The sequence below is a fragment of the Xenopus laevis genome, chromosome 4L (genome assembly GCF_017654675.1).
Source record: "Xenopus laevis strain J_2021 chromosome 4L, Xenopus_laevis_v10.1, whole genome shotgun sequence".
Taxonomy (NCBI): domain Eukaryota; kingdom Metazoa; phylum Chordata; class Amphibia; order Anura; family Pipidae; genus Xenopus; species Xenopus laevis.
In genome coordinates this window covers 64,305,322-64,449,500 of record NC_054377.1, presented here as the reverse complement: position 1 = coordinate 64,449,500, position 144,179 = coordinate 64,305,322, and positions in this window count along the sequence as shown.

Sequence of the window (144,179 nt, the reverse complement as noted above, 5' to 3'; positions counted from 1 at the left end):
TCTAAATTGATACAGTAGTTGAAACATTTCTTATATTTACTTCTGAGCTGAATCCCTGAGTTAGAATTAGTACAATAGTTACTAATATTCCACAGATGTTGCTGAGAAATATATCAACTAATGTAGCAAATTGTAACAGAATCTGCACCTGGATTATTGAGCTGCTAGACTGAAAGACCAGTGACAGAAACATTACACTTTAAAGGGATACTGTCATGGGGAAAACATTTTTTTTTTTTTAAAAATTAATCAGTTAATAGTGCTGCTCCAGCAGAATTCTGCACTGAAATCCATTTCTCAAAATAGCAAACATTTTTTTATATTCAATTTTGAAATCTGACATGGGGCTAGACATATTGTCATTTTCACAGCTGCCCCAAGTCATGTGACTTGTGCTCTGATAAACTTTAGGCACTCTTTACTGCTGTACTGCAAGTTGGAGTGATATCACCCCCCTCCCTTTTTCCCCCCAGCAGCCTAACAGAACAATGGGAAGGTAACCAGATAACAGCTCCCTAACACAAGATAACAGCTGCCTGGTAGATCTTAGAACAACACTCAATAGTAAAAACCCATGTCCCACTGTGACTCCTTCAGTTACATTGAGAAGGAAAATCAGCAGTCTGCCAGAAAGCATTTCTCTCCTAAAGTGCAGGCACAAGTCACATGACCAGGGACAGCTGGGAAATTGACAAAATGTCTAGCCCCATGTCAGATTTCAAAATTGAATATAAAAAAATCTGTTTGCTCTTTTGAGAAATGGATTTCAGTGCAGAATTCTCCAGGCGTAGCACTATTAACTGGTGCGTTTTGAAAAAAAACATGTTTTCCGATCACAGAATCCCTTTAAACTTCAAAAAGTTTAAAATAGGAAGCAATTGAAAAAAGTCTTTATGTCAGGTGAACAATCTGAGAACAACTGAACTGAAAAAGGTATTTGGAAATTCCATATGAATGTTACAAAATATCCTTTTCTATACCTTCTTTCTATGGCTGTGGAATTTTGACACAACATAAGCGTTATATCGTTTTTTAATATTGCCAAATTATCACAAATGAACTACTATATTATGCAGTTTAATCACTGCCATATTTACTCTATTTGCTCTACACACCCACAAACCATTAACCTTACACAAGCACAACACCCTCATACTCCTCCTGTGTCCGTAACAGTAACTCAACACAGAGATGCACATCCATTACACATCTACTTTCACACAAATCTTTAGGTGGAAAATAGGATGGGGTCAAGTTCCTTGGCTGTCTACAGAGAAACACCTGAAGGGGCCAGATGTCTGCCAGAGACATCTGGAGAACCATCTGCTACAGCACATGGGAGAAATATCTGATTGCATTTATACACACACACATTGCTACAGCTAGACTGTACAATGCCCTCTGTGGCTTCATTGCTGAGTTGATTCCCTCTAAAAACTGTGACTTTGTATTTTTTTTATAATGGGAACAAATTGAAGTTAAATAAATGAAAAGCTACAGTAATACTTTTTATTAGCCATTTATTCACCATCTATGGCTGGTGGCATTTTTTCATTTAATCTATGTAAGAAAGTTTCTTATCCGTGTAGGTGTATGCCATTCTAGGGAAGAGAATGCAATAAGTATACAAGCAGTTGTCCCACAAGCAGGTAGCAGTGAATCTAAGCGAATTGTTTTGTCACTCAGAAACGATCTAGTACATAAGACATTTTCAGGAAAACTAGAAAAGCTGTAATGAGGTAGCAATCCATGCTAAATATTTTAAATAAGCAAATTCCTTCCCACTGTTTACAAACTAACCGTAAAGAAGGCATTTTATCTTTGGGCCAAATACCACACAACATGCAAACTCTTTGACAAATCTGTCAGTAAAAATAAAAAGTGGCTGCTGTTTTCAGCAGATATGACAGACTGTGTCATAAGCAGGAACAGTGACAATGACAGAATATGCATTGACAAAGAAAACAGCCTTGTTGTCGTCACAGAAACCTTTAAAATATATCCCAAAATCTCAACACATGTCACCATCCGCAAGATTACAAAACATAGGCCCTGCTTTTGTGACATTTATTTCAGTATACGGGATAATGAGAGAAATATACTGTAGGTAGATACTTGTTACGAAAAAAGAATCACAGCAGAATGAATGTGTAGTCTATATCATTGTAATACTGGCAATGTATATGTTTATTTTCTTTAAAAAGGCAAACAAATATATTAAATATAAATAAGGCTGCACTGGAAAGGGTTTGACAAATTGTCTAGAGACATCTATTAAAAGATTGCATCAACAAAAACGAGTTAAAATGAGAGAACCAGCCAACGCTGCCATACTCCTATAATGCCGGCAAAAAACTATTCTTGTAAAGTTTTTATTCCCCTTGTTTTAGCACAAGGCAAAAACAAATGCCTGGAAGGTTCATTCCAACAAGCCTTTTTTGTTTTTCAAAACTGGTCTATTTTTATATTTCCAGTAGAGAGTAGATTGCAAATCACTGTCTCTTTTGACTTGAATAGCTAAACCAAAATGGATGGCATACTGTCGCACCCCTGACTATTTTTACAAATGAAACTTATTATTGGTTTAAATTATGATTGAACCTTTTCAAATGCAAGTGGGCAGACAGACAGTTCAACCAGGTGTAGTGATGGGCAAATTTATTCGCCAGGCATGAATTCGCAGTGAATTTGAGTGTTTCACCGCTGACGAATAAATTCGGCAAATTGCTGCAAAATTCGCCGGCAACATTTCCGATGGCGACTACAATTTTGACGCTGGCTTCAATTAAACTTATGCCCATTGACTTTAATTCGCATCAAATGACACCGGAGTCGGAATTGACGCCGGCATCAAAATTCGTGTTTCGCTAATTGTTTGCCCATTTTGCGGGAAATTAGCAAATTTCATGGCAAAGCGAAACGGGACAAATTTGAACATCACTACCCAGGTGCAGTAATGTTTAGCACCTTGGGGCTGATGTTTATTCTTCTGTGTAAAAATAATTCACAGAAAAAATGGTGTAATAAGCTGTGTAAAACAGATTAGCCACAATAGTGCAAGCTAGAACGCTATATTTATTCTGCAGATTGCTTTACCATATCTGAGTAAACAGCTCTAGACACTGTCTCTGTTTGTTTAGGATAGAAGCTGATATTTAAGCTTGGTGTGACATCACTTCCTGCCTGAGTCTCTCCCTGCTCACATACAGCTCTGAGCTCAGATTACAGCAGGGATGGGAGGAGGGAGGGGGAAAGGAGCAAACTGAGCATGCTCAAGCCCTGCCCTGGAGGTTTATGATGAAAACAGGAAGTCGGGTACAGAAGCCCATGTGTACACAATAAAAGGAAAGAAATGCTGTGTTTCTTTTGACAGAGGACTCAGAGCAGCACTACTTTGAAGGTTTACTGGTGTATTTATATAGACCTTTCTGATAAAGCTTACTTACTTTTAACTTTTACTTCTCCTTTAACGCCACACAAAAGCCAGATTTTACGCAGATATTTTGCACTGCTTAAGACCTTTTTAAGTAAGATCTGGCGGAAGTTGCTCAAAGAAAAAGTGTGTGAAAAAATTATGCCAACTATAAACTGTTTTTTACACCACATAATTCTTTCTGCCCCCCAATGTAGATGTTTGCTTTTAAACAGTTGACTAGTCAATGTTGATTGGCTGCTGAAGGTGAGTAGAACAGTAACACTGTAGACATTTTAAATATTTCATTGGAAAACAATTATTTTTTGTTCAAAATTACGTGATTTTTGAGATGTAGAAAAATGGATTGAAATATTTTCAGGTAAATAGCTTGATTTTGGTTGATTAATTGTCAACCCTTAATGAATCTGTCCCTTAGTCATCATCCCTACTCGATTGTTTGTAGACATAGTGATCCATTTGATCGCTTCAGGCCTCTTTCTTCCCCCTTCAGATGTTAAATATGCACACACCCCCATCAAAACTCTCCGTCTTGTACTGCCTTCCATCTAAAGCTTTCTACTTGCACCTGAAACCAAAGCCTTCTAATTGCACTACCCTCTTCCAAAGCCTCATTCTGGCACCTTTGTCCCTAGACTATCTCTTACCTCAAACTTCCTTTCTGAACCATAACCAGAAAACCAGGTTACCTGTATAAATGATGGAGCAATGAGGGAGTGCTGAGAAGGATACAAGTCAAAGTTTGTGAAGGAGCTTTTACTCGCTGCTTTCAATGGGTAGCACATATTAGGAGGAGTGATGTCCTAAAATGTGCATAGCATGTGAGGGGTTTCTTCTGTATCACACCCAAAAAGGGTAAGAAAGAAGCTAATGAATGCAGATGTATTAGATACCATTTAAAGGAATTGTTCAGAGTAAAAATAAAAACTGGGTCAATGGATAGGCTGTGCAAAATAAAAAATGTTTCTAATATATTTAGTTAGCCAAAAATGTAATGTATAAAGGCTGGAGTGACTGGATGTCTAACATAATAGCCAGAACACTACTTCCTGCTTTTCAGCTCTCTTGGTTTACACTGACTGGTTACAGTCAGTCAGAGACTTGAGGGGGGCCACATGGGTCATATCCGTTGCTTTTGAATCTGAGCTGAATGCTGAGGATCAATTGCAAACTCACTTAACATATATGTACTATGTGGCCCCCCTTCAAGTTGCTGACTAACTCAGAGCTGAAAAGCAGGAAGTAGTGTTCTGGCTATTATGTTACACATCCAGTCACTCCAGCCTTTATACATTACATTTTTGGCTAACTTACTATATTAGAAACATTTTTTTATTTTCACGCTGAACTGTTCCTTTGACATGGTTATTGAATCCAGTATCTAGGTAGAAGTAGAATCTTCATATTCAAATATGAGCCATACCCATAAGGAATTAAATAGGTTGCTAAATTAAATCAAACACTAGCTTTCTTATTTACCATCTGCTAATGTGAGTATAGCCATTTGTTCTCTCACTGCCTCTGCAAATAAAAATAGTTGACCTATGTTTTGCGTCTGCTTAGTCATAAAGATAAGACGACATAGTATCATTATTTAATATGTTACAATTGGGAAAAACATTTGGATATAACGTTGCATAGACTGAAGGCCAAGATCAGAATTGTGATTACATTTCACACACTGTAGGTCTCTGTAGCCAATGATATATTTGAAAATATAGTGCTATGCATCTCAAATAAATATTAAAACTTTTTTTGCTTTTACTTTTTTTTGGCTCTCCAGCAGATCCTTTAAAGTATATATGTTAGTTAGAAGTAGAAGTGTCAAACCCACTATCAGGCGTGTATATAGAGAATATTATCTCAATCTATGTTTTTTGAAAAGGAATGTCATGTAAAAACATTTCTTGAAAACCTAAGTAGAAGGTGTTCTTCAACAATTTTTCCATAGGATATAATGAACAATGTCTGCTTCAGAAAAGGAAACACTGTATACATAAAAAATCTTGCAGAAAAACCTGAAAAATAGGAAATAGAAGGGTTAAAAAAAATCAAAAAACTGAATTTTTTTTTATTTAGACACAATTTTCTTACTTCAATATTTGAAAAACATTACTGATCTCTAATAATGTTGGTCCATTAAAAATTGTTAAAATAAATATAAAAATATTTACATTTGAACATATTACAAGTTATCTAATAGTTTAAAATTGAAGCATGCTGATTCGTGTTTATACATAATTATCATTAAGCAGTGACAACAAAAGTTACATTTTCCTTCCACTGGTATATCTCCAAATTCTTTACTTATTATGACTAGGCCCAAAGCAAGATCAAATGAATGTCAACAATAACTTTTGGTCTGATTTATCTTTGTGTAGATTCTTATACCAAAGTCAGTAAGATGATTACATGTGAGGTTGCTGTACGGATCCTTTTGAGGAAATAGGCCAGAATCTAACTACAGGTATTATCCAGAAAACAATTATCCAGAAAGCTCCAAACTACAGGAAGGCCATCTCCCATAGACTTCATTTTAAACAAATCACATTTTATGGAAATTATATATTTTTTCTCTGTAATAATAAAACAGTACCAAAACAATCCTATTGGGATGATTTAAGGGGGTTATTTCCTAAAACTTACAATTTTCTCATAATTTGAAAAACTCAACTCGACCACTCCCACACACGATTTTACCTTTTTTACTAATAAAATACAGTGAAACTTCAATTTAACATCCCCTGATTTAAAGTTTTCCCTTATTTTACATTGTTGTTTTGTGGTCCCACCTATATATTATGCATAATACATTTCCCTGATTTTACATTTTCCTGGATTTTACACCATTTTTTTCTGGTCTCCTGAAAAATGTAAAATGGGCGTTCTACTGTTACTCATAAATTTCGTTTGGGGAAAGTCTCGGTAAAATCGTTTTATTCTTCGGATTTGACTCCTGAATCACTCGTTTTTTTTTTGAGTTATAGCCCGAAAACCCTGATTTTTTTTATGAAACACAGCACAGACCATGATTTCTTTGAATTGGAAAAGGGACATCTGCCATTGACTTCTACAGGACCTTAACAGGTTTGAGATGGAGTCATTTTTGGATTTGGATTTTTTTCTGCTTTGGGGATTAATAAATCTCGAAAAATTTGAGTTTCTTTTTCCTCTAAAGTTTTTTATAACTTTTGGCACTAAAAAAACTCGATCTGTCAAACTCAACCTTTAATAAATAACCCCTTTAATGTTTAAATGATTTTTAGCAGACTGAAGGTATGGGGATCCATATTACAGAAGATCCCTTATCCGGTACACTCCTGGTCCCAAGTTTTCTGGATAACAGGTCCTGTACCTGTATAAGCTATGCAAAAATGTAATTCTCCTATATCTTGTGTCCACTGGGTGACATTAAAAATGAGAGAAAAATATTGGCATCCATGTATTTTGGGTCTTTGATGTAAGTCATTTGGGCTAAAGTGCACAGAGACTTTTTAAAGACCTACTTTAAGAAAGACACAAAATAAAAAATAGGTACAGTATGCCCACTAATGAATGACCTCTAGTCCATCTGTTGTCAGATTTACAGTTACAGCTGCCAAACCAACTTTCTAGAAAGAAAATGTTAAGAAAACTTTTCAATAGAGTATGTGTAATACTTATGTTTATCAATTTTTGTGATTCCTAGTAATGAGCGAAACTGCCCACTTTTGCTATGCCAGCAAAACTGCAGACAAAATGCATTGAGCATTCTTTCTCTCTTTTGAAAGGGGTTGTTAGCATTTGAGTAAACTTGTAGTATGATTTAGAGAGTGATATTATGAGAAAAATTGCAATTGGTTTTCATTTTTTATTATTTGTGGTTTTTGGGTTATTTAGGTTTTTATTCAGCAGCTCTCCGGTTTGCAATTTCACCAATCTGGTTGCTAGGGTCCAAATTACTAAAGCAACCGTGCATTTATTTGAATAAGAGATTGTATTATGAATAGAAGAGGGCCTGAATAGAAAGATGAGTAATTAAATGTAACAATAACAATAAATCTGAAGCCTTACTGAGCATTTGTTTTTTTAGATGGGGTCGGTGACTCCCATTGGAAAGCTGTAAAGGGTCTGAAGAAAAAGGCAAATAATTAAAAAACTATAAAAAAAATAAATAATGAAGACCAATTGAAAAGTAGCTTTGAATTGACAGTTCTTTAACATACTAAAAGTTAACCACCCTTTAAACAAATTATGGCTGTGGTTAGATATATATCCCTTGAATAAATATTCAGATTAACACATGACAATAATCCAAAAACGTGAATGCAAGAATGCACATAAATGTCACATAAAAAATGTAGGTCCATTCTTACAAGTAAATAAGAATGGACTCACTAAGGAAAATACAGTTCATATGGCTTATACCAACTGAAAACCGACACAATTTTCTTGTTAAAGGATATGTATATATGTATGTATATATGTATATGTATATGTATATATATATATATATATATATATATATATATATATATATATATATATATATATATATATATATACACACACACTGTGGTAGCAGCTAGTATAGTATAAAAGGCATACTTACTGACCCTCTTAACTCAAGGTGTTTGTGTAATGCCTATTTTATGACATAGGCTGTCTACAGGTAGAACATAATTGTCAGCTAGTGACATCCCAATCTGCAGGTTCGTTTCTAAATGGAGCATATTTCAGCATTTATGCTATGATTTCTGCTACCTTAACGCAAGGCCATCTCAAGGGGCTTGTAGTGTCTAATTGTGCCTGTTAGGATTGACAATTAACTGGAAAACTATGGACTAGGTTGCTGTGAAATCCACACACTCCCAGCTTTTTTTCTCCTGCATATTATAAAACTTGCTGTGGATAATGGTAGAGACAAGGGACATGTAGGCAAGAGGGGTTCCGTTTCACTATTGACTAAAGAGCTAATAAATATATACACACAGTCAGGGAGTTCTAGCCTAGAAATCTATACACAGACGATTAGAGAAACTCAACAGTTTAGCTCCTTGCATGATTCATTAGGACTTTAAACAAATCATATCTGAGTTATTTGTAAGACTTCGCTACAAGCGGACAATGCAATGCTAATTAAGAAGAGGTCACAGGCAGGATCACAAGCATATAGTGCTGGTTACTATGGTGTAAATAGGAGTTTCAGGGGAAACGTGGACAGATGCAAAACGTCAAAGGAATTAAGATAATAAATCTCTGCCACTGGATATAAAAAAAAAAATTTTGCATTTGCTAGTTAATTAAGACTAATAGGATCTAAAAAGTGCATGGGTGCAGTGGGTAATTTGTTACTTTTTATAAATATAAATGTAATTATTATTTGAAAAATGATGTTTGCTGTATGCAATATATTCTTTGGACAGGAACAAAAGAAAAAGCATTATTGCAAATCGTTTAATTCTGCTGCCTTTACTGACCTATGTGTGGTATAGTAAAAAATTGTGTTTCCGAATGTGCAAAATTTGATTTGTTTAAAAGTAAGTACATCAGCAAGAGGTTTAGTCTCTTTTAAAAAAGACAACTGTTATGTGCTCTAAATGACCGAATCATGGATTCCAGTCAAAAAAGCAAAAATTTAAAAAGGGGAACCAAACACTGTTTATAGGTAGGGGTTATTTTCTGTTTATTTTTCCTTTTGCAATATTTTCTTTATACAAATTAGTGGGAGCTTGTCTGTGTGGACAGGTCTAGTTTTCTAGCCAATAAAAACCTTTTTCCTTAGATTTTTATCACATTATTCACTAATGTATTCATGTAAACCATTGAAGCCAAATATTAATTGATCCAGTTTATGACTTACCTCCACACACCAGGATTGTGTTGTGTAAATGCACTGGAAATGTATGTCCTCTTTCGGTCAATCAGCCTTGCTTCCCTGGCATCATGTCACTTTTCACATTGGGGCTCCTTTTCTCAGCTAAGTTGTGCTATATTAAAATAAAGATAACAATCCTTGACAGATACTAGTTTGACATGCAGGGGTTTCCAGCATGCAATTTCCCCTGTGTGGGTTTCTCTGTAGTGCTATGAAACAAATTGAATGTTTTCTGTTCTGATATGGAAACTACAAAGTAGGCCTGTCATATGGTTTAGGCCCAGGTTGATATAATGCTGCCTTTAAATGCATATATTTGTTAATAGAGGCCTGTCGCTTTGAAAAATAAATCTGCTTAACTAGCTCCTTCCTGTCTCACAATAATAATAATTTGCAAAAAAAAAAAAAAAAAGATTCTGTACTGGAAGCTTCTTGTTAGTACATAGTACATACAGGTTCTAAATTATAAAACAAAAGAGCCTTTATAGGAGTCTGCCCAGCCCAGAGACTGTAGTGAAAGTTTACTCACCCCACTCAGAACCTGTTTATCATATTAAGCTTTTAGCAAAATCATTTTATCATATTTAAAGAGGGAAGCTTTCAAGCCACCTTGAAGTTTCCAAGAACAAACTTCATGGACATACAGGATATGGGATGGATAATTAGATTCTTCTAAGATGTCTCTTAGTACAAGTGGAGTGATGTTTGATTGGTGCAGAATTTGTCATGCAGTAGGCAAGAAAAACCTTGGATCCTACCTTGGACACTGATATGCCGTACAAGCAATTTCTCTCTAGGTGGCCATTGAATCAAGACTCACAGAATTCTACTATTGGCTAAAGGGTATGCAGCTCCTCAATTTCTGTTAAAATGCAACCCATATACAAAAATAAGTACACAGCTTTTCTTTTATTACTGTTTTCCCATTTAGTGTTGCATCTTCTTTAGTTGGTAGTCGTTTTGTTTAGTAAAATTTTGCAAGCCACAGTGTTCTGGTTTTTCTGTGACATTCACTAAAAGAACCCATAGCACTACTATCCCTAAGCAAGGAAAATGCTTTTTTATGACACTAGGAACCACTAAAAACTTGTTCTAGCTAAAGAAGCAAAAGCATTGCTGGAAACCTAAAAGTGAAAATTAGAGTAGGAACTTGGGGCTGGAGGCTTCTTTATTTTTCTTACTGAACCATTCTGGTTCTATATCAGTGTGACTGTTAGAATAATCTGAGACAGAGTAAAATTTATTGAAAAAAAAATTGTATAATATATCCGTAACCTTGTTATAGGTCAGGACTCAGGACTGTTACTGGATAGAGCTTGTGCTGAATTTATGTTTTTGAATGACTTTTTTATGAGGAATCTGTTGAGCTGAATATGCAGATTGAAAATTGCAGCTACTCCATGTTTGGTTCCTTTGAAGTCCATGCTTAAATTACTGTAACAGTCGGCACCGAACACCAGAACAAACACCAGGCACCCTGGTCTCGGCTCGTGCTTCACCAGTAGTGTGACCACCTTTGGGCCTCGGGAGGAGCCCTCGGCTTACTTGGATGCCACCTGGACTTAAACGAGAGGTGCAAGATGGGAGTTCTGGATAGGCAAGACTATAGAGCAAAGTCTTTGGACAGAAGGTCGTAGTGCAAGGCGTAAGGGAATAGAGTAGTCAGATCAGGCTGGGTCGAGGCAGGCAGAAAGTCAGCATAAACAATTCAGGCCGGGTCTGGGCAGGCAGCGTGCAGGCAGGCAAGGGTCAAAACCGGGAGATCAATCAGATGGGATGAGGCAGAATCGGAGTCAAATAACAAGCAAGGGTCAGGTTCCAGAGATCAGAACCAGGCAGGGTCAAACACAGGAATCAAACAGACCAGAAGCTTAACAGCACAAAGTACAAGGCACCAGGAACAAAACCTATCACGGGCAACCATAAAACAACAAATGCCCCTTTAAATATTTTGAATTTAGCGCCATTGTGCGCTGACGTCATACGTCAGCCCGCCTGCGCCTTTAAATAGCGATAATGCGTGCGGCGCGCAAATTAGGGAGGAAGCCGGCTAGAGGAGCGGCGAGGTGGGCGTCCCCGCCGATGGCGCGGCGGGCATCCCTGCCGCACCACTAGACCACCAGGGTAAGTGTTCTTGACAATTACTTGTTATACCTCTCCTCTCCCTTCCTTTTTGATTTTAATTGTTTTGTTAGCAGGAGCCCATTGTGCATGGGGTAATTTATGCACGGGTAATTTTTTTATATACCTTGTTTATACTGTCGATTTTTCATGATTAAAACAAAAAATAAGTTCAGAAAATCTTGATCACAGAAAAAAACCCTCTATCATAATGTTGTTTAGTAGCTGAATTTACACTTTATATTGACTTCAATGACATCTGGGCAAGTTTTAGGTAGTGAGATTTTTATTTTTTACAAATTTGATTTGATAAATCACTCCAAAATTTAAACAGAACTCCACGGGGTAATGTTATTTGTCGCGCTGAGAGGAAACGCAGGTGACCAGTTGGAGGCGCCAAATATAATGTAACGTAACAGCTACAAACAAAACAGCTACAAACTACATGCATCCAACACAACTATCGGATTTGAATGATGCATGATGAGTCTTCATCTGACAATCGGATGCATGTAGTTTGTAGCTGCGGTGTTTTTATAACTTACATTATATTCAGTGCCTCCGACTGGTCGCCTGCATTTCCTCTCCGCACGTATTGGATAGCATCTCCCCATGGAGTTCTGCCCTGAATATTAATATGCAATATGCTACCACTGCTTCATTAAAACACTTCACAGTTAATAACACTGCATCAGATTACTTTTTCCTATTTGATATTAAAGTAGAAAAAAAGCCTTTTGAAGTTCTTTTATAAATAGGATCACATTACAAAACATTTTACAAACTTTAAACATATACAAAATGTTTTTTTAGATTTCGCTATTGATCGCAATTTTCCGACTTCAGGTTTGCAAACAGAGCTTACAATTTCTAATCTAATACATTTTCAGGATTCATATGCTTTATGAGAGCTGATTTCAAAGCAAAGTTATTAACCAAAAAGTTTTACAAACCTTTTGCAGATAATTCTAGGTTGTAGGCTCTCATTGCTGATGCATTTGGGGTGTGATTGAGAGGTTTACAAAAGTGGACCTGCTCTGGATAAAAGTCAGTTGACTGAAGCAACTCAGGACACTCTGAATGTAGATATTTACTGTCACATCTTGTCACACTGTCTTTGTTTACGAGGTGATTATGAGTGGAGAATAAGAAGTAGAGTGAAGGCAGCTGTCATGGGAGGGCATATACTGCTTGCATAAATTCATGGATAACGCCTTGCAAGAATGTAGGATTGAAAAACAGTATGGGACATAGCTCACTGAGCATAATACTGTTAGAAACATTTTGGTTTAAAGACTGCTGATCAGGGAGGTGCCTTTTGGTAAATAATTTTGTGTATTTATATTGGTAAATTCTTCTTCTGCCCAAATTCCACTATCTTCCCATATAGGAAACCTCTCTCTTGATTCTTGAATCATATTGCACTCTTCCAGCCCAGAGACAAACAAACAGAGGACAATTATGACTTACCTTGGGAAAGGTAGATAAAGGACAGGACAATAGAGAATGTTCTTTATGAGATACTGTTTCAAAGTGGGTTACTGTTTTAAAGCAATTGCTTTTAACTGGCTCTACATGTATGTAATTGAATAAAGATAAAAACCTTAAAGGAACAGTTCAGTATAAAAATAAAGTGTAAGCATAATTAAGTTTAGCACAGCATGTTAAAACGATGGCTGCTCACTTTCTGACGGCTACCTGACAGCCCCCATAAAATTCAAATAGAAAAAGTTAAATTGAACAGGGCACACCAGTCTAGCAAAAAGAAAGAAAATACTTTATTCCATTACATGCAAAACCCCAACACATTTCAACCCTTTAGAGTAGGGGTTTTATCAGGGGACCATGCACCTGCATTTTTCTGTGCAGGTGTGTAAGGATTCACAGACAGGAGCCTATGTGCTGAATAACTTAAGGTGTTTATGAAACAAAAATGTGCACAGACCTTTGCAGAAACTTAAAAGGCAGCAAAAAGTCCAGATTCAGGCTGAAATTTCAGGGCAGGCAGCAGACAAACAGTTGAGAGACAGTCCAAAGGTCGAGGCAGGCAGAGTTCTAAAAGATCAAAAAACAGGTCATTACCAGGAGATCCAAAAATCAGGAGTACAGGGAGCAGATAAGAAACAGGGCAGGGAAAAAACTAGGGATGCACCGAATCCACTATTTTGGATTTGGCCGAACCCCCGAATCCTTTGCGAAAGATTCAGCCAGCTTACCGAACCGAATCCGAACCCGAACCCTAATTTGCATATGCAAATTACGGGTGGAAAGGGGAAAACAGTTTTTACTTCCTTTTTTGTAACAAAAAGTCATGTGATTACATATGCAAATTAGGATTCGGATTCGGCTCTACCGGGCAGAAGGATTCGGCCGAATCAGGATATCAAGGTCACGAGGTTTGGAGTTATCTGAAGAGCCAATAATCCAGCACAGGGTGTTGGGGAATTAGGTTTAAGTAGCCCTCAAATGAGTAATTGCCCTCAGATGGATTGGGGGCGTGAACTGAGAAAGGCTGACCTGTCAACTGTCATCTTATCAGAGCCAGGCCACCACCACACTGCCTCCTGTGGCTTAAACAGGAACAGCAGTGCCTGGAACACAACAGGTCCCTGGTTTGAAACCAGCGAGTTCCTCACAATGTGTCCCTAAAGAAGACTCCACTCTTAGGAGTGAAAATGCATTGGGTTTTTGCTTATATTGTAAAAAAGTATTTTCTATTTTTTGCTAGACTGGTGCAGCCTGTTCAATTTACTCTTTTATATCAGTATAAAAACAAAACTGGGTAAATAGATAGACTGTGCAATAAAATAAAAAAAACATAAAAAATACATTTAGTTAGCCATAAAGGTAATCAAAAACGGCTGGAGTGACTGGATATCTAACATAATAGCCAGAACACTACTTCCTGCTTTGCCGCTCTCTTGGTTTCAACTAATTGTAACCAGACAGTAACCAATCAGTGACTTGAGGGGACCACGTGGGTCTTAATTGTTTGCTTTTGAATCTGAGCTGCATGCTAAATGATCAATTGCAAACTCACTGTCCCATGTGGCCCCCCCTTAATGTTGCTGACTAACTCAGAGTTAGAGAATTGCAAAGCAGGAAGTAGTGTTCTGGCTGTTATGTTAGACATCCGCTTACTCCAGCCTTTATAGGTTACATTTGTGGCTAACTATATTACAAACATTTTTTATTTTTCACAGCCTATCTATTTACCCAGTTTTTACTTTTACAATGAACGATATCTTTAAATGAAGTTCAAGACCAGCATTCTTTTTTGTAAATATACTGTACAATGCCAGGATTTCTGGTACTTTTAAGTTCAATAAAGATGCTAGTTTCCCAAGACCAAAGAGCAATCATTAGAACAAGAGTTTAATGACGACAATAAACTTCACTGTTAATGGAAGAAAAAATAATGTACTAAAAGTAAATTTTAAGGTAGTAGCTACTAAAAAGAGTGACGTGAGAAAGTGGGGCACTGGAGATAACTTTAAAAAGGCTCTAAATATGCAAGTCTAATTATATAAGATGAACAATTGAGTTCAAATGCAAATCAGAGTGTGCTCAGTTTTGCCTGTGCATCTTTAAAATTGGACTTGTAAAAAATATCTAATGAGCATTGGCTTCCTTCAGTGATTTGCACAGCCGCATAAAAATGTAGTGGTAGGGCTATTTTTACAGCAGCAGTGTAAAGTTTATTTATGTTTTTCCTTCATGTATTGTAGAAACAACGTAGTGGTGAAGGGCATGCTTATGTTAAGAGCATCATTATCATTTTAATATTCATAGTCATAAAAGGTTGGAAAATGCTACTAAGATGGAAATTGAAACCTCTTGCCCTTTAGTTGTTGTTAGACTATAACTCCCAGCATTCACAACTAAGCAGGGCTGCAAGTGTAACATCTCTAATGTAAGGTTTTAGTTACATACCATGTTGATGTTTGTAAGCCTTTCTTTGCATGCATTTTGTGGATTGCATTTAATTATTAATTTAATTGCATTTGAGAGCTAAAGCACAATATAAGGTGGTAAATTTGGTTGTTCAAAAATGTTTTTTTTTTTACTGGAAAATAAATATTTTGAGTTGTTGTTACATTCCCCCATTCTTTCCCAGAAAATTGTGCTCACAAAAATATTTTTATGTGCTTGTCATGTGAATTTCCATGTGTTCAACTGTATAGACTGTAGCCTCCATCCCTGTGGTTTACTAAGAACTAAAGGAAAGAACAAGGCCAATAGGATGTAGTATAGTGGAAAAACCGAACACACCGATTGGCAGGAATTTTAAAAAGAAATTGCACTAGGTCTGTACCAGTTTGAGTTTGAATGGAATGTATTTGTTCAGGCATAGAAACTGAAGCTGTAACTTGCAAGAATTCTAATAATTTCAATGCAAGTCAAGTCAAGTGAGCAAAACTAATGAAAGCATATTCTGACTGGCCAGAAGAGGTTACCACTTTAAGGCAGCCATAAGGATGATCTCTTTCTTTTTAGGCAATACTGTATATATATTCATACTGTAAGGCTATGTACTGGGGAAGGAAATCTTCTCCTTTGAAATATCACTTGGAATCCAGATTGATAGAAACTGGCAAGAAGCCAAGCTTTAATGCATTGATAGAGAATACAGTATACAATTATGTCATATATAAGTCTTCCAAAAACATTGGAATTTCTAGTTTATTGTTATAGTCCAATATTCCCTTCTCAGTTCAATTTGTTAACCAATTGTTGTATACTTGTTGACTCAATATCAACATCCAATCCATGTTCACTATTCTTGATTATATCAATTTTTCTTCTTTGACTCATTTTGAATCATGCCACAGCCTTTGATGATAACACCTTCCAGACACCTATTCCAGACAACATGTGATGAGACGCCAATGGAAGAGATATGAGTGATTTGATTTGGAGTGATTTAGCCTACTTTTATTTACAAACAACCCACTGCACTGCATACTTTTAGTTATAAATAAACAGTATGGCTGAAGTATGGCTAAGTTACAAAGCTATCATGAAGGCCTCTATTTAGGGCCTGACAAACAATCTCACAATTATCTGAGTTCAACCTTATCTTCACATTCCCTCCTATTGGCCACAGTTAGGGCCACATCTCATCTATACTGCACCTACCTATCCACCAAAGAGTGAGACCCCAGGTTGGGTACTTTGTGACAAGATGGCTCTACAAGCAACACATGGCACAGGAGAGCAGAAGGTCTGGTGAGATTGGGGTATTATTTCCACTGCTTTGTCAATGTTCCATAGTATTGAACAACTTTCTGATATCTGTGTGTGGACATAGCAAATGCAATTGTTCCCAAATAGTTTGTGAATTTGTGTTTCTGTCAAAATTTGTGTTTTGCCAAAGTTTTACTTCTAAGATATAAAAACTATACAAATGTGGAAACTGTAAACATCTTAGAAAAGATTTTGTCAACATTACTACACTAACGGGAGAATGCAAAATATGCTTGGTTAGCACAAAAAACATTTGCAACGACACTTGCACCTGTTAGCGACCATGTTTGCTCCATTTTTAACTGATTAGGAACTCAATTACCTTCTCGCAAAGTTTGTGACCAAACTGCTTTTGTGAACGTTCGCAGTGTATGTAATAACATTTCTCAATCGCAAACTGTTTTTTGCGACAAAATATTTAACAAAAATCCAGAGCATGTGTCAAAGGTTCACAATGGGCACTTAAGATTTGCAAAGTAATAAAAGCCTAACGAGGAAATATTACATTGCAACAGGCGAATCTTATTTGCAAACATTTGCTCTTTGCGAATGTTATTATTCCCCCCTAAACCTTTAAAAACCTTTTAAAAAAATTGCCTTGCTGCCACTTTCTGCCGGTGAGGAAATGCATTGGTAAATGAGTAAAATTGTTAAAGATTATTGTGAAGCGTTACAAATTTGAAAGCTTATTTCAAACTATTGAGAAAATTTCATGATGATCACATACTTCTTAGTTGTGTGTTTGGCATTAAGAACATGTCTAGATGCTTTCCAAAGCAATGGACTGTATATTACAAGGCCACTTGAACTTTTCTCTGTTACCAAATGGAATTTTTGAGCCATAGGTTATTATTTTAAAATGTTTTCAGGGGAGTCTTGTCTTGCATGCAATCTCTTAGACAGAAATTCCCAAAGTAGAAAGCTGAAATCCATTCTCTAATAAAACAGGTTTGATATTACTTAGTCCAAACTGCACTGCTCTGAGCTGTTTCTTATGCTGAGGCACTTCTGTGGTTCTAGATTAATATGCGAATGCCAGAAACCAAGTCAAGTGAAATCATCTTATAATTTAACTGAAGGCTTATTGCTGTTTACTTTGTTGCTGCCTCAGCACTTTCAGACTGGAAATAGGTTGTAAACTTGATCTAACACTGCTCTTAAATATTAAAGTCAAAGGAACATATGTTGGCTTAAACATTCCTAAAGCTTGTTTAACCATCTTAAACATCTTGTGCAAACTCTCATCTCATATTATGTACTGTAAAAAAAAAACCTGAGAAGGCCAGACATGTTCACCTTGAGATGCCTTGAGATTAATGGCAATAACCATAAAAGTACACTTCTTTTCAGCTCTCTAACTCTGAGTTAGTTAGTGACTATAACTGTTCAGTGAGTTTGCAATTGATCCTCAGCATTCAGCTCAGATTCAAACGCAACAGTTATGAACCCCCTCCCCCCCTCAAGTCACTGACTTGGTGGTAACCAATTAGTGGAAAGCAAGAGAGCTGCAAATCAGGAAGTAGTGGTTTGGTTATTATGTCACACATCCAGTCACTACAGCCTTTATACCAGAGGCGGGCCAGGCTTGCTGACCGCGCTAGGCAGACCAGCCAGCCAGATCGCCCCCATCCCTGTTTTGCAGTAGCTGCTTTTGCGCACATGGGCGGTAGCAACATTGGGACGCGCCTGTTTGGTATAGGCGTTCGCAGTAGAGGTTTCTGTGCGCATGCCCGTAGAGGTGTTGGCACGCGCATGTACCTAGAGGCGTGGTACCGGCATTCACGCACGTCTAGTGCCAGGTCCAGTCTAGGGGTAGGAAGAGGAGAAGAAGAGGTAGCTGCCCAGTGCCCCCAAATCATTGCGCCCTAGGCAGCTGCCTCTTCTGCCTTCCCCTAGTTTTGGCCCTGCTTTATAAACTACATTTTTGGCTAACTAAATATATAAGACAGATTTTTTATTTAACAAATCCATTTACCCAGTTTTTATTTTTACACTGAACAAGTCCTTATTCCTCATTCAGACTGACAGCAGCTGCTCAGCTTTGTGTTGTCTATACAAGGTTAAAAAAATACAAAACTCATGCAAAAATGCCCTTTTTAAAGGTTTGGGGTAGAGAGTATGTCTTGATAAATCTGATTAGTGCTCCGGAGTATTTCATATGGTACATTCATTTAGGTTAATGGGTATTATTATTAGGATGACCCCTCTAGTCTTTGGCTTCTTTCATTTGTGACAATTTTAAATGGCCAATATAGCTTATGGAAATACATGTGATATTAACTAAACAAATATGGCACATGTAATTAGGTGAACAAAATAATGAATGAAAGCTATTTAATCTGTTTTCATCATCAATGGGTTTAAGCACTATAAAAAAAACGAAATAGGGGAGGAAATTATTGGGTTAATAATAGCTCAGGCATTAAGAATTGTGTTGGGTTTCCATATGATTTCCCAGTGATGATTTAAGTACACTGAACAGGTAATATAATTACATTAATAAAGCCAACGGCTTTGGCTTATGGGATGTTTTCTTGTTATATTATCATGTTTTGTGTATCCGTTGGCATAAAGTGTACAAATTAACCATGGCGGTGATGAGAAGCACAGATAAGTTATGCTCATCTAAAATAAATAAGCCGACGGAGACAGTTCTGTGCTGCTATAAAAAGAGTTGCATATGCTTCCTGCAGGTTTTCTTTGGGCAGGAGACAGAGTTTAGTAAACTCTGAGGCTGCTGGATTTGCCCATATGGGAAGGCGGTCTCTCACTGATGATTCTGCAGACAGAAATTGCCCATCTGCACTGTTTGCAGGTGTTTTGAATGATTATATTATTAGCTCTGTCTGTTCAACTTTGCTTTTTTATGATGGCTTTAGTATTGCAGTAAATAAAAAAAAGAAATATATAAGCAGCCATCTGGATTCCCTGTGTTCTTTTACAAGCAGTCTTCGTCAAGAAACAAAAGAATTGTACTATAAAATTGCCTCGTAATTTGCCTGTGCTGCTGTGGAACAGGGAAAGCAATGCAATAAGCGTGGGTCAATTGACAAATTTGCGGCTTATAATAGGGGCAGAAAACTTCCAGGAAATCCTATAACTCAAATAAAAAATTGTAGAATATTAACATTTTAATATCAAATATTTATAATGTACAATAGGATAGGACTGAATTATATTCAGATCTAATACAAATGAGTGGTAGACTGTATTGACACTTATCTGTCAGCACATTCTCACCCGCGATGATTCACTGTCCTGTGCAGGTTCCAAGGGGGACCCGCGTCATCCGCGAAAATGGGCGCCATGACATACTAGCATCAACGTTTTCACTGGTCCGGTTCAATGCCTGCATTAATTTGACACTAATATCCTCTCAGGTGTGCGTCTGATCTGTCGTCTGCGTCAATTTGATGCATGCTCCTTGCATATTTAAAGATGTCGGGGACATATTGCTAAGTGATCTTTTTGCTACTGTGGACACATAGGGGCACATTTACTAAGCTCGAGGGAAGGATTAGAATGAAAAAAACTTCGAATTTTGAAGGTTTTTTTTGGGTACTTCGACCATCGAATATGCTACTTCGACCTTCGACTTTGAATCGAACGATTTGAACTAAAAATCGTTCAACTATTCGACCATTCTATAGTCGAAGTACTGTCTCTTTAAAAAAAACTTTGACTACCTACTTCAGCACTTTAAACCTACCGAGCATCAATGTTAGCCTATGGGGACCTTGCCCATAAGCTTTCTATGCTTTTTTTGATCAAAGGAAAATCCTTCGATTGATGGATTAAAATCCTTTGAATCATTTGTATTTTTGGTAAATCCTTCGACTTCGATATTCGAAGTCGAAGGATTTTACTTCGATTGTCGAATATCGAGGGTTAATTAACCCTCAATATTCGACCCTTGGTAAATGTGCCCCTGTGCCTTTTTTTGTTCCTGTTCTCCTGTTTGATTCTCTGCTGCCTGACCCAACCTTGACCCGTTTCCCGATTACGATTCTTCGCTGCCTGTACCAACCTCTGCATGACTCCTGACTATGATCCCACACTGCCTGACCTGACCTCAGCTCATCCTAGAGCTTGAGTTTTTATTATTCAGATCAAATATCTCCTATTAATAGCACCCCTGCATATTTACACAATCCTCCCCCTGTACCCACTTCAGGGGTTAGTATTGTGGAATCTGAAGGTGTGGCTTAAGAGATTTAGCAACCCTGGTATGTGATATAGACATTAAATATACCATAAAGATCTGTGATAATTATCTTTCATTTATTGTCTTTTTGTTGGTGCTTCCAATCCACTACCCTAAGTAGAGACCCCATAGGAGTAATTTACTCAAAACAAAGGAAGAATTCACTGTAGTCTGTAAGAGCAGAGTACACTGGTCTAGTAATGATTTGTACCTTGTGCCCTACAAAAAAATCCACAGTGAGGTGCCAATCACAGCATCAGAGAGCAGCAGATCCTCTGAAATGGAGTGGAAAGATTTGTGGCAATTCTATAAAACACAAAGACAATGGGCAAAAACAGGGTCTCACTGCTTTGGAAATTGTAAATAATCCCACAACTCTCAATATCAATAGTAAGCAAATTAGTTGAACAGATAGCACCTTTTCCATCCCAGTGAAGGCATGTATAATAGAAGTTCTGTTTTGGAACTTTTACCTTATTTCTAATTGATTTCATTTTTAAACAAATTGAAACAGCTGATCCAAAAGTATAAATAAAATGGCCAAACTCCGTTATACACTGGGAGGCCTGTTTATCAAAATTCAGATTTGTGTCATTTGAGAGGTTATTTTCAACCTTCAACTCACATTTTAAAAAAAGAAAACATAAATGTCTATTTATTAAAAGATCTGAATATAAAAAATACGAATTACTAAAAGTGTAGAACAAATCCAAATAAAACTTTTTGTTGTGTTTACAAGCAAAAAGACTTAAAAAAAACCTCTAAGGACAGCTCCCATTGAACATGATCTTGTCTGCTTTTAGATCGGCCAAGTCCAAAACATCGGCCGGTGTTTACTGTTGGATTGTCAGATACAGGTAGAATTGTATTGTTTCTACCTGTATACCTGACGATTCAGCTCTTAATGTCTGTAATATAAATGAAAACGTAATTGTTACATCTATGACCACCTTCAGACAGATATGAGCAATCTTCCTACAAGTAAACATACATATAAAATACTTGTGGGTCCAACAGGTTTGTACAAATTCATCTTTTATTTTATTATTCATGAAGAATTGTACTGTATGCTTCATTGACACTAGACTCCTAACTGTACAATATAATGCATTATTATCCCAGTGCACTACTACTACATGTGCTGTTTGTGTTTCTCAAAGTTAAACTCTATCATTTAAATACTAGTTTAATAGAAGTTAAAATTACCTCTTGTCATGCTCCATCACAATGCCTTGTACTTCATAATATGAGAACATTAATCAAGGAGTATTCTCTTGTCAGCTGCCACACAATCATTATACTTTTCCTGGGTTTCTAAGAAACCAAAATAAGAATAATTATTTTGCAAGTCTTACTTTAACAAATTATTCAGAGAGATTTTACAGAGTGATAATGCAAATGGGCATGTATAATATGCAATAGATTCCTCTCTGCTTTGGCCAGAACAAAAGGCATTTATGTCTGACTTTTACTATTTTTTACCTGTTAGATAGTCCAGTCTTAAGGCAATATAAAAAGTATATATAGCCATTATTATACAGTACTGCACTACATTTTTCCCTAATTATTGAAACCCCATGTAAAGGTGAAAGTCACATGTAGGCCATGGCCTTATTTCAATATAATGCATCAAGGTAAGAACCATATTAGGACCATACCTGTATTTAGAGCTGCTATACCGCTATACATCACCTGAACCAGACTTTTGCAATTCCAACCTATGTTTAGCCAAACAAACCTTCCAGACTCACCTTGCAGGTCAAGTGCAGAAAAGGACTCTCAAGCGCCTTAAATTAACACATAGTTTGCTGAGAATGTAACAGGAAACAAGTGAAATGATGAGTAGCTAGTGCCCAGAGCATTCAATTAGCAGTGTAATGGGTTAAATGGTAGAGTAGTCAGGCAGTGTGGGTCAGAAGTGGCAGCAATATTCAGAATTAGGCCATATCAGAAGAAGAAGTTAGCAGAATATGATTCAGATGAAGCTGAGCTCAAATAAAAGAACCAAGATCATTAAACTGGCATGATTTCATCATACTCTGTCAACTTATGCAGATCCAAACACCAGAGTTAAAAATGGCATGTGAGCCATAGTAGTAGCTGCACCTTTTCTCTCCACCACAAAGTTTTCAATCTAATGACAAACATTTCTTAGACGCTTACCCTCACTTAACTTAGCATTCTTTTATCACCTGTTTAGCAAGATACTTGGCCTCATGTCTCTCATTACGCTGACTCTTAGGCGCCCATTTATTAAACCTTGATTTCTTCTGGTCAAGGTTTTTAGTGGTGAAATTAGAATATTTCGTGGGAAAAGAAAACTTGATTTTTTTAGAGATTTAACATACCCCAAAGCTGCTAAAAATCCAAATCCAAAAATACACCATATCAAACATGTCGAGGACATGTAGTAGTCAATGGCAGATGTCCCTGAAGTTGTTTCTTGACATTGTGATTTGCGCTGGATAATCCAAAAAAGTCAGGGTTTTTGTCTGATAATCTGAAAAAGTAGAGTTTTCAAAGCAAAAACTTGAATTTTTGTAGCGTCAGTTGTAAAATAGGAATTGACACTCGTGACGTATATTGTTGCTACAATTTTTTTTGATAAATGAGTTCAATTCATGGAAGAGAGTTACTTTGTTTTCAGAAACAAAATTAGATAAATTCGAGTTTTATTAAATCAGCTTCTAAATCTTGCCCAAACCCACACCTTCTACACCCTGTATCTCATATCCACTTTACATAATGTTAGTATGTACTGTATGTAATCTGTATGATTGGTATATACACCCTTTTTTCCAGCAATGCTGAATAGGTTGTCAATATATAAATACATTTTACTGATAATAATAACTAGAGCATTAAACAAACATTAGTGAGCATGAATAAAAACAGAGAGAGAGCAAATTAAAAAGGTGGATAAGGCAGAAGAAAAAAAAACACACAAATACCATAAGGGACTTAACATGCTATGTATATATGCCTCATAATTATGTAGTTATACAGTTCCTGCACTAGACCTTTCTTCCATTATAATAAACAGTTAAATACATAACAAATACATACTGCATGCTATTTTGTGATTTTCATAGACAATGGCATACAGTTATTATGTTAGGTTGAAGCAGTTTTCCTTTTGTTTACAGAAAATAATCATATTTGATACTTAAAAATCATTGAAAGCAGTTTCCGAAAAGTGATTTTGCCAAGAAAATGGCCCATTCATTGGCTTAACACAGCATTTATACAAAAAAAACCAAAACAAAGGAAATACTACAGCACAGGTACAGTTATTTAGAAATCAAGAAATTGTTAACATCTGTGTATAAAGGTGCAGTTTGCTGAACATATAAAGAATATCTTACTCTGTTGGCCAGAGTATTTGTAGTTAAAATGAAAAAACAAAAAAACAATCATACTAATTGACTATATACAAGGCTGGGAGATGTGCCAACTCATTTTCTCTTACTCAATAAGTATTATTTACAGTTGTTTCTTACAAAAAAGTTTTGCTGATAAAAGTGAGACCTCAGCTGGTTATAGAAACAAACAAACATGGTTCTGTAATTAATATACTGTATATATGTGGCTCAAAGGATTTCCTTGATTTTCAAGATCTTTATTACAATATGAGATGTTTATGTTTTTTTTTTTACATCTACTTAATAAAAATTGTCACCCACAACCTGTCAAAGAAGATTCCACCACCATGAACATTGCAGGGAACCACAGTTTCTAAATATTTTCACGAAGTAAATGGCTCCACTGTAGCCTTGATCCAACAATACACTTCAACTCTTCTGTTACAACACCTTGTCAATTAGGTTTATATATTGATATATATGCCCTCCCTTGTATTTTCATTCTGTGTTTATCATTTTTAGTGTTGTGGTGACAATGCCATTCCCTACTGTATTATTCTCACTATGTTCTCTCAATATCATGTGTTCCCAAACTGTGGAGCTTGCACTTCTAGGTCCACCTCCTGGAAGTCCATCTTGAAGGTCAATAAGAGCACGGGTTGTGATGAAAACTTCTTTCATATGTGATTGAATGGCTCATTGGGACATTTTAAGTTACTGGGTGCCCTGGCCAAGTGATGGCCCTATATGGAGTCTTAAATCAAATAAGTCTGACAGCTACTGCTTTATATTGTCTCCTGATTTTCTTTGATTCACCGTGTCTGGCTCTGTCTATGAAATGGTTTCTCCCAATATTGTCCTCTTTTCTGAATATTTTCCTCCATCCCAATACCCAATCCAGTCTTATGAAATTTGACCAAACTTATACAGAAAGCCCAAGACACCAGCACCGGGACGTAGCAATGCCAAACAGTGTGTCACCATGCAATCAGATTGTTTAAAAAATGAAAAAAGAGACTTCCTGTTACTCTATCTGGAACAATAATCAACCATTCTGAATTAAGTACAGGCATGGGATCTATTATCTGGAAACCTGTCATCCAGACAGCATCGAATTATGGAAAGGCCGTCTCCCATACACTCCATTTTATCCAAATTTTTAAAAATGATTTCATTTTTCTCTGTATTAGTAAAACATTACCTTGTACTTTATCCAAACTAAGATATAATTAATCCTCATTGGAAGCAAAGCCAGCCTGTTGGGTTTATTTAAGCTATACATGATTTTCTAGGAGACTTATGGTATGAAGATCCAAATTATCCATTGGATTCATTATCCAAAAAACCCATGGCCCCAAACATTCTTGATAACAGGTCCAATACCTCTAATACAATTAACCAATTTAAGATTACAAATCATGAGTCAACAGGGGATCTATTGAGATTAATAATTACAATATATATTTAGACTTACATTCAAACTTGAAGCATCAATCCTTGAAAGATGGAGCAACTCATCTTTAATGAAATACTGTAAGCTGAAAAGAGCACCAGTATGCAGAGTAGCTGCATAGTGTGTTTTTATTGTACAGACTTGTGGTGTGGAGTAGTTCAGATATGCACTATAGTAAGATGGTATGTTAGTTATAGTTATGTTGCATCAGACATATGCATACATACAAAGTATAACAGATAAAGATATATCTTTGGCTCAATATTCCCATATTTTGTTACATAAAGTAACTATTTTTCGACATGGTTTTTTCCTACTTGAACCTCAGGCTTCTACTTTCTGGCTGCTTCACCAACCTATTGTATATAAATGTTCATTATAGCCTCTGTTGCCTTTCTCAGGTTCACTTCCATATAACCCTACCTCACATTAATATGCCTTTACATTTCCTGCCTTCACCTTATCAGAACTTTTTTCTTTAGGTTGGGGTCATAAGAACCAATTACCACAGGTATTAAAACAAAAAAAGACCTGCAAAAATGTTTACTGTGAGCCTATAGATCAACCATACCAGTGTGTGTGACCAGATACTAGCATAACTGGAGAAATGTCAAATATATTTTGTGTACTGTGCACTTTTTGTGATTAGCACTGCATATACTTAAGTAAAGTCCTGGCATGCTACAACTGAACAGCTTATTCTTGTAAACCTTTTGTGGTCATTTTCAGGGCACTTTCTGGCATGCTGAATGCTGCCCTTTAACTCTGCCACCGAACATTAATATCTAAGGTTTGTAAGCTATATCAGATATGACCTCACTGAGTTTTCCTTCACCTTCCTCTATCCCTAGTCAATCCAGGTACAGTATATTACATGTAATGAAAATGCTTTTGACTTTAAATATCTTATGAGATTTCTATAATAGTAGGAAGATGTGCAGTCCCTTGTGTCATGTGAATGTATCCATTTCCTGCCAAAATGCATCAGTCCTCATACTTTAGTCTAGGAATTCTCGATATCTATATGGAACACTATGGACACATGTTAGACGAATTCCACAGCATTAAAACAGCATGTGAAAAGTCTCTTTAAAGAAATGAAAATAATCCGATAATAGAACCCCTTTAACCTTAACACCAAATATTCATATTCTCCATGTATTTCCCTGCCAGTTCCCGCTGTCACATTCTCTGTCTTTTATTTTACCTCTCAGAGATTCTGCTCTAAACCATACTCAGATTCCATCTGCTTCAAACAATCCTCCTGCTGACATCTGACATTATTTTCCTTTTACTGCCAATTGGGCAGCTGAAACCATTCAGAAAAAAACCTATGTTTGTTCCTAAGTTAGACAGGCCTGAAAACAACAAACATGTTAACAATCTGGTATTTCTGAACATCAGGCAAGTTGAGACTTAAAGAAGAACTTAAGCTAGAGTACAGCCTTAAGCGTGTGATGTACTTAAAGCTGTACTCTAACTGAAGTTCTTAAGCACCAACCAAAGAGTACAGCATCTCATCTTCGTGGTTTTATTGGGCCATCTTTCTGGAGTCTTTAATAAATGGGAAAAGTGGGTATTTCCCATGATCCACCAGGAAAGGGAAGAACACCATCAGCTCTTCATCATCATCTCATCTACTATAACATTTTAGTGAAGCGTCTCTCAGAAATGTAGAACCCTAATTTTATTCATCATCATCATCAGCTATAACATTCTTTTATATAATTATTTAATTGTAATATTTTCTTTAATTCTTCTAGTATTCTGTATATTCTAGTATTTTACTTTATTCTTATTATTTTCCTTTATTCTTTTATTCTTTTATTTTATTGTTTGAGACTTTTAATGAAATCATATGAGGGCTCTTCTGGCAAAAATGAGGAGATGAGCTCACTAATGTGATCCTTATCCTGAAGGCCAGTTCCATGAAGAAGGATTTTGATTTAGTGATGAGCAAATTTTTCACCAGCCATGGATTTAAGGTGAAATTACACATTTCGCAATCTGCAATTTTTTTCGGGAAACTGCGGCAAAAATATGCAGTGGAAAAATTTGCTGTGACAAAAAAGATGCCTTAAGAAAAATAATGCATTTGGATAAAAAAATCACCATAAGAAAAATTGCCCAAAAATGCATTCATAGACCCATAGACTTTTCGCAAATTTTTGCAGAAATGGGACAGATATGCTCATCACTAGCTGCCTTGTATGATTAGGTCTTATTTACAAATGCCCAAGTGCAAAGCGCTTAGGGTGATCCACTCAACACAGTAATATTTATACTTACTAAATTACATTGTCTTTGTAGGTAAATGTGCTATTATGAGTAGCCCAGATGGCTTCCCCCTTAAAGAACAATGAAACAAATTATGCTACAAGTTCCTCATGTGGCAAAAGTCTAAAGGGGAGCTAAGCAAAAAATTATCTTCTGGGTAATTTAGTGCATGGGTAAATAAGAGTGTCCCCACAGCAAATATTTTCTCTGTATTCCCATGAAAAGTTGGTTCACATCAAAATCAAATTCATGTTTAATCTGCTTCATGAAAAGCTAATTAGCAATGCATCCTGCAAACATTGATTTTGCTGCAACTATGCCTCCTTCATTTAAATTAATTTGCTAATTAGCCTTGTAGAATGTGGATTTAATATGTGACTGGTTTTAAAGCAGTAGGGTGGACACCCAAAACTGCTAATTATTAATCAGATGCATGTTGCAATGATTACATCTATGTGGTGAGTAGTTTTAACCAGCTATGAATACATGCTGAAGATCTGATTATGAATCAGCTTGGCTCCATAGAAATCAGTGTAATCAGGGTCAGACTGAGGATCTGGGGTCCACCAGGGCTGTACACAAGGGCCCTCATTATGGAATTAATCTTCCACCCCATGTGCCTGTAGCCCCCTTTCCCCCCCTCCTCCTTTATGTTTGATGGGCGAGGGAGGGAGCTTAGGGTCCAGGGCTCCAGTCAGAGGAGCAGGGTGTGTGGAGAGAGAGCTTGGGGTTTGGGCAGGGGAGCAGGACTGGCACAGCAGGGCCCATGAAGGGTTTTTTTTCGAGGTCATGTAGAAGTCAATGGCAGATGTCCCTTTTACAATTTGAAGATATTGTTACCTGTGCTGGGTTTTGTCCATCAATCCAAAAAAATCTGGGTTTTTCGGGCGATAACCTGGAAAAAATCAAGTGATTTTATTGAATCTTTTCCCGACCTGAATTGTTCGAGTTATTTTATTGATAAATAAGATAACATCATGGATGGGAGTTTGGTTTAATTAAAAGATGAGATAAATATACCCCCTGAGTATAGTCAACAGTTTGCATCAGTGCTGCATCTCCATATATTCCTAATTGACTTCTACTTTGACTTATTTCCGTAGCATAATCCTTTTTTTAACTCAGTGCTTCCCTTTTAGTACTCATGGACCTCATTAGGAACATGCAGCCCAGACTTGCCAGAAATGCTACACTTTCCAAAGATGACATATGGCAGATTACCAAATCATGTGAAAAATCAGGAACCCTTCTAGAAAATTCAAATTCAACTCGAAGGGCATCTGTGATTATATTTAATTAAAGAGTAACTGATTTTTCAAATGAGCTAGTAACCTTCCATTCTGCTTAATAAATTGCACAAAGAAAATTCTGGGGGGGGGGTTTGAGTAAGAGACTACAGAATGGGAAAATTGGCAGAATTGCACATAAGTAAACGTGTTCCATAGTTTTATCTTGAGATTTGCATTTTATAAAGGATTTCACTTATAACTTTTTTTTTCTCTGCTTTACACAACCCACTTATGCTGTGAGTCCCAGACTGGTAGATTGTCAGGCTGAGAGAAAACTGATTTGCCAAACAGCATGAAACAACTACATGGAATTCTCAACAGTAACCCAAGTGAGTTGTTTTTCCTGGAAAATTGTTGCATTGAGGGTCACAATAATAAAACATTTACGCAGCAACCCAAGCATGTTTCCACTATGACTTATTTTATAAGCTTTGTGCCATTCAGTTTGCATGTTGCAGACTGAAATTAACACAATGGTTTCACATTGTTTAAGCACTGGGTGTAAAACGTGGGGTGTAGGGCACCTGATTCAGATATACACACTGCGCTTCAGGGGAGCACCTAGGCCAAGAAAAATAGGAGGCTTTTCTGCATTTATGATTCATCTAGAGCTAAGCAGGAACCTGAACTTTAGTTGTCCATTAATATAGGTATGGGATCCCAAAAGCTCTGAATTACCATCCCCCATGGGCTTAATTTTCTTGCATAACAGGTCCCATAACTGTAATAACATTTTCGAGACAGAATGATTATACCTCTACTACATACCTGGTACCTTTTGATATATCAAATACATTTTTAAAAAGGATAAAATAAATGAACTTTCACCTTTAAAAAATATGAAGCTACATTTATGTTATGAAAATATTTATAGCAGAGTCAAAAGTAAATAATTTCAAACAAGTAAAAATAGCGCTATTATTATTTTATGGTCCTTTAACTGTGTTCTATATACATAGTCCTGAGCAGTGCAAGATTGAATGTGATCTTAGGTTTGAAGGTTATTGCTCCAAGTAATTGTCATTGTTTTTCTTCTTTTATACATTTGAGTTTTATTGTTGATTTCTCCAATTTAAATGGATTCTGCCACTGCCCAATGTTCTGCCATGATCGATTTCTTTTAGTCAATAAACAAGGGCACATAAAATGTAGACGTTAAGATCATTGAGGTGGGAGGATAAGACCGTGATTTCTACATGAGTAATAATTACATTCTTTCATTTGCACCAAGATGAAGCTGCAGTGTTACATTTACTGAGGAAAGTCATTAAATAAAATTCATGAGATTTTATTTTTTAAGATGATACAGTGACTTTTGTGTTGCAATTGTTACTGGTTATGTAAATTGCTCTAGGACTGTATTATGTGGGCCTATTCTGTGATATGATTAACACTGATTGTTGTTCTCTAAGGGTGGTGGCACACTTTTAGATTTGGTTAATTTAATTACCTAGTGACAAATCTCCTCTTTTTCGGGCGACTAATCTCCCTAAAGTGTCTTCCTGCTGGCAAGAATGTGAATCGCCGGCGGGATGGCACTCAATTCAATTCGTTTTCCGAAGTTGACTGACAAAGAAACTTTGGACGACTTCAGAAAACCGAATCTGAACGTGTGCCATCACCCTAATAAGGAGAGCTTATTTACATGCATGACCTCCCTGGTTTAGCTTTGGACTGCTCGTTTTGTAAAGTTGCAGCATTGTTACTGGTTATTAGATGGTAGTTAAAGCTTAGAAAGCGAAATACTTATATTGTCATATTATTGAGTAAGAAGAGAATTCCTTCTTGCCTTCTCAATATACAAGGCCTGTCTTCCTGGCGGAATCATTCTATTATCAATGGCAAAACATTGGCATGTATACCTCTAAAACAGTCAAGCTTAAGTTTATAATAATATTTGTAAGCAGGCCTGGACTGGCAATCTGTGAGTTCTGGCAAATGCCAGAGTGGCTGCTGTAAGTTACCATAGACAGTCACTGTTAGTGGGTTGGTGAAAGACTGATTGGGCCTTGTTGTATTTGAAATGCCTGGAACCATTTTGAATCCCAGTCCAGACTTGTTTGTAAGTTCCATTGGAGCAGGAGATTAATGTTAGCAACAGAACAAAGCTGTTTAAGTACAGCATAATGTGAAGGCACAAGTCTGTTTTGAAAAACACCTTCTGACCCTTAGGGACAAATTTAGTAGAGATTGTGTTCTAATCTTGAAAGTTGCTGCAAAAAAAGGTTGATCTTGTGTTGTACTTTTTGTTTCTAAAACTTGCATTTTTACAAATTTACCAATAAAAAAAATATCAAAATGAAAAAATCCACTCCTAAAACCTGTTGGGTTTCTGTAGATGTCATTGGGAGATGTATCTGAAGCATACGTTGATGTTCAAATTGCATGTTTAAAAGCAGTCATGATTTTACAGCATCATTGAAATGAATGTAACCATCTGATTTTCATTTGCATTCAACTTTTTCATCTTTGATTAAACATGTGTCCAACCCATTTGAGCTCTCTTAAATATGTTAGCGAGGGAAAAAAATGCGACCACTGGAAAAAAGTCCCATGAGTTTTGTTGCAATTTTGTCCAACCGTCTCTTTTCATCATCCACTCCTTTTTTTTTGGGGGGGGGGGGCAATACCAATATGTAGTTTGGGTTTCAATAAGTATTTAAATACATCATTTAAGAAACTAGTGCCCCACCTATTAGTAAAATACAAGATAAATCGTTTGGTAAAATGGAATGATAATTATGTTTTGTTGTAAAACATAAAAGTTGAAGTAAGGGAAATTAGGCAACAATAACAAACCAGTTCCTATATGCTTAGTTATACTACACCTAAAAAAGATATCTCCATTTGGTCCACTTATTTCTTCCCCAAAACATTGCTAGTATGGATGGGGTGAAGCATATTTAGGTTAGATGCAATTTTTCTGACCTGAATAATTCTACAAAGTGTACAATTTTGAAGATTCTGAAAAAAATTGTAACAGCCCTAATTTGCTTCGTCTAAAAAATTGTAAAACTACAGAAAAATTCACTACGTTTTGGTGAAATGTTGGCAAATGCTGTAGTGAAATGGGTGTTTTTATCTTCTGCCAAAGGCATTTGAGTAAATGGGTGTTTTTTCTTGTGCCAGATGCTTTGCACCCAAAGGGTGTTTTTTTTCTCACATTTTTATTGCACCAAGTGCACTAAAGTCAATGGGTGTTTTTTTTCCGTGAAACAAAACACATGGCGAATTTCACCACAAAGCTGTATCAGGCACAACAATTTGCTCATTCTTTCCTATGTTTAGAACAGTAATGATGTAAGGGGCGGTTAACCAACTGTTCATTATCAGAATTTAGGGCATAAATAGGTTGTGCCATCAGTAGTTCTGTTCTCTGTTCTCTGTTCTGCTTACCAGCAAAACCTTTATCAGACCCTTCCAATTTTGATTAGAAAAAAAAACTAGTAAAATATTAATCTAAGCTCTGATTCTTAGATTCCTTTCCTTATGAAGACCATAATTACTCCAGTCACCTATGAATGAATTCACTAAGCTTATTCATCTTGCCAAACATTAATCTTCTGCTTCTTACCATGCCAATTTCTATATTTTCTTCCAGTCACATCAATAATTCATTTTAACATCTTAGCAATGCATGGATTTCATAGTAATATTGCCCAAGTTATGTATTTACCATAACACTTTTGTCATCACTGACCTTCCACAAGCCATCCCTGCCATTTGCCAACATCAATTTATAAAATGACCATACCGACAACAATAATGCTTACATACTATAGATCTTCGAAGAATATTAATACGGAGCTAGTTCTAGCCATTTTCTTATCGTACAGATTTGTTCATAGTCAGATTATTAAAGGAATAATGGGTAGTTTTATCTCTGCAGAGAGCAGAGAGTTTGACTAAAACAAATAAATAACTTGTAGGGTCATTACCACACTTTTAAATACCTAACTCCACCCTTTTCCCCTAACCCCTTAATTAGACCAATGCCTTAACCCCTACATACACATGTTCTCTTTTCACTGTATATCAAATTGATTCCACATATAAGATCATATTTCAGATAATAATACACCTCCCAGTCAATACTCTGATGAACGTCTGGTTCATAAAAAGACAACTTCCTTGCTCTGCATAGACAAAGTCTATACTGAACTACTGACAATGTTATACAAATGCAGTAAGATCATATTCACAGTTCATGCCCTTAGTTTAGGGGGCATATTTATCAAGGGTCGAATTTCAAATTGAAAAAACGTCAAAATTCGAATTCAAAAAGACCAACTGAAATTAAGTCGAAGGTTTTTTTTGGTCTAATAGGTCCATTTTCTATTGAATAGGTCCGTATTCGTCCGTATTCGAATCGTACGAATCAAAGGAATAGAGCATTCAATTGAATTTGATTCGAAGTTTTTCCCCAAAAAAAACTTTTTTCAAAGTCCACCACTTGACTCCAAATAGGTTCTGGGAGGTCCCTCATAGGCAGGCCCGGACTGGCAATCTGTGGGCTCTGGCAAATGCCAGAGGGGCTGCTATAAGGTGCCATAGAAAGTCAGTATTTAGTGGGCTGGTGGGGGCTGTTTGGGCCTCTGTGTGGGCTGATTGGGCCTCTATGTACCTGAAATGCCAGGGCCTATTTTAATTCTCAGTCCGGACCTGCCCATAGGCTAAAACAGCAATTCGGCAGGTTTTAGATGGTAAATGGTCAAGGTTGAATTTTTAAAGAGACAGTACATTATAAATTTAGATATTCAAATTTTTGCTTTTTTTCAAATTCAAATCGAATTTGGACTATTCCCTAGTCAAAGTACACAAAAAAAACTCGAAACTTGAATTTTTTCCATTTGAAAATTCACCTCGACTTTTGATAAATCTGCCCTTAAGTGATTGTAATGTTTATATCCAAAATGTATTCTGTTTTTGTAAATATAGGAGCCTCTTTTCCATGGGGGCAGGGCCTCTCTTAATCACCCCTCTTTTCAGTGGGTCCCAAGGTCCGTAATATATTGATAATGGGCTGAGGATTAAATAAAGATAAAGTGCAGAGGACTTGTTGTATTTGTCTGTATGAATTTTGTGGTCAAAGCCTCATTGCAATCTTAATGGTTTAAAAATTAGTGGTGAGCACAACTTTCCCTATGTATTCTTTGTTATCGTTTATACATGAGTAGCTGTAGCTCCCTGTTGCTGTAGCTCCCACCTTTTCCAGCTATAGTCAGGTGATCCCAGCGGTAACCATTTTTTGGGAGTTTTAACCTTGAAAGCAAGCAAGTTGCAGGTGAAACTTGGTCCCTGGGTAAAATGTATACTGAAGTAAAAGAATCGTTAATAAATCAGATCAAAGTTGAGAGTAGGACTGGGGAAACCAGGGATGATTTAACATAATTGGCCATCTTAAATATATTGCAAATTATGGACAAACAATCCCTATTTTGTTTAAAGGGTAAGATATTTTTTCGTAGCTTAAGGCACAAAATGTCTCAATGTCCTTAATATATTGATAATGATAGTTGGTGTGTGTGTGTGTACAAGCAAAGACAGTGGATCGTGGATTTTCTTTGTCAGTTTTAATATTTTAAAAATAAATGTGTCGCTACTTTTGGTAGTCAGCTAGAAGTTGTTATGTGAATAGCACACCAAGGATATCCTATTAAAACAATTGGAAGCTTTCGGCCCCAAAAAATTTTAGGTCACCACCCTTTGGCACTTTGATAATTATCCAGACATGCAAATATTATCACTACAGAATATAGACAATGAGTATTCCACTAACCTCATAAATACAGTACCCAGGGCTGGAACTTGGGTAGGAAGATGAGGCACTTGTCTAGGCCCCTGTCTCCCTACTGATGATAGTTACTGTTCTCTCTGACGCTGACTAGTGATGGGCGAATTTGCGCCGTTTCGCTTTGCCGAAAAATTTGCGAATTTCGCCCGAAATTCGTGAAACGGCGAAAAATTCGCGAAACGGCGCCGGCGTCTCGTTTTTGACGCCGGCGCACATTTTTGACGCCGGCGTCTGTTTTTTCGGAAAAAAAAATTGCCGCGAATTTTCGCGGCCGTTTCGCGAATTTATTCGCAGGCGGCGAAACTCGCAAATTCGCCGCGAATTCGCGCCTGGCGAATAAATTCGCCCATCACTAACGCTGACATCAACAATCGTGCCTGGGCGAACAAATGGAGGGGAGTGTGAGGAGGCTGCCAGGCAGGCCCAATTGGCTTGGCCAGGCTCTTGAGATACCAGTAGGATCAATACAGAAAATGGTTTTGATCACATTAGCCCCTAAAGTGTCAGAGATCATTGCAGAAAATGGACTATAAGTAGCCAGTAACCCTGACATGCCAGTAAGGTTAAGGGATGCACCAAGTTCACTATTTTAGGATTCAGATAAATCCCAAATTCTTTGTGAAAGATTCGGCCAAATACCGTACTGAATCTGAACCCTAATTTGTAAATTTAACAATTGTCCTTGTTTGTGTGATGAAAAGGCACTTGATTTTTTGGATTCGGTTCAGTCAGGCACTTGGATTCTCGCGAATCCAGCAGAAAAAGGCTGTATCCTGGCCGAATCGCAAACGGTATCCTGGATTTGGTGCATCCCTAGTAAAATTACTGCAAAAAAATTAATAATGAGAATAATAATACCACACATCACTAAGATCACTGCAGAAATGAACAATGAGCACATTACATAGTTACATAGTTAAATTGTGTTAAAAAAGACAAAGTCCATCAACTTCAAACCCTGCACCCATACACACACCCCTCCATACTTTCACATAAATTCTATATACCCATACCTATACTAACTATAGAGCTTAGTATCACAATAGCCTTTGATATTGTGTCTGTCCAAAAAATCATCCAAGCCATTCTTAAAGGCATTAATTGAATCAGCCATCACAACATCACCCGGCAGTGCATTCCACAACCTCACTGTCCTGACTGTGAAGATCCCCCTACGTTGCTTCAAATGAAAGTTCTTTTCTTCTAGTCTAAAGGGGTGGCCTCTGGTACGGTGATCCACTTTATGGGTAAAAAGGTCCCCTGCTATTTGTCTATAATGTCCTCTAATGTACTTGTAAAGTGTGATCATGTCCCCTCACAAGCGCCTTTTTTCTAGAGAAAACAACCCCAACCTTGACAGTCTACCCTCATAATTTAAGTCTTCCATCCCTTTAACCAGTTTAGTTGCACTTAGTCTCTGCACTCTCTTCAGCTCATTTATATCCCTCTTAAGGACTGGAGTCCAAAACTGAACTGCATACTCCAGATGAGGCCTTACCATAATTATGTTTTCATCCCTTGAGTTAATGCCCTTTTTTATGCAAGACAGAACTTTATTTGCTTTAGTAGCCGTAGAATGACACTGCCCAGAATTAGACAACTTGTTATCTACAAAGACCCCTAGATCCTTCTCATTTAAGGAAACTCCCAACACACTGCCATTTAGTGTATAACTTGCATTTAAATTATTTTTGACAAGTGCATAACCTTGCATTTAGCAACTTTGAAAATCATTTTCCAGTTTACTGCCCAGTTTTCCAACTTAGACAAATCACTCTGCAAAGTGGCAGCATCCTGCATGGAACCTATAGTTCTGCACAATTTAGTATCATCTGCAAAAATAGAAATAGTACTTTCAATGCCCACCTCCAGGTCATTAATAAACAAGTTGAAAAGCAAGGGACCTAGTACAGAGCCCTGCAGTACTCCACTAACAACACTGGTCCAATTAGAAAATGTTCCATTTACCACCACTCTTTGTAGTCTATCTTTTAGCCAGTTCTCTATCCAGGTACAAATACTATGTTCCAGGCAAACATTCCTTAATTTAACCAGTAACCTTTTGTGTGGCACTGTATCAAATGCTTTAGCAACGTCTAAGTAAATCACATCCACTGCCATCCCAGAATCGAGTTAGTCTGGCAAGATCTATTACGCATAAAACCATGCTGGCACAAACTCATAGTATTGTTATATGCTATGAAGTCCAATATCTCATCCTTTATTACACCTTTCCTACCACTGAGGTCAGACTAACTGGCCTATAGTTTTAAGGCTGAGAACGGGTTCTCTTTTTGAATAGCGGCACCACATTAGCAATTCACCAGTCTCTCGGCACCATGCCAGACCTCAATGAAACCTGAAAAATTAATTAAGAAGTTTGGCAATCACAGAGCTAAGCTCGCTAAGTACGCTGGGATGAATACCATCTAGGCTGGACCTTTAACATGTTCTTATCTCTTTTGAATTTCTTCATGTGTGAACCATGCATCATTAGTTGTATTACTAGAATTGGGACTATTAATAAGGCAACCTTCATTAGCTGGTTCCTCATTTGTGCAGACAGATGAAAAATATGAGTTCAGAATCTAAGCTTTTTTTGTTCTCACCATACAGCTGACCCTCCTCTGATATTAAATGTCCCACCCCTTCCTGCTTCATTTTTTACTATTAAAATATTTAAAAATAATTTTGGATTCTTTTTACTGCTTGCTGCAATATCCTTTTCCATATCAATTTTATCTTGCCTTATAGCTTTTTTTGCATGATTTATTGGCCTCCTTGTACCTTATAAATGATTTGGCTGTCCCAGCTAACTTGAAAGCCTTAAAAGCACGTCTTTTCTTAGCCACCTCAACACCAACGCTTCTATTGAACCAAAAAGGTTTTGTTTTGCAACGACATTCCTCGCTTACAAGTGGAATATACTGACGTATATTTATTAAGCAGCATTTTAAATCCTTCCCATTTTTTGTTCTGTGTTTAACCCTGTAAAAAACATTTCCCACGTCTGAAATTTAGTGTTTTAGTTACTCCCTTATAGAATTTCCTCTGAAACAGAATCTCAAAGGAGACCATGTTATGATCACTATTCCCTAAATGCTCACAATGCCGCATGTAATGTAAGTTCTGCTGGTCATGTCTTTTATCATCTTACAGAAAAAAAAAGGTAAATTGCACAAATATGTATGAAAAAGGACAGAAAGCAGAAAAAAATGGGGGAAAGGGTTAATAATGGAAAAGGCAAGCACAAAATGGTAAAAAAAAAAATGGTTAAAAAAAGTGAAAAAAGGAAAAGAGAACAGAACAAAATGTTTGGGGTTAATGTTTTTTCTGAAGTTTTGCTGGTGCCATGTGCAAGTTTAGGAAGTGGGAGCTTAGGGAGCTAAATGCATGGCTCAAATCTATATATATATATATATATATATGTTCTTATTTTCTCACAAAAGGTGGATTGTACAATTAAATTGTTATGGCGTCCTTTTAAAAAATAATATTTCTGAATAAAGGTATGATGTTCATTCAGTGACAAACCTGGCTGCTTACCTAAATTGAGAATTTCTTCCCTTTTGTGGATCAAAGCAAGAAAGAGGTTCTGAAGACCTTTTGTTCTTCTCCTCAGGATCTAGACAAAGGAGAGGCTGAATTCAATGGATATGTTTCCTAACTTCTATAAAATTCTAATGATACAAATACACATCCATGTTTATAGTAATTGCCCCACAGCCTACTGTTTTTCTATACTTTAATTATGACTTTCTCTGGGGTCTCTTGTCCTGATTTCAGCGTAAATGAATCCACTTACCTGCTGATCTGTGCACAACTCATCCATCTCTTCTTGGCACCAAACTCAGGAAGATCATCCTGAGGGGACAGACCTGCCAGTTTGTACATTGTTTTCACTCTTTTGAATTCTTTCTTTAACAGCTTATCCCATTGTGTGATGGGGACTAATCAACTGAAACACAATGTGATGTGACATATAAAGCCAAGGAGAACACCTGCAGTGATTTAAAGCGACATTGAAAAAAACATTGTATTAAAAATGTTTAATCATTAGGCACATTTCCAAAATGAAATTTCTAGATGTGTGAGGTCACCTGTTCATATTTTCATATATTTTTGATAGAACATGTTTAAAAAATAAATATATATATAAATACAAATTTCTGTAAAAATGTGAATTATTTGATGAATAGCAAAGATTTATGACAGCCAACTCTTAGAGTGTTTATGCCGTTCATTTACAATACCTGGGCTGCAATAATATATTTTCTGTAGCAAAAATCTTATTTTTCTACAAACCTGGATAAGGATATGAGTTAACTAGTCAATGTACAGTATACAACACAATCTGGCACAGTCTGCAAGCTGCAAATGATAGCCCATTTTTGAATGGATCACTTGAGCTAACAAAACAAATGTCTTGTTTTCTGCTTTCTAAATTTGTGTCACTTTATTTACTGCCTACTTCTTACCACTCACTGGGATTGTGCATCTTTATTCCATGTCATACCGCTGCAGAATGCACAGTATGCAAGGCTATTCTTGCATAGTAAAACATTTGGAATCAAAAAAGGATAAACACACACACACATGTATATATATATATATATATATATATATATATATATATATATATATATATATATATATATATATATATATATATAGATAGATAGATAGATATACACACGCAGCAGTTCAGATTTAGTTGTGGTTCACTCAAAATATAAACTGTACAAAATAATAGTAAAGTATAATATAGTGCATTCAAATAACATTTTACCTAATTATATATTAAAGCTAAAACACAATCTGTTTTGTGTACTAGATGATATTATTGTCCTTGTAATTGCCTAATTTTTATGTCCACAAATTCTGATAACTACAATGTTTTAATTGCTATTATATGTTTGGATTTGATACTATTGTAAGGTGTACCTTTGTCTTCAGGCCAAACTTAAATTGCATCAGTGAGAATCAATATTACATTCCAATCAGTTTCATAATCTGATCTGTAAAACCCTGCATTGTTTCCATCTCACAATGTAAGTGCCCACATTGCTCGCCTACTTATACCTCATACGGACTGTAGGAGCAGCACTGGAATTGTGTCCCTCTGTACTGTTCATCTTAGAGCTGTCCTGATCTGTTACTTGTGTGGTCCTGATAGTTTTCCCTTTCTCCTGCCTTACTCTCTCTGTGTGTGTCATTTTAAACTTGTGTGCAAATGTTTAAAAACTGTGTGCTGAGGCCAGAATTAACACAAAATTTTGTGTGCACACAAAATTCTTGGTGCGCACCGCAATTTTTTGTGTGCACTGGCTCCAATATGTATAAACAAGCGCACAGCTTAGTTGTTGTTAGAGGGTTTCCAAGATGTTTAATCATGTGCTAGGGGTTGCTCTACTAACCACAGGGGAAGCGGAGGCATATGGATTTAAGGGTATGTCTTAATGTGACCTACAAGATATCCCTGCAGTGAACACCAACCATTTGGGGTTTTTTTGTGTGCTACCACCCTTAATCTGGGTATGGTCTTAAAATATCTTGTGATAACATGAGTTTGGTTTAAAGTGGGTGTGGTTTTAAAGAGGGAGTTGTCAACACTGGCTTCCATTATCGGTCCTTAACCATGTTGCCCAGAAAAATTCCAGCCCTCCGTACAACAAAAGTTGGGCAGCTGTCATGTATGGTCAGGGACAGGCATGGGTCAAGTACAGGAAAACCGAACAATAAGCAAACCCAGGAACTATCTGACAATAGACCTACATTTGGCAATGGGAAACTGGATGAGGCACGTTTAAATATTTGAATTTCGTGTCAGGGCAATGATGTTACACAGCACGACTGGGTTTAAAAGTACACTTTGTTGTGGGCACCAAAGACCAGGAATAATATGCGGGCATCCCAGCTGCTCCACTAGACCATCATCATTATCAGCAGCACTGCCTTAGCTGTTCCATTAAGGTTTAATAAAATGAAAATATAGAACCTACATGCTGTCAAATGGCGAAACAGTTGGATATACAAATTAGGGATGCACCGAATCCAGGATTCGGTTCGGGATTCGGCCTTTTTCAGCAGGATTCAGATTTGACCAAATCCTTCTGCCCAGCCGAACCGAACCCTAATCGGAATTTGCATATGCAAATTAGGGGTGGGGAGGGAAATTGTGTGACTTTTTGTCAGAAAACAAGGAAGGAATTTTTTTCCCCTTCCCACCCCTAATTTGCATATGCAAATTAGGGTTCGAATTCGGTTCGGCATTCGGCCGAATCTTTCATGAAGGATTCAGGGGTTCGGCCGAATCCAAAAAAGTGGATTCGGTGCATCCCTAATAAAAATAATGATAAAAATCTATTACAAATACAGGCATCTAGAAACCTGTTATACAGACTGTTCCAAATTATGGAAGGGCTACTCCCATAGAGTCCATTTTCAGCAAATAATTCTAAAAATGATTTCTTTCTTCTCTGTAATAAAAAACATTGCATTGTACTTAATGTTAAAGTGATTTTTAACAGTCTTTCTTTCATTTTGAACCATTGAGATTTGTAACTAACACCTGAAGTTTTTGGTGATTTGATGGAATCCCCAACCCACAAATGCAATGCACAACAATTCCTTTCTGGATTTCTGGCTTCTGGTTGGTAACTTTATCCCCAAGTGAAAGCAAGTGTCTCAAGATGATTAGAGAAATAGATTTGTTATCTTTTTTTATCACCAGACCGTATTTCTGTGAAACACATATGGAACCGAAAGAATTGATATGAAGGGCCAAAGTGTTCTAAAAATAAAAACATTAAGGGGCTGATTTACAAACATTTGTATTTTATTTTTTTACATGAATCAGATTTTTTTCTCTAAAAATTATTATTTTTTTTAAATTTCTCTAAAACTCGATTTAGAAAACCCATTTCGAACATCAAATTTCAATTTTTACATGAATCTCTACAAATGTGTGGTTTTGCTATTTTTTTGTTGTTTTTTAAAAGCTCTAAAAATTTGAGATTTATTAATTGTAAAAATCACAAAAACCACTAATACAAACGTTCGCCAGGTAAAAGTTGTCGAGGCCCGATAGAAGTCAGTGGGAGCTGCGCTGATCCTATTGGAGCATTTTAAATCAATTCACTTTTAGAGGTTTTCGGATTTTTTTTCACTAAAAATTGTCAGAAAAACTAGAATTTTATAGAATTTAGAATTTATTTTAGAATTTATCTTATATAGAATTTTATAGGTTTCCGGCGTATTCAGATTTCTTAGCACATTATTTTCCGTTTGTACTTTTTTTTTTTGGATCTTTTAATAAATTTCATGATATTCGTAGTTTTAGGGGCACATTTACTTCGATCCAACGAAGGATTTTGCGCAAATACTATGATCGATCAATGTAAAAATCGGTCGATCGAATGATGAAATTCTTCGAATCGAACGATTTGAAGGATTTTAATTGATCGATCAAATGATTTTTCTTCAACCAAAAAACCTTACAAAACTGATGGGGAAGGTCCCCATAGGCTAACATTGTAGCTCTGTAGGTTTAAAGTGGCGAAGTATGTAGTCAAAGTTTTTTTTAAAGGGACAGTACTTCGACTATCGAATGGTCGAATGGTCGAATAGTCGAACGATTTTAAGTTTGAATCGTTCGAATCGAAGTTGTAGTCAAAGGTCATAGTAGCCTTTTCGATGGTCGAAGTACCCCAAAAAAAACCTTCAAAACTCGACGTTTTCTTACTTCGAATCCTTCACTCGAGCTTAGTAAATATGCCCCTTAGTGTTTGTGAGTTTAAACTCTAAAACCACTATAATCCAACCTTTGATAAACAGGCCTCCACATGTAAAAACCACAAAAAATTCAAATTTGAAAATCTGCATAGTAAAAGTCAAGGTCCTATTGAAGTCATGGTGACCTTTTTTATTCATTCAAACTTTTAGAGATTTTTTTTGATATTTTTCACTAATAATCGACTAATTGCAATTTTTTTCCGTTCCAAAATTTTATATTCAGATCTTTTGATAAATTACATAGCATTTGTGGTTTTAGAGAAAATGAGTTTATTTGTGGTTTTTAAAACCTCTAAGGGGGTTATGTAATAAAAGGCCTTAAGTTTGCCCAGGTGCAGTAACTCATAGCAACCAATCAGCAGGAAGAATTTACTGGTCATCTGTTTAAAAGCAAATCCCTTATTGGTTGCTATAGGTTACTGCTCCTGGGCAAACTTAGTGCCCTTAATTACATATGGGGGTAAATCCACTAAAAAATATTGATAAATGGGCCTCTAACATTTTAAAGTAACTTAGTCAGATTAGGGGGTCCGTTTACTAAAGTGCGGTAAATCTGACTTTAAGTTTCCGCATGTTATCGCTGAGAATATTTTTACGCCAGAATATTCGCAGCGACTAAGTTTACTAAACAGCGATGCGCTCAGAAGTCATTGCGATCACTTGCGGTAACTACGTTAAGGAACCAGCTTACGTTAGCGGTAATTTTAGCGAGTTGCGAATTTTCTGGCGAAAAATTACGTTTTTGCGAATATTTATGCTATAAAATAGTCTTGTTTTATGGCGGTTATTATGGCAATTTTTACTGTGACATTTATGGCCAGAAATGCATCTTCAAAACTTATAAACTTTATTGACTGATGATTATACCATCCAACAACATCACCAGAGTAATACCAATCAAACATGTCTGCATCATATAAACTCTTCTGCCAATAGAATCATAGGAAATGATACCAGTCAATCTCTTTGCTTCATAGAAATGCACAGTTTAATGTAGCCAATCCCAATGAAACCAAAAAGTGTAGAGGCTGACGAATCCTTGGACTGTGATGCCACTGCCAATAATACGACTCTGAGCTGAAACTGCTGCTGTTGCACCAGATAGAAGCAGAAGCCAAAACATCCTGTCAGCAATAGCTACAGATCTCTCTCCTGTCAGCAAAGAATGATGGGTAAAAAAAAAACATTATTATGGGATATTTCCTGCCCCTTGAGAATTTTCTGGCAGAAAAAATACTTTTACACCACTTCATATGTGGCGGTAAAAGTTTGCGAATATTCTGGCGTTAATTTTGTCTTTAGCACATTTCGCTGTTTAGTAAACCATGCGTTAATGTGTACGTAGCGTTATTTTCAGCAAATGCGATAACTGGCGAACAATTATTCTTGCGCAAGAAAATTCGCAAATTTATATTTACCGCAGGTTAGTAAACTGGCGATAACATATTTGGCGAAAATTCTGTCTATATATTGTGCGAATATTTTTAACGCACTTTAGTAAACGGACCCCTAGGTTTTTTAACAATAATTGACCCCCAAATCCCAGGAATTCCTGCTCATTATAAACCAGCGAATAGACATTCTGCCATACTAGCCACTAGAACCAAAATTCCAGTGGAGGCAAGAAAGCATAAATTTTTTAACCAACTTTTGTGATCATTACCCAAGTCTATACACCACTCAAAGTTTCTGCATTCTCCAATTGATTTACAAATCTGTAAGCCTTGTACCATGGTCTTGTCAATGAAGTATGGATGTATCCTTGCAGCGTAAACTGATTTACTTCAGGATTGCATCCATACAGTGGTTGTCCCTTAGGACTGGCAGTGGCTCTGGTATTTACTGATTTAAAATCATGCCAGTAGCTACAGTTTTGACATTATGCATAAGAATTCTAGCATGAACTGTTTCTGCCCAATCATAGCAATCTTACTTAAAAGAACAAGGCTAATGACTAAAATGTAAACTGACAAACTAAAGAAATTTTCACTGTAACTATTCTAAATATTGTCTCCCTGCGTGTTTTAATGTACTTGACCACTAGCTGTTTTATACCACTGTCATCATAATTTATCAGTGGAACAGCAATGAAAGAATGCTAATGTGTATATTGCTCCATACAAGTGTTTGCATAAACAGTATAATCTTTCTCTGTGGGGTTACATGTTAAATCCATTCAGATATAGTAGTTCTACACTTGTTTTTAGAATGTAATTATCAAGTATACTATCGAGAAATTTCCATATAACCCATTTAAAGGGGAGGTCTCCCTCTTTATTCTTCTTTTGCAAAATAGCTCACTCTGTCACAATTTGATGTTGAGCTGTAAAGAAAAAAATTTACCAACTGCTTAATGGTATTAAAATATTAATGAATGTCTAAGATTTGTGGGTAACTGCATTCAGATCTATTTTATAATCTGAGACATAGTAACGATAGAGCAGGGTTTATTGGTGCATGAAAAGTAATGAAGGGTGTGGTTTTGTGTGCAAAATTCTCTAATTAAGCCTGCTTCTACATCAGCTGAAAGAAACTGTAATAGCACAAGTATAGGCTTTACCTTACAAGATCTAATTCTGCAGATTAAGATGTATTATAAGGTTTATGAATCCAGTAAGATATGTTTACACATTGTAGGGCTCATTATTCAGGAAAATTTCAAAACATGTAAATAAAAATGTGGAAATTAAATTCTAAAATTATAAATTCTTAAAAAAACAAAAACCTACACCCAGTTGAGAATATTCTGTCTTACTGGATCAATAGATCCTTCTACTGTAAATAAGACAGGGTTGGGGAATAAGTCTTTTTGTTGAGTAACCAGTCTAAACACTAGGGGGCAGATTTATCACGGATCGAATTTCGAAGTGCAAAAAACTTTGAATTCGACCATCGAATTTGAGTACTTCGAAAGTCCAAGTATTTTTTTCCAGTGAAAATGGCCGTTTCCGATCGAAGTAAAATCGTACGATCGAATGATTTAATCCTAGGGTCAAAAGAATAGTGCCTTTGATTTGAAGGTTTTGGTCGTAGTGTATAGTCGAAGAAGATCGAAGTGAATCTTGCCCCACTTGTATTCAAATGATTGATTTGAAGTTTTATGCCCCACTTCCTTTCTGACATTCTTTTCACACAGGAAGCCGTCTAGTGGCCATTTTAGTCGCATATTTGGCCTGATTGCGCACTTGCTATTTAGACTGCAGAGGTGGAGGAGGTATCTGAAGGCAAGCTTAATTTTTTTCCAAAAATGTCTGGAAGGAGGGGGAGAGGGGGGGCACAGGCTGGGGTGTCACTGGGAGGGGTTCCTGGGGTGAAAAAGGGGAAGAGAGTAGGGGGTCCCGTAGTGAGGGTGAGAGTAGGGCAGGGGGGTCCAATATTGGGGGGGAGAGTAAGGCAGAGGGGTCCCATAGTGGGGGTGAGCGTAGGGCAGGGGGGTCCCATAGTGGAGAGGAGAGTAGTGCAGGGGGGTCCCGTAGTGGGGGTAAGCGTAGAGTACTCTGGTGACCAAGCAGTAACCAATCATTGACTTGAGGGGGGGAGGCAAATGGGCCATAACTGTTGCTTTTGAATCTGAGTTGAATGCTGAGGATCATTTGCAAACTCACTGAACAGTTATGCCCCACATGGTCCCCCTTTAAGTCCCCCTTTAAGTCGTTGATTTACTTTTAGAGAGCTGAAAAACAGGAAGTTGGACTCCAGTCACTCCAGCCTTTATACGTTACATTTTTGCTTAAACTATATTAGAAACATTTTTTATTTTGCCTATCTATTTATCCAGTTTTTATTTTTACACTGAACTGTTCTTTCATTTAATTTTTCATGAATACATTATTAATTAACAAGATTGCTGTGCCTTGTTTTCATCTCATACACAAACATATATCATACTACAAAGTTGTTTTCAACTTAAACTGGCATTACTGCTAGGTATTTCTAGATAAAACTCATTATTTGGTGCATTTTCCATTAAAAAAGTAGCAATGGTAAAAAAGATTTGGGTATTTTCTCCAGGTGGTCTTTAATTATCACTTTGGCAGCTGTATACTTACCAGGAGGCCTGCAAATTATATTTAAAAACACTTGCAAGTGCAAAGAGAAATCTTTAGGCAGTTACAGACGCATGATTATGTTTTTAAGAATGATTACTTTGAAGATAATAGAAAGATAGTCATGAGAGAAAGTGGCACAATACAACATTAGGAATTAAATGTGTTGAATTTCTCATTATAATCTGACTCCCATACTTTACAACATTACAACTTTGGTGCTGTAAAAAGTATCTGCTTAATAAGTGGAAGGAAATTAAAAATATATGGTTACTAAATTGTTCACTGAAAGGATCTTTAAGGTGAATATTAGAAAGGACAAAATTTTGTGACTTTAGTTTGCAGAAGAACTATAAAGATTCTGAATTAATTCTCCAAACACCTTTACTTTATATATAATAATTTAAGAACATAATAGTGCAAGCTGCTGTGCAATCTTGCACCACTGAGATAGAATTGCAGTTCTGATAAAGATGGTTGGGCTTCCTCCCTGGCCTTAGACTCACTGGTCTGAGTCTAGTCTGCATGGTTCAATTCCTGCACTAAAAGTAGCTCGTAATTTAGAGATATGGGATGCAAACAAAATGACTAGGTATGTAGGTATTCCTAACGTAGGTATTCCTATGTTAAGTAAATACAGTTTGTATATAGAGAATATGCCATGTGAGAGATGTTCCATTCACATGTCTTTTGGAATCTGTTCTTAAGAACTGGTTGTTCTGGAGAGCAACATGATTGCACACTGTACTAACAAAGTATTGATGATGATATTGAGAAACAAGCTGTGTTTCTTAATTTTTTTTTATCTGATGGCTCCTCTGGATCACAGGTGATTATTAAATCTCAATGTGGATTTGTGACCTCAAAATTTCCATATTGGTCATCTAATTGCATAATAAACTAAAAATAACCACTGGATTATTCATTACAATCTCTTTGTAAAATCTCCTGACTATACATGTGGTAAATACACACCTTGAACATTTATACAAAAAGGATTTTTTTACATCCATCTCTTAGCTGGTGCTCTTACATATTTCTTGGCTTAATATCCTTAGTAAGTCTACATCCAAAGTACTTCCAACATCTATTGAATGAACTTCCATAACAATTTCTCACCGTAAGTGTTCAAACTGCCAGTACCACTTCCTGAACATTGTGGCTTTGTTTGCAAATAGTTTAAAAAGAAAATGGGCTAATGTTCTTGACCACTATGTACCAACAAACCCATGGCTTCTGTGAATAAATGGAGATGCAGCTAAAACAAATGTTTAATTACATTCCTATAATCCTTTTACCACCCTGTGCAAGAAACTGATTGGTAGTCAAACCTATTGCACCATCAACTCTTTTTTTCTTAGCTACGGTAGCAAGGTTATATAGCTTGAATGGGACTTCCAAATACAATTTTTCTTTCACTTTCCAGCTGGGTCATTGTAGCCTAAAATATATGTAAATTTATTCTTGTCTTTTACAAATAGATTTCTTATTAAAACATAATTTAATCTAACTTCAACCCCATTCTACCCAGAAACTGACGCAGTGAGTGGTCCTTATCGGGGCCTGACCCTGTTTCCTAAGGTAAGGCTATCTGTCCCTGGCATTTTCATAAACTCATCTTTGTAGTTTTTAAAATAAACTGAGTATTATTTTATGCTATCACAATGAATTCGTCAGAGTACTGTGTATATTCCTTTACACTGTAATTTGTTCCATTCGTTCTTATCACCTAAGACATGGCGTATTCAATTTAAGTCAACGGGAAAAATTCAAGAACCTGCACAGAAAGTGATGTTAGAACTGTGATGCGTGTGATCGCTATCCAGTGTTTTTCAAACAATTGCTGTTTTTTAAACTTCATCAATACACAACATTTTAAATTCCCCAGATTTTATGCATTAGACACTAATGTGCGGTGTGTTTGCTGTTTTTTACCATATTGTAATAATTAGAGATGTCGCGAACTGTTCGCCGGCGAACTTGTTCGCGCGAACATCGGGTGTTCGCGCTCGCCGGAAGTTCGCGAACGTCGCGCGACGTTCGCCATTTTGGGTTCGCCATTGTTGGCGCTTTTTTTTGCCCTCTCACCCCAGACCAGCAGGTACATGGCAGCCAATCAGGAAGCTCTCCCCTGGACCACTCCCCTTCCCTATAAAAACCGAAGCCCTGCAGCGTTTTTTCACTCTGCCTGTGTGTGCTGAAGAGATAGTGTAGGGAGAGAGCTGCTGCCTGTTAGTGATTTCAGGGACAGTTGAAAGTTTGCTGGCTAGTAATCGTTTTGATACTGCTCTGTTATTGGAGGGACAGAAGTCTGCAGGGGTTTGAGGGACATTTTAGCTTAGGTAGCTTTGCTGGCTAGTAATCTACCTTCTACTGCAGTGCTCTGTATGTAGCTGCAGTGGGCAGCTGTCCTGCTTCTGATCTCATCTGCTGACTGCTGCAATAACAGTAGTCCTTGTAAGGACTGCTTTTATTTATTTTTTTGTTGTTTTACTACTACTATTACTACTACTATAAGAGCCCAGTGCTATTAGTCTAGCAGTGTTGGGGAGTGGGACTGGTGTGCTAATCTGCTGCTCCTAGTAGTTCAGCAGCACCAACTTTAATTTTTTTTTTTTAATATTCATTTTTTTTTATTTTACTTTTTTTTATTTTACTACCGCTGTAGTAGTGTATAAGTTGACCTTTTAGGCATTATTTGCCCTGTAGGCATTATTTGCACAGTGTTTTCTTCAACCCGCCATCTAGCTGTGTGACCTTGTTCACATTCTGTCTAAATATCCATAATATTACCGTCTCCAGAAAAAACACCGGAGTGACTTTTTTCAAGCAGCATTCATATATTTTACGTAATCCGTATCCACCGCTGTAGTAGTGTATACGTTGACCTTGTAGGCATTATTTGCACAGTGTTTTCTTCAACCCGCCATCTAGCTGTGTGACCTTGTTCACATTCTGTCTAAATATCCATAATATTACCGTCTCCAGAAAAAACACCGGAGTGACTTTTTTCAAGCAGCCATAATATATTTTACGTAATCCGTATCCACCGCTGTAGTAGTGTATACGTTGACCTTGTAGGCATTATTTGCACAGTGTTTTCTTCAACCCGCCATCTAGCTTTGTGACCTTGTTCACATTCTGTCTAAATATCCATAATATTACCGTCTCCAGAAAAAACACCGGAGTGACTTTTTTCAAGCAGCCATAATATATTTTACGTAATCCGTATCCACCGCTGTAGTAGTGTATACGTTGACCTTGTAGGCATTGTTTGCCCAGTTTTTTTGGCCGCAGCCACTGAAGCACAGAGGCCAGAAAAAATATGCCATATAAATGCTGAAAATAGTCATTTTTTGCCATACGTTGACTCAACGTATATGGCAAAAAATGACTATTTTCAGCATTTATATGGCATATTTTTTCTGGCAACTGTGCTTCAGTGGCTGCAACCAAAAAAACTGGGCAAACAATGTCTACAAGGTCAACGTATGGCGAAAAATGACTATTTTCAGCATTTATATGGCATATTTTTTCTGGCAACTGTGCTTCAGTGGCTGCAACCAAAAAAACTGGGCAAACAATGTCTACAAGGTCAACGTATGGCGAAAAATGACTATTTTCAGCATTTATATGGCATATTTTTTCTGGCAACTGTGCTTCAGTGGCTGCGTCCAAAAAAACTGGGCAAACAATGCCTACAAGGTCAACGTATGGCAGTTGTTTAAAGAGAACAGTAGATTACTAGCCAGCAAAGCTACCTAAGCTAAAATGTCCCTCAAATCCCTGCAGACTTCTGTCCCTCCAATACAGAGCAGTATCAAGCAGATTACTAGCCAGCAAACTTACTATCATCTGTCCCTGAAATCACTAACAGCTCTCCCCCTACACTATCTCTTCCAAGCACACACAGGCAGATTTTTCAGATACATTTTTGCCCTTGATCCCCCTCTGGCATGCCACTGTCCAGGTCGTTGCACCCTTTAAACAACTTTAAAATCATTTTTCTGGCCAGAAATTTTTTTTTTAGATGTTAAAGTTCGCCTTCCCATTGAAGTCTATGGGGTTCGCGAACCGTTCGCGAACCGCTCGCGTTTTTGCGCAAGTTCGCGAATATGTTCGCGAACTTTTTTTCCGACGTTCGCTACATCCCTAGTAATAATGACTGTAATTACAGTTGGAAGAAAGTGAGTTTTATGTGCTAGTAATTCTTTTTCCCTTACATGTACAATTGTATACACAGAAATATTAAGTCCAAGCTGTTAAAAATTTAGGAAACACGACTGTTTTAGAGAAGTAGCAGGTGGCAGATAACTGGTAATCTGGTGGAAAATAATGGAGAATTTGGGTTTTATAACTATTATTTCTGCAAACTTGAATCCTACAGATTTTATTAATTTGATTAGAGATACAGCTCTATGCAAGTAAGAATGCACAATCCTTAATGTGTAAATGATAAATTTGCAGGCATGCTGTGGGAAAAATATATGATTGGAGGGGGGGGAAACATTAATATTTTCCTTATTATGCACACTGCACGTTGGTTTTATTTAGGAAGCAGTCTCTTGTATGGAAAGCTCTGTGCTTGATGTGACTCCCCACAGTGTAAAGCTTACTACTAACCTCCTATGGCTAGGTCCATTATTTCTGATCAAAACTAATTTGTTTTTACCGCCTTGCGTCTCAGAATAATGTATCAATATCTTATTTATACTATCTACCACATTAACCTTTGTTATGTTGTGTACCGCTTGTGGCTTCATTGTTCCACATGTCTTATTTTAAGCTGCTGTTAAAAAGAAACACACAGAAAGGGATGCTTCCGACATTAAAACAGAACATAAGGGAGAATGGTGAAGTTTCAACTTTTGTTTGCTTCATATACCATCATCCTCATAGCAGGGGTCAGTACTACCTGTAGTATACCATGTGCTGCATGTTCTAGCACTAGTGATGTGAGAATTTATTCTCCAGGCACGAATTTGCGGGGAATTTCTGTGTTTCACCTCCAGCAAATAAATTTGCAAACTTTTTTATTTTCCCCCGGCGAATATTCAGAAGCCGGCAACAATTCTGACACTGGGTGACAATTAAACACACGCCATTGACTTTAATGTGCATTGGAATTGGTGGCAGTGTTGATTTGTCACCGGTATAGATTTGCTGCCCCGAATTGACGCTGGCGGCAAAATTTACATCTCGTGAATTTTTTGCCCTTTCGCGAATCTCAGGCAAAGCGAAACGGGTCAAATTCACCCATCACTACCTAGCACACCTATTAAGTTGTACATATTCAGATATCACAGATATCTATATCTATGTACAGGTATGGAACCTGTTATCCAGAATGCTCAGGACCTGGGATTTTCTGATAATGGATCTTTCCCTAATTTGGATCTTCATGCCTTAAGTCTACTAGAAAATTATGTAAACATTAAATAAACCCAATAGACTGGTTTTGCCTCCAATAAGGATTACTTAAATCTTAGTCTGGATCAAGTACAAGGTATTGTTTTATTCCTACAGAGAAAAAGGAAATCATTTTTAAAAATTTTGATTATATGAGTCTATGGGAGGCAGCCTTTCTGTATTTCAGAGCCTTCTGGATAATGGGTTTCTAGATAATGGATCCCATACATGTATTAGGTTCTATGATAGTGAATCCATATTGTTTTGCCTGGAGAGGGACAGCTTTAGCAATACAGTAGCATATGAGAATGGCATAGCCTATAGTTTTCTGGTAGGGGAGATAGTAGGCTATTATAACTATTAATAATGTATTGGGAAATAAGAATTCCTTCTTACTTTCAGACACTTTAGTATTAAGAAATGTCATTTAAACATTAATTTGTTTTACTGAATAATGTCCCTTTTAAAAACATTATATACATACATATGTTTAAATGCATGAGTAAAGTCAACCTTTATTTGGGTAGGAGAACTGAGCTAGAACCCTAAATGGAACAATCCCCTGTCTTGTCATGGTCCTTTCAATATCTAGTTGCTTGCATAGTCAATACACTGAGGAGCTTTCATATACAGGTATGGCATTAATTATCCAGAAACCCATTATCCAGAAATGATAAAAAAACGTTTCCTTTTTCTCTCTAATAATAAAACAGTACCGTGTACTTGATCCCAACTAGGATATAAAGGGCCAGATTCAATTGAATGAGAAAAGGGCTTATCATGTGAAAAGTCATCAAGGAGATTCAACTTGAGCTGAAATTCAATTCAGAAAAACTTATTTTGTTTATCTTCTATTGAAGTCTATTTAGGAAGAAACTGCAGAGAAAAGTTTTTTCTCCTCTTCTCAATTACTTTTCACGTGTTAAACCGGTTTTCTCATGGAACTGAATCTGGCCAATGGATCCTTACTGGATGCAAAACCAGTCTATTGGGTTTATTTAATATTTAAAGGCTTTTCTAGCCAGACCCCGATTATTCAGGATGTGCCATACCTGTAAAAGCAATTAAGTTTGGCTCAAAAAACATTTTTAACTTCTTCCATGTCATTGATAGTAGAATCCACATTTCTCAGAAGCTAGTCCAGTAGATTCTGTGTTATATTTAATCAAAGCCAAAACCATGGAACTAAACACCTAGGGGCACATTTACTAAGCTCAAGTGAAGGATTCGTATTTTTTTGGGTGCTTTGACCATTAATAGGCTACTACGACCTTCGACTTCAACTTCTATTTGAATGATTCAAAGTAAAAATCGTTCGACTATTTGACCATTCAATAGAGGTACAATGTTAGCCTATGGGGACCTTCCCCATCCGTTTTCTAAGGTTTTTTTGATCAAAGAAAAATCCTTTGATCGATCGATTAAAATCCTTCGAATCGTTCGATATTCGTTCGATATTCAAATTCGAAATATTTTACTTCGAGGGTCGAATTCGAGGGTTTATTAACCTTTGATATTCGACCCTTAGTAAATGTGTCCCAAATAAATATACTGTATATTCTTTTTTTGGTAGGCTTTCTATTAGCAGAACAGTTTTTTTTATGAGATAGTAGTATTGTTCTCGATCAGCCCTAATTTTCACAAACACAATCTGGGATCAACTCTTGCAACAACAAGATTGTTGGGCTTTATTTAGAGAATGTGCTTTCTGTATCCGTTTATTTTTTTTTCTTTTCAATTGACCACATTATCATTAAATTACAACAGTGGATATAATTATAGAAAACCATTATGTTTCTAGGTAGTTAAATGTTCTAAAGCAAGGAAAGTGTCTGGTGGAGAAAAAATATGCTACAACCCACCTGGAAGTGAAATGCAACAGGAAACACTATAATAAATCTTCATAGTCACTAAATATAAAATACATATATATATACAGTATCTGACTATATATCTGTGTCAACACACACATTTTTGTTTTCTACGTAGCAGAATCTGTCAAAAAGATTGGTAGAACTTGGTAAATTGGTACAACATTTGTGTTATGAAAATGATTACCAGTTTATAATACTAGAATCTAGTTTGTGCTGTCTGCTATTATCTGATTACACTATTTACTTACAAATGCCCTTCAAGTTTATCCCCCACCCCTTTGTTTTCTAAATAAGCACCTGATATGAAAACGTTGTCTACATTTTTAATGAGTATTTTTTTCTCTTTTAAGGGAAAATCCCCAGCTCAATTGTCCTAATAAAGACTTAGCATAATTCCTCTCTCGTTTAAATAACTGCTTGGTGTAGTATAAAATTGTAAGAGACACGATGCAGATCAAGATGCTGGTTTGAAGTGGAGAAGAGGAACAAGCAATGCAATAATAAGCAGATTTTAATGATTTACTATAAATCAGCATTTTTGGCCTGTCAGTGAGATTGAAGAGGCAGACAGCAACTCACATGTCTGCCTAGCAAATGTCTTCCTGATGAATCATGTGCTCTGAATCACTGATCACAACATTCAAACAGCACATCCAAATAATGAGGAAAACATATACACACAATTCTTCTGCTTCATCTAAAATGGAAAGACGTGTTGTTGTGTAGGTGGCAGAACACCTCCAGCATTGATGCAGCTGATGTTCGATGTATGGGATCTGAAGTGCGTTATTATTGGTCTTCCTTTGACATTATCTTGTATAGATGAAAAATACACTCGTAGCCTTTGGACAGAATCTAATTGCCACATATTTGTTATTATTATTTCTTGAAAAAAAAGGGGGCACTCGGAGGTCAAAGAGAATGCAGCAAGGATCTGAAAAAGGAAATCTTTAGTAATTCTGTTAAAACAGCAGATGGTGGAAGAGTCAGCCACCCAATATGTAAGTTGGGGATATTTATCAAGCAGCGCTACAGTTTTACAATACGGCCAGCAACTGAATTGCCTCTGAGAAGAAAAAAAAACAAAGCTTGTCTCACGTTTCTTTACGAAATAATATGCTTTTTTGGGAGGAAGTGACAAATAAAAAATGCTAAATTTGGACATAAAAAACGTTTACAGAATTGTATGTAACATAGTAACATAGTAAGTAAGGTTGAAAAAAGACACATGTCCATCGAGTTCAACCTTTTTTTTTTTTGTTTATTAACTACCTATCTGCCAGTTGATCCAGAGGAAGGCAAAAAACCCATCTGAAGCCTCTCCAATTTGCCTTAGAGGGGGAAAAATTCCTTCCTGACTCCAAAATGGCAATCGGACTAGTCCCTGGATCAACTTGGACTATGAGCTATTTCCCATAACCCTGTATTCCCTTACTTGCTAAAAAGCCATCCAACCCCTTCTTAAAGCTATCTAATGTATCAGCCTGTACAACTGATTCAGGGAGAGAATTCCACATCTTCACAGCTCTCACTGTAAAAAACCCCTTCCGAATATTTAGGCGGAACCTCTTTTCTTCTAATCGGAATGGGTGACCTTGTGTCAGCTGGAAAGACCTACTGGTAAATAAAGCATTAGAGAGATTGTTATATGATCCCCTTATATATTTATACATAGTCATCATATCACCCCTTAAGCGCCTCTTCTCCAGCGTGAACATCCCCAATTTGGCCAGTCTTTCCTCATAGCTAAGATTTTCAATACCTTTTACCAGCTTAGTTGCCCTTCTCTGTACCCTCTCTAATACAATAATGTCCTGTTTGAGTGATGGAGACCAAAACTGTACGGCATATTCTAGATGGGGCCTTACAAGTGCTCTATACAGTGGAAGAATGACCCCCTCCTCCCGTGACTCTATGCCCCTTTTAATACAGCTCAAGACCTTATTTGCCCTTGATGCTGCTGACTGGCATTGCTTGCTACAGCCAAGTTTATCATCTACAAGGACTCCAAGGTCCTTTTCCATAATGGATTTGCCTAGTGCAGTCCCATTAAGGGTATAAGTGGCTTGGATATTTTTACATCCCAGGTGCATGACTTTACATTTATCAACATTAAATCTCATTTGCCACTTAGCTGCCCAGATTGCCAGTTTGTCAAGATCCTGTTGCAAGGATGCCACATCCTGGATGGAATTAATTGGGCTGGATAATTTTGTGTCATCTGCAAACACTGATACATTACTTACAACACCCTCCCCTAAGTCATTAATGAACAAGTTAAATAAAAGTGGACCCAATACTGAGCCCTGGGGGACCCCACTAAGAACCTTACTCCAAGTAGAGAATGTCCCATTAACAACCACCCTCTGTACCCGATCCTGTAGCCAGTTTCCTATCCATGTGCAAACGACTTCATTAAGCCCAACAGACCTTAGTTTAGAAAGCAGTCGTTTGTGGGGCACAGTATCAAACGCTTTGGCAAAATCCAAATAGATCACATCTACTGCCCCCCCACTATCCAGAATCTTACTTACCACATCATAAAATGCAATCAAATTCGTCTGACATGACCTATCCTTCATAAAGCCATGCTGATTGTTGCTCATAATGCCATTCATTAGGACAAAATTTTGAATGTGATCCCTTAACAAGCCTTCAAATAATTTGCCCACCACAGATGTCAAGCTTACTGGCCTATAATTGCCAGGCTGAGATCGTAATCCCTTTTTAAATATTGGAATAACATCAGCTTTTCTCCAATCCATATTCACCATACCAGATGACAGTGAATCTGAGAAAATCAGAAATAAGGGCTGGTCTAAAACTGAACTAAGCTCTCTTAGAACCCGGGGGTGTATGCCATCAGGCCCTGGAGCCTTGTTTACATTAATTTGTATTAAAGCTTTTTGAATCATATCCTGAGTCAGCCACTGACTAGATTGAGCTGAACCATTCGTGCAGTTATTAAGTGAGCCTGTGAACCCAGACTCCTCTATTGTATACACTGAAGAAAAGAACTGATTTAACACATTTGCCTTATCTGTATCTGTTCCAACCATGCTGGTACCATTATTTAATGGAGCAACACTCTCAACCTGCATCTTTTTACTATTAATATATTTAAAAAACTTTTTAGGGTTAGTTTTCACCTCCACCGCAATTAACTCTTCATTTCTTTTCTTAGCCTTCCGGATTGCTGATTTACAACATTTATTACAGTGTTTATATTCATTAAATGCAGCTTCTGTCCCTACAGATTTGTAGTTTTTAAATGCCTTTCTCTTCTTTCCCATTAACATCTTTACCTCTGTATTAAGCCACACAGGATGATTCTTAGAGCTTCTACGTTTAGTCCTTAAGGGAATAAATTGAGAACAGTAATGATTTAATATCATTTTAAAGGACAACCATTTCTGTTCTGTGTTTTTAGCTGAAAACCTAATGCCCCAATCAATGCTCTGTAGGGCAGCCCTCAAGGCACTAAAATTAGCTTTGGCAAAATTCATGGTTTTTGTTGCCCCAGTATATTTTTGTTTTTTGCACCAGACATTAAAAGATATAACATTATGGTCACTATTACCCAGGGGTTCAATGACTTGCACATTTGCTATAAGTTCTGGGTCATTTGAGATCACTAAATCAAGAATAGCATTTTTTCTGGTAGGCTCCTCAACAACCTGTGCTAAAAAATTGTCGTGCAATAAGTTTATAAACTTGTTCCCATTAACTGATCTAGCAGTACCGTTGCTCCAGTCAATATCTGGGTAATTAAAATCCCCCATTATCATTACTTTACCTAAACTAGCAGCCTTTTCTATTTGCATTAGGAGCTTTGTCTCTTCCTCCTCACTTACATTAGGGGGTCTATAGCATACTCCTACAATTAATTTGCTGGATTCTTTACAATTGGTGAAGAACTCCACCCATACGACTTCTGGCCCCTCATTTTCTAACATAACCTCCTCCTTTATATGAGCTTTTAAATCCTGCCTAACATACAGACATACCCCTTCTCCTTTTCTATTGCCTCTGTCCCTCCGAAACAAAGTATAGCCACTGATATTTACTGCCCAGTCATGCAAATCATTCAGCCATGTTTCGGCCACACCAATCACATCATATTTTCCTTCCATCACCAGCAGCCTGTAGCCGACTGAAAAATCAGCCCAGTTCTCCAAAAACCCAAAACCCTCCTCCCTACACCAATCTTTTAGCCACGCATTAATCTCCCTACGCTCCCGCTGTCTCCTTAGCGTTGCTCGTGGCTCAGGTAATATCTCTGAGATAAGCAATTTAAATATATTCAGTTTAGACATTTTATTTTATGAATAAAAATATTATAATACGACCATCTCCCTTCTGCATTGGCATCACCTACCCCAAAAATTATTGGGGACTGGCAGTTTTTGCTTGAATCTTCTTATTATTGACTGCAAGTGTTTTTACCCAGCCAAAAGTCCCATAAAACATTTCATGCACATGCTCTAATTATTGTGCATACCTCAACCAGTAATTCAATAAGAGTACCAAAACAAATTGTCAGTAAGTGAAATACTGCTTAAATGCATGGACAACAAATTCTATGGCACTGTCATTATTGTGAGGCCTTCTAGACCTGATACTAACAATGAAGAAGGTGGCAGGTCTGTATAGACAGATTAAACAAAAGGTGAAATGGCATGGTTTTAAAAGTGGTTAAGCAGACTTGTAATCAAGATTCAAGCACAGGACAGGGCAGGCAGCAATCAAGAGAGTCAGATACAGGAAGGGAATCAGAAAGTTGAATATCAAGAAATATAGTAAACTTAGAAACTTTGCTAATAAAGACATACAATCAAGCTTTGAACCCAGGTTTTATCACCTTTTTAAAAAAAAGTTTGTCGCCAGAACATGTGCAGTGATATCATTGTTTGGTGACACAGGCATTCTGATGAGTAGCATGGCAAATATGATGCCATGGAGTCCATTTAATCCATCAGTGTGGCCTACCAGGTGCCAACTGTAAGACATTTACTGGCAACAGGGGAGCAGGCATGATCAAAGCATTTAAAGGGTAATCAACAAATCATTTTTACAATAAAAAATAGTTATTTAGAAATAAGTAGAGCAAACTGGAGATGTCACTTGCAGTCCTAATTTTTTCATTGGGGCACACCTATCAAGGAACAAATATAGCTTGCACTCTCGTGCACTGCAGTTATCACCCACAGAAAGAATAGCTAAAAGGCATTACTTTTTATTGCATTTCATTCAGAAAATTGTGTAAAAATACATTTTATCAGTGCATACATTTAAAATGACAAAATGAACTGACAAATAATGGCTGTTTATTCAGATCCTCTTTCCTGAATTTCTATCCCATCCCATTTTGTTTGGGACCAAAATTATTCATTTTCTCAATATCGGATCACAAACATGATTTTAAAAAGAGGAAATCAAATTTGTTGAGAACCACCTTGCATGTATGATGTTACTAACTGATTTTTGAATTGTAAATTAATTAGAAATTTGAGCTTTTTCAGATTGGTCTTTCTGCATACATTTCATAGCACGTTGTTATCACACTGGAAGGCGTCCTCGGCGTGTCCAAGATGACGGCGCCCAGAAGAGGCCATGCGGCCATCAGACGCCATCGTGACGTTAGCGTTTATGCACAGCGTATTAACGCTGGCGCCCAAAACGTGCAGACACTGGCGCACATTCTGGCGCAAGTCCTGTGACGTCATCTAGCATGTTTTGGAGCAAAGATCCACCTTTTTAAGGTCGCCAGAAGGTTCTCTCAGCGCCCGAGTATAGGTTCTTCTATCTAGAGTTCCTGGGTGTTTTCTAAATATTGATTCTTTGCCTGAAACCTCGACCTTGATTCTTCACTGCCTGGACTGACCTTTGCCTGAAACCTCGACCACAATGTCTTGCTGCCTGGACCGACCTTTGCCTGAACTGACGATTCTTCTGCCTAATCCATTGTACCGCGAACTCTGTTTGCCTATTTGCTTTGCTATTTTGTGGAAGAACATTTTTTTGGATTTGATGTGTTTATAATAAGGGAGTTACTCCCGAAACGCATCAGGTGATGTTGGTCAGTGACCTGTTGGAATAAACCACCTTTTTATGTTTATTTTTTATTATTTATCATGTGAGGACTATACACTAAACATTAACCGATACACATCAAATCCAAAAAAATGTTCTTCCACAAAATATTTCCTATGAATCATAAAATACTGATTTCATTATGTTTAAAATCTGCATATGCAGTCATTACTGGATTATTTTTTATTTTCTACTTAAGAGGCAACTGATAAAATAAATAAAACAATGGCATAAATGCTCTTATTTACTTAAACAGGTATGACTGCCTCAGTGCAGTCACCCTCAGCACTGAAATGGCAATTAGATTTGATCTAGTCTACTGGTGGATAAAATAATGATGGCAAATTTCTGATTGTTTGTTATGGGTCAGTGCACTGATGAAAAGTTTCTCCTATTTAGTAAATGAGGTCCTATGTGTGTTAGCAGGCAGTTGAGCCACCAAGACTCCCCAGAGTACATAGCTTGGAAATTCTATGGCAAAGATTCTGCACATACCTTTTCAGGAAATGTTGCATTAGATGATGTTTTGTTGATGAATAGGCTTGCCATATTCCAGGATTAGCAATTTACTGATTGATATGGTACAAAAAAAGATTCTTCTCCCAGCATTTGGGGAAAAATATCCTGATTTAGACTTCAAATACAGCAGCAAAAATAAATATGTATGAATTATCAGTGCTTCATATAATTAGTGATACAAAATGATATATAACTACATTTGCCTTTGATAAAGTGACAAACTATTCAAGCATTAACCTTACATTCTTCAATATATTCTCCTAAAATTGGAATATGAATTTATTTTGGCATTTGGTAGTCAATTTAGTAATACCGTATTCAGACTAACTGAAATCTGTGGACCTAATCTTTCTGCTTTGCAGAGCATCTGTGCATCAACCTCTATGGGAAGCAGGGGGATTTCAAGTCTGAGAATCTATCACTTTAACATAAAACTAGGGGTTGTATGACCTAAACCTAAGATGGCTTAACAGGGTGTACTGTCTCTTTAAAAAAAAACTTCGACCCCCTAGTTCGCCACCTAAAAGCTACTGAAGTCAATGTTAGCCTATGGGGAAGGTCCCCATAGGCTTAGCTATCTTTTTTTGGGCGAAGAAAAATCGTATGATCGATAGATTAAAATCCTTCGAATCATTCCAAGGATTTAATCGATCGAACGAATAGCACTAAATCCTTCGACTCCGATATTCGAAGTCGAAGGATTTAACTTTGACAGTCGAATATCGAGGGTTAATTAACCCTCGATATTCGATCCTAAGTAAATCTGCCCCTAAGTGTCCAAATGCAATATTAAAAATGTGAGGCACATTGCTACTTTTCAGGTCACATAAAAATATCTCAATTGCCAGAAAAGCAAGAATTAATTTTGTTAATTTACAGAAAATATCATGAATGTTTAGTTCCATAAATCTGACTTCCACAAGCATATATCGGTGGGAACAGAAAATGTATATTTAACAAATTGGCTTTATTTTCCAGTTCCAAGAACAGACCTATATATATTTGTTATAAAGGAAAGTCCACTATAGTAGGAGCTGTTAATTGTGAATAATATGCAAATGAAGAAAGCATGCACATTTACTCATTAAAAGGTGAATTTGTACTTTTAACTTATGTTATCTTGCTTCTGTTGTCTTATTTTAAATAACTCAGGTTCAACCTGATACGTGTATTATCATTTATAAGGTATAGCACAGCAAGACGCTGATAAGGCGAGGTGTACATTATCTTTTCTAAGGACCCTTTTAACATGAGATGCTGCTATGCAAATTGATTAAAAGATGATGAATTGGCCTTGAAACACGTATGTTTTCAAACAGATAAATAAGCACATTTTTGGATCATTCCTTTCCTCATTTTAAAATAATGTATATTGTAAGATGAATTTTAGTGATAACGTATTTGTGTAGAGGAGCAAATTAGTAAAATATATATATATATATATATATATATTTGTAAAATGGGTAATTTCCTCTTTATTTACTAAGCAAATATTTTCCATTTCTATGAAATGTTATCTCGACTATTTCCTTTTTTCTTTTGCAAGGAAAACTTCAGTTCTAAAGTATAATTAAAAATAGATTCTGTAAGCATTTTTTTTAGTTGCAGATTGTAAAGAAGCCACATACAATACACAAACATACCTTATTAGGATTATGCTTAGGTTAAGGGAGTATGATCATTGCTGATTTCTGCAAAAATAAAAAGTAAAAAAAAAAAAAAATGTGAAAATGAACTGCGCCATTAGCACAAATGTACAAAAGTCTTTAGAACCCATCTCTTCAAAAGCATAATTAGCTATTTATTTCAAACGTACTAACATCTTTGCAGTAGCTAATAAGATGCAGCCCATTTGAATATTAATATAATAAATGATTAAATTAAACAGCAAGATTCAGACTCAGAAATAGCCTTTATAGTTCCCAGGGGGGTCACTAAAACTGTGTTCCATTCCTTCCTGCAGTTAACATAGTGCAAGGGACATGAATGCATAAAGCAATATTTGTCTTATGAAACATGGAGCTTTATATTGTATTCCTCAGTTTTATTACTGGTTGGTTGAAAAGTAAAGATTACAAAGAAAATATATCTTGCTTACCACATTTTGCATATCCACATCTGATGACATCAGTGGGACTCATTAACCACATGATGGCTTCTTGGGCCACATTCTGCACATTTAAATGTTCAAGAAATGGTGTACATGTAACAATTTCCTCAGTATTCTGTACTACAGGGATGGGAGTGATTCCCGAAACGCGTAGGGCGTTGGATCCTTGTATGAATCTGGAATAAAAGCATATTCCATGTACCGGAGTGCCGTCTAAGTGAGTTTCAGCAGTGGGGACACTGCGGACAGAGCACCCGATCGGAGCAGCGAATAGGGTGTGTGTGAACTTGGAGCGGTCCCCCTTTGCGAAGCTAAGTTACCCCCATATTAGACACTTATGGGGGAATGTAATAAAAGCCGGTAACGGAAAAAATATTCGCAATGCGAAAAGTTATGCCTCTGTGCGAACAAATTTGCCTTTGTGCGAATTTAATATAGCTTTTGCGAACCCGGAAACTGTTTAGAGACCACTTCCGACAGTGGAAGAAGGATTGCGAATTTTATAGTTAGCGCCAGTGCGCAGTGAATGTAATAAAACTTCTTACTGGAAAAGTTGTTATGTTTGCTCCAAAAGATTACGACACCTTCAAGCACTTCTTAAAAGTGAGCAATGCGCAATTAAAATTCGCAATGTAATAACAGTTTAAGGAAGAGTATTACATTGCGAAATAAGACTTTAGATTCTTATTTGTGATAATTGTTTTGCTCTTTGTGACTTTTATTACATCCACCCAATACAGTATTAGACACAGTAGCACGGAACTAAGCATGTCAACAGTATTAACAGGTCAACTTCCAAGAGTTTTTAAGCTTTTCACTTCCCCTTAACCATAAACGCAGTTAAAGAAAAATAGCTAAAGTAATTATAATTGCCCGTTATATCAATAAAAGGTGTTTCCATTTTTTAAATTAGACCGTGAAAACTGCATACAGATCAAATCCCATGACCCTAAGGGGTGTTAATAAACAACTGGTCATTTTTTTGCTTAATTAACTGTCCTCCAGTTTGAATTCAGATTGGTGGGTATAAAAATATACACAGGTTTGCAGTCCAAGTCATTATTGTTTTTCTTTCATTTCAAATACTAAGATTTAATAAAAGACCAACAACTAACTGATAATTAAAGCTTAATGTATTGTATTGTCACCTTGGACTTTTAAAACACTGTGCAATTATAAAAAAAAGGTCTGCCATTCAACTTTCGAAGTGCTATAGGGCCCATCTTTGCAGATTACCAAATTACATGTGAAGTACCTGATGAAGCTTTGTTATATGAAATGCACAGTACTAGGAAACTAATTCTAACCTAAATTGTCTAAAAAGAGTTGTTATACAAATTAACAGTGGTTTTTCCATGTGGCAAACAAAGAAAGAGGAGCAGTGGAACACATATGTCCCAACAGGTAGGAGCCGATTTACTAAAATTTTGATTTCTATTTTTTTCCACAAATGGTATGTTTTCTCAAAAAATTATTTTTTTTCAAATTTCTCTAAAACCATTCGAGGTCCCATAGAAGTCAATGGGAGCTGCACTGATCCTATTGGACATTTTTTTTTAGCCATTCAAACATTTTCAGATTTTTTTCGCTAGTAATTGTCTGAAATATTCAAATTTTTAGAGGTTTTAGTGGTATTCGTATTTTTTAGCTCAGCATCCAGCATTTTTTCCCATTTGAACATTTTCAGTTGGATCTTTCTTGGCATCTGTCATTTTTAGAGAAAATTAGTTTAAAATCATGGTTTCAAAAAGATCTAATACCACTAAAATTCTACCTTTAATAGATGGGTCTCCCTGTGATGTCTTGGATGGCAAGGAGAGAGAAATGACAGAGGTGGTGAAGTGCTGCAAGGAAAGAGCTTGTAAAATGACGGGGAAACGTGAGTGGTAGAAGTGTATGGCATAGGGGAGTAAAGTGGTAGAACCCCAGTACAACTAGACCTTGTACAGCTTAGCTGGTCTGGATGCTTTGAGAATGAACAACTCAGGTAATGAAGTAGCCAGAAGCCTGGTCTTGCACATCTAATATGATCATATCTCAAACACTAATGTCAGCATATAACACTAAGGGGCAGATTCACTAAGGGTCGAATTTCGAAGTTAAAAATACTTCGAAATTCGACCCTCGAATTGAAATCCTTCGACTTCGAATATCGAAGTCGAAGGATTTAGCGCTAAACGTTCGTTCGATCGATCGAAGGATTTTTCGAACGATTAAATCCTTCGAACCGAACGATTAGAAGGATTTTAATCCAACGATCGAAGGAAAATCCTTCGATCAAAAAAAGTTTAGCAAGCCTATGGGGACCTTCCCCATAGGCTAACATTGACTTTGGTAGGTTTTATCTGCCGAAGTAGGGGGTCGAAGTTTTTTTTAAAGGGAAAGTACTTCGACTATCGAATGGTCGAATAGTCGAACGATTTTTCGTTCCATTCGTTCGATTTCGTTCGAATTCGAACGAATTTAACCAATGGTTGGTCGAAGTACCCAAAAAATACTTCGAGATTCGAATTTTTTTCATTCGAATCCTTCACTCGAGCTTAGTGAATCGGCTCCTAACCACATAGACTAACGCAAATGTTTAATTTGAGACTATTTATCTACAAAAGCTGTTAGGATAATGCTCACTATGAAGTGTAAAATTCAGCTCTCGATGAACTTCTAATTATTTACTTACAACCTCTGGGCTATTGTGTCACATGCTATTTTTAATTACAAGTGCTGCTATTTTTGGATCAAATAAGGCTTGGAAGAACAGCTGCTATTTTAGATAAATTCTATTGTTGCTATATTATTTAAAAAAAACCTTTTAATATTGATGATCTCTTTATGAGATGACTAGGAACCTTTGGTATAGTTGTAAGTTTTTTATGAAAGTTAGGGGCATAATTATCAAAATCCAATCATACTATTTTTTTGGTTTTTTTTTTTAAGAATCGTCCAATTTTTTTGGGCTTCTTCTCAAAAAGCCAGAATTTTTCATATCTAGTCTGAAATAGTCGTATTTTTGGACTAATTGATTGATTTTGGGCCAATCACAGAAACTTCCAAATCATATAGGGACCGCTCCCATTGACTTACACAATCTCAGTGGGTCTGAATTGCCAGATTTTTCGAGTCTTTCAGCATGTGGTGGAGCGGATTTCAGCACAGAGAAGAAGCAAATTCTAATAAAGGGGTTAAATCCCTCGAAATTCGACTGGGGAATAGAATCGAATAGAATCGAATAGGCAATTTGAGCGAATATACGCGCTGGCGAATAGTCGAATTGGCGATTATTCGCCAGGCGAATAGGCGCTCGATCGAATAGGCGCTCGATCGAATATTCGCTCGAGGGATTTTCATTCGATCGAATGCCTTTTTATTCGATCAAAAACTTGGAAAACAAGCCTATGGGACTTTCCCATAGGCTTTTAAAGCAATTTGGTAGGTTTTAGGTGGCGAAGTAGGCAGTCGAAGTATTTTTAAAAGAGACAGTACTTCGACTATAGAATGGGCGAATAGTCGCAGCGTTTTTGCGCATGATCCAGTACTTCGACTATCGAATGGAGAATAGTCGCAGCGTTTTTGTGCTCAATCTATTCAAATCATTCTACTCAGGCGAATTTACGCCAATTCGATAGTCGAGGAGCACAAAAAACTACTCGAAATTCTAAGTTTTTTTACTTCGAATCCTTCACTCGAAGTTAGTGAATCGGCCCCTTATTATACCCTGAAGCAGCTAAAAGTCAAAATCTGAAAATCCACCATCTCAAACATGCCGTGGTCATGTAGAAGTCAATGGTAGATGTCCCTTTTACAATTTGAAGATATTGTGATCTACACTTGGTTTTGTGTGATAATCTGGCAAATTTGGGGTTTTCGGGTGATAACCCAAAAAATCAAGCGATTCAGGCATCAAATCTGAAAAATTTGTATGATTTGTGTTAGTTCGAAGTCGTAGTGGAAGGTCAAAGTAGCCAATTTGATGGTCGAAGTAGCCAAAAAAAAACATTCGAAATTCGAATTTTTTTTTATTCTATTCCTTCACTCGAGCTAAGTAAATGGGCCCCTCAGTGTTCTCTACAGTATCGGTGGGACTACACAAATCATAGTTGACTTGATAATATCAGGATACATTTTTGAAAAACATATCTATTGTAGTAAAAAAAGAAGATGTTGGTTTTACTGTGCTCTTTACAAAACAGAATATGTAAAAAGCAGTCTCCTATATAGCCCAGATCTTGTCCCTTAATGGTATAATGTTCTTTTAGCAGGGCGTTAGTCTTTCTTAAAGTTAACTTCATTATTTTACAGCTGAGTTATGTATTGGACTCAAATATTTTCCATGATGCCGCATCTTTTATGCTGGCGGATACAATGACTCTCACACATCATGACATCATTCAGCACAGTTTATTTTGGAATGGATTCCAACATCTTGCTAATGCTAAGGCATGCCATAAGTTACAAAAATATAAGGTTACTTGTGCTTTGAAATGTATTTAGGTATTTATTTATATATGCTATTCTATAACCATAGGTCTAAAAATATGTAGAAATTCAATCCATTGGCTCCAAATGACAGAGACCTGCAAAACGGTAAATTAGCTACATGCATCAAAAATACTGGGATGTAAATCAAAAGAAATCTTTCTACTAAACTTTATTCACATCTGTACCATTTTAAAAAAATTAAGGTCAGTTTTGTGGAACTAATAGGGAGTTAGGCCTATATATCTTAAGCCGTGTGACAATGCAGGAGAGGAAGATTTATACACTATGGCTGCAGATGCAGGAAAAAGATATGAGAGATCAAATGGAAGTGCATGATAAAAAATGAAAAATGGTCCCCACAGCCTATAAATTAATTGTGAAAAGAAGGTTGTCATTATTTGAACATGCTTTAAAATAAGGTATGGGGTCCAGATGGCAGAGAAAAGATAGGCCAACAAAGTTTGAGTAATTGATGATTTAAAAATAAAACAAGATCTTAAAGAATGAATCATGTAGAGAGAGGAGGCAGAGGAATATGAGATGAAAACATTTGAAAAGCAAAAAAAAATCCATTATAACTCTGCATTGTAACATTAGCATTACAAGTAAAAGAATAATGATTGTAAATTTCATTTTAAAAATATATCAACAGTGGTTTAAAGGTGAACTGGACTTTTTTTCTACTACTAAAGCCCTCGGATTAGTGTATGTTATAATGGCAGCTAGTCTAAAAAAAAAGCAAAATAAATAAAATACATATTTTCCACTAGCACAGGTACCCAATGAGCAAGAATTATACCACTGAGGCTAAGTCAGATGTAGGAAACTCAAGGGCAGCTGGTTCTTTATTCATATCTTCTTTTGTTTGCCATAATAACACTGGATAAATACAATAAAAGAAAAAAATCTACCATTTATGTTCTCGTACTATGGGGCTGCTGTACATCATGAACTGGACTCACAAGGAAAGAACTAAAGCTGCCCAGATCTGTGTGCTCATGCAGCAAAGTGGCATTTTTCATGAACTTTTACTTACATAACCTGCATTTTATTCAGATGATCTCTTGTGGGTAAGTCTTTTGCCTGCCTGCTTTAGCTTTTCAAGCTTTTCTACAGCTATGGGCTTAGTTCCCTGGTATTTGTGGCCATAACGAGTCTACCAGGGAAAATAAAGCTGGATATACTCCTCACACAAGTTGATCTTTGCACAAATTCACCACCTATGTGGTCTGTCAAAATTGGACTAATTAGAGGTCCCCAGGCCAACTTTCAGATCATATTTGAGAATCTATGAAAACCCAACAGGAGATGACCACATCAATGAGCCAGTGCCATCCCCCACTTACAGAATTTTCTTTCCAATTTTTGGACTTTGTCGATCAGGCCCCAATTATGGAGGCCTCATACGTTCAATAAATCCAATAGTTTGCTTCCTTGTATGGTCATATAAAGTCCTTTATCAGAAGTGTTTGTAAAACTCGGGCTTTAGAAAAATCTCGCCCTTTGACCAGATAAATGAAACTTAGAGCCAACATGGTGATTCTTTACTACAAGGCTACCATGAGGGGTGTTATGTGTTATCATTTTCAAACACAGTGCACTGTGCAATGTCCAAAGCAATGTCTATTTTCCCATGATGCAGTGCTTTCACTGAATTCCAGCAAATTGGTAGTACAGTTTATCACGTGAAAAGTTTATAGAAGTCTAAAGAAAAAGACTACAACTGAGTTTGGAGAAAAATGTTTTTTTCACAAAATGAATCTTGTCCATGAGTTTTCATGTGAGAAACCACAACTTTTTCTCACTGAATTAAATCTGGCCCTATGTTGTCTGTCCATCACATAATGCACCAGTACAGGTGCTATCTTTTTGAATTGCATAATTGGGTGCTCAGTTTTGTGTCCAAACTAGCAATTGCTAGCAACCAGGGACGGACTGGGCTGGTGGGACACCGGGAAAAACCCAAGGGGCCCCATTCTCTTGTGGGCCCCATTGGCCCAGATCCACACCCTGAGCTTTCTTTTCCTGCAGCCAGAGACTGTCCCAACACAGTGCATTCACTGGTTTGCACGCACGTACATATGCATACACGCATGGGCGCGCACGCAGGGGGTCCCCCGGCAGCAGAGGGGAGTCCAGCATTGGTGGAGGGGGGCTGTTGTGGCAGAGGGGGGCCCTGTGACAGCAGCCCCAGTGGGCCCCGGCCCCCCAGTCCAACCCTGCTAGCAACCGTCTGTGTAAGTGAATCTTTCAATTTCAAATTTGTCAGCATAACATTTCGACATAAAAACCCAATAGTTGCTTGAAAATGACATGTGATACACTACTATCATCCTTTGCTGATTTTTTGCACCATTTTATATCTGAATTCTGCTGAATTTTTTCAATTGACTTAAATGGGTTACATGCTAGCTTGCTGTGGGCAGTAAAGCATGGAGGTCTATTTATCAAAGGTCAGATTTTATTGGTTTTTGAGGTTCTTGAAACCACGACTCAGCTCACTTTCTCTAAAATCATGAGTGTCATGACATTTATTAAAAAATCATCCCCTTAGTGCAGTGGTAGGCAACCCGCGGCTCCGGAGCCTCATGCGGCTCTTCATCCTGCTTGCTGCGGCTCAGTCTTGCGGCTTTTCCTGTCACGATTTCTATACAGCCCTCACACCTGCTGGTGGCTCAAGAAGCCGCCAGCAGGTGCGAGGGTTGTATATACATCCCAGGCAAGACCGAGCCGCAGCAAGATGATTCATCATGGTCCTTACCATGGTCGCACACTCAAGACAAGATAGAAGCCTCCAACTGCAGCAGGTGCGAGGGCTATGTGACGCATATTTTAATGATATAGCCGTCACCTTTAAATGGATGCATTTAATAGGGCTATTCAGTGTTTAATTTATTTCAAAGTAGGCCTACACATTACACTTTTGTAACAGTTAAAATTAAAAAAAGGTTAAAACTTTTTTAAAAGTTTATAAGCGGCTCCAGACTATTTTTCTTTAGTGGAAGAGGGGGAAAAATGGCTCTTTTGATAGTAAAGGTTGCTGACCCTTGCCTTAGTCGGACTAAGAAGGGATGACAACAATACCACAAACCCTGCCCCCCCCCTGTGGTCTGTATTACAGTTACACCACTGCTAAGAACAGATAAAAATGCCCAATAAAACAATATTGTCATTATTAAACATAAAGCCCAAGCTAACTGCTTGGAAACTAAAAACAGTTGTTTGGAGAGTCATAACAAAAATGCTGAATATTGTTAGTACATGAAAGTACATGAAAAGCCATGTAAAAATGTGTTTTTCGCACTTTACATCTTATATTAGTGTCAACATACAGTGGTGCCACCTGCCTATGTTTAGGAAACTGTATTCATGAGGGGAGGGCTATTGGAGGAACGTAGGTCGAATCCACGTGCCAAATGGTGTGTAAATAAGTAATTTAGATACTGCCGATTTTTTAAAAATCTTTATTAAGCAAAAACAACAAAAAAATAAACATCTATGCAATGATAAGTTAAGTAGTTACAAAGTTCTATATATAATTTCAGGATACAATATCACATTAAGTACTGTAAAATACTGCAGATTGAAATTGCAGAACGTTTTGCAATACAGTTACTATGTAGCTTGGATAAATCTTGTAGTATAAATCATCGGCAGAATCTAAAAGATAGTTCTTTCCAGCTAAAGTACCAACATGATGCTGCAAAAAAGTGTTGCTTTCATTTGAATACAAAGCACCGTTCTCTAAATAAGCTATCAATCTTTTTTTTTTTTTTTTTTTCTTTTTTGCTGCACTGGTGCCTTCTGAAATTTCACCTCCATGCTACAAGTCGAGCAAGTAGCTATGAAGTACATTCTATATTTATTATTACTTTTCAGTACATTAGAGCATTTAGTGCCTTTAGAAGGCACTCATCCAAGCACAGCTCCATGTAAATGTGCTTTGTACAAGCCAAGACAGAAAATCTCAAGGCTGAACACATAAATAAATAAATATAGTATGGCAATCTAGACTGCGCTACTTGACTGTTATTTATTGGTCTTACTTACAGCACCTATTTAGACATACTAACACCTTTCTCACTAATGCATGGAAAGTGCCTCCCAAGTTTTTTTTATCATACCTTATACCAGTTAGTATTTTATACAATACTGCAATAATGTACACTACAAAAAAAGCAGAGTGGTGGTTTGTCAGACAGAAAATGAGATACTTACAGTATTACAGACAAAAGAGACAATTGCAGATGGAGCAGATTATATTTATTTATCTGGCACATCCTAATATTTGCACCAAAAATGTTCTCTTAAAATCAATATTAGTCTTTCCTTTACATCAACCAATGGAATTGGAGCCCTCCCCCTGTCCATCAAAAGGATCTGGCTGGGCCCTGTGTTTGTAAGAAACATGGGAGACTGTTTTTTTCTTTGAAGAACAGTTGTAGAAATGAGCTTCTATAAAAAGGTAGGGAAATTAATATGCTATTGCAAAGCTTAAAAAGCCTTAAAGGAACAGTTCAGTGTGAAAATAAAAACTGGGTAAATAGATAGGCTGTGCAAAATAAAAAAATGTTTCAAATATAATTAGTTAACCAAAAATGTAATGTATAAAGACTGGAGTGATTGGATGTCTAACATAATAGCCAGAACACTACTTCCTGCTTTTCAGCTCTCTATTTTTGAGTTAGTCAGTGACCACATGGGACACATCTGTTCAGTGAGTTTGCAATTGATCCTCAGCATTCAACTCAGATTCAAAAGCAACAGATATGACCCATGTGGCCCCCCTCAAGTTACTGATTGGTTACTGCCTGGTAACCAGTGTAAACCAAGAGAGCTGAAAAGCAGGAAGTAGTGTTCTGACTGACATGTTAGATATCCAGTCACTCCAGCCTTTATACATTACATTTTGCCTAACTAACTATATTAGAAACAGTTTTTATTTTGCACAGCCTATCTATTAACCCAGTTTTTATTTTTACACTGAACAATTCCTTTAACCATAATGACCTTCCCATTGACTCCTATGCCTTTCAGTAATAAACTGAATGTATTCATGGTAACCTGATTCTTATATACCCAATTACAAGGGGGATTTAATTTACTCCCAACATTTTGTAGATACTTCTAGGCTTGGCAAATAGTGGGGAAATCAACTGATATGTTTACTTGAAAATAGATTTGCTCAGCAGCTTTCGACTTTGTTGGGCAGTCCCAACACATTCTTTGTTCATTTTGCTTTTCTTATTGAGACATCATCTTTTGATACACAAGCAGGAGCATAACTACAGAGGAAGCAGATTCTGCAACTGCAGGGGGGGTTCCGGAGGTATAGGTGTCCCATGGGGCCCTTATAAATATTTCAATAAATATTAGTAAACCTCTAGAGATTTTGGGGGCCTGAAAAATAATTTGCTGTGGAGCCCAGTAATATCTAGTTAGACACTAGAGACACACACACACACACACAGTATTGCTGCACTTATTAGCAAGTGTAAATATTAAATAAACCCAATAGGCTGTTTTTTCTTCCAATAAGGATTCATTATTGTATATCTTAGTTGGGATCAAGTACAAGTTACTGTTTTATTATTGCAGAGAAAAAAGGCATCCCCCCATATATAATAAAAAGCACTACGTTTGCTCAGGAGCAGTAAACAATAAGATGTTGGCTTTCAAACAGCTGATCAGTAAATGCTGCCTACTGATTGGTTGCTATGGTTTACTTCTACTGGGTAAACAGTGCCTTTTATTACATAATCCCCATCATGTTTAAAAATGTGTATTATTTGTATAAAATGGAATCCATGGGAGATGGCCTTTCTGTAATTTGGTGCCTTCTGGATAACGGGTTTCCAGATAACGGATCTCATAACTGTACTAGATAAATGAGATAGAGAACTGCTCCTTTAATTAACTAGATTAATCACAGACAGACAGACTGAATGAATGCTATAGCGGTGGTACGCAACCATAAAAAGAAGGTCAGCATTTGACAGTACAGAATGTAAATTTCCAGGTAATAAAAAGCTATGTAAGTAGGGATTTTATAAATATATGAGAAGCTGAAAACATATGTGCAAGGGAAACTCCAAACAAGCGTTTTTTTCTTTCTTTTTATTTGTTCAGTAAATGTTACCAGCATGTTTTAAATAATTTCTGACATCCTGTAAAAACAGGAAACTAGGATTACAATTATCAGCAAGAATAAGCTTGAAAGCAAGGAGGCTGGAATACCGTATATTTAACACAAGCAGGCAAGAAATATTTCAGGGGAAGGATAGTTTCCAGCCAGATTGATCTGAATTCTCAAGTCAGTGATTTATTTTTCATGGGCTCCATAAAGCAGATTTGTTTGCAGACAAATGATGCAAGGCTTTGTGCCTATTAGCGGGGACTATTGCAACCCAGATTCTACAAATAACCAAGTAATGAAAAGAATAAGACAAGCTGTGCTGCACTATAACTTGTGCCCATAGCATGTGTTGTGTGTGCAAAGGGAAAAATAAAGAGACAGAATAAGGGAGGGAGGAATGAAGAAGCAAAGGAAAGGAGAAAGAATGCACGAAGGAGAAATTACAAAAGAGTAGAAGAAAATATGAGGCAGGTCCCCTTTTTTCTTTTATTGTAGGTGCATGAACATACATCCATAAACAGTTTTTTGCCTGATCATTTGCCAAATAAGAGTAAATAATATATATCGCTCCCAGATTCGCTGCCCCCCTCCCTCACAACCACAGTACGATGAAAGAATTATTATGTTAAATAAAAATGTGCACTTAAACAGATGTACTAACATTTTCATGGCAACAGAAGTTTATTGTAGAGGAGGAAGAACACAGATGAAGGTGTTCTTTTGTTATACTGCTTGTGAGAAGCAGAATACATCAAAGCGCATGCAGGATCAGTTTTTGATCAAACCTATAGCCCTACCCAAGTAAACCCAGACACCCAACTCATTACTGAGTTATCATGTTAAAGCTCCAATGACCAGAAGATGCTTATTGAAAGACTCCACCCTGTCCCAGTATGTCCCAATATATTATCACAGAGAGGAAAGTAAGCAAAAATACTAATTCATGGGCAAACAGAATATTTACAATGGTTTGTGTTGTTTACTGAAATTTCTTATGTTTTAGTCACATTAAAACTGGACTTTGTGATGCCTCAGAAAAGTTATTAGACTGCAGCAAAACAAATGGATCCCTAGATAAAGCATTTAAAAATGTCTGTCTTTTTTTTTCATTGATTTGATATAAACCACATGTTTTTAGCACAATTCCTTTATATATGGCTAAGGGAAGAGAAAAGATTATTTTAAAGAAATATTGATCAGTCAAGTTAATTATCTTGTCCCTGGGCATGAGCTGGCTGAAACCAATGAAAAGTGAGACAGGAAAGCTCACAAACCCCCCCCCCAAAAAAACCCCAATAAGACAGAACAGAAAAAAACTAGCAATGTAACATAACATTTAATAATTTTTAGGGCCAAAATAAAAAAAAAAACAAACTTCAACAGTTCAGTTCAGTGCTACATATTTCACAGTCTTAATAGAGACCCATGGCAAAATGGCAAATAGTGCAAAAGGTCAATTTGTTAATCAAAAATAACTAAACCTACATTTCAGAACATTTTTTCTATCTACAAAACTTTTTTTGTATTTATTTGCTTTTTTTTAAAGATATGAATCTAAAATTGCAAAAAGTATTCTACTCATTTCTGCTAATGATATCCTTGGCAGGGTTAGAGTGTGTGCTTCAATAAATATAATTCCCAGCCCTGCTGCATATAGTTATAAATAGCACTGGTTTGTCGTATTACAGAATTCTACAACTGTTCCATTCAGGACAAGATTGGGTCATTATAGGTGACCACTAGTTGTAGCAAGGCTCAAGAGTTGTGTCATCCACTAATGCCCTTACTGTTCCCTGTGCTTCTGCAGGAGGTGCCAGTGGAGGATCAATCCTTTATAGAGCACAAGACATGCAGACTAGAAGTTCTGGAAGATTAGAAACAAAATAAAAATCTAGTTTAGGGGTCAGAACAGGTTTTAAATATGTATTCCAGACAGAGTATTCCAAAGGACAGGCCAATCAGAGTCAAAAGTTACTCAGAGTAAAACATGGCCTAAATAAACATTGTGGCAACAGAGATACCAGTTTGGTTAATAACAGCACTGTGGTTCTTTCTGGGAACGTGATGGGATTCACATAAGAAAAACTCTATTGTACGTTCCAAGGTCCAAATAAGGATTTTCTGCATCAAAGAAGATCAGTATGCTGATCAGTGGCAGAACTAAATAATACTGGGCCTCACAGCAAAATGTTTAGAGGTTCACCTGTTTTACCATTATTTATTGAAATTGTATATGAATTAGGTATATCTCCTGCCTCCCTGCAGTTGCAGGGTCTGCTTCCTCTGTAGTTACACCCCTGATGCGCATGAACCAGTCCATCCAATGGTGCGTTTAAGAGCAACATGTCTGGATAAAACATATGCAAATGTGTCTGTATAAGGTATACGGTATATTACTAATATACCATTTTAGACAATTATAGAACAACAAAGTTCTACTGCCCAAGTTATAAAGCAAACACACAATTCACAAAAACGGAATTTATGCACATTTCACTTATACTGGCTCTTGCAGGCTACAAATTAATAATGAGCAATGTCTTACAGAACATTGATCAGGAATTCTTTAAAAATGGCAAAATGATCCTCATTTTTTCTACAAATTGACCACATCATAGATGATACATTGCAGGCTTTGCCTCATTAGGATGTCCTCTGCATAGTTTATACTGCATAATGTCCATTTTATCTATTTCTAAGGTGACTATTTGTTATTTAACGCATTTAATGTTTTGCTCTCATGCTGTGCACAGCAGCACACTGCAATTTTTTTGGGTAATTTTTGTGACATTTTGATGATTTGTGCATATGAAGTGCCCTTTTTCCATTTTGTAGCCTGCCAGTCATTTTTCTGAGATGAATAGAAATGAGTTAAACTTTCTTACCTAACTAGCACAGAGTTCGTAAGCTTATTCCATCGCTTTTTGATGGCTATTTAAATGTACTTTGTTGGAAATGGAAAGTAAGATGTGCTACTTGCATGTTGTCTGAACCATTTTAATCACCGTGAACAAAACTTTGTAAATGAGATATATTGTTGAAAGGATTATAGTTCATACAGTATAAAGAAAAAGTAATTTGCTGCACTAGATACCTTATGATAATGTGTGTGTGCGTGTGAAAAACATCTATGTTGTAAAATGTATTGTTTATTGTAAGCCAAAATGGGATATATAGTCCTCTGTGTACATTAAATGTGTCAGCTAAAACTTTTAAAAACAATGCTAAACTGTCACCAACACAATGAGCAGCTAATCATGATGACTTTAAGGGCAATGATAACATCTACTTCACCTTATGCTAAAAGTCCCTGCATCAATGAAAATGCTTATTGGAAGAAGCCATGAATTATTTTGAGTCACTTTGGTTCTTAAGACTACGGGGCTGATTCACTATGGGTCGAATATCGAGGGTTAATTAACCCTCGATATTCGACTAGGAATTAAAATCCTTCGACTTCGAATATCGAAGTCGAAGGATTTAGCGCAAATACTGCAATCGTACGATCGAAGGATTATTCCTTCGATCGAACGATTAAATCCTTCGAATCGAACGATTAAATCCTTCGAATCGAACGATTCGAAGGATTTTAATCCAAAGATCGAAGGAATATCCTTCGATCAAAAAAACTTAGGAAAGCCTATGGGGACCTTCCCCATAGGCTAACATTGACTTCGGGAGCTTTTAGCTGCCGAAGTAGGGGGTCGAAGTTTTTTTTAAAGAGACAGTACTTCGACTATCGAATGGTCGAATAGTCAAACGATTTTTAGTTTGAATCCTTCGATTCGAAGTCGTAGTCGAAGGTCGAAGTAGCCCATTCGATGGTCGAAGTAGAACAAAAAGTACTTCGAAATTCGAAGTTTTTTTACTTCGAATCCTTCACTCGAATTTAGTGAATCGGCCCCATTATGTGTAATCACCCTACTTTGGTGGAGTCGCTGATCAAGATGGAGCTACAAATAAGTATCTTAAAAACGAACTATCACTAAATTGAAAAATTAATATGTGTCATCATACTGAAATAAGAAACTTTCTAAATGCAATCAATTAAAAATTCTGCATTGTTTCTGAAATAATCAGGTTCTCTATTCCACTCTCAGCATCTGTTTCTCTTCATTCTCTCTTCATGCAGGAGTTGGGTGTCAGATAATCATTAGGGGTCATTTATAAAGTTCGCACAGCGCATATTTATTTGCAAATGGTTGTAATGCCTATGTTTTTTCCTGAACGCTAAAAAATTGCACTGCTGTGCCCGTTTTTCCGTTTTTTTGCGAATTCGCATTGTGAATACATTCTTGCAAATGGCTCTCAATTGAGAGGGGTGTTTGCGTGAGTGCACCCAGTGTGCAAGGTTGTTGTGTGCGACAATAGCGTTGACAGTAACTTAAATTTGCAAAACTGTTTTGCGAATATTTTCTCTGCCACCAAAGTTGTGGCACAGAGTATTCGCAATTTGCATTATTCGCAATTTGCCATATTTTAAAAGCACTTATGGACATTCGCAGTGTGAAAAAAAAATCGCAATTTTGCACATTAAAGGGATACTGTCATGGGAAAAAAAAATTTTTTCAAAATGATTCAGTTAATAGTGCTACTCCAGCAGAATTCTGCACTGAAATCCATTTCTCAAAAGAGCAAACAGATTTATTTATATTCAATTTTGAAATCTGACATGGGGCTAGACATTTTGTCAATCTCCCAGCTGCCCCTGGTCATGTGACTTGTGCCTGCACTTTAGGAGAGAAATGCTTTCTGGCAGGCTGCTGTTTTTCCCTTCTTAATGTAACTGAATGTGTCTCAGTGGGACATGGGTTTTTACTATTGAGTGCTGTTCTTAGATCTACCAGGCAGCTGTTATCTTGTGTTAGGGAGCTGCTATCTGGTTACCTTCCCATTGTTCTTTTGTTTGGCGGTTGGGGGGAAAAAGGGAGGGGGACGATATCACTCCAACTTGCAGTACAGCAGTGTGTGATTGAAGTTTATCAGAGCACACGTCACATGACTTGAGGCAGCTGGGAAATTGACAATATGTCTAGCCCCATGTCAGATTTCAAAATTGAATATAAAAAAATCTGTTTGTTTTTTTGAGAAATGGATTTCAGTGCAGAATTCTGCTGGAGCAGCACTATTAACTGATTCATTTTGAATTTTTTTTTTTCCCCATGACAGTATCCCTTTAGGGCTATTCCACACGGGGAGATAGCGACGTGTTTGCGGTCGCGGCGACAAAGCGCCGCGACAGTCGCCGCGACCGGCGCAGGCGACAGTTTTGTATGGGCGCCTATGTAAAAACGCCTGTGCTAACCACACGAGGCGATGCGCTTTTCAACAGTCGCCTGAAAATGCCTCGCTATCTCCCCGTGTGGACTAGCCCTTAAGTACACCACTCTTATCCAGCTGTATAAATATAACCATGCGCAGAGCAAATATTTTCACTGTGCGAATCATTCTGCCCTGTGCGAAGTTTATAAATGAGCCCCATTGACAGTTAGATCCAATATATTTTATTGGGGGTACCTTTTGCCTAGAAGATTAATTAGAGCTTACTTTATTAAAATCCCCAGACATCATGTCTCTCTACATGCAGAATTTGTGCAAAATGCAGTTATTTTGTTAGACTTTGTGTGTATTGGAATCAGTTATTTGTATGGGATCTAATACATCTGATAGGAAAGGAAGCCCCCTATAAGATACAGTATATTGAATGTAACTGTCATGACTATCTGACACTGCTGCAGTTGAAGAGAAACAGATGCTGAGAGAGGTATAGTGAAGGTAAACTTGAATATTTCAGAAATTATGCAGAATATTTTATTATATTGTATATTTACAAAGTTTCTTATTTCAATATGCTGAAGCTTAGATTAAATTTTCATTTTTGAGATAGTTCCCCTTTAAATTTGGCTCTGATAATCTGAGTGATTACAAAGAGCATCAAAAAAAGTCGATCAATGTAAATCATATAAAACAAAAATATTTATCAATCTATATACAGTATATGCTAATTGGAGAAATTGATCAAAATGTCATTTCAAATCCTTCTACAGTCTAAAGGTGGCCATACACATAGAAATCCGCTCGTTTGGCGATGTCGCCAAACGAGCGGATCTCTCCCCGATGTGCCCACATTGAAGTGGGCGATATCGGGCTGATCCGATCGTGGGCCCTAGGGTCCAACGATCGGATCATAATGCAGCCAATACAGGCGGTCGGATCAATGGACCGCATACACGCACATGGGATTTTTTAACCTGTCCGATTGAGATATGACCGACTTTTAGCCAGATATAGATTGGGAAAGCCGGTCGGATGGCCCAACACACAGGCCAATAAGCTGCTGAATCGAGCTCGCGGCAGCTTTTATCGGCCCATGTATGGGGGCCTTTAGTGTAACAGCAATCCAATCAGGATGAGGGGATTTTTTTGCCCATGCAGTTTGTGTCACCAAACAGAAAATTGAGTTTTTGCTCAGGAAAAAAAAGCCCATTAACGCCAATATAATTAGTGTCAATGCATTTTGAACAAAAAAAAGAATAAAACACCCATCGACTCCTATGCATTTGGTAACAGAAAAATAACCAATTGACTTCAATGCATTAGGCAAACTTTTGCAATTTTTTGGCACAGTGAAAAGAGTCAGTTTTGCTCATAGCTAGTGATAAGCAAATCTGTCCTGTTCTGATTTGAAGTCAACTGTGGTGTTTTTTGCAGTGAACTTTTACCACGGTTATGAAAAAAAAATTGTTGATTGTGAAACACGGAATTTAGTTTTAAATCCATGCCTCTCAAAAAATTTCACTCATCACTGGTCTCCAGCTAAAAGTCCAAGTAGTCCTATTGTGAAAGGAACCTTAGAAGAAACACCCTTGATCAACATCAGATAGGTCTAGTAACAGATGATGAAGGTTTGCATATATTACTCTTCTTCATAGAGGTCACACATAATTGCATTAAGGCTCATAAAGTTGGATTGTTTAATCATTTCATAAATTGTAGGGCTCAATACAAATATACCTAAGGCACTGGAAAATATTCTACCCCAACTGTGCAGTATTCCAGTCATGTTGCAAGTCCAAATACCAGATGTTCGGCTTAAAGTAGCCAGATGTGAATGATATTGGCACAACATTTCTGGCTAGGGTTATATATATTGCTCTTTTGGTTTATGGTCTGACTTATGACCCAAAGAGATCTATATTGTACTGCAGAAAATGTCCAGTTGAACCCAAGATGCAACAAGCTACTCTACTCTGCTATGCAAGACCCACCAAATGATCCAACCTTGACCCCATTCCAGCAGGCCCCCACATTTTGAATGATTCTGGTCTGGTGTTATAGGTTTTTGGGGACCCTTTAACTCAAAATATATCTCTTTATGTTATGTTTTTTTTTTTAATTCATGAAATATTTCCAAACCATTGCAAAGGCAGATGAAAGTTACTTATTTATTCCCTATATTAAGTGCAATGGTGCCATTTCATTTTTTAGACAACTCTAGCTAATTTTTTAAGAATGGACAGTTTATTTCTATACAAATTAAAGGGCAATTGCACATAAAAGTGTTAGGGAAAAATCGCCTTACATCATTAATCCAGCCTGTGCTGTCCTGCAGTATTTTTTAGTGTCTAAGAACAAGATACAAGGTACAATATAAAATATATTTTTGCTAGACATTCTAAACTATTGATGGCAATGCATCTGTATTTATCTAACACTGTGTGAGTAAAACCAACATTTATGAAAAGTTATTCATTTCAAAATAAATAGATATTTTTAATCAGTGATTTGTATTAATCATCCTATATCTGTTTTCAGAAGCAGCAACTGTATACTGTACTACCACTTACTTATCTCTTAGACGCTTCTCTAGCTTTCCTTTGGTAATATAATCTTTTCCTTGGGATCTTTCTGACATGAAAAATATATATTGTAGTAAATGATTAATGCAGTTATAAACTATACCTGAGATAAGATATAAGTATTCATATTTCTATCATGTTAATACAAGTTGATAAACCAGGAAAGCCAACTTGACCATTACATTTGTTATTCTCACTGTTGCTCGATTATTCTTAGTCTCAATACAGTTTGAGGGCAGTGCTTGTGTGTATCTGCTGGGACTGATAGATACACTGTGTACCATACAGAACTTCAAATAAGTGGCATTGCTGATTACTCAATTTTCTGAAAATATGACAGAAAGAATATTAAGTAAATATATATTCTCTGCATGAAAATGTATAAGATTAAAACAGATTAAAGAAAGATAGAAAAGGAAAGAAAATAAATTGCAAAGCAGAATAAGCAGAATATATATATATATATATATATATATATATATATATATATATATATATATATATATATATATATATACAGTATATATATATCTAAACATAAAACACACCTTTAGAAGTTTGCTGTTTATTCTACATTGTTTTTTTACACCATTTTGCCACATTTAGGGGGTTGTTTATCAAAGGTCGAGTTTTTTTATACCTCGAATGTTTTCTTATTTGTGAAAAAACTGGAATGGAAAAAACTCGGGGGGGGGAGAATACTCCGATACAGAACATCATATAGGCTACAAACATTTTCAAATGGTTAAAGGGACCTCGAGTATTGACTTCTGCATGACATCAACAGATTTTAGCTGGAGTATTTTTGGATTGGATCTATTTCCAGCTTCAGGACATAATAAATCTCAAAAAATTCAAAAACTTTTGTTTTGTTTTAACCTGAAAATTTGATTTTTGACTGAAAACTACCCTCGAAAAATCATATGTTTCAGGGGAAAAAACAACTAAATCTTTGATGAATAACCCCTGCACAGGTCCCATAATGTAGAAAACTACAATGTAAATAAAAAGATTCTCAGTGAAACACCAATGCGCATTAATTGAAACATAGGTGAAAGAAATACACAGTTCTAAACTTGCCAAAACTTGTTATGGTTATAATGAACATAATATAATAATAGTCCGTAATAGTCCGTATTCGAATGAATACGGACTATTCACCCGCAAAAAAAACTTCGATTTTTTTATTAAATTTTGATTGGCCTTTTTTAATTCGAATTTTAAATTCGATCGAATGCGCTATTACTTCGATTCGTACAATTAAAATTCGGATGAATTCGAATGAATACGGACAATTCACCTGCAAAAAAAACTTAGATTTTTTTTATTAAATTTTGATTGGCCTTTTTTAATTCGAATTTTAAAGTTTTTTAAATTTGAAATTTGACCCTTGATAAATCTGCCCCTTAGTGGTTCTACTGGGTACAATTGGTATAAATAGAGAAATGTCATTCCTATAGGATAACCTTTGATAAACCTGCCACATAATATTTTTATGAATGAGTGGGGTCCATGTTTTTTTCATATTATAGACATGGTTATGATTTTAAGTCCAGAACTTTAGCTTAGGAATTTCATAATTATCCTTTATAATGTATAAACTGGCAACATCTTTTCATCATTGACATTAGTTACTGCTCTTATCACAGTCACACAAACAAACCAGTCTCAAGTTTTGCTGCAATACAAACACAGGGCCAGATTCAATTAAAGTGAGAAAAAGGTTAATCACGTGAAAAGTCATGGGTTCAATTGGAGATGAAATTCAATTCAGAAAAACTTATCTCACAGTTTATCACTTGAACACTCTATTGAAGTCTACGGGAAAAAACTGGAACTAAATTTGGAGAAAAGATTCACTGAGGCTCATTTATCAACATTGGGCAAATTTGCTCATGGGCACTTATCTATAGCAACCAATCAGTGATTAGCTTTTCAAAGCCAGCTGCAAGTAGAACAATGAATGCAGCAATCTGATTGGTTGCTATGGATTACTGCCCATGGGGAAATTTTCCCAGTGTTGATAAATGACCCCCACTGAATTGAATCTGGCCCAAGTTGTGTAACACTGTGATGCCTCAGAGATTTGCATATCAACCATTAGGGTATTTTTAAATACTAACCTTTTTTATTGAATCCATTTCTAGATACTGTAAATATATCATAGTGCTCGGGATCGTTGTAAATGACCCATAAGTACTGTATTATTTCCCCAATTTTGTAACTGCCCATATCTTTGACAGGCAATATGGGGTAATGTAATAAAAGGCACAAGGTTTGCATAGTCATGTGATTGGTCAAGTAAATGCTACCTGCTGATTGGTTTCTGCAGGTAACTAGACCCGTAGCAAACTTTGCACTTTTTACTATGCAACTCTAATAGGGCAATACAAAATTGCCACTGGAAAGGTCACATCTATACCATTTAATAAACCTAATCGAGCAAAGACTGAGATTATTGAGTTATACAGTCTTTCACAGACATAAACGTTGATTTTATTGCATATGTTACATGCTATTGAATGTTATTTGTGTGAAACCCTGCCGTGAGTAAACAGAGACAATATCTGCTGAAGTTAACCTCGGCATCGTGGCCCAGCAGGAAAAGGTATGACTACTTCTTTCACTTGAATGAAATCAACAATATTAAAAAAACTGAATGCAATTATAGCTCTTTAATGTTCCACTCAAATAAAAACAGTTTTTTGCACAATAAATGAAAATGTAAGTCTAAGCAACTTTCCATTATATAATTTTTAGAATTTTTAGATGTTTTTAAATTATTTGTAAATGTAATAACTATTGTAATAAAAAAATCTGTTCCGGTGTTCCAGCGTTGTCTTGTGCTTGATTTATCAATATTTATACTACTCATCCAATCTAATAGCGATGAGCAAAATCTTTCATCAGGCTTGGATTCACAGCAAAATTCTAAATTTTTTCATAAGTGAATATTTTCGCGAAACAGCTGAAAAAATTTGCAGTTGCCCAGTGGCTCCAATGTATTTTGCTTGAAAAAAAGCCCATGCTAATGTGTTTTGTGCTGAAAAAGTCACTGGGACTTTATTGTATTTTGCGTAGGAAGAATTACTTTGAAGAAAACATCCACTGATTTTGATGTATTTTACTTGAAAAAAAGTTGCCGTGAAAAAATGCCCATTGACTCCAATGAATTCTGTGTGCAAAAAGTTGCAGAGAAAAATATGTCCATCGAATGCTTTTTGCCAATTTGCTCACAGTCTAGCTATTTTTTGGCAATGTGAAATGGGACACTACAGTCATAATAAATTTGTATTGACTTGACATGGGTGTACCACTGGTAAAATAAAATAGTTAAAAATTTTCCTGTCAAGACTACATTTAGAAAAGTGTTTTTGAATAGGAATTTAGATGAAACTTCTATGAATCTTCTGCTGAAAATGTTCAGTAGCTGAAAGAGAGGAAAATGATTATTATGTCAGAATAAAGATGCAGCTATAGTCTACTATGGAGGCAATTAAACTCCATCAGTTGGTGTGTGGGCCTCTACCTAGACTTGTATTTGTTAAAATGATTATTCATGTCATGGTACATTGTAAGGTTTCAAGACTTTTTTCTTCCAGAAAAAGAAAGTCATAGGGGTATGTCCCCAAAAGTTCTACTTCATTTCACACTTTGGCTCATGATGTGCTCTGCTAATTTGACTTTTCATCTAGTCTATTCCCGTTCCAGTTCAATATGCATCAATGACAACCTCATTAATTGAATATTTTTATGTTTGTATTTTTGTATGTTCACCATATTTAATTCTCACCATCAGCCCACTCTGCTGTATGAGATGCAAGCTGCAGAGTATAAGGCACATAGGGAGCATAGATGCAAGGAAGATCTGGTACTGATAATGGCTTTCAAATATGGCTTAATTCACACTCACATTATATCTATATAATGGCACCTCCAATTTTGCAAGAATTCTGGGTGATAATACTGATTTGTGGATAAAAAAACATTGAATAACGTGTTTTTAGCACTTTGCACTTCCGACTTACAGTATGTTAGTAAATGAGCCCACTAAGTATTGTCATCAGAGTTGAGGATAAGGTCATGTTTGTGCCTAAATAGTAGAATTAAGAATTAAATTGAATTGATCACCTTTACTTCTCTAAAATGGAAAAAACCTAAAATGAGTTTGATGTCAGTGTAAATATTTTTTATAAAGGCAAATATTTACATATATATAATATTTGTTTTATTTCTACACACATGTTGTAGTGTTCCAACGTTTCAGTCTGAAAACATATATATATATTTTTATATATATATATATATATATATATATATATATATATATATATCATTTTTTATATATATGCAATATTTAGTGCATCAGATAAAAATACAGATACTGTAGATAAAAGGTATTTCAGTGTACAAATATGTTACAAAAGAGGATTTTTTTTTGCATATTTCTCTGGAAGAATAATTAGCCTATGTCCCTTTTCCAAATATTTGGTATTTAAGTAATTAAGGATTACATCTGAGTAATTAAGTATTTAGTTGTTTCTTTTATTTGCTTAATTTAATGATATTTATGCTGGAATATAATAAACGTCATAAAATGTAATGGTGTTTGTTAGAAAGTTACTCCATTGCAAATTTTAATTGAGCACACACTTTTTTTAAGAACTGGTTGAAAGTGGAGTTATTAAATAATGGCTTTATGAAAACAAGCAACACACTCAAATGCATGATGAAACATTTTGTTTGCACAAAAAAAAATATTGTTCATTTATGCTGCTTTAAACACCTTCTTAGTGTTAAATCCATTTACTTGGTTTTTGTTCTTTTCATTTTTTGTATTTTATTGGATAAGTGTCCAATTAGATCTCCTGTTGACTTATTTTCAAAAAGAACTGCAGTCAGCAAACCTTTGTTTTCTCTTGGTGCTCTGGTCATTGTATACGTAGTGCTGTGTCCAGTTGTCTCTATTGTTTTGCTTTGGCAGAATGGCAGCCAGTAAAAGCTTATTTGCAAAGGTATGGCTTGTAAAATATGAAAAGGTGCCAGTCTTATGACAATGGTATTGGAAGGTTTTCTCACCTTAGACACAAATTTAGCCTGTAAGCCTAAATTTGTTTGTTACACCTCCCATATATTAAGCCCAGTGTAGCAGAAATGTTTTGAAATGAACAATAATAATAAAATTCTAAAGGCTTCATCAAAAATTAACTGAGGCCAAATGAAAATGCACCATTTGTTTACGCACATCTTACAGGTGCCTAATTGGCTTTATAGGTTTAACTACTTTTTACATGTTGCTTTAGATGTCAATAACAACAAATAAAGACAACATGATTTTTTATTTTATATTTATGTTTTGCCCCCTTTTTTGCTGAATGACAGGATTGGATAGAATGAACGACAAAACAGGGCAGCTGTTTTTGAAAATCCCCCCAGGGACATTTAGAACTAGATAAAGTTTTCAACAATAAGATTTCCGAGACTGCTGACTGGAGAAAAGAACAATATTTTACTCTCAGAACAAATTTGCTTCAATCTTATACAACTCCCATGCACCAGCATCCACAGCTGCATGCTGTAAACAACAAACAAATCTATTTCCATCAGCCTTGCTGATGCTATGCGAAAAGTGCCTGAGCAGAAGACATGCACAGATGTAAAGTCTCACCTGAGCCTAGTACTGCCCTCCATTTGGCCCCTCTAACTTAATATCGTTGTTACAAAGCTATTGGTCTCCTGGTAGAGAGCTGGCTCAACACCGAGCCTCTTCTTCCAGCTAATCTGACAACTCCGATCTAAGAAGCATCAAGGGCCCAATTAAGAAGACACATCTTATCAAGGAGCTTATTTTGCATAACAGAATACAAATGACGAATAAAAATTTAATGTTTAATAACTTAGTACAAAGAGGGCTGTTGATATAGAATGCCTGGAATTTTTATGGTGGCTGTCAGACTTGTGATAAAACTGTTATATAGGAACACTTGGCAAAAAACAGCGTAGAATTTTTCAGTAATAGTGTGTGCATGATATTGCATTAATTCTTGATAGGAAAGAAACTGTTAGCCTGGGAATCAGCCAGTTGAGTTTCAGTTTAAGATATTTTTGTTGTTTTTTTTTGAAGGGTATCTAAATGCATTTTAATGAAGAGTTTGCTAAAATAATGCATGGCACTACATAAAATCCTTTGTATGATTGCTGTAGTCTAAACAAAATGATACCTGAATCCCTGCTGTGCCATTCCATCGCCTGCTATCTCTCTGAGCTTTGCTGAAAATACTGTAACAGCTATAGATTGGTTATGCAGCAAATGTGGCGCGCTTGGAGCAGCTTGGTTATGCACGTCTGGAAATTATATCAAACAAGATACAACTGTATGAAGCTCTACCGTAAATCTAAAATGGCAAAGTAATGTAACAAGAAGAAAATACAAACGATATGCTATTTCAGTTGAAGAAAGAAAGATAACTTAATAATGTCTTCGTTTTTTGTGACCAGCACATATGTAAGCCAATATATATGTACATATTTTTACCATATAAGTTTTTATATCTTATTAAATGTACTCTAACAAAAATACATCATCAGCTGAGTATTTATTTTATAGTTACAAAAGTAGTACCTCCATGGAACTTGGAAGTAGCTAACCAGTTACAAAGCTCCAGGAGTTATACCTCCTGCAAAATAGCTATTTTTCTATCTCTCCTGCACATATAACAGTTTCAAGATCGTATATACAAATACCAGTGAAAGTGCAAAATGGCCTATTTGAGTCTGTGGGCTGCTAATGCTTCATGTCACATTATTTGCATGTATTTTCACTACCACATTGCACAGTTCATGATGTCTTAGACTAGAATTATAGACAAGTGTGTACCACTCTTGAAGCAGTGGTGCAGTACAATCTCCTCGATTGGGTCTTTGTTCAACAAGCAAATGTGTATTTCCTATTAAAAATTCACATTAGAAAGGAGCACTTAACGAAGCAACAAAGGGCTGCTTTGTGACCACCACAAATTATCTCATTAATCACATAATTAAAAATTAGAAAAAACATCATGTCCCCAGGGAATAGAACCTCTATCTCTCTGGGCACTTTAATGGTTCTCAAGAAGTCAGCCAGTGCATCTTCTCTTAGTCAGGTATATAATTGTTGCACTAAACACATGTTGGTTGCCATGAGAAAATAAGAAGTGCTTATAGCCCAGTGCTCTCATTTTCCTGTGAGCTGCCCAGTGCTATGCATTAGATGAGAGAAAGCTCCCCAGGGAGTGAGTTTAGCCGTTCATACACACACTTTGCTAGAAGTGTAGAACAAAGGCTGTTTGAAGGTGTTCTTCAATAGTCAATAATTATAGTCTATAATTAACAATAAAATAGTATGAGAAACAGAAACATTTGTTGTTGCATAGAGTTATAAAGACCTCTACATTCCCATAAACTTTGTATACACATGAATAATATATTATAATATACAAAATATATTCTAAATTACCATTACTACATGTTAGGTGTCTTGAACACCTTATTGAATAAGCTTCAGCTATAACCTTATCATAAGGCCATGAAGACATGACAATGGGTTTAATGGTGTTAGGATTCGAGGCTGTATAAGTAAAGCACATGTACAAATATCTGCCCCTTTCTCCATGCCTATTGGCCTTGAAATAATTGACAATTAACACCTTAATAATGCCAATGATCATTGATGCAGCTTTATTAATTGTTCCATACTGTAAATATAAAACATTAGAAATTGTTAAATAACAAATACAGAATAAAACCAACTATGCTAAACAAATTTTGACTCCTAAATCCTAGCAATTGATTCAGTCTCACTGCATGACAACTGTACCAGGTTAGCAGCAGCTTCCTCCTCTAGCATGATGGATATGTGGGGTTGCCTGTTGACCTATAGAGACCAATCTTAGGAATTGAAAACAACATGATGTAGTCTAATTCCCTTTGCTACAACAAAGCAGAGCATTGCAAGCACTATTTCCTTGCCAAGCACCCACCTGCCCTGATGCAGATAATGAATCATATACCTTAAATTGCTTCTAAACGGCAAATAGAGTCCTGTATTTAAGGATTTTTGCTGGAAGATTTGTTTTCTATTTTGGAAATAAGTTAGTTCCTGCTGAAGTTTACACTACATATATATGAGATCGAAGGATAATTTCATAAACTGGGCCTAGATATACAGTAGTTCTTAATACTGCTGACAAATACTATGCAATAAAGGACAATTTAAAATCTGGTGAATCATTTTCTCATGTGAATGCAGCCATTAACTCATATTTGAAAGGTTTAATCCAAAATTAATTATTAGCTTCCTGACCTTCTGTTTAGCCCCTTGAACAAAACTGTGATCTAATGAGATACTATTCCTTTTTATAGTGGACTCTCTTAGTATTAGCATTTTAAGAACTGAGTATAATATTTTTATGTTTTCAACACAATATCTTGGGCCTGTTGTTATTGTTTGCGTCCTTTAATTTTTTTCTTGCTAGTTTTAAAACATTTTATTTAATATTTTGCCTTATTTGGATACATGATAGCAACATATAAATATAGCATTTGCTGCTACAAAGGCATTATATTAGCTAATATTACTTATATGGTATATTTGTTTAATGGCCCTTCATCATATACCCCTTATGGAATCATAAGGCAAGTGTATGGAAACATATCCCTTGTGCAGTGTATAAAAGCAGGGAGCACATGTTAGGGTCAGGGATAATAATGTGAACACAAACAAATCTAATAATACAGCAGTAGCTTAAATTATTATTGGTTGTTTAGTAACTGTTTAGCTTTCTGATGAATTTCACTACAGTGACCTACAGATTAGCCTCAGGGAAATACTAACCTTATGTCCTCATTGCCATCTAAATTATTTAAGTCAATATGACACTTATTTGTCTTGGAATCACATAAGCATTTCACGGTTGTCTTTTTTTTAATGAAATGACTATAGAGATATTCTATGAATATCTCCAAATAAATACTGATCTAGAGATGTAGACAGAACTGCAGTAACTCTGGTGCAAGTCAATCATTTTATATTTATAAAGCAACGGAATTGTTTCTATTTATTTAAAAAAAGTTAAAAAGTATAGTACAAATCAGTTTTGAAATGTGTTGCCTATATTTGTTGCAGAGGTGGAAAAACGGCAGGTTTCCTTAAAGAGAATCAACAAATAATGTTTTTAAGGCAATTCAGATTCTAGCAGACCCTGCAACCATGGGGGACCTGAAGGGTAGCCTGGTCCACTGTATAGTTCAACTTCCCCTTGCTGTCTGTTGCAAGCGGGTACATAGAGAGGAAGTTGGTATGGCTGAGAAAACTCAGGCAAACGAGCGGATCTCTACATGTATGGCTACTTTTACTGTGGTGCAGTATTGTTTTTTATGGAAGTGATAAAATGGTACAAACACATGACCAGTAAAACACTGTACACACCCTCAGACACCTAGAAGATGGCTGGGAGTGACTAGATCACTGTCACATTCTTTAGTTGTTTTATTAATTAAACAGGCATGCTAAAAAAGCAAAGTAATTCAGAAACCAAACAAACTGAATAAAACGATTAGATAGCGACTCATTCTACCTTACTCATTTCTTGGCCATTGTTCGTGTTCCCATTTTTTGGTTCTTCCATTTGTGTAGTATCACCCCAATGCAATGTACCTCCACAAGACCTTGGGAGCATTTATCTGTGGTGCAGCCTGTTCTGTTCATATCACTGCAGAATGTCTGGGCCATTGTAAGCCATGTGGCAACTCCAGTTCCCATGCACACGTGCACAAATGCAGCGAGCACTGTTTTATGCATACAGGGAGTGAGGGTCTCATTTCCAATGGCATTTTGTTGTTTAAGGGATGCCCATGTTCATATCAATGCCATTTTACTTTAAGCACACAATATGAGATGCATTGACTCCTAAACATGCTTCTGCACATGATTAAGGTCTAGAAAAATAATTGTTTCTATAATTCCCGCAGTATAAAATTAAAAGTGTCCACTAATGATTCTAGGAAAATTAAAATTTCAACTGGATACTTAAGTGAAAAGTATAACAATAACAGTAAGAGGAATCTTATTGCGACTATGAATTTGCCAAATTGTTCTATCTACGGAGCTTATGCTCCACTCTTTCTTTAATTCACTTGTATTACCCTAGCCTATAATTGCCTACTTAACTATTGCGCACAGATGAAAGCAGTTAATTATACAAACACAGTCATTCTGATGTTAAAAATTTTACGCACTTGTTGTATGCCGCTCGCAGAGTCCTCGGTTCTAAATTTCAGATTTGAAGAAAATGGCCTTTCCTCCCACTTTTGTGGACTGGTAGCAGTCTGTAATGAAAACGAATGTTCATTTCTGCCTTTGATCCCGTCTCCAGCTAAATGATACTGACTCTTTCAATTTTTAACATCATAATCAATAAGCGCTGCTTATGCACACTTTGCAAAACCATCAGTTTAGAAGTTTGAAAAAAAAAATGAGAGAGACAAATCTGCATATGGCTGCAGCTTGCTGACTGGGAAGTGCCAGCTCTAAATCTTCTCCGTTAAAGTTTTACTGGTGTGTTATGAGTAAAAATGCATTGTCAGCCATCTGCCAGTTTTTCTCTTAACATCCATATTTTCAACCCTTGCTAAACATTAGGAACACTTGGCCACCAGAGGCCACCTCTACAATTAAACAGCCGACTTCTGCAGCAGAGGCAAGGGCATGTCAAAATAAAAACTATCTGTTATTAATTTTAGAGGACCATAAAGGAAAGATATGACCCTGTCATTTTGATGGTCTGGCTGTTAAATGTATAAAAATTGTTAACTCAAGATGATGAGGGAAAAAAGGGAAGGAAGAGCGGAGAGAATGAAAGGTATTAAAGAAACAAAACAGGTAACCAGCCTATTTGAATGCATCAAGGGATACTTATGTGGCTTATTAATCAGCCTTTGATTCCACCGATCAGAAGAGGTTAGAGAGTCAAGTTAACGCCTTCTCCGGTCCCCATTTGTGCATAGGGGACCTTATTCATTTGCATAATGTTTACTAGTTCATTAACTCTTACAGGCAGTATTGCATTTTTATGTTCTGCTAAAATCAGCTCAGAGTGTAAACACATGCGACTGATCTCATTTGCATTTATGTAAGGAGGCGCATGGTATTAGCAATCAGAAAACGATGTTAGCATATCAGCCTCCAAGGACTGAGATCAGCGAGATTAAGCTTGAGGTCGAAACCAAAAATAACAGTTTGCAAGTATGGTACTCTGCTGATTTGTTCCTGAGCCCTTTATAAACATTTCTGAGAATGACTCAAATGACACAATCGTAGCTAGATAGAGGATTAGGGAAACTCACAGTTTATAGAAAAGTAAGAAATGATTTTGCCAACGCACAATTATTTGATGTCAATTTGATATCCTGTGGGTTATTGGACTGTCTGTTGTCTTCCATTCTTTGCAAGCACTGTCACTGATTCCACTAATTACTCATTGAAGTGTACAAAGCTTTGTGTACGTCATCTTTAACCCCCGGACTGGCTCTGTCATCTAAGTGCCTGGTAAAAAGCACCAACTGAATTGTTGATGTTATGCTTGGAAACTGCAGAAAATACAATAGGGGCTGTATTTAAAGATAGAAGCACAATAATGTTTTATAAGCATTACCCACTAAAATAACATTTCATATTTTTATTATACAGCAGGGGCTTTGGTGTTATGCATAAGTGATTATTAGTGATGGGCGAATTTATTCGCCAGGTGCGAATTCGCGGCGAATTTGCGCGATTCGCGTCCAGCGAATAAATTCGCAAAACGCCCGCGAAAATTCACCGGAAAAATTCGCCGGCGTCAATTTTTTTTTCGAAAAACGGGCGCCGGCGTCAAAAACGAGACGGCGGCGCCGTTTCGCGAATTTTTCGCCGTTTCGCGAATTTCGCGCGAAATTCGCGAATTTTTCGGCGAAGCGAAACGGCGCAAATTCGCCCATCACTAGTGATTATCATAAAAAATGTTGTTTTGCTGACACCTGCCCTAAAGATAACATGAGGGTATCCAATAATCGGAAGTCTCCAATTAGCATAACTTAATAGGTTTCAAAGACAGTCTTTTTATTGGCCTAGGTTCCAGGTATGGATTGTACTGGCAGGGCACACTGTGTCCTTAAAGGAGAACTAAAGTCTAAAAATTAATGTGGCTAAAAATGCCATGTTTTATATACTGAACTTATTGCACCAGCCTAAAGTTTCAGCTTGTCAATAGCAGCAATGATCCTGGACTTCAAACTTGTCACATGGGGGTCACCATCTTGGAAAGTGTCTGTGACACTGACATGCTCAGTGGGCTCTGAGCAGCTGTTGAAAAGCTAAGCTTAGGGGCCGTCACAAATTATTAACCAGAAAATGAGTTTGGCCTGTAATATAAGCTGATGCTACAAGGCTGATTATTAAATTTTGATGCTAGTTGCACTGGTTTCTAAGCTGCCATGTAGTAATTAACTGTGTTAACTACTAATCAGCCATTTATTGTGACATTTCTATTCTATGTGTACTGTATATTGTGAGTGTGTCCCTAAGCTCAGTAAGTGACAGCAGCACAGAGCATGTGCAGTGAATCAACAGAAAAGAAGATGGAGAGCTACTGGGGCATCTTTAATGCTAAAGGGCTGTGGTTGCCTTGGGCTGGTACAGAAGCCCAAAAAATAATGTACAACACTTCTAGCCTACTACTTTATTTAGACTTTAGTTCTCCTTTAAAAGGGACATGCTCATGATTTTTATACGCTAGCTTTTAACACTATATTATACCTTGTGCTTTGCACATAATTTATTCTACAATTTAACATTTTATTTTCAAAATAATTTATGTATTTTAGTGTTAATAATGGTGTATGGGCAGCCATCTTTATATATTATACATAACCCAGTGCTTGTAAAAACTGACTCCAGCCTTCATGGAAGGGTAAGGGGGAATCTGGCGGGACAGGACCCATTGCCTCTAACTGCATATAATGTATTTCGCTGTATGTGATGCTGTTAGATTCTGGTTACATTGTATTTGGATACTGGCATACTGGGCAGTTTCTCAATAGTGAAATGTCTGAAACTTCCCATGCGGCTTACTATTGATTTAAATTGAAATTGCCTGAAACAGTATGTACAGACGGTTCTTGTCTCACATTAGAGCACTTTAATTACCATCTGAACTAACACTGTAGGCAGTTTCCGTTCTGTGGTCAGTACAGAGGCGTAACTACATAGGAAGAAGACTCTGTGACTGCAGGAGGGCCCAGGAGGTATGGGGCTCCATGAAGCCATAATTAATGAGTCATTTTATAATATATTGGTAAAACAGGACAACCTCCGGAGAGTTATGGGGCCCCTGTGGGGGCTGTGGGGCCCAGAACATATATATGCTACTGGGTTAGTATCAACTAAAATTGTCAATTACCACTCCTGAAAATATTAAATGAAAAGCACCTTGATTGACAAACATGGAGCCTACATATGCTCTTAGCAGGGGCGTGCCGCCAATGAGGCGAGCTGAGACGCTCGCCTCAGGCGGCAACGCCGGAGCGGTTTCCAGGGGCGGCAAAAAGACGCTCCTGCACCTTTAAGAGCCGAATTTCCGGTTTTTAAACCGGAAATTCAGCTTTACGAATGCGAGAGAGCGCAATTGCGCTCTCCGCATTAGTGTCCCTGCCTCCCCTCCCGACAGGTAAGTCGGCGAGGGGGGGCGGCATTGCAGGAGCCGCCTCAGGCGGCCCTAAGGTACGAATCGGCGCTGGCTCTTAGGGCAATGGCAGATGAGGTGCTTTGTTGCCTGTGCGAACTTGAGCTCCCCCAGCCAATAATGCACCTCAAATACTTTTGAAATGTGCTCTATGTGAAGTGCAGTAGGTAAAAGTGTTCCGCCTGCCATTGCCCTTAATATGAATAATAATTGTTTCCATTATATTCGGTGCTTACCTATAAAATCTTTTTTTTTATATATATATATATATTACCGTCAAAACCTACTTATGTAATTTAAACTTGATTTGCATTTAAGTGTACGTAGTAGTGGTGCAATCACAATCATTTGCTTGAAGGAGAACCAAACCCTTTTTATTCAAATCCCCTACCCCCCTACCCTACATAGACCCCCTCCCTGCACCCCCCAGCCTAGGTGTTACACTGGGTAAATGCCCATAAATCTTTACTTACCCCTCGTTGCAGATTCAGGGCATCAGAGTTCACGGGCGCCATCTTCTCTTCGGTGATCTTCAGGTCTTCTGTGATTCGGTAATTTCCATGGCTTTCAGCGCATGCGCAGTTGTTCGGGACTGGAATATTGTGCCAACTGCACATGTGCTGATACAAAGCTTTCTTCCCAAAGATTACAGAAGAGGAGAAGATGGCGCCCGTGAACTCCGATGCCCTTTAATCAGCAATGAGGGGGTAAGTAAAGAGTTAGGGGCATTTACCAAGGGTAACACAAAGGCTGGGGGGAGCAGGGAGGGGGTCTATGTAGGGTAGGGGGGTAGGGGATTTTAATAAAAAGGGTTTGGTTCTCCTTTAACAACATCTTTTTAATGCACAAATCTCTCTTAGCCCTAGGAAAGACTGTACAGGTATTGGACCTATTATCCAGAATGCTTAAGAATTGGGGTATTCCAGATAAGGAATCTTAAATTTACTAAATCATTTAAATATTAATAAACCCAATAGGCTGGATTTGCATCCAATAAGAATTAATTATATCTTAGATCTTATTTGATCAAGTACAGGGTACTGTTTGTATTTGTTATTACAGACAAACAAAATAATTTTTACATTTATTCATTACTTATATGCGTATAATGGACTCTATGGGAGATCGTCTTCACACAATTTGAAGTTTTCTGAATAATGAGTTTCCGGATAATGGTTCCTATACCTGTACTGCTTTTTTTACTCTTAAAGGAAACCCTTACAGAAAATTTTTCTGTTTATTTACTTTTTTTTAATAGATCTTGTACAAAGAATTCAGTTCCCTGAATGTCTGCATGGATGTAAAATAAATAGGATACACATTTGCCCCTTGAAGGCCAATTGTATTCACTCCTGTTGCTGAAAATCAAACACATTCCTTATACTACATCTATATGCAAAAAACAATATAAAGATAGTTGTTCCACTGCATTTCCCACAGGTCTCAAATAGAAGAATTTGTCTGTGAGAATTGTGCCAGAGGTAAACTTAGTGGAGATTGTGAGTAGCAACTCTATTAGTCAGGTAACTCATACAAGGGCACTTGGTGCATTGCATATATATATATATATATATCAGTTTTCTCCACATGAAAGTATGGCATGAAATTGCTCTCTGCAGAAAGAATTCATTTGGAAAGCAGATGTAGATAACAGGACTGAGTGTGAAAAAGGTGATAGAAACTTTAAATCATATGTATTGTATCCAAGAGAACATGTGTGCAACAGCTTACAATAAATTGGATACATCCATTGGAAACTCACAAACCTGACTGTGGGCATGATATCAATCAAAGACTTGTCATGTTATTAATGCTCCGTATAGTAGCCTTTATTTATAGCAATAACAATGAAACACTGTTCAAAAGTAGGTGCACTAATAATGTAACAATGGGCACCACAATACCCATACCAGAAACTTAGCTAAGGATGCCCAGATTCTGTTACCCAGGGAAACCAATCAGCATTTAATTTTAACATGCCCACTGCAGTTAAAATAATAAAATATTTGGTTACTGTGGGTTATGGGATAAGATTAATTTAAGATTAAAGTGGACCTGTCACCTACACATAAAAAGCTGCATAATGAAAGTCCTTCACAAATTAAATATGGAACCCCAAAAATTCTTTTCATTTAAACATCCATACCTGTTATAAAGGTGTTTAAATAACAAAACTGTCAATCAAATATTACCTGCCCCACCTCTATGCCTGTGGCATAGAGGAGGGACAGTCAATTACTTTCACTTTCCATTCAGCACTTCCTACATGTCACTGCTCTCCTCACATTCCCCCTTCCCTCCTCAGGCTCTATAATTGTGTAGGGCACTGCACATGGACATTAGGTCCCCCATTCTGGTACATACACAAGATTTTGGGGTGATACACAATTTCCCTTAATAACCGTGTCCACAAAATGGCAGCTGCCTGCTTGCTGTGATTGTATAATTCCAAGACAGAAGGAAACACAATTTAAGTAATAAATACAGTGTAAGTAAAGTTTATTTTGCTCAACTAACATGATAGAAAAGAGTTTGAAATTATTTCTTAGGGTGACAGGTCCCCTTTAACTTTACTTATACTCTCATCTACCCTATGCATTTACAGTAGTCTCTACTAGTGATATGTTAAACTGTTCCTTTTAACTTTGCGTAAAAATGTGCAAAACTGCAGAAAAATTATCAAAATGCCATTGGAGTCAAAGGCCGTTTATTCTTCTTGTGTTTTTTTAAATGCCAAATGCATTGCAGTCATTGTTTTCTCTCTGTTTCTTCTTGCATTCAATACATTGGAGTCAACAGTGAGTTTTCATGTTTTTTCACGGCCAAAGCATTGGAGGCAATGGGCATTTTTTTCTCTCTTTTTTTCTCGAACCATGTGCGTTAGAGTTACTGCCGTTATTTCTTTGTAGTCAATGTGAGTATTTTTCCTGTGTAACATACTGTCTGATCGGCACCCTAAATCCAGAACAAGTGCTAGGATCCTTGGTGCTTCCGCCTGTAGTAACCGCCTTTCACTTCGGGAGGAGCTCTCCGCTAATCGGATGCCGCCAGGAGAGCAATAAGGGGAACGGTCATTATCAAGGTTTTGGATTGAAGGTACAGTTCAAGGAATAGACAAAAAGTCTAGTCAGGCAGGCCAGAGTCAGTGCGGGCAGAGTTCAAGCAAGGTCAGACAGGCAAGGGTCAATACCAGTAGAATCGTCAGGCAGGCGTCAGGATTAGCAGAATTCAGGATAGTCAGGCAGGCAAGGGTCAATATTGGAGTTCAGACAGGCAGGGATCAAAACAGGAATTCAAACACACAAAAATCGCACCCAGGAAACTAGCAAGTAGACCTAGCTGAAAGCCCCTTTAAATATTTGAATTTCGGGCCAATCGGCATGATGACGTCATGCGCACGGTGCGTAAAAACCAAAAGTGCACCATGCGTGCCCTAGTGGTACTGGCATTAGGCAGAAGAAGAACCACGTGGCGGGTGTCCCCTCCGGCCCACTAGACCACCAGGATGAGTGTTCCTTACACATCAATTATTAATGTTCCAGTGCAACAAAATGCATGTTAAATTTCTAGTGCAGGTTTTCTCCACTCGTAAATGTGTGAATTTCGCTAGGATTCAGTATAAGGTAAACAATTTTTACGAATCCCTTCTCCACCTTTAATTATATATTTCATCTGTTCATACCCTCCAGTTTGTACTATAGGTTTTGGATTAGTGAAAATAATGTATACTATCAACAATTTTGACACAAGCAACATTTTTTTTACGCGTGACTCTTTTGTCCAAACGCATTAGTCAACGGGCATTCAAAAAATTTTGACAAGCGACAATTTTTCTGAGCACAACAATTTTGACGTGCAACAATTTTGTTTGTCGCAGCAAATTTTCACCGCCATTTCGCAAAAACATTTGCGAGCGGCAAAAAGTGGAAATTCCCCCTGAATCTATGCTTGCCGAATAAATTTGCCCATTACTATTTGGGATCTGTTATCCCGAAACTAAGGGGCCCATTTACTTAGTTCGAGTGAAGGAATAGAATAAAAAAAACATTGAATTTTGAATTTTTTTTTTGACTACTTTGACCATCGAATTGGCCAGTTCGACCTTCAACTACGACTTCGACTTCGAATCGAACTAAAAATCGTTCGAATATTCGACCATTCGATAGTCGAAGTAATCATTCAATCGAATGATTTTTCGTTCGATCGTTCGATCAAACTATTTGCGGTAAATCCTTCGACTTCAATATTTGAAGTCGAAGGATTTACATTCGACAGTCGAATATCGAGGGTTAATTAACCCTCGATATTCAACCCTAGGTAAATCTGCCCCTAATTGTCCAGAAAGCTCCAAATTACGGGAAGGCCATTTCCCATAGACTCCATTTTGTTGGATTGATACAATCGTTTGCACCCCATGAATATAACAATACGTACACATTTGTATCAAATAGTGCTAAAATCAGTAATTTCACATGTTGAAATTTGCCTGTCTATGGCCACCTATATAATTAATCCTTATTGGAGGCAAACCAATCCTATTTTAACATTTAAATGATTTTCTAGTAGACCTAAGGCATGGAGATCCAAATTATGGAAAGATCCCTTAGGAAAACCCCAGGTTCCAAGCATTTTGGATACCAGGACCAATACCTGTACATATGCTTGAGCCTTCCATTTTGATTTAAGAAGGTGCCACTATGATAAGAAATAATTCACAATTCCTGCCCTATATGCTTTATTTACTCTTATGTTTGCTTAGATACCATGTGGGCTTACTTATGTGGGAAATAGTGAAAAACAGAAAATCCAAACACTATAATTAAATGTCAGAATCACACATACCTCCTGGTCATCAAACCATTCTGTTTAGCCAAACACTCAAAAAGTCAACTCAAATAGCAAGTGATCAACACAGAGGAAAATCCATTAAGACATGCAGACAGAATATTGGCTTTTGAAAAGAAAGAAATGTTAGAGATATTCTGTACCAGTGCAAAAGGAGTACCCTCAAGAATCCTTTCCTCATGTGTGATTTCATAAATACAGACCCTTTTGCTTTTCATTTTATATTGTTAAAATAGTTTTGCACAAATGCTTTAGGTGTTTACTAGTGATGGGTGAATCTGAAAAATTAGCGAAAAGCAATGAAGTCAACGGGCGTCAAAATAATTTTGACGCACGTCACTTTTGACGCGAGCGACAATTTTTATACGTGCGATTACTTGGTCCAAATGCATTAAAGTCAATGGGCTTCCAAATTATTTTGACATTTGACAATTTTTTTTTGACGCAGCTGATTTTTCACTGGGGAATTGTCGCCGCAGTTTTGCAAATTAATTTGCTTGCAGTGAAATGCAAAAAATTGCAGCAATTTTGTGTCTGGCGAATTTATTTGCCCATCACTAGTGTTAACATTAAAGGGCCCCTGATATGCCTGTAGGTTACATCTCGTTCACTGTGGACATATCTCTTTCAGCTATGTGTTTTGCATTCAGCCATGCTTGAATAATGTGGTGCTTTATAAACGCATGCTAATAATAGTAGTAATAATAATAATAATAATAATATATGCATGCTAATAATAGTAATAATAAAACATATTTGACAAAGGAATAATATATATATATATATATATATATATATATATATATATATATATATATATATATATATATATATATATATATATTATATTATCATGATTAAATTCACAGAGATTCTTTATAATAAGGTTTCAAAATATAATATAAACTATCTTCATTTGTGCATAATATATTTACATAATGTCTTTTTTCACCAAACAACTTTTTTTTGTTTCATATTTTTTACTCTTTCTCACCCGTCCATGTTCAGACACCATATGGAATATATATTTAGCATGCTGTTCAATAAGCAATAAAAGTTTATCATGAACACATTGCATAGTGAGTTCCCCATTCTCTCTTTCTTTTTTTTCCTTCCAAATATATTTCATTCATTTTTTCTTTTTAACACATACATTGAAACATATCAACTTAAAAGATGGGTAGTGTGAGAAATGTTTATATTTAGATATTACTTCTGGCTGTTCAGCACTTACAAATAAAATATAATTCTTGGCAGTGGCCATCATATTTCTCGATTTTTATGCTACAGGTGTGCATAAAGGAGCCATGAATGTTACTGTATGTGATCTGAGTTTAACTGGAAATAAATGCTAAAAATCATTTTACTCTAAATAGATTACTCAATGTCTGCTGTGGACCCTAAACAGGACCCTACATTTTTTCACAAGGTTTTGTGGCAAGTACCAGTAGGGGCCGATTCACTAACTTCGAGTGAAGGATTTGAAGTAAAAAAACTTCGAATTTTGAAGTATTTTTTGGGCTACTTCGACCATCCAATGGGCTACTTCGACCTTTGACTACGACTACGACTTCGAATCGAAGGATTCGAACTAAAAATCGTTCGACTATTCGACCATTTGATAGTCGAAGTACTGTCTCTTTAAAAAAAACTTCGACCCCCTAGTTCGCCATCTAAAAGCTACCGAACTCAATGTTAGCCTATGGGGAAGGTCCCTATAGGCTTGGCTAACTTTTTTTGATCGAAGGATATTCCTTCGATCGTTGGATTTAAATCCTTCGAATCGTTCGTTTTGAAGGATTTAATCATTCGATCGAAGGAATAATCCTTCGATCGTACGATCGCACTGTTTGCGCTAAATCCTTCGACTTCGATATTCGAAGTCGAAGGATTTCAATTCCCAGTCGAATATCGAGGGTTAATTAACCCTCGATATTCGACCCTTAGTGAATCAGCCCCATACAGTTCATAATTTATGGAAGTAATTATCAACCAAACATGCTTAAGCCCATGGCACGAGGGATGGATTTTCAGCTTTTTGCACTTTTTGACATAAGGCAAAAAGGGTAAAACTGGGCCTTCTAACCTTCCATAGTCTTAGTCATAAGAGCTCCTGCAAAAGATGTCCGGGTGCAGGCACAGGGAAAGGCTGATGCCAGTGTAGGGGCTTATTCTCAGCCTGTGTTGACCTACAGGCCGAGAATCAGCCACAGAACAATGTTCTTGACTTTTCACGTGGCATGCAGTACTAGTATTACAAGATATGCGTCGCATGATTGACAATTATTGAACAAAATGTCAGCCAAGAAGGAGTTAAAAATGATTAGGAGGGGAATTTGATGATGCTATGAATGTCCTGCAATTCAGCTGTGACCGCATTGTGTTCACTTGGCTATCCTCTTTAAGTGCTGTTCTGTTTTTAAATCTGCTTTGAAAGAATGCTCTCCAGTGGACTGCAGCCTGTCACTGTTCCCTGTCATGTGTCCGATAATTAAAATCTGACTGATTTACTGACTGGCATCAACCATCACAGCTCAAGAGTTAGATGATGTTCATCCTTCCCAAGGCTAAATTTACTTGGTGAAAAGGGGCCGCTCGCTTCCAGGCTGAGCTGTCATTCAGCTGCTGAGGAAACCATAAAGATAGCTAACAGAGCCCCAGCTAGCAGTCTTTAGTTTATTTTATTCCAATATTTATTGCCACCCGCAAAATGAACATAATACAGACAAGTTAGTGAGAGTGCAGCATTCATGATTTGTGAGGCTTCTGTGTAGTGAGATCAAAACAGTCTTACAGTATTAAAATAAAATAGAACAGTGGCATTTCCCTTAAGTACAGCGGTGCTTGGGCTATATTTATATTAGCTCTAATGGGACACAATTTATTATCACATTTTAAGTAGGGTGAACTTCTTGAAAAGAATAATTTTAACACTGTTCACCAATTGAAAAAAATACATATTTTCAAAGTTAGGCTTAAGAAGGTAGATATAATAATATGACTCTTGAATATATTTACTATGTATTTAAAAACTTAAAACTGGAATTATAACAGAGAGAAAAAAGCTTGACCATGTTTACGGGACTTTCAAGATTACCCATTTTTTTGATCACCAGGGTTTTCTAAGTGATCCAATGCTCTTGATGTCCACTTCATATTGATGTGAGCAGAAAAAGACCTGTCTGTGGAAGATGATACTCACATTAGGTGGGAATATCTTGGAACAAGTAATTTAGTGATTCCACTAGTGATTCCACTATAGGCAGATGTGTCCAGGCCCGGACTGGCAATCTGTGGGTTCTGGCAAATGCCAGAAGGGCTGCTGTATGGTTCCATAGAAAGTTACCATAGAGTGGGCTGGTTGGGGACTGTTTGGGCCTCTACGTACTTGGAATGGCACGGCCTATTTTGACTCCCAGTCCAGACCTGGATGTGTCTACCACAGAGTAAAATAATTTCTTAGCAATAATATGGTAAAAGGGAGTTCATACTTGGTAGTATCAGAATACAGGTCAATATATAGGGTCTTCTGCTTACACCTGAATGGGGTTCACTACAATGGTAATTTTTAATCTGTCCCATTTGCAAAACAGAGAAAAATTTGCGAAATCCATTGAAGTATATGGGCTTTCACATTTTTTTACACAAGGCAATTGTTTACCAGTGCAACAATTTTTCTCACTCCCAATGTCAATGGGCATTTTTTCTTATGGCAACTTTTTTGTCCAAATGCATTAAAGTCAATGGTCGTTTTTTCTTATGGTGACTTTTTTGTCCCGATGCATTAAAGTCATTGGGCGTTTTTACTTAACGGAGTTTTTCTCTGTAACTTTTCTTTGTAGAGGCAAATTTTTGCTGCAGTTTCGGTGGAATTTCGCCACAAATTCATGGCTGGTGAAAAAATTCACTCATCACTAATCTTCACAGACAGTTCTATCACTGTGTGCTGTCCAGGGCTAACAATACTAGTGGTTTCCCCTAGTGAATGTTTCTGATGACAGATTTAGAGACTTTTACATTTCTTTGCCTTTTTACAGGTGTGTCGATTTTAGGACCTTTGTTTTGTTGGCCCAGTGGTTTCTGCCATGACATCTATTGCTGGACTCCTTGCCCTTGCTCTGCTTTGCAACTGTTCCTTGTTCAGCCTCTGCATCCCTCTACAGTAGTTGTTTTGCCTTGTCTGTTAGCCCTTTCTAGTTGCTATTATATCAGTTGCCTCTTTTATTATAAAGGCATGCTTTAAATCTATTATATAATCTTCTTATAATATATCCTCTTTAGTTCTGAATCTTTAAAATGGCCTATTTTTGGTGTAACTGTATATTACACTTGATCTGTCTTTGAGCTAAGTCCTGTTATCCCTGCCTGACCTCCAGCTGCCAATGACTTTATTTTCCTGGACTACCTTTCCATGTCTGCCCATCAGCAGTGAGGCTGCATCTAGCAGTTTTTGCCTTCAGAGGACAGCTTTCTTTGCAGGTCCTTTATTCTGAGTTCTCTTCCCTGTGTATGCATTTAGCTTTGCTTGTCTAGATGTGTGAGGCTGAAATGAATATGTATTTAAAATCTGAAATGTTTCATATGTTCCCAAAAGTAAAACAGCAGCATGAAATACATTACCAAAATACTTTGCTGCTATAATTCCGAATCATATCAGAAGTTGAATAGTAAAGCTGTAAAGCTGGTTGCCCATACTACTATATAAAAAGTAACTGCACCATTTGGGTGTCATTTTTATGCAGGAACATTTTAACAGTTAATGACAAAGATGTGTTGGTGCTCATTGTTCTGTTGATCAGCTGATGAGATTTTGCCCTCTATATGCTACAAACCTTTAGTATTGAAGCCATATACGTACAACAACAAAGACAGTAAACTATTAGAGGGCCTAGGTTTGCAGCAAATGAGAGTGGCATAATTCATGCACAATTTATATACACAAACAGTACCATGATTTTGGCAACTGGGGCCATTTGGATATAATGTCAATGCGTTCAGTAACTTTCAGATCTTCTACTAACTTTAACCACTCGGAAAAAGCCTACAATTAGTATAATCGACAGTTCCACTTTAAAGAACATGAACCCAGTTTTCCAAGTTGCATACACATACTATTCTCTAGTTATGGAGCTTCATCTGCTGGATTCAGTTCAAAACTTCTGTTTTCAATGTAAATATATATACGTGAGTATCTCTGCCAATAAAACCTTTTTTGGGGGGGATTTGTCTAAGGATTTTACTTCTGCTGTGCAGATTTATTTTGTAGCAGAAATTCCATGTAGAATAAACATTAAACCAAGAGATTACCTGAAAGGATGAATGTGATGGTTCTAGTTCGATAGTAATCACTTCTAAATATATGCTCTCATCTCTAGTGTTTATATCACCAGAAAAGAACAACTCGTTTCTTTTTTATTTTAGACGCTAGATTAAGAGGAAAACATTCGGAATCCACTTTATCACACTTTGACGAGTTCATTATTTCCAATTCCCCTAAATTTGAAGGGAAAAAAAGGCTACCCCAGTTAAAATTTAGTTTATGTTTCATGAACAGTTTTTACTGCAGACTCTAAGTGAACTTTAAATCTACCCCAAGACTGAATAATCTATATTGGTTCTGAATTTAAATTGGAAGTGCCACAAATAATGTCAATTGAGATCATTTACACAGAAGAGAATAAGTAGGTTCTTTTTTACATTTGCAAGGTTGTGAACTAGGAAATGAGGTACAGATGCCATATTTACCAGCAGGTTAGTTACACATGAAAGAGGCAAGTACTCTCAAGCTATCTCTAGATTTGTCTGGAATGAAAACCCATTTTATATAGATAATATATATTCATAAGTAAGATTAATCTAGTATTTATTTATTTTACAGATATCAATTATATGGGTATATGCACAATTGAGATTGGCTGCTGTATGGACAAACAGGCAAGTAACGGAACTACCAATGTCTATATAACTACAACTATGGATTCTTTCTCTTATTTATAATACCTTCTAAATGAAGCACCTCCCAAAAATATCAAACCTCTTAATTTAATCATTAGCGCATTCTTGTTTTATTCAGCAAATAAAAAAGCAAAGAAAAGTTTCCAAAAATGTGTAAAAAAATATAGAAAAAGGAAATATATGTCAGATTCCTATAGGCTGATAAAATATTCTTTTTTTCCAAAAAAAATTATTCAAAATCCTATTTAATTACACTATATAAATTATTTGAATCTTGTTTCCTTCTGTCTGGGATTTCAAAATTATAGCAAGCAGGCAGGAGTCTTTTCGTGCACACTGTTATTAAGGAAAGCCTTGCATCATCTGAGAATCTTGTTTGTGCACCAGAATGGGGGACCCGATGTCCATCCCCATGCCCTGGTTACACAATTAAATGGTAAAGAGAACGAGGGAATATGTGGAGAGCAGTGACAAATGCTGAATTGAAAGTGAAAGTAATTGTCTGCCCTGCCTCAATGCCCAGGGCATAGAGGAGGGGCAGACAATATTTGATTGACAGCTGAGATGTTTAAATGAGCTTACAACAGCTATGAATGCTTTAATAGAAATTGGATTTCATGTTTAATTTGAAAAGGACTTTTATTATACAGCTATCTGTGTCTGGGTGACTGGTCCACTTTAAAATATTTTAACTTTGAAAACATTTCCCAAATGTCCTTGGTCTTGATATAGTGCCTTTTGGCAAAATGCCACCTGATCTCATTACATAAAGAACAAACTGTTGTGTCATATTGAAGACATACAACCTGGCAGTCACAACAATCACACCAGGTCACACATACACTGGACAAGCATGTTCTTTAAGATTTACATCACACACAGGGAGCGTAATAGTTGTTTGTTTTGGTTGTCTAGGTAAGGGTAATGGCACACAAGACAAATTATATAATTCTGTCTCCCCAGCATGGGAGGGGGACAGACAACTAGAATTTGTTCTCCTTTGAAAGTGAGTGGGGTTTTCCTCTATGCACCGAGTATGTTTAGTTAAATGCTAAAGTTAATGTCTAGTTAAAATGCATTTGGAAAAAATTGGAATCTGTCAGGACACTGTGTATAACCCAGATCCCCATTCATTGTCATGGGAGGGGGCTATTTCTAGCAGTTTGGCCTCTTCCCATGTAGCAAGAACATATTGGACGCTCCATGCAAATGACAAAATTCCAAAAAAATACCTTGTTCTGAATATAAATCACCACTAGTATATCGCTCATCATCATGTAATTGTGCAAAAGCCCCATGAAGATTTACATTCAGGGCAATGTCAAGTTTTTTCACACATTTTGTAGTCTGTGGGTAGAAAAATTTCTCCTCAGAAGACAAAGTGTCCTATGTCCCATTTGCCCTAAAGGTTTTGGTGTTTTCTTTGGGATCATGACAAACAATTTATCCATTACATTTTAATTGGTATTTTACAAATATCCCCCCATGTGATAAACACCTCATTATCTAATGATCAGAGAAGAAGATTAAGCTGTATTGCTGCTATAAAAATATTCCAGGGGCCTGAAGGAACAAACCTGCGGGAAGCAGGTGACAGGGGCCATGACTGGGTGATGAATAGGATCTGCTCAGAACATTAATGAGGTAGAAACACTATGGGAGTTGTAGTTGGAGTGGTATTTTCCTAGGGTTGGGGCTTAGGAGTCTTTAGAGGGGTCTGGGGTCAGAGGTAGTACTACCTGTTGCAGTTGGGAGTGAACAGCTTCCCATATACACAGGGGTGTGTGGAGTAAGTAATTCAAAGTAAAACTATACCTTAAGAATGAGTACGTAACCAACAGAATATTATGAAATAGCAAAAAGTTAGTAGATTGTTGTCAATATTTCATTCCATATAAGAGGGCATTTCTCAAGACAGTCCAAGGTCCTCTTGGAAAGACCAAAATGTGGGTTTTTAGTTAGCGTTTACCACTTTTCCATCTCTGTTATGTGAGGTGGTGCACGTGTCCAGTGGTCCGCTTTCCAACTGGATTTTCCAAACTCCAACTTATGACACAGCACCATTCAACATTCCAAATTTAAGACATGGCTGTATGATCTGTAACAAACACAACATTTCAGGCCTGCTCCCGGCCCTTTATCAGCTTGAAAGGGAAATCAACTACCCCCCCCAGCAGCCTACAGAACAATGTGAAGGTAACAACTTACTTACACAAGATAACAGATCCCTGGTAGATATGAGAGTAGCACCCAAAAGTAAAAATCCAAGTCCTACTGTGACTCCTTTGGTTACATTGAATAGGAGAAACAATAGCCTGAAATGCTGGCTCCTTCTAAAAGCACATGACAAGGCAAAATGTCCAAAGATGGCTGCCTACACACCAATATTACAGCTACAAAAATACACTTGTTGGTCCAGGAATGACATTTTATATGGTAGAATGAATTATTTGTAGTGAAAACAGTGTACTTTAGAAATACAAAATACAGCATAAAATCAGAATCCTTTTAATGAAGACAACAACGCATCAGAAAATACCTTTCCATTAACTTATCTGTAGTTCCTTATGTTTTGTAATTTTTGATGTTACTGAATGCAGCCTGCTCTGATGCTCAGACTTGCCTATGCTGTACAAAGTTCAGAGGCAAATTTGCAGGGAAATCTTTTTTTTTTCAGAACTGTAAAAAAAAAAAGCATATTTTTTATTTAGACTTTACAGCATTATTACAATTCCATACTGTGTTTTTCCAATCAGATGTAATAATTCTTATTCTCTTTTTAATAACAAAAAAGCATCTTTGCTTCCATATAGTTCCTTATTTTTATCATCCACTAAAATCCAAACCTATAAATTATCAAGTGTCAGCTGAAATTTAGTTAATCTTGGCAGCTTTTACCAAAGTAAGAAGAAAGATAACAGAGTTAGAAGTTCAAAGCTGAGATTTATGTTTCTGATAGTTCCAAATTAATTTCTAATCTGTGAAGCATATAAAGACAGTGTTTGTGATGCAGCCCACACTCAGCCATATGGCTTCCATGAGGCATTGTTGAGAACAACCAAAGATTTCGGTGCCCTTGGAATTGTACCTGAAGTTTGTGGCCTCTAATGTAATTGGACAGTTTTGTTTGTGAAAGTAGCCTGTCCTGCCAAATGCTGAATTCCTTGCTTTGACAGACATATCACTTTTGTGATGTACTGTAAGTGTATTTTGAAGTGAGTTGACACACAATCAAGTTCACTTAATATCCCTCAGCTAGCCTGACAGTTGTCCAGCAGGGTCTTTTTTCTGTTCCCAACTGTCAGCTATCAGAAAACATTTCTAAGATATCTCAGCACATATAAAAATATACGGTAAAATACTGTATTGTTCACTGTTGTTTATTAGTTATCTATGTATGTGGAAAAGCAAACTGCGTTACATGTAATAAGTAAATGACAATGACAGAAGGAGAAGGAATAGAATACTTTAGACATATCAGTATAATTTATATCTTTTATTTTCAATGCTGTTTGCATTTTCACCTTAATAACTTTTCAACGCTTTTGCCAAAGGTACATTAAAATTACACATTTAAAATGTTTCTCTTACGTCTTACAAAATATTCGGTACATTTTCCTCACAGTGAGGACAGTTTTTAGCAAACTCGCACATTTATCATACATGATACCTGTGTGAATGCATTTGAATGTGGTCAACAAATGGTATGAACTCCATGTTAATCTATTGAGTGGTTGAGTCTTGTTCTGCTTAGTAGCACTATTACTTGTCTGAATCATTGCTTCTGTTGCATATCACATGTGCTATATTATTTGGACAATTATTATTTGTTCCATTGCAAGAAAATACACTGCTAAATATAAAACCCTCAGCACTGTTTTACCAAATGGTAAAAACTACAGAGGCAGAGGGTTGATAAACCAGTCCTTAATTACAGATAAAAACAACTATTTGCCAATGAGGATACTGTTTTGCAGTGTGCTGTTATCTAACTTACAGAGGTAACTTATCCAAAAATAAACTGTAATTAAACATGAAGAGGGAGGAAATACTACTTCCAGATCCAATTGCATGAAAAAATGCTTATGAGCTTAATTTTTTGCATTTGCTGAGTCACTGACACTGAAAAACCGAGAAAAGATTTAAGTGATGTAGCTTTAAGAATACAACCCTCTGGTTGTAGGACTACAGTTCCCAGCATGTTCACCCTTAATAATATGTTCAAGAACGCTGACATTTTAGTCCAGCAAATATAAGTAAAGTATGGATGAACAACAGTGTTAGATTCAATTTAAAGGGGATCTAAATCCTATACAGGGATATATTATAAGAATTCAGAAAGCTCCAAATTACGGGAAGGCAGTATTCCATAGACTCTATTTTATCCAAATAATTAAAATTTTTAAAATGTATTTCTTTTTTCTCTGTAATAATAAAACAGCACCTTGTACAACTCAGAGAAAAGGATTTATCAGTGAGCATTCCAAATCGCATTTTTCAAATCAAAATTTTAGGGGCACATTTACTAAGCTCGAGTGAAGGATTCGAATATTATACACTTTGAATTTTGAAGGTTTTTTTGGGTACTTCAACCATCAAATAGGCTACTTCGATTCAAACGATTCAAAGTAAAAATCGTTCGACTATTCGACCATTCGACCGTCGAAGTACTGTCTCTTTAAGAAAAACTTCAACTACATACTTCGCCACTTTAAACCTACCGAGCTACAATGTTAGCCTATGGGGACCTTCCCCATAAGTTTTCTAAGCTATTTCTGATTGAAGAAAAATCGTTCGATCGATGGATTAAAATCCTTTGAATCGTTCAATTTGAAGGATTTAATCGTTCGATTGAATGATTTTTACTTCGATCGTATCAAAGTATTTGTGGGAAATCCTTTACTTCGAGGGTCGAATATCGAGGGTTAATTAACCCTCGACATTCAACCCTTAGTAAATGTGCCCTTTACACTCAAGTGCACATTTGCATAATATCCTGTGTGTGATTTTACATGGCTACCCTGGCATTAAAGTGGCAATGTTAGCACCACTTTTTATTGAGCTTTGAAAATATGACCCTAAATCTGCTCTCCAAACTTCCAGAGCATCTTCTGTGTGACCATGCTGAAACACGGCCTCTTGAAGACTAACACCATAAAGCAAAAAGCATATGCTGATTTTTAGGAACCTTGTCATTTGTGAGCATGGTTGTTATGAAATGGGTAAGTAGGTCAGCCAGACAATGATATGTATCATTAATCAGGGTTGTGGAAAAATAGAGAGAAAATGTGTCGCACGTTGACTTGTGATTAATGGGACTTTCTAAATAAATGATTATGGGATGACAGCTTTAACATATCCTTGACATCAGCCAAAGTCAAATGTGTATCCACAAATACATTTCAGAGGCCGCTATGAGCTGGAAGCCAGGTGGTAGTTTTCCTATTGTTCTAAACTATGTGGCAACCTCCAACAGTACCAGAGTGTGTCCCATTTATACCAACGCTCGCTGATACTACAATACATGGATATGGATGGATATGAAGCATATGTTTTCATTTTAATAACAAAACTTAGTATTGACACCTACATGATGATCACTGTCACTGGCCATTTTCACAGTCACAATTCAGTTCTGCCGTTTGTTCTATACATTAATAAAGTGACCTAAGTTGCTGGTTTGATAACTTTGCTGTTACCTTCAAATGAAGAATATCAGATATGGGACCACAGAGAAATTTAAGAAAAGCTAAACAGGCCTGCCATGTGGTTGTTGAATCTAGAAATTGTTAATATATTTCCAATCAGCAGAAAAAAACACATTGCCCTTAGTCAGTGATCCCCAACCAGTAGCTTGTGAGCAACATGTTGAAACCAGTGGCTTCAAACAATGAGCTTTTTTTGAATTCCAGGCTGGGAGGCAACTTTTGGTTGGCATATTCTATTTGTATTGCCAAATAGAGCATTCTGTAGGCTGCCAGTCCACGTAGGGGATACTTAATAGCAAAACACTGCCCTTATTTGACATCCTCAGGAACTATTTTCATGCTTTTGTTGCTCCTCAACCCTTCTTACATTTCAATGTGGCTCATGGGTAAAAAAGGTTGGGGAGCCTTGTCCTTAGTAATAAGGCCAGTTGTTTTAATGCATGGGTCTAGGTTCCAGAGTAAAGCCCCTCACCATACTGTTGTAAATATAGCACCAAAATAGCACCAGAGTTGTTTGTGGCAAAAAAAAATTGAGGTTGAATCATTAATGAGAGACAAAACAATAAATGGAGTCCAGTAATATTTGGAGTCACTGCTATTTAGTAGTGATTAGCGAATTTATTCGCCAGGCGTGAATTCGCGGTGAATTTGCACGATTCACCGCCAGCGAATAACTCCGCAAAACGCCCGAGAAAATTCGCGGCAAAATTTTTTTTTTGAAAAAACGGACGCCGGCATCAAAAACGGGCGCTGGCATCAAAAAAATGGGCGCCGGCATCAAAAAAACGGGCGCCGGCATCAAAAACGAGACGCCGGTGCAGTTTCGCGAATTTTTTGCCATTTTGCGAAATTTCGCAAGAAATTCACGAATTTTTCAGCGAAACTCCGCAAATTCGCCCATCACTACTATTTAGATGTTCTGGTTGCTGCAGTCTGAGTCTGTATGTGAGACAGTTATTCTTTAAAACTGTTATCTAAGGGGATCTAAACATTGTTGCTCAACCATACAAATGCAAAAGTGCATTATACTACTGCATATTATATATGATTAAAACATGCTTCTAGGAACTGTAGTCCAGCGACACTATGGCTAAGTTCCATTTTCTTGGTCCCAACAGCTGTAAGAATAATACACCGTTTTTCAGGCACTGAACAACTAAACAGCAGTATGTCCTACCTCCACATGTTTGATTACAGAGTGAGATCAGAAAGTTTAAGTTTGTATGTTAGATAAAAGCAAGATGGTGGTCCACTGGTAAACTGGATTCTCACTGGTTTTAGATCCATTTAATTATGATAAAAGCAACTAAGCTATTGAGTAGCATTCACAATTTACATCCAGTAAAGCAGGATCTACTGTTAATTAAAGCACAGATTAGTCAGCAGACAGACACACAAAAACACAATCAGTTAAATGTGCACACAGTGTCAGACTTGGCAGGTGAGACACAGACACCTCTGACTTCCCTCCCGATCGTGCCCACAATGGAGATTACACGGTACACAGTGGAGGGAGGGGGGTTGCGGTGTAGCTGTGTGCACAATTGGAGTCTCTGAATTGTTAGATTTGGATATGATACTCTGAAATACTATTATCCATCACATCAATTTCCCATGCAAGCATGGTATTTGTATCTGTACCCTTGATCTTAAATGGGCTAAAAAGAAAGAAAGGTGACTTTATTCTGTGACCCATTGAGGAACTAGCTCATTAAGTAGTTATTTTTAGACTCGCCATGGGATAGTGTGGACTGTACAATTGGCCAACTGTTTGATTGCCGTATTCTCATAATAACAAGTCCATAGCTTAGCATGCTATCATTTGTTACTGCTGGAAAGTATGTTGTGTAACAAATAAGGAAACAGAGGATTTATAACGAATAACAAGTCATGAGCTATTGAAGCAGCAAAGCAATCTATACTTTCTGTGAGATATTTGAAACGATAGCTAAAGCTACAATTTTAATTTCTGGACCCTGAGAATGAACATTGAGTTTTTCTTGAACCATTCATCTTTGTCTCCCCTATGTCCTCTAGAGTTTTCTCTTTGTCTGGTCAGCAATATATTTCTGACTACATATATAAACATTATCTGTTCCGCAGATGGATCTGCAGGTCCATCTCTAAAGTGAGTTCCATAATCAACAAGGCTGAATGATGCTTTTAGTAGGCCAAGGCTGATACAAGCTATAATTCATGATCCCTGGGCACAGGGCCCTGCAATAAAGCTCTAATGTCATACAACTCAGCCAAGAGCTAACATACCTGCTTGAATTAGTCTCAAGCCAACATATTGCAAATCGAAATATTTTGTCTACTGTATCATCGGAAATGATTTCTTTGGAAGCAAATGAAAATTGCTAAACTGCATATAAGCATGGGAATATGTTAAATGTTAATATGTAATGTAACCTTTAAATTCTGTTTGAAATCTAGAACAATGTCACTGTATTTAGTGAGTAATGTTATTTAACAGCCTTTCTGCAATGCATTGAATTATTTTGCTAGCTCTGCAAACACATACACAACACGTCTAGTTATTTAAAGGGTTTTCTTTTTCTGTCTGTTGTACAAAGGTATACATTAAGGTTAGTGGGTTGCAGCTGAAAGATGCTTTTTTCTCTCTGTACTTTCTCTCCCGAAGCGCGTTCTTCTATTAAAAAGAAATTATGAGTCTGCTCTTCAAAATTCAATACAAACATCACCCTGTAGAATCTTAAAACTGTCCAATCTGTAAACTGTTAATTCTTTTCTACAAAATGGCTCAATATTGTTTTGTAGTCCTGGTATTGCATGAAACCGTTACAAATTCCATTACATGCAAAGAAAAATAAGTAACATTGTAAAGACAGTAATGAGAACTGTTGAGTTAAAGTGCCTCTTAAAGAAATCCTAATAAATTCTAGAATTTCTTGTCTTCTGGCAAGCATTCCATTTAGAATAAAATCAATGATCAATGGCTGCTAACAGTCTGCATCAGGCTTGTATGCCTCCAGAGCAGAGAATACTCAGAGACGAAAGATGACATTTAAAGGAAAAAAGCTGACATTGACTCCATCACTGTCATTGCTTCTGCCATAAAGCAGCCTCAAATATTAAAACATTTTTCATCTGTGCAGCATTATTGGCACCAGAAATTGTTTTCTCTCTGTCTGATACTCACTTGAACTGCAGCAGAGCTCCCTAGAGACTCCAGATTGTTACCAAGGCCTCATAACATATTGGCAGTTGATGTGGCTCTCTACATGTACACTTGCCACTCACAGAGAAGCTCATATCTTTCCTCTCCCGACAGGCAAAAATGTTTAGGAAGGAATTTGACTCAAGTTCAGTGACCAGTATGTGAGAGCTAATGCATATTAATTTGTACTTCTTGAGCAGTCTTTCATATCTCTCTGCATATTTAAGCAAATTATTAACATACACACTTCACTTAAGAGGGCCTTTTAGAGCTGATGCAGCCATATCATTTGCTTTCAGGAGAACAAGGGGATATTTAAGATGATTTATTATGTGGAAGAAAAAATTGACATTACTCAATGCTGTGCAGTTTTTATTTACAGACCACTTTAGCTTTAGTTTGGAATTTAAGAACTGTGAATATTAGCGGATACTGAAGTATTGCGGCGCCATGAACATACATATGAAACTGTGACAATTTGCTATTGTTTGGACCATCCCATTGATTTTGCTTTAACCAGGGGTGGGGGTAGGGCTATAGTGCTATAAGCAATTTTCTGGCAATGTGATACACTTACCATTTAATTAAGACTATCTTACACAATATAGGACATGTAACACCAGCTGATAATTTAACACCATTACAAGTCCTGAGGCACAGACAGTCAGGCATACATAAGTAATATGATAATGACTTACACTCTTATGCCATGCACTAAACAGCGTTGTGTGGAGTTAGGTAGTCGGGATATTTGCCTAAATATACAAGCTTTTGAAACCCTAATACTTCAATAAATAAGACAGACAGTAGACTCCAGCATAAATGTCTTCACAGATGCCCAAGAGATATTAAAAGTATACATTTACAAATATGGGATTATAGTTCAGTTCAATGGTCCACTAACATGGATATATAAAGTATAGCTCAGTGATATACATTTGTTTTTGTATTCAGTTGTCTTTTAAATGGAGAATGCTAAAAAAAGGCATTTACACTGTTATTATGCATTTTCATATAAATATATATTAAAGTATGTTTTATAGTGTTTAGCAGAGTGACATAGAGGTCTGTATCTTTTTTTTCATCTCTTTTCTTTACATCGGTGACTTCTGTTTATTCTTTCCCTTCTACACTTGTGTTTCTGTCTTATCCCCTCTTCATTCTTCAAATTGTCTTATATCAATCTTTGCAGATAAAGAAAATATGAGGACCTTCAATTCTTTCTGTTGATTTTAATAAAATAAAGCAATTAAGTCATACAATAGTTTAGCAGAGGGTTTAAGGAGCTCTAATAGAAAGGGTAATGAGGTGGAGGTGGAGCTTGGGAAAGTAAATTTAAAAGACTAATCAGAGAGATAATATTTGATACAGAAAAGAGTAGAGTTACGAGTAGTGTTGAGTACAAAAAAATGTCTAGAAGGAGTGAGTGTTCAGCTCAATTTTGTCAAAGGCCGCAGAGAAAGACCTTTAAGGTTGAGAATGGAATAGTGATCCTTAAACTTTGCCAGTACACAAGCCTTTCAACAGTTTGCAGGCAAAAAGAAGTAGGGAGACAGGATGATTATTGGTAGGAGGACTGGGATCCATAAACTGGGCAACGGTGGTGTGAAAGTATGGGGGGCAATGAGCAGGTTGCAAGGCTGGAGGAGGTGGAGGGCACAGTTACAGTATATATGGCAAGCAAGCATTGTGGTTCAGAAAGAAAAGATAAAAGAAGAGAAGTTAAAGGAGCTCTAAACCCCCCTTGCAGAATGTAGAATGTATTGTTCTCAGAAGTCTCCCTGCCTGCTATAAATTTGCAGAGTTGTGCAGCAGAAAGCAAAGCAGCTATCTTCTGTCTGCTGCTGATCCTCTTCTGTAGAGAGCAAGGCGACACAGATCTTGGAGGAGCATGCGCAGTTCAAATCTATTTCCTGAATCACCAAGATCCATATTGGCAACGACATAAGAAGATTAGAAGGCAAACAGAGGATGGCACCTTTGAACTCTGCAATGCAACTTTGCAAATTAACTCTGAGTATCACTCATGTATTATAATGGATAATGTACCCCCTACTGTAAATGATAAGGATATTAGAAGTCACTGAGGGGTTCTGTGACCATATAAAGGCACAAGGCTCCAGGCTGAGTTATGATTTCTTTTGCCCGGCCTGCTTTTTACTCCCAGTCTGGCCCTGGTGATCTTTGCTGGATAATCTGAAATATTTGGGGTTTTCAGACGATAATTTGAAAGAGTCCAGTTTTTGGAGTGAAAACTCAATAAAATTGATTTGACGCTCAATTATGTCGTAATTTTTTGTCGCTCCAATTTTTTCAAGAAAAAATATTGATAAATGAGTGAATATGGATATGGTGAAAGGTAGTATGGTCGGATTTGTTTTCCAAAAAAAAAAAAAAGAGATTAAATTGAGTTTTAGTAAATTTGCCCCTATGCATCTGTGTGTTTTATTCATAGTACAGCACTTTACAATTCACCCATAACAAGCAACTAAACAAATCAAAGTTCATTTTATTGACACCAGAATAAATGGTCTATTGGCAGACTCTATGTTTCATCAACCTGCTAATTGATATTAAAGGAACTTTTGTTAGCTCTCTGTCACATAAGCACATTCTCCACTTCATGGACATAGAGCTCATTTACAGCCCCTCTCCTTTTTCCAAGGCTTCTTTATCCTACGTGAACACAGCCCCTGTTATTTTTCTAGCACGTGGTATAGCTGCCTTCCTTGTGTGCAAAGTGCATGAACGATCCACAGCTTATCTTCACTTTTTTATCTGCTAATGCAACATTCACTGGCTTAAATTTTCTATGCATGTATGACCAGGGTCGGACTGGGGGGCCCGGGGCCCACCGGGACTACTGTCCAGGGCCCCTTCCGACCCGCCCCCCAACCCCTACTGCGACGCGCTGAGCGCGCGCACACAAAGGCGCCGCTTGGCGCACCAGCGTGAAGGCGCCTGGCGCATGCGCAGAAGGCGCTGCGCTGATCGGCGCTGCGGGAGTTCGGGAGGGAAACTTTTTAAAAGATATCTGGAGAGGTGTCTGGCCCGGCGGGGGCCCATTAAGGGTCGGGGCCCACCGGGTATTTTCCCGGTGTCCCGCCGGGCCAGTCCGACACTGTGTATGACCAGTTTTATATTCAAAACTTGGCCAATTATGTAATACTTCAGTACTTCATTAAGAAACTTATTTTCTATGAAAAGGCTGCAGTCTTTCTTTTTTTATCCTTCTTATTGAATGCCTCCCAGATAACTGTAACTGAGACTTTGGTCAACGTTTTCAGAATAATTTAGGGTAAAATAAATTTTCAACCAGAACGGTTTACCAAGTGGAATACTGGGCTAAACTCCAAGTCTTGATCTTCCGTTTGAAGTTGGAATTTAGGCTAAGCAATAAATGACCTGCTTTACTTGTTCCCATCCTATAGCTCTATAAAACATTCATTACTAGCTGTGTTTAAATTTTGATATAAAACAAATGTCTATGGGGCCCATACATATTTTTCTTTTGCTTTTATTCACTCCAGATCCCAAGTGAAACCCCTAAATGTTTCACAAAGAGAAACATTTTATAAGGCTTCTAAATATGTTATGCTCATTTACTGATTTTTGACTAAAGATAATTAGTTAAATAGCATTAATGTAATAACTTTATCAACATCACGTGGCTTTCATCATTATTACAGTATGATACTGTATACTAAAAGATCTACTCCTATACTCTGATTTCCTGGATATGAGGATACTACTTCAATTCCAGAAGAAAGTCACCAATCGTACCTCAAAGAGTATCTGGAGAGAAAAAACAAGAAAAAATATATATGGTGTAGCGTTCTTGGGTATATTTACAAATTGCCAAGAAAAAAGAAATTAGTATAAGTGATACATACTTCAATCACCATCAAATGAGAGTGTGTTTGTGCTAGAAATGAGATAGAGGTTTTAAAGGTTTAAAAAGGGTTAGAAGGTAGGGGGATACCCACACGGCCTTTATCCCCGTTTCAGTGGTTGATTATACTCACAAACACTCACAATAAAAACATCAGATTAGACTTTTTCTTCCCAGATCCTTCAAATTTTCTCTTTAAAAGTGCCTTTTAAAAAACTAAACACGCAGCGTCCTTTCTGCTGTGGACCAGTATTTTAAGCGGAGGTGATTTCTCCGCAGCGCGTTTTTGCCTGTGCACGGATCACCGTAGCATCATAAATAGTGATGGGCGAATTTGCGCCATTTCACTTCGCCGGTGAAAATTGCGAAACGGCGCCCGTTTTTTACGGGTGAATTTTCGCAGGTGTTTCGCAAATTTATTCGCTGACGACGAATCGCGCAAATTCGCCGCAAATTCGCGCCTGGCGAATAAATTCGATAATAAAATAAAATATTTACCCCAAATTTAATTAACTTGTGCACATTTTATTACATAATTCCATTGGGTGTTTAACTTTATATTGTAGTATCCCCTCCATTGTAGCATCATCATTTGCTGAAGACTAATGTAGCACTAGAGACTATTTTCAGTGGGCAATCCTCTTTCATCTGGAATTTAGATACCTGCTTTGAAGAACAGGGGGTTGCCAAAATGACTTTTATGGAAAACGTATGCCCCCTATAAAATCAAGAATGTGAGGTTTTAACTCTGATTTACTGGATCACGTGCAGAGACATTGCAAGTTAATACTTTATGCCTCTGTGGTCAACTACCATACGCATCCAGAACTGCTGATTTTATAGCATGTGAATTGTTTTTGTTTTAAAAAGGCTTCCCTGGTTTTTACTGTACATCTACAAGCTTTTTAGTTCTTTATTCCATCTCACCCTAATCTTTCTGTTTCTTTCTTTGTTTAAGTCTTAAGCATCAGAAACAAGTGTATGGCTGTGAATTTGAAGGTTGCTTAAATGATATTATTTCTAGATGTTCTAATTGCACATACACCTTAGGTTAAAGGCAAACAAGGAGATTTGTTACCTGCAAAAAATCTGCAGTACCTGCTGACGACAAATTGTCTGAAAGTACCTTAGGATTGGCAAATGTTGGCAAATGCAGGAGAAGGTGCTTACGTTAATCATATTTTTTACCATGCTTATGATGTGATTGGTGTGGCCAAAACATGGCTGAATGAGTCACATGACGGAGTGAATATCAGTGGCTATACTTTGTTTCAGAGGGACAGAGGCAATAGAAAAGGAGGAGGGGTTTGTCGGTTTGTTAGGCAGGATTTAAAAGCTTATATAAAGGAGGAGGTTATGTTAGAAAATGTGGGGGGCAGACGACTTATGGGTGGAGTTCTTCACCAATTGTAAAGAGTCCAGCAAATTATTTGTAGGGGTATGCTATAGACTCCTAATGTAAGTGAGGAGGAAGCTAAGCTCCTGATGCAAACTGAAAAGGCTGATAGTTTGGGGAAAGTAATAATTATGCAGGATTTTAATTACCCAGATATTGACTGGAGCAACAGTACTGCCAGATCAGTTAATGGGAACAAGTTTATAAACTTGTTGCATGACAATTTTATGGCACAGGTTACTGAGGAGCCAACCAGAAAAAATGCTATTCTGGATCTAGTGATCTCAAATGACCCAGAACTTGTGCTATAAGTGACCATAATGTTATATCATTTAATGTCTGGTGCAAAAAACAAATATACACTGGGGCAACAAAAAACATGAATTTCAGAAAAGCTCATTTTAGTGTCTTAATGGCTGCTCTTCAGAGCATTGATTGGGGCATTAAGTTTTCAGCTAAAAACACAGAACAAAAATGGTTGTCAGTTAAAATGATATTAAATCATTACTGTTCTCAATAGAAGCTCTAAGAATCACCCTATGTGGCTTAATGTAGAAGGAAAGAAGTTAATAGGAAAGAAGAGAAAGGCATTTAAAAACTACAAGTCTGTTGGGACAGAAGCTGCATTTAATGAACATAAACACTATAATAAATGTTATAATTCAGCAAAGAAAGGAAATGAAAGGAAATGAAGAGTGCATTCCGGCGGAGGCAAAGACTAACCTCAAAAAGTTTTTTAAATATATAAATAGTAAAAAGATGCAGGTTGAGAGTGTTGCTCCATTAAATAATTGTACCAGTATGGTTGTAACAGATACAGAAAAGGCAAATGTGTTAAATCAGATCTTTTCTTCAGTGTATATGAGTGTATAATAGAGGAGTTTGACTTCCCAGGCTCACTTCATTGTTTTTAGTACATTCTCTTACGTTCTTAGTGGGGTCCCCCAGAGCTCGTTATTCACTCTACTTTTATTTAACTTGTTCATGAATGACATAGGGGAGGGTATTGTAATATATCAGTGTTTGCAGATGACCCAAAACTATCCAGCCCAATAAATTCCATCCAGGATGCGGCATCCTTGCAACATGATCTTGTCAAACTGGCAATCTGGGCAGCTAAGTGGCAAATGAGATTCAATGTTGATAAATGTAAAGTCATGCACCTGGGATGTAAAAATATCCAAGCCACTTATACCCTTAATGGGACTGCACTAGGCAAATCCATTATGGAAAAGGACCTTGGAGTCCTTATAGATGATAAACTGTAGCAAGCAATGCCAGTCGGCAGCATCAAGGGCAAATAAGATCTTGAGCTGTATGAAAAGGGGCATTGATTCATGGCAGGAAGCAGTCATTCTTAAACTTTATAGAGCACTGGTAAGGCCCTATCTAGAATCTGCTGTACAGTTTTGGCCTCCATCACTCAAATAGGACATTATTGTATTAGAGAGGGTACAGAGAAGGGCAACTAAGCTGGTAAAAGGTATGGGAAAGAGGCGCGTAAGGGGTGATATGATAACTATGTATAAATATATAAGGGGATCATATAATAATCTCTCTAATGCTTTATTTACCAGTAGGTCTTTCCAGCTGACACAAGGTCACCCATTCCAATTAGAAGAAAAGAGGTTCCGCTTAAATATTTGGAAGGGGTTTTTTACAGTGAGAGCTGTGAAGATGTGGAATTCTCTCCCTGAACAAGTTGTACTGGCTGATACATTAGATAGCTTTAAGAAGGGGTTGGATGGCTTTTTAGCAAGTGAGGGAATACGGAAGATAGTTCATTGTACAAGTTGATCCAGGGACTAGTCTACCATTTTTGAGTCAGGAAGGATTTTTTTTCCCCTCTGAGGCAAATTGGAGAGGCTTCAGATGGGGTTTTTTTTGCCTTCCTCTGGATTAACTGGCAGGTAGGCAGGTTAAACAAACGTTTAAAGGTTGAACTTGATGGACGTGTGTCCAACCTAACTTACTATGTTACAACGTTATTCACAGTGACATCAATGTTAAGGTATTTAGTTTCATAGTTTACATAGTTAAATTGGGTTAAAGAAATACCATCAAGTTCAACCCCTCCAAATGAAACCGAGCATCTATACATACACACACTCCATTATTAATGTTACTTATTGTTATTGCCACTGTTTAATAGAATTATGTGAGGCATAAAAGTAAATGCTGAGATTTAGAACAGATTGTATATTACCGGCCTGACTCGTTACAATTATGGTTGATCCCAATGTTATTTATAGGGAAAAAAGATAAATATATATGAAGGCCTGTATTTTTTTCCAGAAAAGGTGGCAACCCTATTGATAGATGAAGCAACATATCTCCTTGTCTACCATCATGTCACAATGCACGAATATGAAGAGCTCTACCTGATCCCTTACACACTTGTTGTAAGTGTAGGGTGCTGATCCGGAAGACCCTTCCCTCGCATAAGGGTCATTGAGTCAATAGCAGAAGAAATTCGGATGCACACCTAAGATTGCAGTGGTGTCCAAAATAGTGATTTATTTGTAGCCCAAAATATACATCACAAAGGGGCAACGTTTCGGACCCCTCTGGGTCCTTTATCAAGGCTTGATAAAGGACCCAGAGGGGTCCGAAACGTTGCCCCTTTGTGATGTATATTTTGGGCTACAAATAAATCACTATTTTGGACACCACTGCAATCTTAGGTGTGCATCCGCATTTCTTCTACCATCATGTCACAGGCAGAAGCTTTTCTTGGTCATCTGATGGGCCTACAAATACAGCCCTAAGTTAATCGCTGTGTCAATATGAAGTAAAGAAGTTTTGAGTTTCCATAGGAATTACATAAAAACGTTAATTGGTACAGCTGAGAATTTTTCTAAATTTGAAAAGTAAATAGAGTTAACGTTGGCAACTAAAGTAAAAGAAAAAAAGCATATTTTTTCCGTTTCTTAAAATTACATTTTGTACAGTTATTTTAATTTTCTGCCTCACATAATTCTAATAGACAGTGTCAATAACAATAAGTAACAATAATAATAATGTTGTGGTATTATTTGTTATTTTAATGTACAAGTTCAGTCCTCTCACTAAATGGTAAAATCAAGGATTATCTTTTAGTACAGATACTCCTCACGATAACGCACCCTCAGGGTTCTCTAGGGCATGCCTATAAATCTTCATTTATGCATTCTACGTGATGAAAAATGGAAACAATATCATGAGGAATTATGTTGATAACATTCAGGTGCACTATAAAAAAAGGATCACCCCCAAGCTTGCACATAATTAAAACCACCAAACTGGGGAGCACCTGGTGGATGCAAGTCAACATAGTGCGCTATACAAGGTTTCCTTTTAGCCATGTTAATCCAATACAAGGTGCACGTCTTGACAAAGGTATTATTATTATTATTATTATGAACATGTATTTATATACGCCAACATATTGCGTAGCACTGTACAGGCACAAGTGTATGCAAATGGTCTCTTTAGCTCTTCAGCTCTTGTGCCCATACTGTTGGTTAATGAGCTCTATAATCTTTACCTGGTAACTGCAAATATTATGTTTCATAAACACAGTGAGGTTTTTTTCAGCCACTGTTTGCCAAATGATGTACACATTTAAACTGACCTCTGGCAAGAGCTCCCTCCTATGATCCTCCCTGTAAGAGCTGTATTCATTCCTTATGCATCCTATCTTCATGTTTTAAATAGGAATATATTTCGATTGCCTGTCTGTTATTTAGTCACGGATAACTAGACAATAGAGCTTGTTGCAACTTCAGTTAGCATTTGAGTGACAGAATTGAGAGATCATGACAAAAACAAACAGAAAGAGAAATCAAATAAAAGTAAGTGTGTGGGTTGCCTCATTCACAGAGACTGATTGTCAGCAGCAGGATTTAGACCTCCTCGTTGAGCACATCCTGTTTTCTCATTTATTAACAATGCTCATAGCCTAAAGACAGCAAATAAAAAATAAAAAAAGATATGAAGCGATTTAGCAGATCAGGCTTGCTATATTTGGATTATCAGGGCATTTAGAAACAAGAGGGGAAAAAAAGACCACACAGGGAGATTGCCTCTCTGTTACCATCTGCCACAACATTACAAGTCTCCGTACAAACTGACAACCACTCCTAGCAGGGCCTAAGCACGTCAAATGAATCAATCAATCAGGAAAAAAAAAATCTTATGAAACTTAATCACGGAGGGTCGTGTTAGGGAGTGGGGAACAGATTAAATTACCATGGTATTAGATACGGGAAATGATTTCTGTCAAAACCATCTTTACTGCAATTATAATATGTTAATTATGTATTTCATTAAGTAAGTGGATTAGAGCCTGCACAGATGAAATCACACTGAAGGCTTTGAATCATTTGTTGAGCAGTGTGGGAGGACTTGAATGAAAGGAACTCAGTCAATTTTGAAAAGTTTCACATGCCAAACATGGCATCCCTCCTCCTCCTCCCTAGTGCAAGCACATTTCTGCCCAAGACATATCCATAGACCACTTTCGGTTCACCATGTAATTAGATCATGCCTGATGTGGTCCAGCAGCTTGTCAGAGATGCTGTAGAAGGGAATGTGTTTGTGTGTAGTCATTTCTGTATTTTGAAGCATTGTTATCCAAGACAAGGCTGGCTGCTTGAGGAAGAGGTCTAAGACACATTCCTGCTGTACCCTCATCCATGTAAAAGAGTCAGCTGAGCTTACACCAACATGCATGGGATAAAACAAAACAAGTGCATTGTACAACCGTATGTCAACTGGCTATGGTGAAACCTGTTTTTAGCAGAAATGGTACAGAAATCAAGGTCTTGTAATAAATGACTGATGGATTTTATGTGATTGTAGTCCAGAGAGCCAATCATTTGCTGAACATTTGCATATGCGTTAGTAGCACATTACTCATTGATGTGCTACATTACTCATTGGCTTGACCTTTAAGAGTGCCTTACCAGCATATAGTAAATTGAGCTTCTGCCGTTATATCATTGGAAATACCTTTGCATAGTCCTACTGAGAAGTATCTATCATATAAGCCAAAACAGTTAAAAGACATGTTTTTTTGTGTTATATTTCAACTCCGCAGTGTTATTTCTCCTAATTAAGGGATGCGAGGAATAAGAAAAAAAGCTACGGTAATTATATATTCCATCAAAAATACTGTTGCTGAAGCAAGATTGTCAGGCAGGTCAGCCATTATGCCAAGAAATCTCGGTACCTATTTGCCAATCAAAATGTCAAGGAGCAAAAATAAATATATTGTTCTTCCTAAAGCTACTCGATCCCCTAAAACTACATTTTTGATTTGTAAAGCAAGATATCACACAAAGCACCCTAGTAAATAGGTTTACATAATTTGGATAAATAATTCATACACCTGTAGCACAATTTATAGGATATATATATATATATATATATATATATATATATATATATATATATATATATATATATATATATACCCATAGGGTTAAAATGCCCCTATGGCTTTAAATCCCTACCGTTCCTCCTTTTCCCTAGTTGCTGGGCAAAAGCCCATGTATCTAGTTTACAGTTCATCTATACAGTTATTGGCCAAGAGGTGTAGTGACCACTTCCTATCACACTTCAATATAGTGTGTGGAAAGAGGTGGGTCCTCTTTGGCTGCTGGTGTCCTTACCTACTGGATGTTCCCATTAAGCCTAGGTACGTACACCAAGGCCCAGTAAAGCTATTGCCCTAAAGGGACCAGCACCTTTAGTGTCTGAGTCGGGGACCAGGGAACCCTGTGGATGAGGTTAGCTAGAAACAGGGTTATATCTGTCATATACTCTCTAGGAGAGTAAGTTAGAGAGTACAGATAGCAAAAGCAGCTTTGTGCTCCATCAAGGATCTGTAGCAGGGAGTAGCTTCCCAAGGCTCCTAAATTGCCTTTAGTTAAGGGACCGCAGTTGGATAGGGTGCCAGGCTTAGACTCCTTCACCCTGACCATTCCACTGGGTGGGATCTGGACCACTTAAAGGTATATCTGCCTGGTGATTTTCCTTACTGCTTGACTACAATGCCTATAGGAGTCGCATTCCTCAGCTGTATCATCCTTTGCCTGTTTCAGCCTGCTTATATATTGCATAAACCTCCTGACTGTAAGTAAAACTGTGGTCATTTGTCTAGAACAAATAAACTTGTTACTCCTTTGTTTCACCATAAGAACTTCCTGGTGTCCATTATTCCTATTTTTACTGCACAGTAGCCTGAGTGTTGTAGTTACACTACACCATTCCTGAAATCTTCCAATTAGCGAATGCCCTGCCTGAAGTGTTTGAGTCGCATGTAACCCATGCTCCCATCACTAGCTGGATATTAACTCCTTTTGGTCTGCCTAGCCCAAGTTACCATTACATTTATAATCAGTATGAACAACTAATACCTGGTATGAAAATAATAATGTGCAAATAACACGTGCTTAAAATAAAAATGCTAAGGGCCTCCATGTTTATGTCTCATTGGCTTTGGGTGTTTCCCAACACAGAAGCTACTTGATTAGTCTTGCAATGAATTATAATAAAATCTGGGTATTGGTTTCATCCCGTGTGCTTCATTGTCTGCTAACCTTTGCTACCAATTTAACCCTGATCTGAACTGAGCATAAATAATTGTTCTTTTACATCTGGCCAGAGCTTACATCACTGGAAGGCAGTACTACATTTTAGCTGCTGAAAAGGGATTATATCAGGATGATGAGAAACTATAACCAAGAACAACATGATAAGCTACCACACAACAAGAGACAATGCATACTAACCTTCAGAGTGAGCTGCCAGCTAATGCATTTAAACACAAGAATTTCAGATTTCTGTAAGGCTATGGAAATACAAATATATCAACTGAGCAAATGGCTTGCTAGTAATCGTTGAGTTGCAATCACTTGACTATGGAGAGATTGAGTATGACTAACTGACCATCGAGCAGAGCAGAGGTAGAATTTCAGATGAGTGATCAGATTTGTGCAGGTCATTTTTAATGCAACATTTCTCTTTGAGATATTGGGAAGTGCTGTCAGAGGGTATATCTGAAAGCAAGCTCCCTGCCCACATTCACTCACAGTCCTACAGCTGCCTCCAACTTGTGTAGTGAATTTCTGACACCTACTAGGAAAAGGGGCAGCTACACATGTTCCATCAGGCAAGACAATAGTGATAAATAGTGTCAGAAGATTGAGGACCCCAGCACTGCAAGAAACTGTTATAGAATGCCTCCCAAACATTCCAGGTTTACTGTGCATAATACAATTGTAATAAACACTTATAGAAATAGGAGGTGACTTAAACTCTAGTTGTATACCACACAGTACTGCATATATCATTACGTTTTCTAATCTTTCTTAAAGACTACATTTTAATAAACTTTAGATACACTTGAACACACATTCCACTAAATGTTCTACTATTGACTAATCGTGCTTATTCCCATTCATGTTAGCGCCAGAGACCTTTCCGTAATTGGGAGCTTTCTGGATAACTGGTTTCCGAATAACGGATCCCATAACTGTACCATTTGCATTTCTAGTGACTGGAAGGCTTAGTAAATGTTTCATTCTTGCACATAGGGCTAGTCAATACATTAGTGCAAGGTACTGTCCAACATGGCGTCAATAAATTAGTACAATATAGAAGTATTGCTTTGTGATACACCAGTCTAATTCCAAACTTGAACCTGACTTTTTTGTAGCATGAAACTGGTCCCAATAACCCAAAGTCTTTTGACAATATTTGTGTCTTTTAAATATACTTCAGCCCTTACAAGCCCATATGACCCTGCTCTTCGAGAAATGAAAAGGAAATTGTCCTCTAAATTTTTCACTGCTTCGGCAGTTTAGCAACCACCACTCAAATCGACAGATGCTACCACACAAGGGAATTTCTGGGAACAGTGAATAAGCGCTGCACATCGCACATAGTTCCTAAGAGAGTCATCCCTGTGATGTTCCACATATGTCCATGGGGCATTGAAGGGTTTAAACTGCTATCAATGCACTTTGATCATGAGTGGAACTATGTCTTTCGCACAAATCTTTTGGAAAAGACAAGCCCGAGAAGATAAGGGGAATAAATGCTGTAAAATTAACTATATGAAAGCAAAGTAAAAAGCACAACATGCATCAATTGCTTTCTTCCAATTATTCAGTTATCAGTAATGATCACAAGGGATTTAAAAAAAAAAAAGGAAAGGCTCGGAGACAGTGTAACACCCTCCTCTGAGTGAACGCTGGTGTAAATGACTGGAAAAGGTTGGCTGATTTGATGAAAACCCAATCAGGCTCTCTAGGGAGATATTACTTTCCTCATTATTCTACTGATTGGCCTTATTTCATCTGAAGAATGCAGCACATTCGTTAGAACGCCAGTAAGGCTCTTTAACAAAATCCAAGGCAAGAAAAAAAACTATCACCTCTTTAATCGAAACAACAAGAACATTAACAGGAGCCATCTTCTGGAAAGCTCTTCTACATTCACAGGGGAACAGTAAGGCAACGTCCCCCAAATTTTCAATATTAACTTCTCTACTGAGAATTCAAATATTCAAATGTCTTGTTCGGCTAGCCAGCATTATAAAGGGGCTAAAATGTCTGCTTTCCCCCTCCTCCTGAACTATGGCTTTGGCTTGTAGCAAGACCATCTTGTTCAATACTAACATTATTTGGAGAGAGAGAGAGTGTATGCTAGTGGTAGAAAACTTGTTATGCGTGCATTATTAATCAGGGATGTAGCTATCAAATAAGATTTTTTTTTAACTGAGCTACAAAACTTACTTGTGAAATTCAGTCTGCGCACTGTGTTATACATGGCCTGCAGCTTAAAACAACTGCTAATTAAGTGCATTTTTGCATTATTCTGCTGCACAAGACACGGTTTAATGATGTAAAGTAACAATAGATGATAATTTAAACTAGTGGCAATTGCTTAATTATTCACTCAGGTAAATCTGAGCTTAATACGTTTATCCAAATAACGTTTTATTCTTTTTTTTCTTACTTAAAGGGAAAGTCTGCCTAAATGAACAAGTTTCAGGAGAATTTCTAAAGCCCTTTTCTAGGCAGTCAGTAAAATGCTATTAGAGGCATGGGACCTTTTATCCAGAATGCTCAGGACCTTCTAACCTTTTCTGGATAAAAGATCTTTCCATAATTTGGATCTCCATTCTTTCAATCTACTAAGGAATCATATAAACATTAAATATACCCAAAAGGATTGTTTTGCATCCAATAAGGATTAATTGGGATCAAGTGCAAGGTATTGTATTGTTATTACAGAGAAAAAGGAATTAATTCTAAAAAATCTGAATTATTTATTAAAATAGAGTTCATGTGAGTTGGCCTTTCTTTAATTCAGAGCATACTGGTCAGTGTCGGACTAGGGGTTTCAGGAGCACCCACACCTCCCTGACCCTTGCCCTAGCAGCATTGCCCCTCCCCCAGCCTCACCCATAACCCCCTCCACCAGATAACGGATCCCATGCCTATGGATACCTAGTTCTTTATCTGTATTGCCATTACTTTAAAGGTTAGCCAAAGAGTTTGCCAAAACTGCAACTGCAAATGTTTCATGGAGTCCCATACCTTTTTCCTGCTGAGAGTGAGCAATTTTTGTGCTGAGAATCATGGTTTCTAGGCAGGAATAATTATGTCTATAATTCAAGATTTCTCACTTATATTACTTTCGTATTCATTGATATCCCTAACATGATTACAAGCATAACCTATCAGTACCTGGGCTGGAGCATATGTAAAAGAACAGCCTATCCTACACCTCCGACAAGAGATACGGACTCTGGAGGTGTGAATATATCACTCGATAAAGAAAGGGCAGGAGTGCTAGCAGCAATGTAGGTGTCAAATGGAAATCAGTATCATACCAATAGCAATGATCACATTGCATTTATATATAGGCATGGTGTCTGTGCTGCTTATAAGGACATGTGTGTTTCCATGACAGCAGTTAAACATGCTAGCCATTGTGTAAGTTCCATTCCAAGCATCATTACATCCATACAATGCCCTGTGTGTCAACATGCACAGGGACACACCATTTTGTGTCACTTTAGCACATTGCACTTGTGCTTGTTAATCAGCATAAATGTCTTTTCATTGGGTTTTGAAAAACGGAGGGAAGCTTTTATGGGCCATCACTAGGAAGGCCCGTGTTGCACTGCTAAACGTCAAAGTAGGACCTTATGGTTTTCAAAATGTAAATATAAAATTAGTCAGTATATATTTTCATGTACTGCCTTAAAATAGCTCCCACTTAATTGTCATGGAAGGCACATTTTTCTAAAACCAAATACCTGAACAGTGATATTTCTGCCATTTTGAGGTTTAATTAAGTAAAATATGAGCAAGACAAAATGGCAGAGTTGACTCATTTATTTTTCAGTTAAAACTTCCCTTGAAGGTCAAACCTTTGGTCATGGCTCCCTTTCGCTCATTAAAAAAGTTGCAGCTACAAGAAAATATTGGTATTTAAGACATTCAGCTGTAGTTCCAAAAACATGTACGAGAGCACATTTTACCCCAAACTGCACTCTCATTGGCCCTCAAGTTGGTATCTTAACTACCTGTCATTTCCTGCCATTGTTCCAAGCCCTCGGGGGGGGGCAGCCCCACAGATTGGGAACCACTGCTCTAAATCTTTTATAAAATTGCCCCCACTGCACCCACTGGCTCTTTAAAATAGGTGTCCCAAATGTAATTATATATGCAAGAATATGCTCCAATAAGAACCCTACTGTTGTCTAATGAACGTACAAATTCTGGTTACTTTGTATTTTATTGTTATTAAAGAAGGGAGAGGTCATGTTGCAGGTTAGTTGTTCATTTCTAAAAAAAAAACTGTGTTTAAGGGCTTATTCTCTGCTGGAATTCATTAGCCACCAGATAACCTAATTTGTGTCCCCCTAAAGTGTTCATTTAAAATTACTAAGAACATAACAATTTTATCTCTAAGCACTTGTTGCTCTTGTATATTAGCAATGTTTTATCCTAGAATTTTGAACAGCCCCAATGGTCTCTTTAATCCATGATGTTACTCTTGCCTTGCAAACTCTACTGACAAAAGCTGAAGAGGAAAGACCAGATGTAGTAAAGGTGGCCATACATGGCGATCTCTCACTGATATACCCACCTTGAGGGCAATATCGGGCTAATCTGATCGTGGGCCTTAGGGCCCAATGATCAGATCACAACGTAGAGAATGCAGGCAGTCAGACTGAGGACAGAATCAATGAACTGATGTGGTCATCAATCCAACAGGATTTTGATACTTACCTGGTCGACATCTGGATGATTTTCGGCCGGATATTGATCGAGGTAAGCCCGTCAGAGGGCCCAGTACACTGCCCTATAAACTGCAGTATGTCGGCAGCTTATACCAGTCCATGTATGGCCACCATAAAACTATACAGAAAAATATACATGCATTTATAGGACATCAGCATTGTAACATTTTACAAATCCAGAACAACTTCATAATTTAAAATGTAGTTATCTGTTCTGTACTGGCAAGACATGCCTCTCAAGAGGTTCTGCAGCAGAAGATGTTTATTTAAGATAAGCGGCTGCTTATACATATGCTGTTGAATAATGGGTGCTCTTTAAATGTATTGCTACAAAGTCTCTGTTGTTTGGCCCTTGTTCTACATTACTGGACAATAAAAAAACAGAACAAAACACAAGCATATGCCATGAAGGTGTTCTGCAACTAACAATCTGCTATCCAGAAAATTATAATTTATTTGCAGCTTCACAAAAAAATATCAGCCTGCCCATTGTCAGGAAAATTGTTTGTGAACTTATCAGTGGTTTTTTTTCTTCTATTTTTTTTGCAGCTAAGTAGTTAATGACCTTAGGGTTTTGATTTATGATTGGGATCTTCTTTAGCAGGAAACACTGCACTTCTCACTTACAGACTGACCCGAGAGAGCCATAAATCTACACACACAAAGGCCTCGCAACCTCTTGAACCTTTGATGTTTATTATGATAGCCCACCCTGAGGTTCAGCGCTTTTGTTAGGAAGCCAGGTATAACAAGGAAAGGCTGGAAGCTAACAGCTCTGGTAGCTAATGTTAGCTTGCTCGTATGATGTCCTGCCCTTAAACCTTACCCTTTGTAATTTACCCTTTGACCTTAGAAAATAAAGTCAGTTAGAATCCCAGAGGCAGCTCTAACATTTCCTTTCAGTGCCTGCCAATCTATCAAAATTTGGCTACTGCTGTGAACCTATCAACTCTGTGTAAAAGGGGGGTAAAAAAGACCAGTCATTGGACAGACCCCATGAAAGTGGCAATTAGTCAATCCTCACTGAACTTCCCATGACCTTAGCATGTGGAGAGAAACACCTCACTATGTATATATTTATATATGTGTATATTTGTTTGCAGCATACCTGACTCATTTACTACTCATACACAGGAGAACTGAAAATCCAGGGTTGTTAATTTTAACATGCCCTCCAATAATTCCCCTTATACGGGGATGAGATTTCTGTAACTCTCTTGAATAGTGAAGAATATTCTCAGACCCATTTGAAATATGCAACAGGAGCAGATACTGTTCATTATCTAGAATATTAGAGACGTTTTCTGGCAGCTGATGAACAGAGAAATATGTTCAAATAACGTACCAACTATTTGAAGGAATGTCTCACCTTTTATATGAGAAAATGTGTTCTTTGACAGATGTGTAAAAAAATAAAAATAGTTACTTCTGAACTGTAGAATTTGTATGAAGCTGACAGAGTAAATAGGCTTTTAGTAAAAGATTAACCTATGCGTGTGCTATTAACTGCAAGTGGCGTTTCCTTCAAGCGCAGTCTTGTTTCTTTTTTTTATCAGAAGAGAGAGAGAAGGTTTATGTTGAATTGACAAATGTATTTTACTTTGAGGATGCATGTGGCAACCTAAGCTCTATCTACATGCTTCCATTTATGTCTTATTTATTATGAAGCCCAAAATGGCAGCTGCCCTGGTCAGTGGAGTAACTACCGGGGGAGCAGGGGGTACGATTGGGCCAGGGCCCGCATCCCCTCAGGACCCCCCCCCGGCAGCTCGCGCAGCACTAATTCCGCCAGTTCCGGGGCGTACGGAGGGGGGCGGGGGCCTGGCTGCATGTCCCGCACCAGGGACCGCCCCCCTCTAGTTACGTTGCTGGCCCTGGTCACTCTGTCAGAGATAAAACATAAATAAAGGTAGGTTTGGTATACAGTTATGGGATCCGTTATCCCAAAACCCGTTATCAAGAAAGCTTTGAATTATGGGATGACCATCTACAGGAGACTCATTGTCTAAATAATCCAAATTTTTTATCTCTGTAATTATAAAACAGTACCTTGTACTTGATCTAAACTAAGATATAATTAGTCCTTACAGTCTAATGGGTTTAAAATGATTTTCTATTAGACTTAAGGTATGAAGATCCAAATTACTAAAAGATCCATTATCTAGAAACATTCAGGATAATAGGTCCAATACCTGCATAGCCTTCAGCTTTGGAGGAATTCTGGAAATAAAACTTTAGGAACTGCTGCAGCAACTTGGCACCCTGGAATAATATCATGTATAGAAAAGGAGAAAAGTAATTTTATCATTCAAAATCATCCTAAAAAGCAAAACATCATAGGCATTAAAAGAGAACTAAACCCTAAAAATGAATATGACTAAAAATGCCATATTTTATATAATGAACTTCTTGCACCAGCCTAAAGTTTCAGCTTCTCAATAGCAGCAATGATCCAGGATTTGAAACTTGTCACCATCTTGGAAAGTGTCTGCGACACTCACATGCTCAGTGGGCTCTGAGCAGCTGAAGTCAAGGTTAGGGGTCGTACTCGTCCCAAATTATCAAGCAGAAAATGAGGTTTGCCTGTAATGCTAATGCTACAAGGCTGATTATTACAGTCTGATGCTAATTGCACTGGTTTATGTGCTGCCGTGTATTAATTATCTGTATTAATTGCTAATCAGCCTTATATTATGACATTTATATTCTATGTGTACTGGATATTTTCCGTCAGTCCCTAAGCTCAGTAAGTGACACTAACACAGAGCATGTGCAGTGAATCAGTAGAAAAAAAGATGGGGAGTTACTGGGACAGCTTCAGCGACACAGATCTTTACTGCTAAATGGATGTGGTTGCCTTGGGCTGGTATAGAAGCCCAAAACATAATGTACAACACTTCTAGCCTACTACTTTAGTTAGACTTTAGTTCTCCTTTAAATATCTTGTGCATTCCCAGCACAAGAAAAAGCTAGTTTCCAGCGCTACGGCCCCTTTAAGGCAACCTGTAAGCCGCAATGGCATAAATCTTGCCATGAGACAATATACTTTTTATTGACTTGGATTCTATTTGTATTGGTAAACCTGAACTAGAATTGACACAAGTGTATTACACAGGGAGATGGCGAGGGAGGGGGGGTAGGAATGTGTAGAATGAAGTAGGCTGGCCTTCCTGATTCCGACAGATCTGCTGGTTTCTAGCATGATTAGAGAAATGGATAACTCACTAACATCTGTGCAAACTACAATAAAAAGGGATTTAGTGTTACCCCAAGGAAGGTAAAAAAAAGTATGTCTGTCCATTAAACTGTTTATTACAGTGCCAGCAGGTTTTTCCTAACTCACTTATTTCTATACAAAGCTTAGTGCTGTGACTGCTTGTCATCCTTACTAGACAGTGCTTGCGGCTCTATGGTTTATTTATTATTTTCATGTGTATGGTCGGTGACAGTCAAATGACTCACTGAGTGCAGAGCGCTCCTGACCTCACAGAAGGATTAAATAGGGGAAGGGAGTGTGATCAGGTTGTACCATTACTTGCAATTTGCACGGTCAATTTCAAAACGAGGAAATGGCTCCTCAAAGGACAGCTATTTCCAGAATCATTGTGGGGCTGTTGGTATAAAAAATACAGGGTATAAGGCATTCAAGTACAAGCAATACCAACCAGGAGTGACATCTAGATGAACACTTTGATATACTGATATATCTATAAACAGTGGCACTTTCTTTCTGTGTATGTATTTTCTTCCTTGTGTGTCTACAACAATTCCCTGGCTGGATATAAGCAGGTTTATGACAGAGATGGCATATACATTTCATGGTTTTGTGTTAATGAATTTACTTTTGCCAAAATATATTTCATCAAGGTTATATTTTTAAGGGCAATGTCATGTTAACTTAAGCACTATCGACATAAAGCCTTAAAGGGGATGTTAACCTAACTCTTCTGTGCCTCCTAGTATAATTTCAGATGTAAGAGGATTCTTCAGACAACCCCATCCCTACAAGTGTCATGTCACAATTTAAATTTCCCACGCAGTTTTTGCAGGCTATACTTTGGATCATGTTGTCAGAATCGCATTAGACCAAGATAGGAGGCTGATGTTATATAATGCAGGCAGTTCACTTTGGAGATGCTATTGGATCAACTGTACCAGAAGCAACATGGAAGATTTAATAAAACACCTTCCATAGGTTTAGATGACATGGTATCAAATCAGTTCTGGACAAAGTCAGAACATTGACCCTTTATCATTGCCTTATATTAAAGGTGGTATGATCATTAAAGGCGTTGTTCACCTTTAAATGTACTTTTAGTATGATGTAGAGAGGGATATTCTGAGATAAATTGCAAATGGTTGTCATTTTTTATTATTTGTGGTTTTTGAGCTCTCCAGTTTCAGCAATTTCTGCAATCTGGTTGCTAGGGCCAAAATACCCTAGCAACCATGCATTGAATTGAATGAGAGACTGGAATATGAATAGTAGAGGGACTGAATATAAAGATGTGTAAAAAAAAAAAAAAAGTAGCAATAACAATACATTTATAGCCTTACAGAACATTTGTTTTTAGATGGGGTCAGCGGCCCCCATTTGAAAGCTGGAAAGATTCAGAAGAAGGCAAATCATTCACAAACAATAAAAAATAAATAATGAAGACCAATTGAAAAGTTGCTTAGAATTGGACATTCTATACTAAAAGTTAACTTAAAGGTGAACTACCCCTTTAAAACACACTTTTGCTCCCTATAGACCAGTGGTCACAACCAGTGGCTGGTGAACAGCTTTTTGGGTGTTGCTCCCGGTGGCCTCAAAGCAAGTGATTATTTTTGAATTCTTGGCTTGAAGTCAAGTTGTGGTTGTATAAAAACCCAGTTGTATTGACAAAACCTCCTGTAGGCTGCCAATCCACATAGGAGCTACCAAATGGCCATTTTCAGAACATATTTTGCACCACCCAGGGACATTTTCCATGATTGTCTTGCTCTCCAACTATTTTAACATCTGTTGCTCAAGGATAAAAATGGATGGAGACCCCTGCAATAGACAATTCGTATCTTATTGTAAACTATGAAGAATCTTATTGTAAACTATGAAGAAATGCCACACCCATGCAATGACATCACAGCATATAATATGGACAGTTAAGTACAAGGAGGGTCATGACTTGGAACCTTATTGAAATGTCAAATGATGTTTGATACAGTATCTAGTTATTTGTTATGCATTGTGTATTTTGTAGAGAAACCACACAGACCCTTCTTTGCAGAATCTGCAGCCTACTCACGTGTGCACATGCTCCATAGCAAACAGAGGTGCGTGCCAATGTGCCTGCTAATCCTGCTCTGATGAATTGCAAGCACTGATGCAATGGAACCCTGGCAATACCAACAGCCTGATCCTGGTGGGTTGTGTTCATAGCCACAATTAACCTGTTAATGACACCATGTGCTGGAAGTGAAAAGGACATTCATGCAGCTTCAACATTAGTGCATCATGTGCAACACAGTAAATTGCAAGTTACTAGAGGTCACCTACATACCCAAGTGCAGTGAGCAAAGTGCGATTTTGGCTTTCATTTCTGCATGACTTGGTACTTTGGTATCTAAGCAGTGCTGTGTGTATGGCATGAGACAAGTAAATACCTTGGCTTCACTTTGCATTACTTGGAAAGTGCGCAGAGTTGCAGTCACAGCAATTACATTCAACGTGACAAAATTAACTAAATTTAGTGAGCAATCTGTTCATTATTCAGTTACACGTGACATCAATTTTAATGGCGAAAAAAGCAATGCGATTTCCAGTGTTCTCCATTAAAATGGCATTAGTGTGTGATTATTTGTGTCCAGGTCTGTTGCTCATGTTGGGCCATTGTGGGAAACCTGGAATTAGTGCCACGTTCACGGTGGTGGTAGCTCCTGGTTTACCTTGTGTGATTACGGACACTTCTGCATGGTTTTGGTCACAAAGAGGTGCTTAGTAATGATGTGAAAGTATAAGGATATCTTTTGACTAAAGTATGTTAACTGAATAGCGTCAATACATGTTATGTAATAGTCATGCAGTGATTGTTACCACTCATTAGTAAATCTAGCAATGAAACATAGTTTTCCATGAGTAGTAGCAACAAATCTTCAAGTGTGAAACAGGCTTGATGGTCTTTGGCATTCTAAAATATTTTCTTGTATCTCAGTTTGCTGCTGTTGATTTCAGCCATCTTTTTACTATTACCAGGACTTTCTGCAGCTTCTGCAGGGTATAACAGATGTTCATAGGTAAGTGCGACAGCAACTCATAGTGAAGTAAATGGGAAGCCAGTAGCATTACATGCCATTACATACTATTACATACCTTTCTGGACTAATGAAAAAATATTATTGAACATTTTCAGCAGTGTTCCAAAAAAGCATTATCTTTTTCAAATGTCTTCAGTTTGGTTTATCTTCCAGGAGTCACACTTTGAGTCATGTAAAACAATGGCACATGGAGTATTTTAAGCATTTTGGGGTTTTTTGGGCACGGATACCAAATGCTCAACATCTCTCTTCATTGAATTCAGTGGCAATCACCTGAAAGCCCCCCATGCAAAGGCCATACGTGCTCAAAATGAATATGTTTACAAATTTCAGAGGTGCCATTACTTTAAAACTATGCATATGTCAGGCTACATACTGCATTCTTACTCCAGTTAATAGAACACAGACTGCTAGCATATGTAACTTCAGGAGCTCCAGTAAACAGAAGCCCCCTAATAATGCTTATTAATAAAAGCTCATCTTAAAGAAGATTCTATATCTTCTGCATCATCCAGTCGCTTTTGTTACCACACTGTTGTTTCTTATAAATCAGATATTATTTTGTCCCTGGACTTGCGGTGAACTTACTATCACAGTGTTAAATTTAAGTGCACAGTATTGTAAGCATTCACATTTTATTTTATTCTGTGGTGTGTGAAAAAAAAGGGGGAAAAAAACTCCTTTATGGGTATAAAACATGTGAAAGAACAAAATGAATAATCATGTAAGTAATTAGATCAAGGATAGATGCCACCTTTTTTTCCTGCGATGAAGCTGCAGAGTAAGAAGTGCTTGCATATAATTGACATAATTGATCTAATTCTTTTTCTTTTTTTTTCTTTTGCTGCAGTAATTTTTTATGTGTGTTCTATTGTTGCTGGTATCATCCAAGATGTGATCTTGTGCGGTTGATTATACTGACTAGATATGAATACTTGTGAGTACCAGCCAATCACAGATCTATAGTGTCTATTTCTGCCTCACCAGGTGCTATCTCGTGGGAAATATCTTCCTTTTGGCAGACACACAGCATTCTGCATTATCTGTCATTTTCATTACATTCAGGCTACAGCTGAGGCAAAAAAGACTTTGTTTCAGCATATGTGCTCAAAATGACCAATATGATTTTTTCCAAAAATTCCCCTACTAGGAATCTCTGCAAGCACAGCCGCTCTGGAATCTTATCATTAGATTAAAGGAAAATGAAGAAAACGTGGAAATGTCAGCCCTTCTTTGTTCCAAGTAAAGTCCTGTGGACACTGCCTCCAGATAGAATGAATGAAAAGGTGCAGCAGTAATATACTTTAAAAGGAAAGAAACTGCTGAATAAATGTTTCATATGTTATGTAAGTTCTAAGGGTACACTAACTTATGAAATAACATGCCATGCCAGATATAATAATTCATCTAGATTGAACCGCAAACCTGTGCTTCAACTGTAACCCTTTAGGGTATATCCCAGCAATTCAGACCCCTTATAAACAATTGGAAGCAGAACATATACCACTGGTTATAAGTTTATGCCTACATTTTTAAATATACAGTATATATTCCACATTATACTGATTTATTGAGCCAGTAGCAGACACAAATGAAAGCACTTTATATATTTTTATTCTTAATACAGGAATGAAACCTGTTATCTAGAATGCTTGAAGATGTGGGGTTTTCCAGAAAAAGGATCTCCATACCTTAAAGGAGAACTAAACCCCCCTCCTAAAGAGAAAGTCATATCCACTATCCCATTAACCTTCCTCCCCGCTTCCTCCCTGCAAAAGTCTCTGAATATTGCGCAGAACTCTGCATACAGCGTAGTTCAGCTGAGCTCACGGCACCATCTTCAGTTTTTCAGATATGTTCGATAAAGGACCACCAACACTAAGGGGGTTATTTATTAAACTCCGAATGCAAAAATCACAAAGAAATCTGATTTTTTATTCATAAAATTGGACTTTTAAAAAATCACAAATTTTTCGGAATTTATTAAACCCCGAGGATGGAAAAGTCTGAATCTGAAAATCCGGCATCTCAGACCTGTGGAGGTTGCATATAAGTCAATGGGAGAAGTCCCAATAATTTTTTGATGTGCGCTGGGTTTCGTGCAATACTCCAGTTTGGTGTTTGCTCCTACTGCGCATGTGTCGGAAAGCCAAAGATAGCTGATGGGAAGAATAGGTTCTGAAGATGCAGAAGATGGCGCATGTGAACTCTGCTGCGCTATTCTGTATGCAGAAGTCTGTGCGACATTCAGTGATACTTTTTTAAGTAGTGGGCTATGCGGGGAGGAAACGAGGAGGGGGGCTAGTGGATGGGACTTTTTAGGAGGGGGTTTAATTCTCCTTTAAGTTTACTAAAAAATAATTTAAACATTATCTAAACCCAGTAGGATTGTTTTGCCTCCAATAATGGTTAAAGGAGAAGGAAAACCTTTACAACCAATTTTAAGTATTTTAAAAATTTTCCCTTGCTTTACGAATCACTACCTTTATTTTGGCAAAAACTTCTTATTTAGCCTGTGTTCGCATAAGATTACTTTCTAAAATACTTTGACGAGGATTGCAAATACTGGTATAAACTCATTTATTTAAAATTATATTTTAGAATATTCACAAGCCTATGTGCTCTTCTGACTTAATTACCCTATTACTCTAGTCAATGTCTGTTTAACTTAAATCTGCCATTTTAGCTACCTGACATATCAGTGAAGCTTCTTCCATTTGTTATCATGGTAATCTCAGTTTACATTTCTGCTTCTTCACTTCTTGATTTCAATCTTTGTCAAGCAAAATCATCATATTATTTTTTTTTTAAAAAGGGCAATTTTGATAATGTAGAGAACATACCTTTCACCTACCTGGGCCACAACATAAATTGTAATCATCCCACCAACATTTCCATTTATCTAAATTGGAACAGTTTTTATTTAATTCTGGAACAGTAAATGAACATTTTAGGTCCATTGCATTTATAGAACCAATGTGCTTCACCTCCCAAAATTGTGCTTTCGCGACTAGCTATAATTATTAGAGGGCAGCATTTATTTTAAGTTTGAGTGACAGAGCTCCTAGAGGTGGCAATGCACCGTGTACCTAAATAAAGAAGCACCTAAACTATTTTAAACAATAGCATATTCACTGTAAAAGCCTAGCCTCGCTCTATTCCACGTCTGTCTTGCTGCTCTGCTGACATCCATCAACCCATCCTTCCCTGTTTCATATCAAACTCCGATTTTAACTTCAATCAATATCCAGTATAATTTTCCCTTCCCTATCAGTGTCTGTGTGAAAGCAATATCACTCCTTTATTGTTGATTGATCGGCTTTTGTTTACTTTTCTTTTTCTTACCCATCCTGCTTATTTATATAATGCCAGAAGCCCTATAATTACTGTAGTACGTAGTTGCCTTTGAAGAGATCAGCAAAATTCCTAAAATCACAATAGTTTTTGCATTATAGAAATGCTTTCTAATTTCTATAGCTGAATAACAGACATAAACACTTGTTTATTAATGTTTATATTTAAGAGAATGGCCATAAGGTGGCTTTCTCCATTGAGTGGTCCATCATGATGCAATGGATCTATCATATAGTTTGTTTTTGCCACAGCATTATCCCCAGATGTTTATACCCATAGGCTTAATGAGGACTATATCATTTGTTCCTTGATGGTTGCAACAAACAGGGTCAATGGTTTTCTTTTAGATCACTGAGAAATGTTTTTGCTACAGGTAGGCAAAAAGATGGAGGTTAGAACCTGTTGTCACATGTGTTCTCCTTCAAATGCCAAGCAGTTGTCATCAACATGCAGCTGGTGCTAAAGATTGAAAATCGATTTATTTACAATTAATTGTGGTATATAAGGGATCTACAGCCTTTGGTACTCTAGCTAATGCTGCAATGGCCAGTGACCTCAGGAGGAGGTTACAAATTTTAGTTCAGCGAAAGAGTCCTATGCTGCAAAAGACTCATACTACAAATTAGAGTATGCTGTATAAATACCCTCTCATAGACCCAGTAACTTACACACCCAAACATATAAACTTACATAGTCTGTCTCTTATTCACATATTTAGAGATGGAGCAAATTAAGCCTCTTAGGTTAATATCCCTTAAATGGTTTTTGCATGGGTAGACAAAACACCTCTACCACCGGTGGCCACTGGTACCTAATGTCATTGGCAACAATGGTGTCTGTCTGCCTTTGAGCGCACATGGTGGATTTGAAAATAAGCCGGTCAGTAGTGGCTTTTTCTTCACCAACATTTTTTGCGCTCATAGTCAGTATTAAGCCTTAAAGTCAATATCACACTAGTGTCAAATAAAGGAGAATGGTTCCAATCTCTATAGATTAAATTTATTTGACAAATGTTACTGCCCAAAGGTTTTACCAAAACTCAAGTGTACACAAGTCTTTGCGAATCATTTATGCTGGAGCCATAATGATAAACGGGCTCTGGGTTTTATCATTAAAATATAAAACTATTCCAATGATAAAACCCAGAGCACGTTTATCTGAGATTATGTAAAAGTTCAAAGACATAGAAATAGATTTCTTCATCACTCCTACATCTCGGGAAGTGCAATTCTTCATCCTTGTTGAAACAATATGCATTACTTAAAAATTCCTCTTCAGTGTAATTAGTCTTTTCTTTTTTTCCTCCAGCTATGAATGTGTTTGACAAAGTTCCAGATTAGACTTTCATGCAGTTTGCTGTTATTTTAAATGAAAGAGCCCATGTTCCAAAAGGTAAGCACAGTTGAACTAAAGATGTTGTTTTTATAAGAAATGCCTTTTGTTGATTAGAGTAATGTAATACAAGTCAGCAACTTTGCACAGTGATCCCCACCCAGTGGCTTGCAAGCAACATTTTGCTCACCAACCCCTTGGATGTTGCTCCCAGTGGTCTTGGAATTCCTGGCTTTGAGGCAAGTTTGGTTGCATAAAAAACAGATGTACTGCCAAACAGAGCCTCTGTAGGCTGCCGGTCCACATAGGGGCTACCAAATAACCAACCAAAGCCTTTATTTGCACCCAAGAACATTTAAATTATTGTGTTGCTATCCAACTCTTTTTATATTTGATTGTGGCTCATACTGTAGGTATAAAAGGTTGGGGACCACCATTATAGAAGGTATGTGTTCTGCTTAGGGGACACTTTTGTATGTCCAAGTAGTGGGGGAAAAATGAGATTGCTACCTCCTGATTTGAATGGAAAGTGTGAGATTACACACTGCAATAAAACCTCTGGATGTGTCCAATAGTCCTGTTGCCACTATGAAGTTACCAGTATCATGTATCCTCTTAAAGCAGAGGTTGATGGGTCTGGAACCCCATAGTCTCTTATCACAAAATAAGCCCATTCTATTCAGCTTATTCTTTAGTTGATAGCATATGATGTGCCTGTCCTGGGCTGGTGCAGACTAACAGCAACCCTCTTTTGCTGTGATGAGCTACTGACAACTAACAAGGCACTTGGAGAAGAGAAATGTGAGATTGAAGTGTATTGTGAAGTGTGATCGTGCCTTATTGTAAATGTGTAATAATTACTTACAAACTGTAGCCCCACAAACACAATATACAGAAACCTAAGGTGTTGGTAGCAAGGGCGCTGAATATAAGGAACCACAATACCAAAAAGTATCTTGTACAAATATGAAAAAATAATCTTATTTACTGAAGAAATGCTGTAGTTTTAGATCAAGAACCATCTAAACACCATTAATTTGGCTCTAAATCGCCTGACATAAAGATTTTATAGTAACCATCCTGAAACACCTTTTTGCATTAGTGACCACTCCTCACCTTTTGGCCTCTGTGGTATGCTCCTTTCCTGTTCCATGTCATTACTGGCAACTTTGTTAGACTTTCCGTCCCTCTTTAAATGCCTCTTAGTGGTACTGTATATCACTGTACTGGGAAGATTTAAAGAAGATATATGATACATTGGCATCTGTAAGATTATTCTTTGTAATTTACAGGAACAGGAAAAATATAATTTCCAGTAGGTTACTTTTCTCTTAAATAACTAAGATGACTATAGCTTTGTGCGGGTTCTTATCAAATCCCACCAAAACAATGATTTCAAGAAGCACTAATCATGGTTTTCATTATAATTTTCTGCTATTGTCTTTTTACTTGAATATTTTGTTAAATACAACATCAATATCCCTAGGCATTTAAAATATGAGTTACTATTTCCCCCTCCTCCACTGGCCTCTGAATAGAGAGAGAAGGTGCACAATACATTTTTTCGAAAGAAATGAAACTCTCATAAAACAGCAACTAGATTACAACATGCTAATTGTTGAAAGACTTTTGTTAACCTTTTTATCTACGATAAACTTGGCCTGGAATCATGAGGGACCATTTATAGCCCCAGGCACAGTTGTGTTTGCACACATTTCCCTGCAGTGAGTGAGTGTAAAAGCCCCATTCATTAAATTTACTTGTGTCCAAAGGCGTTCTATGCAGTTGTGCCTATTAAGGTAGAGGA